General features: G+C 41.2%; 2 protein-coding genes across 2 annotated transcripts in view; one reads left to right on the top strand and one right to left on the bottom strand.

Moving 5' to 3' along the window:
• The first annotated feature begins 46822 nt into the window (after positions 1-46822).
• On the top strand, positions 46823-124342 carry camk1da (calcium/calmodulin-dependent protein kinase 1Da). The gene is made up of 12 exons (XM_072672935.1): positions 46823-47224; positions 47413-47732; positions 85459-85590; positions 91358-91432; positions 100586-100724; positions 100894-101020; positions 108901-108976; positions 114475-114587; positions 115295-115373; positions 116743-116830; positions 117175-117448; positions 118800-124342. The coding sequence occupies exons 2-12, from the start codon at positions 47638-47640 to the stop codon at positions 118928-118930; spliced, it is 1329 nt and encodes a 442-aa protein (XP_072529036.1). The 5' UTR covers positions 46823-47224; positions 47413-47637; the 3' UTR covers positions 118931-124342.
• An 8748-nt stretch (positions 124343-133090) lies between these two features.
• ccdc3a (coiled-coil domain containing 3a) overlaps positions 133091-138887 on the bottom strand; it is a 16002-nt gene continuing 10205 nt past the window's right edge. The window contains exon 3 of the mRNA XM_072673920.1: positions 133091-135021. Within this exon, the coding sequence (XP_072530021.1) occupies positions 134740-135021 (282 nt within the window). The 3' untranslated portion in view covers positions 133091-134739. The remainder of the gene's footprint in view (positions 135022-138887) is intronic.

Genomic DNA, 138887 nt, shown 5'->3' with positions numbered 1-138887 from the left:
GATTGTCCCAAGCTTCCTAAAAATACGGTGCAATGTCAAGACTGTTTGAGGTTATGTAGAACACCGTATTGTTACGAAAAGCACAAGGTCAAAGACGACTCTGGTAAAATTTTGTGTGAAACTAGATTCTATTGTGCACAGTGTAACACCGTGCAGCATGGTAGACAAGGGTCCAGCAAACACAGTTGTCGCGCAAACCTATGCCATCAATGTGGTGCTAAAGTAAACCCTGAATTTGAACACGAATGTTTTATAACGCCTTTAGAAAAGGAAAAGAACAACAAAAAGTACATTTTTTACGATTTTGAAACCAATCAAGAGTCAGGAAATCACATTGCAAATTTTATATGTTGCAGTACTTTTAAGGGTAAAGTTTGGACGGCTGAAGGACCTGATTGTGTTTCAGCGTTTTTTAAACGCTACCGTAGAAAGAAGTACAAAGGCTACACGTTCTTGGCGCACAACGCTAGAAGTTACGATTCGTACATTTTATTGAATCATCTGGTCCGAGAGGGGATAAACCCCGACATCATAGCGCAAGGTGGCAAAATATTGTGCTTTGAAGATGTCGAGTTCAGACAGAGATTCATAGACAGCCTCTCTTTTCTGGATCGGGTTTGTTTTTACAGGAGGTTCCTGCGGTGTACGTACCGAAGAAAAAGGTTTTCACATAATGTCCGATCGGTTAAAGAGAAATTATCAGGTTTTGAAATCGCTACATCAGGCATCACCTCGAGAAAGGAAACTTATACTGCGTCAAGCTCCCACAGACCTCGTACTAGCCATTTGTGAAATAGCGTTAAATCTACTGAGAGGACGCATTCCTTTAACGGCTCAACAGTATGCTCGACTGAAAAGACAGAAAAAAGCGATCAAACTTTTTGCTGATAAAAGAAAACCTCCGGATTGATTAATAGTATTTCTTTTAACCTTTACAGATTTTCTTTTATCAGCAAAAAGGGTCCATAGGGTCTAGAGGTAGCATCTTGAAAGCATTCTAAAAAGTACTTGCTGTTACGGGGGTACATCTGACGCGCCAGCACGTTGATCTGTAGCTTATCTCTAGGATTTTTAAAAAGCACCATATAATTGGTATTTAAATTTATAGTTCTGCTACTTCTCCCTTGAAAAAACTGATTTTGAACCAAATAGATCACGCTGAGGTTTCTATGGTGGGTATATTTTGTAAAAGCCTTTTCTACTTCCTCACTCTTGCTAGCGGACTCCATCAAATCATCAATCACCAATAAGTTTGTTTTGTGCGGAGGGAAAAGTTCATCATCGCACAATGATTCAGGTATACCTTGAACAAAACAAATGTTTAGTTTGTCCATCAACTCGTCGTAGAGAGGTTGCCAGCAAGTGTAACACCATACAATCCGGTCCGGAATTTTAGACATTGATTCCGTACAATTTTGATGAAAAAAGATTTTCCGCTATTGCTGGGTCCACAAACTATGCAAGAAAAAGGAAGTTGAAGTCTAGCATCGAACGAGTTAGGTACGGCCATTATTTTTATTTTATTTTTTTTCAGCAAAGTAAATGTTTAGTATCCGTAAGGAATTGTAGCACTATCCGGTAATAGAACACGTTTATCGTACACTACTCTGAAACGTTTAGTTTGTGATTTGTTTTTCAAGTGGAAACCTCTTTTATCTCTGACGATTTGATTGTTGGACGTCATCATTTTGTCGGTACAGTCGGGGTTTTTCACACTTTTGTCAACCAGATCTATCAAAGAGCTCAGATTCACAATTTTGGCGTTGGTATAGTTTAACGTTATACCCTTTACCTTCATTACAGTCTTCCCATTACGAGTTCGATATCCGTAGGACTTTGGTCCAGAGCTGACAAATTCCACAATATGATCCCCGTGATCCAATTCACTCGTTAACTCGCCTAAGTAATCGCCGAGAGGGGGCATCCAATCGCCATCTTTACTTTTGAAAATGACAGAGTCTGTATCCGTATAGAGACATCTTTGTTGCAGACCATCTATCAGCTTGTACAGCTCGAGTCTAGCATAAGCGGTAGTGAATATTCCGATAAACACGTTAGCTTTACTCGGTTTGATGAATCTGGTGTCTGCGTAACGCCACTGAACCAGCGCCAACTGACGGTTCGGAAAAGAAAAGTGACTTTACGTCGTACGTGTCCGAGAACATGAACTCTAGAAATTGGTTGGGATCGCTGATTAGACAAGTATTAATCCTATCTGACCTCTGACACATCTTACCCCACAAAGAATTCAACGCTAACTTTGCCACAGATCTCTTGGCCTGGTTAATCTCTATGCGAGACGGATCGAGTTCTATGCCTTCGTTTTCCTTCTACCCTTTAACGTATTCTTTTTGATCAGATTCATCCTTTACCCAAGACGGGTACCCTGAGCTCTCCTGTTTTGTCTTGAGAAACGTGTTGATGTACCCGGCAAACAAACCATGCGTCTGTTTAGGAAAGTGCCAGATTTCAAAACCTTTCAACACTCTGTAGCCTTTTTCGAGAGCCTTCATAACCTCCACGCTACACCAACTACCCGTAAGAGCCCTCTCCTCGTCAGCATGTTTACAGCATTGCTGCTGTTGTAACTCGGCACACACCCTACACAGAGGGAACAAAAGCTGGTTTTTCACCCTATAAGGGAGAACGGGGGCCCATAGACCCCTAGGGGGTAAAATTTTTAATCTGAAGAGGCCGAAATAATTTTCCAAACGGTTCATTTTCCAAAATCGCGGAAAATGATGGTTGGGTGACCTACGGGGTAGTTTTTTGTCTTGTTTACGTAGGGGTATAACGATGTAAAATCGTAATAATCGATTCTCTCTCCGGGTTGAGCTACATAATGTAAATGTAACGCGTTTGTACGACCGCCAAAAAGAGCTTGTCTCGGTTTCAAACGCTCCGGAAAGTCAGAACGATTGAGAAACGCTATTACGTCCTGATCTGTCCTTTTCATTTCGTTCCACGTGTGTTTCCAGATTGTTGTAACGTGCAGATTGTAGATGTTTTGCAAATTTTTTATTTTATTTTGCAAAGAGTGTTGCCTAACATCTTCGAAGGTTTGTCCAATTTTACTTAGAGGGTGACGCGTGTTTGCAGGGAAACATTTATCACATCCGTGAAAAAAGCATCCTAAGAACTCGAAAGCATTTTGCGTGTGGCCGTCGGTAAAATAACCGTCTAAAAAATAATGACCCATTCGAACTTCACCTTCGTTGAGAGCGTGTCGAATCGGAAGTTTCCCTCTGTCTGAGAGGTACTCGAGCCATTGAATAGCAGAGTTTGAGAACGACTTCTGTCTGCTTATATAATCATCATGCGGTGGTATAGCCAAGGTATTGTCCGTCAGAAAGTGTGTTCTAAAGATTTTCAAACACACGCTGGCTATGGTGATGCATTTGAAAGGATCTACACCCGTACCGCTCATCATCTGCTCCCTGAATGCTAAACACCCCTTTCTGAGAATGTGAACGTCATTCACGCAATAATCAGCCAACTCTTTTCTGAGGTCAAACACCTTGCCTGACAGAGTATTGTACCATTCAAAAAACTCTTGTCTCTCTTTATCCATCATGGTGTCCACACCGTAATATTTGGCTGCCGGGTATGGGCCGATGTAATTCTGGTTTTCAAGAGTGTTCCAGAAATGAGGAAAATAACCCTTTTTTTTCATTCTTGAATCCCATAGCCTTGGGAATCGCGCTCAGCTTCATAGGGAGAAAAGATAGGCTGTCTATGAATCTCTGTCTGAACTCGACATCTTCAAAGCACAATATTTTGCCACCTTGCGCTATGATGTCGGGGTTTATCCCCTCTCGGACCAGATGATTCAATAAAATGTACGAATCGTAACTTCTAGCGTTGTGCGCCAAGAACGTGTAGCCTTTGTACTTCTTTCTACGGTAGCGTTTAAAAAACGCTGAAACACAATCAGGTCCTTCAGCCGTCCAAACTTTACCCTTAAAAGTACTGCAACATATAAAATTTGCAATGTGATTTCCTGACTCTTGATTGGTTTCAAAATCGTAAAAAATGTACTTTTTGTTGTTCTTTTCCTTTTCTAAAGGCGTTATAAAACATTCGTGTTCAAATTCAGGGTTTACTTTAGCACCACATTGATGGCATAGGTTTGCGCGACAACTGTGTTTGCTGGACCCTTTTCTACCATGCTGCACAGTGTTACACTGTGCACAATAGAATCTAGTTTCACACAAAATTTTACCAGAGTCGTCTTTGACCCTTGTGCTTTTCGTAACAATACGGTGTTCTACATAACCTCAAACAGTCTTGACATTGCACCGTATTTTTAGGAAGCTTGGGACAATCGTTATCCTGACAAACGTTGCATCTGTACTCGCATTTATGATGATTCTCATCGTTATACCCCGCGTAGCAGTGAGAACAAACGTACCCGGTACCCAGCACAGCCTTAAGGTTTTTAACACCATAATAATGGTTTTCATGCAGTAATAGGAACAATGTTTTTTCGTGAGGTATCGTACTGTTTTGGAAAAACGAGTACCCTTTTTTGACAGCATCCCTGTACATCACTACGATTTTACAGTTGAGTAACTGTTCAAACAATGAAATGTCGGCAAAGCTAACGGCGTCATTTTCAGACATCCCTACATCGGCTTGTAACCGTTTTGCAATTTGCTCTACTTGGTAATCGTTTAGGTCCGGATTCAGTAGTTTGGAAACACATAGGGCAAAACAGAGGTTGTCTTTATTCTGAAAATCAAACAGATGTTTACATTTTTTCTGAACAATTTCTGAATTGAACATTTGTGAGAACTTAACGCGCGTGCCTCCGCGCGGCGGATGTACAATTCGAATCACAATTTGCAGAGTTTTGTTGGAAAGAATTTCAAATTTGCTCTGCATGCTTTGTTCAATCATTGTTACAATATCATTAGGGTCTATGACTCTGTCGATTACTTCAACACTCACTGAAATGTTGAGTGAATCTCCTTGAATTTCCACATATACTGAATCCTTCGGACCAACATAACCATTGGCTACCTCAACCGTTTGGTTAAAAACTTCCATCACATAGTTGTAAAATTCATCGAAAGATTCAACGTTTCCCAATGAGGAAAAGTTTAGAGGCCGCCTAATTTCTGTGGTGTTGAATCTGTCTATCCTGTTTACATGTATATCCTGCGGTATTTCACCTTCTACACCATATCCTATTTGATCCTGTACAACATTTCCTATCTGATCCTGTACAACATTTCCTATCTGATCCTGTTCATTCTCATTATCGTGAACAGTTACACTGAAAGCTTGATTAGACCCAGATGACAAACTGTGTGAATGTTGATTTTCATTATCCGCTTCATTCCGAAGTCTATCTAAACTTTGGTTTAGATTTTGGAATAAGTCTAGGTTTGACTCTTGCGCTACATTTTGAGGCGTTGTTACAGACTGTTCCGTATCATTGTTGCGATCGGGCGTTAAAGCTAAACTTTCGTTAAGCCGATTAACAGCGTCTAATAGAAAAGGATTACATTCATTCCGAAGCCTATCTAAACTTTGGTTTAACTGATGGAAATGGTCGTGCTGTAAGTTGAGTGTAAGTTCTGTATCAGCTACACATTCACATGTTAAATGATCGGATGTGTTGGGGACAGATTCAGAATCCGGTCTGATTTTACACCTTTTGGCTTCAACATTCAAACAAATATTACACCTTTTCCTAGACATGGTGTTTATTGAGTATGGTAGTACATTGATTCATAAGAAGACTCATACGTTTCTTACACAATGTATGAACACGCTTACTTTGACCTCTTGACCCGTGTGTTTTCACGCGCATGAGTTTCTTGTACGTCAAATACACAGACTTGTGAAGGTAGCGTAGATCGCGTAGATCGTCCCTCAGATCATCACCGGCGTCATCATCGGAATCTAAAACACACATAGATCACAATATATTACGTTTCATCACTAATGTGTTTTCACATACACGTATGTGCAAGTTTAATTGAAATAAATATTTTTATTTACCAGAAAGCATATCATTATGGCTGTCCTGATAACCGTTCGCAGGGGATTGTTGATCAGATTCACGATCTATTCATTGAAACAGTGAATAAGATAATTTACAATATTATATACACACACAATATATACAAAATATAATAAAGAGAAAAAATAGTTTCTTACTAGGGATTGTTGGGGAGTAGGATGGAGAGTTCAGGATTACATCTAAAAATAAATAATATTATTATTAAATAATATACGGTGTGTGTATGTGTGTGTGTGTGTGTGTGTGTGTGTGTGTGTGTGTGCAAGCAGGGCCATGCCTGCGAGTAAGTGTGTAGGGGAGGAGTGTGTGAGGGTGTGTGTGCGTGTAAGCAGGGCCATGCCTGCGAGTAAGTGTGTAGGGGAGGGGGTATGTGAGGGTGTGTGTGTGTGTGTAAGCAGGGTCTTCGATCATCAGATACTTTTAGAGGCGCCGTAGAAGCTACGCCGCTAGACTTTGATATTTTCTCCATGATGTAGGAAGCATTTTTTCTGGTTCTGGACGGAACATTATCAACAACCTCTTTGACAAATTCATCTTCGGTCAAACGACTGGCCTCTTCCAAACCGGTAACCGTTTTATTTTGAGATTCAAGGGGGAGCGAAAGCGTTAGTTGAGCCGTTTCTTCATCCCCTCTTTTGACTAGGTTTAGAAATCTTTGCAAGGTTACGGCGCAAAGTTTAGCCTTTTCGTAAGGATTCAAGTCGGTCCTAGTCAGAATGTGACACATCTCTTCATCCATATCGTTTTCCACAGTCTTTCTAATGTTTTCTCAAGTTTTAAGTTTTTCGAGTTGGTGGTGAGATACCAAACACATTTTTTCAGCAGTTTCTATGTTATTTCTGACGCGATGCTGTTAAATGAAGGGTACCGTTACACTTAACAAAGATAAAAGAACCCCCCCCCCCATGCTGATACTGATGCATCATTAAAGGATGCTTCCTCTCAGTAGATTTAGAGCTATTTCGCAGTTGGTGAGTATGAGATCCTCAGGGGCGTTACATAATATAAGCTTCCTTTCTTGAGGCGTAGCTTGATATAGAGCCCTTAACACGTGTCAATTTCTCAATACAAATAAATATCCGTTCGGCCTAGCGGTAGCGTCCTGGAAACTTTCTAAAAAGTACTCCGTTCCCCGGATACATTTGATGCACCAGCACGCTAATCTTTAACTTGTCTCTAGGATTTAAAAAAAACAAACATGTAGTTGGTGTTTAAATTGATGGTTCTGCTGCTTCTCCCTTGAAAAAACAGATTTTTAACCAGATAGATAACGCTCAGATTTCTATGACACGACATCCTTACAATTTTCAAGCAACATTTTGATAAAAAAAAAATTCCCGCTATTGCTAGGACCACACACGATGCAAGAAAAAGGGAGCTGAAGCCTAGCATCAAACCATTTTTTACCGTCCATTTTTTTTTTGTTTTGACAAATAAAAAATCGTTTAATACCCGTAAGGTAAGGTTGTAAAGTCCTGTAATAGAACTCGTTTATCGTACATGACTCTGAACCTTTTCATCTGGGCTTTGTTTTTCACGTGAAAGCCTCTTTTATCTGTGACAACTTGATTGTGAGAGTTCATTATTTTATCATTATGACCGGGGTTTTTCACACTTTCATCAACCAGTTCCGTCAAGGATTCCAAGTTATTTCTTTAGCATTAGCATAGTTTAAAGTAATGCCTTTGACTTTTGATGGATTATTTGCATGTAAGAATACATTATGTACTCATAAATATGTTCTATATGTGTATTCTGCTACAATGACCATGGCTGAGACAGTCAGCATTGCTGTACACTCAAGATTAGTGTAATACCCTTGGGAGACTAGGCAGGGCCTACTAGGGGTGAATCAGAGGTAAACTGATTGGAAAAAACCCAAAATTCTGCAGTATTATTATAGTCAGCACAAATGGCCTTGCAGGTGTTAGCACTCTTTTTAAAAATAGAGTCGTGAGAACGCAGGACATAAGCGGGTACATGAAGTCACAGGGTTAAAGGGTAGGGGGCTTTCCACAGTGATATAAGCAGACCCAACCGTGAGACATTATGATAAAAAAATATGCGTAGGGGTAACCACAGCATGATAAGGACAGTATATAAGGCCCAGGAGGAGCCATACTTTTTAGATTGCTTGGGGAAGTGCTGGCTGTCTCAGGCTAACGCATTACATGTAGTGCCTTAGTCTTTACCTTATTTTGTACACTTTATGCAGAAATAAAGGTTGTACTCTGCCTTTCTATTGACTACGGAGCTGGATTCTTTTATGCACCATTTCTAAATGCTTATTAGCTAATTGGGAGAATTTATAGAGAAAAAGAGCCGACACTTTCATCATAGTCTTACCCTTAAAAGTTCTGTAACCGTAGGTTTTTGGTCCACCGCTTTCAAATTCTACAGTATGATCGCCCGGGTCCAGTTCACTCGTGAGACAACCCAAGTAATCCCCCTGGAGGTGGCCTCCAGTCACCTGGTTTACTTTTGAAGATGATGCTGTCAGCATCAGTGTACAAACAATGCAATTGTGGTGTTCTTGGAAGGACTTCTCTTGGAAAGGAGACTTGTTTTGCATTTTTGTTAGCATTGTTTAAAAATGAGAAATGACTCACGTTGAACATATCTGAGAACATGTACTTGCTAGGCTTTTTGATTAGGGAAGTGTTTGACCTGTCGGGTCTCTGACACATCTTACCCCACAAAGAATTCAAACACAGTTTAGCCACAGATCTCTTGGCCGGATTAACAACGGTGCGAGATTCGTCTAGCTTGGCCCCTTCGTTCTCCAGATACTTTTCAACGTATTCCCTTTTACCAGACTCCTCAACCACCCAGGAGGGATAACCTGAGCTCTCCTGTTTCGTCTTTACAAACATTTTGATGTACTCTGCAAACAACTCATTCGTCCGATTGCCAAATTTCAAACACCTTCATCACTCTGTACCCCTTCTCGAGGGCTTTCATCACCTCCACACTACACCAAGTACCCATCAGAGCCCTCTCCTCCTCCTCGTGATCACAACTTTGCTATTGCAGGTCTGTGCATGTTTGACATAAAGGAAACACAAGCTTGTTTTTCACACGATAGGGAAGGACAGGAGCCCCCTAGGAGGCAGAATTTTTATTCTGACGAGACCAAAGTACTGTTCCAAAGGTTCAAAATCGTGAAAGATGATGGTGGGATGTGTCTTGTTCACGTACAGATAGAGAGATGTGAAATTGTAGTAATCTAGTCTCTCACCGGGTTGAGCTTAGTAGTGATGGGGTAAAGCGTTTCTCCGACCGCCGAACAAAGCATCTCACGGATTCAAGCGTTCAGGAAAGTCAAAGCGATCAAGAAACCGTTTCACATCCTGATTTTATCTTTTCATCTCGTTCCACGCATGTACATGCAAGTTGTGGGTGCTTCATAATACCAAATTTTTTTCCAAACTCTGTTGGCGAATGTCTCCAAAGGCATGTGAATCCTTACTCAGAGGACAGGTCATGTTTGAAGGGTAGCATTTATCACATCCGTGATAAAAACATCCTAAAAACTCGAAAGCTTTTCTCACACTACAATTAAGACAATGTAATTATCCAAAGGCGGGATAGCTAGGCAGCTAGGCAGGAAGTTCGCAATGGTAATACACTTGAAGGGGTCTACCCCTGTGCTGTTCAGTATTTCACTCCTGAATGCCAGACACCCCATCCACAGAACACGAACGTCATTTTCACAGTATTGCGCCATGTCTTTCCTAAAGTCAAACACCTTTCCTGCGAGTGTGCCGTGCCACTCAAAAAATTCATCTCTCTCTTTGCTCATCATGGCGTCTACACCGTAGAACTTTTTGGATCCTTTAATTCGATCTTGCGTAGTGTTACACTCAGGACAGTAGTACCTTAAATCACAGGATGAGCAACTTCTACTTCTTCAGATTTATGTTTTTCATAGCAATATGCCGATCCTTACGCAATCTTTGCCTTGTACAGATTCTTTAGGATGACCGGGGCATCACTGTCAAGACACACGTTGCGATTGAAATCAAAACACAATCAGGAATGTGTTTAAAATCACTTACTCTGAGAAGTTGGTTAATACAATTGATAGGATTGATCGTCGAAATCTGAAAGCTATTAGGCTTCGCTGTTTTCCTCTAGAAAATCACTCTCTTCAGATTTGTAACCTAAATAATTAATACAATAAGTAAATGCATTCAAATGGCATTCATTCTGAAAACTATCGGTTATTGGTTTCATAGGGGTGAAAAACATTCCTATATTCATTTGACTTACTCAGTGGATTGGATTTTTGAACAAAGATAATGTCTTCACATTGTTCATTTCCTGATCTATGAATAAAATATACATTTTATATCACAAGGTTGCAGAATACTAATACTCATCACTTTAGCTAAAACGTTACTTACTTAATATGTTTGACGATGTTCTTCCAGAAGCTGATAAAATCTAAGAAAAAAAGAGGTTACAAACTATACATATTTTAATTTGTGTTTAAAATGACTTTATCATTCTCAATTGTAGATCACCAGAAAGCATGTGCACAAATTACATAAGTAATTTAAAATATTACTTACATTACTTACGATTAAACCATATGAAGATAGACCAAAACACGTGTTGACTTAATTTCTAACGCTATATTTTACCCATTTTCTAATAAATGCATTGTATGTAGTAAAAGACAAAGTTTTCTTATCTTGAGAGTATTCCATTTTGCTAGGGATTTCTCCAAAAAGAGACACTTTTAAAATGAACTTCAAATTCAACCAAACAGTTGCTTAAATACAGTTTTGAAACAAGGGGGGGGGTCGTGGCCCCAATTTCCTGAGCGCCATCAGGCAAGGGATCATCGTCACATAGTTTGTGTTCAAGAGTTTTAAGGAATGAAATATGCAATGGTTAATTTTATATATATGCATACTTCAAACTTTTCTTCACTCCTTTTCGGACAAAGATTGAATGTTCGCAGGGACTTGCAAGGTTTCCACATTAGATAAAAAATCTTGTCATATTCTTCTTTGCAATCTGAATATCTAAATTTAATATAAGTATACATACAACCAAAATGTCTTTTGAAAGTATGCCATTCATTGCGATGCAAGGTAAAAAGTTCTGAGGCATCCGAAATACTTGACATTGGCCCGCTGTACAAGATGACAAGATATGATCATTTTCTTCATGATAATAGAACCTGAAATAACCGCTGTTACACAAAAGTCATGCGTGAAGTTTCATCTTTTTGGGAGTATCAGACTGCTGCACAAACACTGACCCTTTAAATCCGTCGGCCTACAGGGTCTGTTGAATGAATGGGTGGAGACTTATGACGTTGCATACTCTGATTTGCTCGATCGTATGTATCTCAGTCATCTGATGATATGAAGATGTTACAGAATCATTGCGTGTAATATGTGATTGAATCGTAAATAAAAGTCTAAAAATCTCTGATCAAGCCTCTCTCTCTCTCTCTCTCTCACACACACACATGAGCACAGGGTGTGAGAATGGGTAACAGATGTCAGAAGGGACCTGTCAAATAAGTTTGATGAAAAGTGCCCCAGCCATCCGATTGGACGGCGTCTTTGAAATCTGGCGGGAAAATAGACTAGGCGGGACTTCCGGAAGGCGGGATTTCCAGAAGGCGGGACTTCTGGTGAAAATGCAAAAAAGAAATGATAATAAAAAAGAAAAGATTATGAAGTCGCTCCTGTTTTCTATGTTTTCACCATATTGAATGCACCATCAATTTTTGCAAAATATTCGAGAATCATCTTTTGAAAATCTTTCCATTTAAAGGCGATCTGACAATCTTTTTCATCAGATTCTTCCTCAAACGCGTAACATCTGACCATGGAAATTATGGTGAGACATACTTCAAACTTTTCTTCACTCCTTTTCGGACAGAGACTGAATGTTCGCAGGGACTTGCAAGGTTTCCACGTTAGATTAAAAATCTCGTCATATTCTTCTTTGCAATCCGAATATCTAAATTTAATATAAGTATACATACAACCAAAATGTCTTTTGAAAGTATGCCATTCTTAGCGATGCAAGGTAAAAAGTTCCGAGGCATCCGAAATACTCAATGTCAGCCCGCTGTACAAGATGACAAGATCATTTTCTTCATGATAATAGAACCCGAAAAAACCGCCGTTAGACAAAAGTCATGCGTGAATCGTGTCGGTGTCTTTCAAACACAATCATCTTTTAGCCAGAGTCAGTTCCATCTTTTTGGGAGTATCGGACTCCATGGTTATTACGGCTATCTTCTTAGACCGCCGCACAAACATTGACCCTTTAATTCCATCGGCCTACAGGGTCTGTTGAATGAATGGGTGGAGACTTATGACGTGGCATACTCTGATTTGCTCGATTGTATGTATCTCGGTCACCTGATTGGTTGCCTTTTTTAAAAGATGTTACTGAATCATTGCGTGTAATACGTGATTAAATCTCTGATCAAGTCTCTCTCTCTCTTTCTCACACACACACATGAGCACAGGGGTGGAGTGTGAGAATGGGTAACAGATGTCGGAAGGGACCTGTAAAAACTTTTTGATGGATCAGGGTCTGATTGCGTCTGGGTCTGGGGTCTAAGTTATGACCTTTTGACCCCGACTAGGCTTCCCACTAGACACGCTACGACATGAAACGAGATCTTTGTTTACACACCCACGGGCACAGGGGTGGGAGGGAGAAAATGAGTAACAGATGCCGGAAGGGACCTGTCAAATAAGTTTGATGAAAAGTGCCCCAGCCATCCGATTGGATGGTGTCTTTTAAATCTGGTGGGAAAATACACTTCCGAAAGGCGGGATATCTGGAAGGCGGGACTTCTGGTGAAAAGGCATGATCTGATTGGGCGAGATGACCTGTCAAAAGTAGTTTGATGAAAAGTGCCCCCTATATCTCTCTCTCCTGGTCCTGGATACCCCCATGTCCTAACCATTTTAGTGGTATCCTTCCCAGAACTACACCTCCAAGGAAAGACTTGTTAATTACCTAATTAGCTGGATTAGCCATGTTGGAAGCTGGGCAGGGGGTCGTGAGGGTCGTCCAGAGTTCTTTGGGGCAGCTAGGCAAAAATTCACAGTGGGACCTCCAACCAGGATTCACCACTATTGTGTTGTAAGTCATCAAAACAAATGCAAAATATAAAACTTGATTTCATTTAATGGAATACTGAACTCATAGTTACCATTATCAGCATTTGGAAGGAGCACCTTATCTTTTGTTGCCGGCACCATATAAGTAACGATTCTGAGGAAAGATAATACAATTATGCAGTATATGATACTTATAACATTAATGCCTGTTTCAAAAGCTTCCACATTATACAATTAGCATTTCTTAAATTCAACTTTTCAATGCTCTTATTGGGTATAGCTCTTACTGGGCATCCCTAAATGTTTGCTAAGTCAGACATATTCTAACATATTCTGGTTAACCAAGCAATGTTTCATTTTTTTCATTTCACTCTTAATTAGTATTTTACTTTTCATTATGCTTACAGATATTACAGGAAAATACAATATAATACACACAGCCCACTGCACATCCAGCACAATCAATTACGATACACCTTAGTTGTTTAGAGTAGACTATCCAAATTCCTTTGCATCAAAATTTCCAAGGCTAGACAGCAGCATTTAGTTATTTAGCATTATATTCATCTTTATTATCTGCCCCCACACACCACTTTTTTTCTCTATTTTACCTATATTTTTTCACTCCCAAAAGGCTAGGTTAACTCCTCTTCATTTTTCATGCACATCACTTGCAACGAAAAAGAGTGGAGTAAGGCGGCCAGCTAACATATCAATGTGGGGCCTGTATGAGTAGCTCAACTGGGAACCAGAAAATTTTGTCGCCTGGTTCCATGTTGGCCCTACATATGGATGCCCCTCAGGCTGATGGGACCAAGATGGGTTAAACATGGGCCCCAACTGGGATTAGGGTTGGCTGTAAGGTCCATTTGTTACCTATCTGTAGTATACTGTTATACATATAGGTTCCTTGAGGCAACTTTTATGGGTTCTTTAATTTAAAACTGTGGAGGAACCTCTTAAAGTCTTAGGGAACCATTTCCTTCTAAAAATCTTTTCTTGAAGGTTCCTCAAAGCACCTTAAAAATGGAATCTTCAAATGGAAGAATCTCCAATGGTTTCTCAAGGAACTTAACAGTGTACAAACCCACTCAGAGCCCAAGTCCACCTGGAACCCACCTAGCCCATGTTTCACCAATGTAAGCCACACTTGAGGAGCATGTTGGCTGGGGCAAGGCCTCCTTCTGCCGTCTCTTACTACTGATTCTCCATTTCATACTGAAATAAAATAAAAACTTGTGATGACACACAGGGCTGGAATATTATTTTTTTCTGCAATTTATAAAAAACAGAAGACAAACTTTTGAACTGTCATTTCAACTGTTTGAGCAATGTACCTTTTTGTTCATAAGTGAAAAGAGCTTGCTTTACTTCTAATGGTGAATAATTCTCAGATTCAAAATTCTCAGATTCCTATTTTTCTTTTCTTTGTACTGTTGTATCTGTATTGATGTGTTTTCTACTTGTTACTGCTATATAAGTGAGTTGCTCCACGTTGTTCGAAGTGACATACACTCTTTTCTCAACAAGTTATCTTGGGATTGCTTCCCTGGGATCCTAACGAAATGTCTGACACATTTTGCTCAAAACACCACAAAGATCAAGCACCAACAGCACCCTTTTCAGCCTGTGTAAACGAGTGAGTGTCTGTGCATTTAAATGACAATAAGCCATTGCTCTCCCCACCTCCACCACTGGTCGGTAAACTAAGGTGTTGCTGATAGTTCATTTCAAGATTTCTCACACTTCAGTGGCCACGACAAAGAGCTTTACAAGTGAGCAATACACTTAGACAAAGTAGAAAATCAGTCTGGATTATACTAATGACCGAGCTGCATCTGAGGAATGTTAAGAGTTGCCACTTGCTACTCCTTCACGCATGCACAGCTCAGTATACGGCGTGGTTAGACATGCCAGCTGGACCGAAATACAGCTATGCAGAGGCCAGGTCTCTGCTCATTCTACCAGCAACACCCACGCTAACATAAGGAAGAAACACTACCCACTGCCTACAGCCATTATCTAATTTCATATCTCTGACCTTGGCCACATATTGGCTATGTCCATATGTAGAAGACTTTGTAGCTAATAAGCACTTAAGAAATGATGCATAAAAGAATCCAGCTCCGTAGTCAATAGAAAGGCAAAGTACAATCTTTATTTTTCCATAAAGTGTACAAAGTATATAAAGACTAAGGCACTATATAACATAATGCATTAGCCCGAGACAGCCAGCACTTCCCCAAAGCAGTCTGAAACAGTCTGACTCTTATAGTCTGACTCTTATGTCTTATATGCCATCTTGAACCCCTACGCATACATTTTTAGGTTCAATGCATTTGGGTTGTATTCGCTTATGTCCAGGATAAAGGTCCCTTTCCCAGAGACCTAGGTACTTTTTGCCTCCTCTTATATCCAAAGCTATTGTATGTCTCTTTTTAAAAAGAGTGCTGACTCCTGCAGAACTGAAGATTTTGGAGCTATTCCAAGCTGTTCACCTCTCTTCCACTCCATAGCGGGCCCCTGCTCATTCGATAAGGGTTTTGCACTAGCTTTAGTGTGAGAAAGGCTGGTTGTGTCATGCTAAGGCCCAGTGATACAATACTTTTGTTTAACATGTTTTGATGTAAATAACCATCATCAATAACCACATATCCATATATCCATGTTTGTATTCATGCCTGTCCTGATATATTGTTTGTAACATAAAGTTACGAACAATATATCAGGGCAGGCATAAATACTCACATGGATACATGGATATGTGGTTGCACGCATATAATCATCACTCAACAAACATGTCAGTCATGGTCATAAGTAATAAAGGTGGTTACACAAAGATGTAAAATAACAGTACCAAAAATCATAACACACATTTTGTCTTTGCTCAATCTTACTCGTCTCCAGTTCGTTGATCCCTGGGGATGTCCCTTGCTTATGGCGTGTTTCTAGTTTCCTACTTATTATGATAAATGTTTGGGTAAATGTCTGGATACATGAGAATATATGAATAATTAAATGATATTGGGTAAGTAATCTCATTGACAGCTCAAAATCATATCCGCTCAAAATCATATCACTCTCCTATAGCTGTACAGTTCAGCCCAAGTCTAGCCCATGGGACCCTCATCATATTATTCCTCAACTCTATACTATTTTTTCGGATCTATTAACAACCGTATAACTGATGAATATACTTCATGAGCTGGGCAGACGGATGAGTGTTATAAGACGTCTGGCCTGGACATTTAGCAGAAAGATAAAAAGAAAGATAAATGCTGCAGTCTTTGTCGTCTGGCTTTTGAGGTGCATACAATCAACATAGCTAGGGTTCTGGGGGGAGGGGGGGCAGGCTAAACTCATGAAGTGCTTATTTTATTCAATATTCTTCTTTCCAGACATAAAGGTAATCAACAGGATAAGACAACTGGAACACACTAAATATGATATTTACTATATCATCACTGTCCTGTATCTTCATCTTTTGACATCATTTAAACCAGGCAGTTGTTCTTTACATTGTGTCAGAATTCTATGATAAATGGACCAACATAAAGCTTTACACCCTTCCAGCCCATGCCTGGCATCTGGCATGGTGCCAAAAGTTTAAGCTGATCTACTCCAGAGAGTCTTTTTCAATTAGCAATACTTCTCTGTAGGGACTAGACAAGCCATGTGTGTGCATTTGCAAACGTGTGTCAGCAATGGGTGCACATCAAAGTAGCGTAGGGGTTACAGCATCAAGATAAGGGAGATAAGGACAGTTTTTAAGACACAGACAGAATCAGATGCATTCAGACTGTTTAGTGTATTCTGCTTCATGACTAAAATATAAACTCATATGGTGACTGGAGAGTGTTTTAAGAAGTGTTTGCCAGGATGTACACTGATTTGTGAGTTTTTGTCTTTCATTGTATGGGAATGTTTACCATAGGGAGCTACATATAAGCCTCTTTTCCTTACTTTATCTCACAATACCAGACTGTTGAGAATGTATGTGGGTTCTATATGTTGACTCTTACACTTACTGTCTTTTTTGAAAAACAACCTATGAGTATATATGCTGAAGCTCAGAGAAGATATTTGGAGATGTCTCGCTCCCACAGACTGCCATGGAGTCTGATTAAGATGCTTGAAACTTCTTTGTAATCTTCTTTGTAAGCCCCACAGTCAATGAAAGGCAGATGCAAAACTTTATTTCACCATAAAGTTTTCGAAAGATATAAAGACTCTACAGGCACTACAATATAATGGCTCTTTTATCTGGACTTCTGGACAAAGGCTACCCATAAGCATATTTGATTTTCTTAGTTATGGTTGTTTGGTCCTGCTTCTCTTCCAATGACAAGGGTCTTTTTCTTGTCTTTTTTTTAAAGAAATGGGCGTTTAGCTGATGCTCTTGTCGCCTCGGTTCGTCTTCCTCTGGAGATGGACTTGTTATTAAAAAAGGAGAGTCTGTAACCACCGTCTTTAGTTGTAACAATGAAATATTTTATTTCAATCAAAAGAACAGTGTGGAGAGAGTCTGCCAATTCTGAGTGCCCCTCGGTCTCTCTCTCCCCGACTTAGGAATGCCTTGAGTCTTTATACACATCATATTCTGATGGATTGTTGCCATATATGGAATGTTTGCATTTCATCCATAAGGAACAGTCATTAGCCCCCACCATTACATACGCGGTCCACAGCCACATCTGGACAGCGTTTAAATCACTGACACGTCCGCCCAAAGGGATGTCCAAATCTAAACAGTATCTTATGTTTGTTCAATTCATGTATATTTGGTCAAGAAACAGGGCCCCCTTTCCTTTCTACAAGCCCTGTGTGGCTTACCAGATCATTCTTCAACTCCATACCATTCCTTCAGGCCTAAGAACATCTGCATAGCCAATGAATATACTACACTCTCATGCAGAGCGACTTACAAGGTTACTCATATTACAGAGGAGGGGCAATGTGGTGTTAGGAGTCTTGCCCAAGGACTCTTATTGGTGTAGCGCAGCAGAGCCACCCAGACTGGGAATCGAACCCCAGTCTTCAACATAGTGTGGTAGCTCAGTGGCAGGCTGTGGTGTTATCTGTTGTGCCACACCAACCACACCATGATATCATTTCCAAATCACTATTGATGACTTTTAAAAAAAAATGATGCCATCCTCAAAACATAAGCTGCCAGCATGTTCTCTTGCCAAAATGCTAGGCCCTTATATGTCACAAGCCCCTCTTTGGATTGTGATCCTACAGGCTGTCCTATTCTAAGGTCTGGTTGCTCAATGCTTTTCCTCATAATCCCTTTAATCAATCACATTACAAGCCGTAAATCAGTTAATACTAGTAAAAACTCAAATTTAAGATCTCAGACTTGGTACCACTAACTGAGTGAGTGTTGGATCTGAAGTTTCATACCCAATCTTACAAGTTTGGAATGTTCAAAGGTCAGGTTCCACAGGAAATGGGCCTCCTCTCTTTCTCTCGCTTGAATTAAATCATTTTACACAGCCATTGGTTACCTCAGTTTCACGAAAACAACCAACCTATATATGCGGGTAGCTATAGCTGTTATTCAGAGGAGATTCACATTTCAGGCAACCAATGGATTCCTTCATCATCTTCAAATCGTTGCTATTTGATAAACAACATGAGTATCAGAACACAGCTAACCCTAACCCTAACAGCACAAAATGTGATTTGTCTGTCTTTACATGACAAAGGCAATACCGTGAGCATAGTCGCGCATCTAAAGTGGCATCATTCTGATGGTTTTTCTCCCTTTTTTCTTATTTTGCTGATCTGATCTGTGATGCAAAAAACTGTTAGTAAATAGTTAGCTATTATGACAGGCCTATGTAGTAGCAGAAATAACAAGCATTTTCAAATTAAGAAATGTCACAATTATTTCTGGGACAGTTTATCATCTAACAAGCATACAAATAAGTAGTTAGCTATTATGACTATGCATTTTTTAAGCATCCAATGCTCAAATGACCCATATTCCATATTTTAATTATACTGACAAGTACACAGAAAAGTTTAGTTTATAGTTATATAAATTAAATATATATATATATATATATATATATATATATATATATATATATATATATATATATTGCTTTAGACATATGTCGGCTCTTTTTCACTATAAATCCCCCAATCAGCTAATAAGCATTTAGAAATGGTGCATAAAAGAATCCAGCTCCGTAGTCAATAGAAAGGCAGAGTGCAACCTTTATTTCTGTATAAAGTATACAAAACAGATAAAGACTAAGGCACTACATGTAATGCGTTAGCCTGAGACAGCCAGCACTCTCCAAAAGCAGTCTAAACAGTGGGGCTCCTCTTGGGCCTTATATACAGTCCTTATCTAGCTGTGGCTACCCCCACGCATATTTTTTTATTGTAATATTTTATGGTTGGATCCGCTTATAATACTATGGGAAGCCCCTTACTCCTTAATCTTGTCACTATTGTATTCGCTTATATCCGTCGTTTGTAAGACTTTGTTTTTTAAAAAGAGCACTAACACCTGCAAGGTCATTTGTGCTGACGATCGCACTACTGCAGAATTTTGGGTGTTTTCCACTGAGTTTACCTCAGATTCACCCCAAGTGGGCTCTGCCAAGCCCCCCAAGGGCATTTACACTAATCTTGAGTACAGAAATGCTGACTGGCTCAGACTTGGTCATTATAGCAGAATACACATACAATCATGTTTATGAGTACATAATGTGTGCTTACACACAAATAATCCATCACATACAAATATGAAAAATAATACCTAAAAGCATTTACTTTAAAGTGCAAAAAAATTAAACACAGTAAACTTTGGGTTATGTCAAGTTCACTGGAGAAATCTTAGCAATATGCTTGCAGTATACAAAACATCAAACTAGTAGTTTACCGGGAGTACAAAAAAGTATATAACTAGTAAAGTAACAGCATACCTAGAAGCAGCATTGCACTGCAGTACAAAGTAAAACATAAAAAGGTTGTGGGTTTAATCCCCAATCCGGCCACTGTCTGTATGGGGTGTGTCGGCACTTTCTCTCTAATTCTCCCAATTAGCTAATAAGCATTTAGAATGGTGCATAAAAGAATCCAGCTCCGTAGTCAATAGAAAGGCAGAGTACAACCTTTATTTCTGCATAAAGTGTACAAAATAAGGTGAAGACTAAGGCACTACATGTAATGCGTTAGCCTGAGACAGCCAGCACTTCCCCAAAGCAGTCTAAAAGGCATGGCTCATCCTTATCATGCTGCGGTTACCCCTACGCATATTTTTTTATCATAAAGTATTGCAGTTGGGCCCGCTTATGTCCCAGTAAAAAGCCCCTTACTCGTTAACCTAGGTACTTTTGCAACCGCTTATATCCTGCGTTTTTGCAATTCTATTTTTTAAAAGAGTGCTGACTCCTGCAAGGCCAATTGTGCTGACTATCGCAATACTGCGGAGTTTGGACTCTTTCCAAACAGTTTATTGTCGGCTCTTTTTCTCTATAAATTCCCCAAATTAGCTAATAAGCATTTAGAATGGTGCATAAAAGAATCCAGCTCCGTAGTCAATAGAAAGGCAGAGTACAACCTTTATTTCTGCATAAAGTGTACAAAATAAGGTGAAGACTAAGGCACTACATGTAATGCGTTAGCCTGAGACAGCCAGCACTCTCCCCAAGCAATCTAAAAAGTATGGCTCCTCCTGGGCCTTATATACTGTCCTTATCATGCTGTGGCTACCCCTACGCATATTTTTTTATCACAATGTCTTACGGTTGGGTCCGCTTATATCACTGTGGAAAGCCCCTACTCCTTAACCCCGTTACTTCGTGTACCCACTTATGTCCTGCGTTCTCATGACTCTATTTTTAAAAAGAGTGCTAACACCTGCAAGGCCATTTATGCTGACTATAATAATACTGCAGAATTTTGGGGTTTTTTTCCAATCAGTTTACCTCTTATTCACCCCTAGTAGGCCCTGCCTAGTCTCCCAAGGGTATTACACTAATCTTGAGTGTACAGCAATGCTGACTGTCTCAGCCATGGTCATTATAGCAGAATACACATATAAAAACATATTTATGAGTACATAATGTATTCTTACTTGCAAATAATCCATCATTACCTCTGATTCACCCCTATCAGGCCCCATCTAGATTTATAATGTATTTTCACATACAAATAATCCATCAGGTGTTCTCCTTGTGCCTGCCTGGTATCCTAGCTTCCTTCCATGCCCAAACAATACATATAGTAGGTGAAGTGTGAAGGAGGTGTTAAGTGAATAAGAGGATGGGTGTGTGTAAACCACTTGTATACACAAAGTTTACTACTTATACACTTAAAGTATACTTTTATCAAGTAAAAAGTGGGCTAGAGGTATATATATATATATATATATATATATATATATATATATATATATAACTACCACCATAAGTTCACTTATAGTGCATTTCACAGTATAGCTGAAGTACAAAATAAAATGTTACTAACAACTCAAGCTGTGTACTCAAAGTTCACTGCGCTTCCCCCTAAAGTAGACTGCAAAATAGACTTAAGGCCAATTTATTCCCAAAAAGTAATAAAAAAGCACACTTACAATACAAATATACTACTAGTACATTAACATTAGTCTACCTAAAGCATATATTAGACTACATAAAGTATACCTGGGAAACCTACATGAACTTACCTTACAAGTGTAGTATATTTATTAGCTATGCAGATGTTTATAGACCTGGAGGAATGGTATGGAGTTGAGGAATAGTACAGTGAGGCCTATGGGTTAGATCTGGGAAAGGAGAGCGATATCCATTCCCAGGCATAATTTGGTAAACTGAACATGAACTGAACAAATAACGGATATTGTTTTGATTGGACATATTTTACATTGTATGTGACAGGGATGATAAGGGGATCCAGCTGTGTCTTTATGTGTACTATGTACATTCGTTGTGGTGTTCTCGGAAGGACTTCTCTCGAAAGTGCAAATCAAAAGTACGTACCCCATAGGCGAGGTTCATTTGAACATTTTTAGGGGCTAGTTATAAAGGGTGTATTTTTTTTATATCGATACAAACACAATTTACTTCTATGCTGTTTGAACCAGATGAGATTTCCATCCCAAATACATACAAATATCTGCATCCAAAAATCCAAATATGATTTGTGGCATATTACACTGGTACATTTATTTAACACAAAATAAAACAGCAGAATCCAGCACAATAAACAATTACATGACATCTGTGGTATGTTTTTGATGGATTTGTAGAAAAGGAGTTAATATGGACTATTCCCATTGTAACACTGAAAGTGTTGGACCCCTGTCTGTTTGACCTTTCTCAGACAAGTAAACAAATCCTAGCATTTGATTATAATTTATTATTATTACTACTATTATTATTATTATTATTAATATTAATCATAATAATAATATAATTTCCTAACCCAAGTGTAATGTCTGAAGTTCAATGTGTAAGCAAGGGGCCCCTTGTCCAAAGGTCAAGATCCTACAGGTGAGATATCTCTTTCTCAGTTCCAGTTCACAAAAACAACCTGTCTATATAAGATGGTAGTATTAGCTGTTATTCCTCTCTATGTCTTTATATAAAAAATAATATGCACTGATGTCCTGGGCCAGCGGCCAGTGAAAATACAACAACGTGAAGAGCCTGTGAGAAGTGGTCTACTGGTGTATTTGGGCTGTGTCCCAATTGCATGCTACACACTAACACCTCACGGCATAAACTGTATACTAATCTTAAGAGTGCGGGATTGTCAAGTTAGTACACACAATGTTAACGTAACATAGCAGTAGCATTGTGGGTATTTGAGTACTTTTATCTATATTACACACCACTAAACTTTTTTCGAAGAACTACAATTTAGTATGCAGCTGGGATGCACCCTTGGATTGGGAATACTGTACATGTGCTCAGGTAGCGCTTCCTTTGTATCCGGACTCGCGTCGTGACGTCACCGCACGGGTGGGGCCAGCGTTGCGTCACGACGGGGCTGTGATTTAAAGTGGCGCTTCAGAAGAAACTCGAGGGAAATGTGAAGAGGAGCTTCTGCTGTGTGTGTGGGGAGGGGCGGAGAGGAGAAGAGGGCAAAATGGACATGAAACGCTAAATAAGGATTAAATAAAGACCCATCCTACATCTGTCACTTGGTAAGTTGCAGTTTTGTGTTGTACAGCCGAGCCGGGCGGTGTTTCTGGTCTCCTGCGTCTGCTGATTTGTGCAGTTTGAAGCCGCAGCCTAACGGTTAACTGGAGAAACTGTCGTGAAGTGTGTTGCTGTGTTACTGTGTTGCACGTGCTTTACCTGATGCAGGTTTGTTTAGCAGTTGTCGCAAAGAATAGTTGCTCTCGTTAGACGCCCCCCTAATCAACCTTTCTTTTTTTTTTTTCTTTTTTTTTTTTTCTCTTTCTCTCACACACACACACTTTAAGAATGCTGGAAAATGTCTCTCGAAAGGAATTGGCTCAATGCAGAAGCTGTATGAAAGCTTTTGCATACTCTTATTATGAATTTTTATTTATTATTATTATTATTATTATTATTATTATTGTTATTATTATCGATGATGATTAAAGGGTGTAGTAGAAATAGGGCTGAAAATCAATAGCTAAGTGGCCCCAGCTGGAAATTCTAGCTTCTACTGGGCGCTGGTTTCCGATCATGATGGTTGATCATTACGGTCACGTTTGTTCATTACTTTTTATGTCAAATAAGTTTAATTAAAGTAATTTCTCGCATTTCTATTGGACTAGTCAACCAGAGTTATTTACAGTGTACAGGGTTCTGCTCAGAGTTTTGAAGAGGACCTAACATAGACTGGTGATGGGCTGTGATTAAAAAAACAAAACCACAACAAAAAAACCAACAAAACTGAACTACCACTCTCTGGCTTTGTGCTACTGAAGCCTTCTAATGGGACAGGGTGTCTGTACCTGGGGTCCAGAGTCTTTAAGCTTCCTGTCTTCCTGTTTTCAATACTTCCCAAAGCCCTGTGCAGAGCAGAGCCCCGTAGCACCCCGTAGAACACTGTTAATGTGTTAATAAGGAATCTGGATCTGGATCAGACCAATAGAAATGCTTAAATTGACCTAGAATTGACCCTTATTTTACATTGACTTCCATTCAAAGTTAAGGACATGTTTGCCTTCTCCCATAAAGTCCTCATTTTAGCGAATTCTATTTTTCCGTTGTCGGTTCGTCTTCCTCTGGAGATGGACTACTTATTTAAAAAGGGGAGTCTGTAACCACCATCTTTAGTTGTAACAATGAAATATTTTATTCCGATCAAAAGTACAGTGTGGAGAGAGTCTGCCAATTCTGAGTGCCCCTCGATCTCTCTCTCCTCGACATAGGAATGCCTTGAGTCTTTATACCCTACTACACGTCATATTCTGTTGCATTGTTCCCATATACAGAATGTTTGCATTTCATCCATAAGGAACACTCATTAGCCCCCACCATTACATATGTGATCCACAGACACATCTGGACCACGTTTACATCAATGTCGTGTAAACCCAAAGGGATGTCCAATCTAAACAGCATTATATGTTCGTTCGATTCATGTATAGTTTTCACATTTGGTCAGGAAACGGGGCCCCCTTTCTTTTCTACATCTACCCCGTGTGGCTTACCAGATCATTCTTCAACTCCAACTCCCATTCCTTCAGGCCTATGAACATCTGCATAGCCAATAAATACACTACACCGTGAGACAGCTATGATCTACTGAAGACTGTTTGTGTGAAGGAGTTCCTGGTGGCCATCTATTCTGAATCTTAATATGTTGGGCGAGCATGTCTTGGCTGGTGAGCGGAGTCCTTCCTTTAACAAACACAGTGCTCGCCCTGCCGCATTCCTACAGTATCTGTTCCTATTTGTGGGGGAGTAGAAGTGGGAGGACCGTTAGGTTGCTGCAGGGCTGGTCCATGAAATGGATGTGAACAGTAATCATGGTATGAAGGCACAAATCCAAACGGATTTACTGTTTTTTGTTTTTTTTAATTTATATTATTGTTATTATTATTATTATTATTATTACTTTGTACATCTTTAATGTCCTCTCTTTCTGCCTTAACTATAGTTAGGTAAAGGTAAAAAAGGTGAAGGTGCATGTATTTGTCACTGTACAGTGTACACTGCACAGCGAAACGTGTCCTCTGCATTTAACCCATCTGTGGTAGTGAACACACACACACACACACACACACACACACACACACACTAGTGAACTAGGGGCAGTGAGTACACACACACCCAGAGTGGTGGGCAGCCAACTCCAGTGCCCAGGGAGCAGAGAGGGTAAAGGGCCTTGCTCAAAGGCCCAACAGTGGCAGCTTGCCGAGCCCAGGTATCGAACCCACAACCCTGTTATCGATAGCCCGGCGCTCTAACCGCTGAGCCACCCCTTGCCAATAGTTAGGTACTAAACCTCACACGCACATTAGATGGCTATTAAATTTCTTAAAAGCCCATTCAGACAAATTGGGCCGACTGTATGAAGATGTATCTAATTTTGGTACATTGGTGGCAACCACTTGAAGAGTCTTTGCAAACTAATCTTGCTAATTGTTTTAATATCCTGCTAAATAATTTAAAGTATTTTTGTAATGCTGAAAATACACGGTCGATACAATTAACCCAGGGTACCTCCTGGTGGCCAGGGCCCTTGGCAGCAATCTCTTACTGGGTTAACACAGCCCTTATTGTACACTTTAATTTTGTGAGATTACCATAAGGAGACTTTGTCATGTTGATGCTCCTAATAAAGGTTGCGTTGAGCTTCTCTGGAAAATGGTGCATGGGAATCTGTATGTGTGACTATTTATCTATTTATTAATCTATTTATTAATCTATCTATCTATTTATTTATTTATTTATTTATCCTTACAACCACTGCCAACGTTAGAATGTTAACATTTGTTGGGTCAGTGTGCTCTGGCTTTAATAGCAAACATATGAACATTCTGCTGGAGCTTGTTTGCTGTAAGCCTTGTTTGTGGGCTGGTTTTGAGCAGCAGTTGCTCATTGTGATCGCCGTGATCATCTTATTCCTTTGTTTAGGAACATCTGTGTGACTGGAAGTGCTCTGAACATCAATAGGTTTTCTTAGAGTTCTGTTCGTTGTTGCACTAAAGGAGATCTGGAAAGTTGATTGCGGAATTTGTTGGTGGTTCATTCGCTGGTAGTGGTAAATACGGATAAAGGGACTTCAATGTTTCCATTAGAACCATTGAATTCACTGTTTGTTTATTCTCCCAAGAGGGAGACTTCAGAATGTCCCATCCCACCCCCTCCATGCTTGCTGTGTTTTGATTGTGGGGTGGGGTGTAGGGGTTACAGTTTTTATGGTGGGCACAAAATCTGCTGTGTTGTATGCAGTAAGCGATGGACCATGCAGTAGAAAGAAACCTTACAAGCACATGTTCGACCTGGACCCCTTAAGCTGTAAGCTTAAATGCAAGTGTAAACACCCCTGAAATGTGTTCCAGTCCCATGCTGCAATCTGGTTTCAGCCTGACCAGAGACTAATATTACTACCAAGTGTAAATGCATTTGGCTAAAATCGTCACCAGCTGTAAATGGGGTCTTGGATAGAGAGCTGGAGAGATTTTGCCAAAGCAAACCTGCAAATGATATGTATACAATATGCTGATTTATCAAAATGCATAACCCCTGATTTCTGTATTAAAATCAACATCATAACCATTATCATTACAAAACTATTGGATATGACTAATAAAGTGGCCTGAAAAAGAAATGAGCACAAGGTTTTCTGGCCTGTATTTGGCTTTACATCACATAGAACATGAGAACATAGAACACAGAGGCCATGCTGGAGAGAGGTTTTTCTAGCACTTTCTAGCCACTCTACAAGAAAGGCCAGAGCAGACTCTACCTGCTGAGGAGTTGAGGTCCTTTGGAGTTCATTTATCTTATCTTATCTTTTCTTTGCCCAGCTTTTTTGCCTGGCTCTTTGTTGTTCTGTAGTTCATCTAAGGTCCTCCCTCCCCCAGCAGACAAAACATCTTGGGCACTCAAGGTCATTGCTCCACAGCACTTAATAAGAAACAGTTCGACCTTTTTAGACGTCAGTAGTAAGGGCATGGTCGCCTCCAATCGTGACCTTTAATGTGGTGTAGGAGAGCACCCATTGAGTATGTACCGTCTGTAACCTATGAATGAGTGCGCCCAATGTATTTGAAATCTGGTGACTTTCAAGCTTTGCAAGCTTTACCTGTCTTTCCATTCATGTTTATTTTAGATATTAGTAAATTGACAATCCTAAGCTACAGCACTACTGTTCTAGAAAATATGCTTAGAAATAGAAGGTCAGTAGCTTCTAGGCAAAGTTTAGAGGCAGCTCAATTAGTGAGCTCAGGGCAACATCTTTTGGCAAGTTTTACAGGCAGTGAGGAGCACAATTGCTAACAGCTTTTAAATATAGATGAGGTCGTAACCTCTTTCATGAGCATGTGTGTGTTGAATCTGGTCACCCTTGTTGCTGATATTAAAACGTTACTGATCTTACTTAACTGGGAATGCAGATTAATGGGTGTGGAATAAAAAAAAACTGCAAATGCACAGAAGTTGATCAGATGTGTATGGATAACTGTAAAATTGTTAATTTGCCATTTTTTCCTTTTCTTTTAGAACGATCAGATCAGCCGTCAAAATGCAAGCTTACGCCAGGACCTCGCCGCAAGTCATGAGGAGCAATCTGCCCAGTCCACAGCAGAATCCGTCTAGTCTACAACCTGCCCCTACAAGACCGGGTGGATATTACAGTCTACAACAAGGGCAGTTTAAACAGTATAATACACCTCAGTCTCTTGGACACTCCTGCGACTCTTCCTCCCAGCCTAATTCAAGTTTAACTTCTTTTCAACCTCCTGGTAGGAGTAATCCGCCTGGCCCACAACAGACTCCCAGTACCAGGATGCCTGATCCAACATCACAGATTTCACATTACGTTTTTCAACAACCAATGCAGTTCAGCAATCATCAGTCTCCTGGCTTAAGTAACAGACAGTCTTTCTGCTCTTCATCTACGCCCAATACAAGCACGGCGAATTTGCTGTCAGGTCTGTCAAATCTGCATTCCAGAGCTTCAGGTTCTTCCCAGGCTTCTTCTCCAAATTCTTCTGTACCGTTTCAACAAATGCCAGCTGCTAATCGAAATTTCCCTGCTGCAAGCCTCCTCTACTATGCCCAGCCATCACATATGACTGCTTCTGTTCAGGACTATCATAATATGCCCAACCATCAAAATGTCAGTGGCGTCTCTGCTTCAAACTGTTCTCCCGTCTTAAGCAGTGGAAGCCCTGTATTGGAGACTAATCAAATGTGTGTTTCTGTTCCATCAAGGCATCAGCAAGCTAGCAGGAGGCAAACCATGCACCAACCAGCACCTCCGCCACAACAAGTGGCAACAAATATTGGTCAGACTGCTCAGATATTTATTATTAATGAAGGTCAAATGACAGCAGTACGAAATAGTGCCTCATACGACTCTATTGCACAGCCCCCTGCTGTGGCACAAGTGCCCGTGGGACAATCTATGCCCCCACCCTATAATGCTCACGTTTTTTATAAGCCAGGTCAGTTGCAATATAATGTAAATACAGGTCAGAATTCCACATTAATTCCACAACAGTCTTCATCGAAAAGCCCACACAACACTCATGCCAGTCAGAGCCAGTTAAACCACAGGGTCCCTAAGGGTCAATGTTCACCATTAATGCCTCAGCCTGCACTGGACAAACAGAAGGATTTAGCTATTCAGAAACTTTTAGCACAGATCCTAAAAGGTTGCTCATCAGTAAACTCTCCTCCACTCAAAATCCAGACAAACGTTTCTCAAGAGGTGCAAACCAGGCAAACTGTGCAACACTACAACACTGTCCCTCTTCCTGGTCATCACAAGATAAGCCGGCCTTTCCTTCCTGTCGGTCAGTACAACAGGGTGCCACACAGCCTTCAATCAAACAGCACAATGGATGTGTTGACTAGAAACTCTCAGGCCACAATGCAGTCTTGCACATCACTTTCTAGTGAAGCATCACATCCTGCCCCTTCTGGACCTGTTGACTACTCTAAGACAACTCCATTAGCTGTACTGCAAGAGCAAGTAGTACGGCAAGATGGCAGTCCTGTATCCACTTCAATCAGCGGACGACAGAGAGCAAGAGGTGAAGGTACACAGTTCAACATATTACAGGCGAACTCTGGCACTGCGAGGGGTGATGGGCAGGTGAGCAATAAGAGGCACAGACAGGTGGAGGTCTGTACGAACCCAGCAGACTGTCTAGAGCTTGTAGCAGCGCTGCAAAAAACGACTCGACAGATCCACAGAGCAGTAGCTGTCGTTCCACCTATTTCCCACCCTGGAAAGAAGGAGGATGTCGAGATGGTTCGCGCTGATGACAGCCTACCCTTCAAGATCGATGCTGTCTGGACTCTTTTTGAGGACCGTGAGACCAAGCAGCTGGAAGCGAATGCACCACGTCTGCCCAAAGAGCGTAGCAAGGAGTTGCTTCAGACCCAGGATGTTATAAAGCCTGTAAACGAATCTATAGTGAGCACCGAAATGTGTAAAGTCACTAAATCTCAAAAGTTTGCAGCAGCTGGCTCTCAAAACTCTGACATTGCTCAAACTGAAAATGAAGCTATATCAAAGTCCCAAAGCTCTAACCTGCATCAAGGCCTTCTCTCTTCTGCTGATTTGACTGCAAAAACGCTGATTCAACCAAATGATCCAAAAGTTGATTCTAATTCAAATGATACTATTCTATATGATTTTTCCACAGTTCCAGTGATTGATTTTACACTTGATAAACTACAGCACTTGATAAAGTCTTTAGAGGCCATACCTGTCGAGGAAGAAATGGAGTTGGCAGTAGATGTTCTTAAGCGTATCCTTGATCTCTACTGGGGTGGGGATATAGGAAATCTGGCAAAAGAAGTAAAAGTAGCAGGATGGGCAAAGACTACATCTGAGATGTCCATAAAAGAAAAGCAGGCTGTAGTATTTCAGTGCATTGAGCCTAAACATTTAAAAAGACTGGCAGGTCATCACATCCTGAAAAATGAAACCATCTTGCCAGCTAAGAAGTTCAAGTCCTCATGGTTGAATGTTGATGAAAACCCAGCTGATATAGATCAGGTTCTTGCAGAACCCATTTCAGACTATGCCTTCACATGGTGCCAGGATACTTCACAATCAAGGTGCGATGGTACTGTGACTCCTGTAGACCATCTAGTGCAGGTTAATAATGCTGAAGACCTGGTTGCGTCCACCCAAAATCTATTAGATAACAATGCTGTGAATCCAGTACTAGGTTTAGTCCAGGTTAGTGGAAATGATGCTGTAGAAATTATTCCGCACACCAACAAGAAATTATCTGAGACTACCTTAGCGGACACTGCTGCAGGTCCTGTAGACTGCCTAGTCCAGGTTATTGCCAGTGACGTAGACCTGGTGGTGTCCACCGAAAAGGAATTATCGCAGACTAGATTAGAAAACACTGCTGTGAATCCTGTAGATAGTCTGGTCCAAGGTAGTGGAAATCTTGCTGCAGACCGGGTTGTGTCTGAGACTACAACCAAGAATATTGACCAAAATGTTTCATCAGACCTTTCCCCCCCATCCCAGACCACAATATTGGATTCAAATGATGTAATTATGCAAAAAAGGCTGAAGGAAAGCCAGCAGGCTCAAACTGAATTGCCTCCTGTTTCGCATTTAAGTGATTCTGATCTACAAATTGTTGAAAATGATGGCAACAGTTGTGAGAATGCAGACTTTACCAGTGACTCTCCATTGATGGATGTCATACTTCTCTCAACTGATGATGCTACGACACTCTTCAAGGTGCAGAAAGAGTTCCCGGAGTTGTGCCAGGACGACCCAAAGTTGTCCAGTCAGTCAGACAACCTTTCTGGTGCAACAACTATTCAGCCCTATAGACCACCCAGATTCACTTGCCCTCACGTGACTGACATAATATTCGATGGGGACCACTTCTGCTCCAAGTGTTGGGAGGAGACGCCATTGCTTAATGTAGACCTGGACGATCCTCTGAGCCCCAAAGCGGATGGGCCAAGTGACACAAGTAGCCCTCTTAAATCATGCAAAGAAAGCTGTAGTCCACAATCTGGCAGACAAACTATAGAACTAATTGAGGTATTGAGTCCAGATGCTAACGCTGAGCTGACTGAAGTCCTATTAAGCCCAAAGGCAGACGCTTCGGAAATCACTACAGTACCTTCTAAACCAAATGATCAGAAACCGAGCACTAGTCCAAAGTCTTGTAAACATCCACCTGCAGAATCACTTCAGTCTGCATCCCCAGTTAGTAGCAAGTCTGTTGCAAAGGAAGTCTGTGAAGTTAGGAGTTCAACTGCAGCAGAGTTGCCAAAGATCTATGTGCACACCCAAATCTTTGTGCAGCCTGAGAAAGTGAAGCCTTCTGAGCTCAAATGCATTCCTTCAGTAAAGTACAAAAAATTGAAAAAGCCCAAACTCTCCAAAACTGGACCAAGACCTGTACAAGATGTTCTTTTCACTCCTGATATTGTGATAAAAGAGACTGCCTCCCATAAACATCATTCAGGCACCCCCAGCCCTGCCTCTAGTGGCAATGCCAAGAGTTCCAGAGATAAAAGAAGGAAAAAAAGAAAGAAAAGCCGAAGGGAGGAAAGCTCTCTGATCAAGTCTGTTTATCAGGCTAATGAACAATCCATTCAAAAGGAACCTGGTGCTTGTAGGAAGGATGAAACAGCATCTGCTAAACCTGAAGCGTCAAGTGACCCTGAGCCAAATCGGCCTAAAAACTTAATGCCTCAGATATCTGAGGGGCCAGAATGTTCTACAGTGTCAAATTCTGATACAAGTCCACACCAGGAGCATGGCTGTAAAAACACAACTGGGCGTGGACTTTCATTGTATGGCTCTCGCAATTGCGACAACTTTACTTTTTTTCACCAGTGCCAAGGCGGGGAGAAGTCTTCTTCAGCCCCTACCTATCTCACAGTTTCTGCTGGTACTGACATTAGCAGGAGTTACACTGATGTGTCTTCAGCAAAGCAAAAGATCTACAAGCAATGGTTTAGCTCATTTGTGGAAAAGCAGAACACCTCTTCACGTAAACGGCAAAAGCAGTGCAAGAATGAGCTCAAGAAGGTAATCGAATTACAGAAGATTATAATGCAAGGGAGAACGATGTCCAGGTCTGAGCATGAGGAAAAGTCTGTAAAAAAGGGCTTGAAGCACAAACGACATTTTACTGAAGCGCAAGAAGCCAAAAAGTTGAAGTGCTCAGTTATTGAAGATTACTTTCCCTGTGCGTCGACTTGCAATAATGGCTGATTCTGATACAAAGTGAGAAGCCTGTGGCAGTTGAACCTATACTTGGTGCTGTCTAAAGCCAACTGGAGTGGCTGAAACGGAGACCATTGACTGGATCCCCGTTCTCTTGCCCATTAGTACTGCTTTACTTTGCATGGCTGCTGTTTTTAACGTGTAAGATGTTGTATGTCATGTGTACATTGTCATTAAATACTTGTCGTTTTTAAATTTATGGAAAGATGGTTGGTGAGGGGATTTAATCCTTTTGCTGCTATGTTTGTGGTTACTGAAATGTATTTGACTTATTTTTGTATTTGTGTGTTTTTGTTGTGTGGTTTTTACACAATATATTTTGTACTTTTTTACAAAATCATGCTGTTGTGCCGTGTTGCTTAATTAATTTGTTCTAATACGAATTGTAGGTTTGTAGGTAATACAAGTCACCCACTTTAACTTTCAATGCAGATGTTCTTACACGCTTTGTAGCCTCACAAGCTGAGGAATGAGCTTTGGCTTTTGAAACAGTGAAAGCATTGTCTGTAGAATGACTCATTCTGAAACAGCTGCACATGAGCACATATATGGTCAACCATGCCCAATGCTTAGCATCACCCTGGGGTTTAAACTTCATCCAATCAGGAAGCTATTCAACTTGTAGATGGAGATGATCTTCAGAACATGCAGTTAGATTTAGTGCCTGTGCTATGGTTTACTTGCTTTTTTTGCTGAAGCATGTATCTGGCTTGTAGGGAGTGGAACAGTTAAATAAAAAAAAAAAATATATATATATATATATACACACACACACACACACACACACACAAAAGCTTTACAAAATTGAAAAGCAAAAGTAAAGACTTAGAGAGACCTCTAAGACGCACCATATGTCCAAATGTTTGTGGACACCTCTTCTAATGAGTGCCTTCAGCTATATTAAGTTGCACTCATAGCTGACACAGATGGGCAAATGTGCAGGTTCTCATTGCTTGTCTAGTCCCAGTAGAGAAGTATTGCCAATAGATTAGATCTGGCTGAAGCAGACAAACCTGAAACTATTGGCTCCACATCTAATGCCAGGTGTGGACTAGAGGGGTATAAAGCCCCTAGCATTGTGTCAGGATTTTTAGTATATGCTAGAGCTGGGCAATATGATGATATTTTATTGTATGGTGATACATTTTATCATCGTGATAACAATATGCTTTTCTAAGCATAACGAGGATACTGTTACTGTTTAATAAACATTGATCAGCTGCAGGTTTCATTACTAACAGTGTAATTAGATTGGTTTAATTAGATGAAGAGCAGCAGATGTTGAATAAAAATCACTGTATTCAGTACGGCAGAGTATCTGAACAGTAGTTTATAAGAATATGTCGCTACTGATGTTTTTAGTCTGTGATTACATGTATTGTGATAGAAATTGTGATATAGTATTCATACCATATTGCCCAGCCCTCCTCTATACCATCCAATCATTTGATTAAAGTTTTCTAAAGGTATAAATACTTTCAGGCACTAATGTATGCAGTGTATTCCCAATGCAGTCTGATTCTGCAAGCGGTTTATATAGCTCTTTTTATCAGGACATCTGGACAAAAGCTACCCCTACGCATATTTTTTAATGGTTGCAGTTGTTTGGTCCCACTGATCTGTGAAACAGTGGAATTGTGCTCTGGAATGATGATGCTCTATCCAATACTTTTAGAAAGAGTTGGAGATAAGGTGAGGGTGGAATGCTCTCATCGCTGAATGCAATCAAATCCTCACAGCTGTTCTCCAAAATCTAGTGGAAGTCTGTGAAGTTAGGAGTTCAACTGCAGCAGAGTTGCCAAAGATCTATGTGCACACCCAAATCTTTGTGCAGCCTGAGAAAGTGAAGCCTTCTGAGCTCAAATGCATTCCTTCAGTAAAGTACAAAAAATTGAAAAAGCCCAAACTCTCCAAAACTGGACCAAGACCTGTACAAGATGTTCTTTTCACTCCTGATATTGTGATAAAAGAGACTGCCTCCCATAAACATCATTCAGGCACCCCCAGCCCTGCCTCTAGTGGCAATGCCAAGAGTTCCAGAGATAAAAGAAGGAAAAAAAGAAAGAAAAGCCGAAGGGAGGAAAGCTCTCTGATCAAGTCTGTTTATCAGGCTAATGAACAATCCATTCAAAAGGAACCTGGTGCTTGTAGGAAGGATGAAACAGCATCTGCTAAACCTGAAGCGTCAAGTGACCCTGAGCCAAATCGGCCTAAAAACTTAATGCCTCAGATATCTGAGGGGCCAGAATGTTCTACAGTGTCAAATTCTGATACAAGTCCACACCAGGAGCATGGCTGTAAAAACACAACTGGGCGTGGACTTTCATTGTATGGCTCTCGCAATTGCGACAACTTTACTTTTTTTCACCAGTGCCAAGGCGGGGAGAAGTCTTCTTCAGCCCCTACCTATCTCACAGTTTCTGCTGGTACTGACATTAGCAGGAGTTACACTGATGTGTCTTCAGCAAAGCAAAAGATCTACAAGCAATGGTTTAGCTCATTTGTGGAAAAGCAGAACACCTCTTCACGTAAACGGCAAAAGCAGTGCAAGAATGAGCTCAAGAAGGTAATCGAATTACAGAAGATTATAATGCAAGGGAGAACGATGTCCAGGTCTGAGCATGAGGAAAAGTCTGTAAAAAAGGGCTTGAAGCACAAACGACATTTTACTGAAGCGCAAGAAGCCAAAAAGTTGAAGTGCTCAGTTATTGAAGATTACTTTCCCTGTGCGTCGACTTGCAATAATGGCTGATTCTGATACAAAGTGAGAAGCCTGTGGCAGTTGAACCTATACTTGGTGCTGTCTAAAGCCAACTGGAGTGGCTGAAACGGAGACCATTGACTGGATCCCCGTTCTCTTGCCCATTAGTACTGCTTTACTTTGCATGGCTGCTGTTTTTAACGTGTAAGATGTTGTATGTCATGTGTACATTGTCATTAAATACTTGTCGTTTTTAAATTTATGGAAAGATGGTTGGTGAGGGGATTTAATCCTTTTGCTGCTATGTTTGTGGTTACTGAAATGTATTTGACTTATTTTTGTATTTGTGTGTTTTTGTTGTGTGGTTTTTACACAATATATTTTGTACTTTTTTACAAAATCATGCTGTTGTGCCGTGTTGCTTAATTAATTTGTTCTAATACGAATTGTAGGTTTGTAGGTAATACAAGTCACCCACTTTAACTTTCAATGCAGATGTTCTTACACGCTTTGTAGCCTCACAAGCTGAGGAATGAGCTTTGGCTTTTGAAACAGTGAAAGCATTGTCTGTAGAATGACTCATTCTGAAACAGCTGCACATGAGCACATATATGGTCAACCATGCCCAATGCTTAGCATCACCCTGGGGTTTAAACTTCATCCAATCAGGAAGCTATTCAACTTGTAGATGGAGATGATCTTCAGAACATGCAGTTAGATTTAGTGCCTGTGCTATGGTTTACTTGCTTTTTTTGCTGAAGCATGTATCTGGCTTGTAGGGAGTGGAACAGTTAAATAAAAAAAAAAAATATATATATATATATATATATATACACACACACACACACACACAAAAGCTTTACAAAATTGAAAAGCAAAAGTAAAGACTTAGAGAGACCTCTAAGACGCACCATATGTCCAAATGTTTGTGGACACCTCTTCTAATGAGTGCCTTCAGCTATATTAAGTTGCACTCATAGCTGACACAGATGGGCAAATGTGCAGGTTCTCATTGCTTGTCTAGTCCCAGTAGAGAAGTATTGCCAATAGATTAGATCTGGCTGAAGCAGACAAACCTGAAACTATTGGCTCCACATCTAATGCCAGGTGTGGACTAGAGGGGTATAAAGCCCCTAGCATTGTGTCAGGATTTTTAGTATATGCTAGAGCTGGGCAATATGATGATATTTTATTGTATGGTGATACATTTTATCATCGTGATAACAATATGCTTTTCTAAGCATAACGAGGATACTGTTACTGTTTAATAAACATTGATCAGCTGCAGGTTACATTACTAACAGTGTAATTAGATTGGTTTAATTAGATGAAGAGCAGCAGATGTTGAATAAAAATCACTGTATTCAGTACGGCAGAGTATCTGAACAGTAGTTTATAAGAATATGTCGCTACTGATGTTTTTAGTCTGTGATTACATGTATTGTGATAGAAATTGTGATATAGTATTTATACCATATTGCCCAGCCCTCCTCTATACCATCCAATCATTTGATTAAAGTTTTCTAAAGGTATAAATACTTTCAGGCACTAATGTATGCAGTGTATTCCCAATGCAGTCTGATTCTGCAAGCGGTTTATATAGCTCTTTTTATCAGGACATCTGGACAAAAGCTACCCCTACGCATATTTTTTAATGGTTGCAGTTGTTTGGTCCCACTGATCTGTGAAACAGTGGAATTGTGCTCTGGAATGATGATGCTCTATCCAATACTTTTAGAAAGAGTTGGAGATAAGGTGAGGGTGGAATGCTCTCATCGCTGAATGCAATCAAATCCTCACAGCTGTTCTCCAAAATCTAGTGGAAGGCTTCCCTGGATGGTAGAGACAGTTCATCCAACCAAAGCAGCATAGATGCTTTTTTTTGAGCAGGTGGCCCAATACCTTTGTCACATACAGTGTATGTGATTATATAAGGAACACTTGGATGATTTCTTAATCTTAAATTACTCTTTTATCCAATAAATCTTCCACAACACCTTCCTGCCTGTTAAAATGGATGTTTAACAAGCAATTAAGCAGCAGCTTAGCCTCTAGCATTGTGCCTGAAAAAAATAAAAATAAAGGGTTGTTATTTTGAATGACTGATGGCACAATGTTCAATATACACTGGTAAGTGCTTTTTCTATATTCTTAAGTGCCTGTTCCTACATTGCATTTGTAGGTGCCAGCTTTGTAGACAGTTCATTCAGGAAAGGTAATTTGTGTGTGTGTGTGTGTGTGTGTGTGTGTGTGTGTGTGTGTGTGCATTGGGTCTTCTTTTAAAGCATTTGGCATGTTCCCCTGTAGTATCTGAAAGCCTTGTATGGTGTCCAGCCTCATGGGTTTGGAATGTTTATGTCCCATAGGAGATGGGAGGCCTCTCTCTTTCTTTCTCTCTCTCTCTCTTTCAGTTCCAAAATGTGCCGCAGGATGCCAGACGGAACCTGTAGGCCTCCAGTCCCAACTGTATCTCATTTTGTATCCAGACTAGAGGCGGCCCAACAGGGTACTGGAGCCTCCTTTCAATTGTATAGTTTTGATTGTAATCATGTACATCTATCATTGTGGTGCGTTATTTGATGCATTGTTTTGTTGTTATTGGGTGCATACAGCAAGAAACAACCAGAGATCATCTGCAGAAAACATTTGACTGCATGAGTGTGTTTCTCACTGAGCTCAGACTGCATAATTTCCCTTGACACATTTATTTTTCAATAGATATATAACCATATTCTGTACACCACAGCCATTCTTCTATGAACTCTAAGGTTGTTTTTAAGCAATTACTAACTAACTAACTAACTAATAACTAACTGAGGCAGGTGTCCAGAGTAATGAGATGTCTGACCATGAAATGTAGCACTGAGCAGGAAACAGATAACACAAGTTTTTGGTTAAATCTCTTTGTAAATCAAGGTGCATTGATATCATAAAGAAGTTTAGGCCCCTAATTTCTGAAGAGTTTATTGCTCGCTGTTAAAGGAGCTGTGGTGACATCTGCATGTTCTCAAACAACCTTCAACCCCCCCAGACAGTCTCCTGTAAATCAAAAGGGCTGGAATGTGGAGACGATTTGAGTGGCCAGCAGTGTCCCAGTGGTCCCACAGCACCTTCGGAAGACAGGATAAAGCCAAGAAATGTATATTATAGAGGAACGTCATTTAAACCACTTTTTTAATGCAAAACAGAAAGAAAGTAAATGAAAAATAAGAATGAAGAAATGACTGATTGAAGAACTGATTTGTATAACTAAGTATAACTGAATCTGCTTCATGGCCTCAGCCACAGTAGAGGACACGCCTCAGTCTCAAACTCAACTCAATGGTTCTCATCTATCTGGGCCTGTTCTGTCCCACAGGAAGACTTATCTAACCTTACTGCTTAGTTAAGTGGGATACCTTTAAGCTTAATATTCCAGTACTTCTTGGGGAAAGACTTTTTGTCAGCATACTTTGGGTGTAAGAACAGTAAACTTTGAGTGTAGTGACTTGCACTGTAAGTGAACTTGTAGGTGGTAGTTATACACCTCTAGCTATATCATTTGAAAAGAAAAGTTTGTGCAAGTGAGCAATGGGTATTACTTCATGAGACCCCTGTTGAATGAATGAGTGGTCTGCTAGCAGTAAGGAGAGTGTCACTTTTTTGTTTTACTTGATGCAGGATTCATTAAATATATTAGTTTTAAACCATATACAAATCTTCTTAACTGCTGAACACAATTGTACGTGTGTCCCCTTAGAACAGGTGTGAGGAGGGGGTTGCTGGGAATAATGTTTCAAAATCCCCACGGGATTCTCTTCTTAACTGCTGAACACCCAAATATATGGATGTAAATGTGTGTGTGTGTGTGTGTGTGAGATTAAGACAGGTGAAAGCTGTTTGGCATGGGATCACACTACATGGGATGGCTGACACATAGATATATATTTTTTGTATCTATGTGCGTGACCATTAGGATGAGGTTACAGGTTGGTTCACATGGGAACATCGTCTCTTGACAAACAGGTGTCGGGAGGGGTGTTGGGAGTGGGAGACATCCCGGACGCTTATGAGTCTGATTGGTCGGCTAGACCTGTCAGTTTTGTTTTTTTTTGTTTTTTTTTTAATACAAAAGTTGCCCCCTATTTCTCTGTGTCCAGATAAGGATTCTATAAAACAGGGAACAGGGAATACTTTCTACTAGAGTTTGGAGCACTGCTGTCAGGATTTGATTGCATTCAGCAATAAGTGTGTTAGTGAGGTCAGGATGTTGGATGGTCACCACCACACCTCATTCCCAACTCCCCAACTCATCCCAAAAGTACTAGATGGAGCAACATCCATCATTCCAAGAAACACAGTCCTGCTGCTCCACATATCAATGCTGGAGGGGGGGCTTTTATATGTGTTAAACATAAACCTATTGGTTTCAGGTTCAACACACATCTATTAAACTGATTCTATTGCCAATGCCTCTGTATAGGGGCAAGACAAGCTGCATTTGGACATATATGGATTTACCAAGTATGCTAGACTTTATTATGCTACAGTGCACACACTTATGACCAGTGCACTTATTGGAAAAGAAACATTAACTCGCTCTCTAAATGAAAGCTTAATAAAAGAATGCCAAGGTTGGGTGCAGGAGAAGCGCTGATTAAGCTGTATTGAAGAGGGTCTTCTGATGAATGTAGCAGTTTATATAGGGCCCAGTAGGACATTTGGACCCAATCCTTTCTGCATATGTACAGAAGTATTTAGTCAGTCACCAATTATGCAATTAAGTTCTCCCACTTAAAAAGATGAGAGAGGTCTGTAATTGATATCATAGGTAGACCTCAACTATGAGAGACAAAATGAGAAAAAATATTCTGAAAATCACATTGTCTGATTTTTAAAGAAATTTATTTGCAAATAATGGTGGAAAATAAGTATTTGGTCACCTACAAACAAGCAAGATTTCTGGCTGTCACAGACCTGTAACTTCTTCTTTAAGAGGCTTCTCTGTCCTCCACTCATTACCTGTATTAATGGCACCTGTTTGAACTCGTTAACAGTATAAAAGACACCTGCCCACAACCTCAAACAGTCACACTCTCCACTATGGTGAAGACCAAAGAGCTGTCGAAGGACACCAGAAACAAAATTGTAGACCTGCACCAGGCTGGGAAGACTGAATCTGCAGTAGGCAAGCAGCTTGGTGTGAGGAAATCTACTGTGGGAGCAATAATCAGAAAGTGGGACACCTAGAAGACCACTGCTAATCTTCCTCAATCAGGGGCTCCACGCAAGATCTCAGCCCGTGGGGTCAAAATGATCACAAGAACGGTGAGCTGCCAGGGACTCAGATCTTGCAGTGCCAGACGTGTTCCCCTGCTTAAACCAGTACATATCCGGGCGCGTCTGAAGTTTGCTAGAGAGCATTTGGATGTTCCGGAAGAGTATTGGGAGAATGTCTTATGGACAGATGAAACCAAAGTAGAACTGTTTGGTACTAACACAACTCGTTGTGTTTGGAGGAGAGTGAATGCTGAGTTGAATCCAAAAAACACCATACCAACTGTGAAACATGGGGGTGGCAACATCATGCTTTGGGGCTGTTTCTCTGCAAAGGGACTAGGAAGACTGGTCTGTGTACATGAAAGAATGAATGGGGCAGTGCAAACCTCCTTCCATCAGCAAGGGCATTGAAGATGAAATGTGGCTGGGTCTTTCAGCATGACAATGATCCCAAGCACACTGCCAGGGCAAAAAAGGAGTGGCTTCGTAAGAAGCATTTCAAGGTCCTGGAGTGGCCTAGCCAGTCTCCAGATCTCAACCCCATAGAAAACCTTTGGAGGGAGTTGAAAGTCTGTGTTGCCCGCCGACAGCCCCAAAACATCACTGCTCTAGAGGAGATGTGCATGAAGGAATGGGCCAACATACCAGCAACGGTGTGTGCCAACCTTGTGAAGACTTACAGAAAACGTTTGACCTCTGTCATTGCCAACAAAGAATATATAACAAAGTATTGAGATGAACTTTTGTTATTGACCAAATACTTATTTTCCACCATTATTTGCAAATAAATTCTTTAAAAATCAGACAATGTGATTTTCTGAATTGTTTTCCCATTTTGTCTCTCATAGTTGAGGTCTACCTATGATGTCAATTACAGGCCTCTCTCATTTTTTTAAGTGGGAGAACCTGCACAATTGGTGACTGACTAAATACTTTTTTTTACCCACTGTAGATGTAACTTGGCAACTCTCATGTCAGCCTAGTGTGCCAACCCTTATCTCAACTGAAGGACACATTTATGAATAGCAACCAAAGACACAGTTCTCATCACTGATAACAAACCAAAGATCTTCACCAAGAGTCCTTCGAGCTTCAAGTACGTCTCGGCTCTACCCGCCATCCCTCAAAATCCACAGAAGACAAGCGTCCAGACTTTTTTTTTGTCCTGGCACCAAAGTGGTGGAACGAGCTTCCCCTGGGTGTCCGAACAGCAGAGATGCTCGCTGTCTTCAAACGCAGACTGAAGACCCACCTCTTCAGAGAATACTTGGGAGAGTAGTAGAGTGGTCACCTTATTGACTTGTGTTTAGTAGTGTGTAAACTGAATTATTAGCTTATTCAAACTAGCTGAGGTTATTCTTGGGTAAACAGCAAAGCACTTTTGTCACTCTGGATAAGAGCGTCTGCTAAATGCCTTAAATGTAAACACAAAGAGTGTCTTATGATTAATAAGCCAAATTCAAACCAGCTCATTAGGCCCTTCTTTTCCCCTCTGCTTCAGTAGTTTCAGCAGTGTTCTTAAATTAATCACTACATGTACATGTTCAGTACAACATGCAAGGTAGGGTCGTTTGTCCACTTTGATGAAGGCATGCTGATGCTGATCGGTGACCGGCAACGGCATGACATAATTGTTTGCTTGGCTAGCCTTAGCTTTTGCATTTAAGCGTTTTACTCAAGTAAAAGTGCAAAAGTACACAGGGGTCTATAGTGCACTGTCCCACCTCCCCAAAAAACATTTTTCTAAAAGCCAGAATGACTTTAATGTTCTATTAAAATGTTAATGTTGATAAATGTTTGGATGCACTAGTTGCCTGTTTCAGCTGCATATCTGCCCATTGAAAATAAATGTATTTTAGTAATATTAAATATTTTAAAGGAGCATCTATGTGAACTACTGAGTTTTAACATGTTAACAAGTTTCATGGAGGGAAAAAATATGAAAATATGATGAGTAGCTGCCTATAAGTATTGTAATGTTGCAAAAAGTCAAACTTCAGAGGCGTGTGATCAATAAGCTTTACTGGAACGTAAATGTGGGGCTTAGTTGGGACATTTCACTCAGGTTCTCTTGAGTCTCTGCCACTCTGTGCAGGTGCGATAATGTTTTTTAAGGGGTTATTTTGAATGATGACAAGCCAGAATGAAAACAATTGGAAATGAAATAGGAGTAACAAGGCTATTTTTTTTAATGTAAGGAGTAGAAAGTACTGCTGATTGTGTGGAAATGTAAGGAGTAGAAATAAAAAGTCAGCTGAAAAATTACTCCAGTAAAGTATAGATAATAAAAATTACAAATACTTTAGTACTTGACACCTCTGATAATGCCTGAAACAGCCAGTGTTGCCGTATGCAGTCTGCCACCATTTTTGTTGTGGTGTCATGGCCATCTAGCCCCACTTATATCCTAATTTTTTTTCATGCCATTTTTTTTCCAAATATGCTGACATCCTCAAAGCCTAGAATGCCAGCACTCAACTCTCCTTCACCCCACATTAAACACCCCCACGTGACTCACTTGACTCAAAGGCCCAGATATTAACTACTTGTATTTGTATACTTATATTTCAGACTGGCCAATCCTAGTTGTTTCATCGTAAGGTCTGGTTGCTCATTCACTTTTTAAAATGCTTTTATGCAAATCCTTCCATCTTTTCATCTTTCCATGTTTACTTGCAAACATTTGATAATATGAATGTATTTTTAACAGTACATAAACGTGCTTGATATATTTATAACATACTTAGCCAAATCTCAGAAAGCTTTCATTACAATGAATGAAAACTTTAGAATAAAAGTTAGTTATTAGATCCATCAATCCATATTTCAGTATTAATAAAGTGTAATCTACCCTCTGAGCTCAACAGTAGTGATGCTGTGTTTACATCACTAGATGGCGCCAAATGACTAATGTCTTCTGCATTTCATGGTTTTCAGTACAGTAGCCTTGTTCTTAGCCTGTTATCAAACTCATTGAAAATAATGAAACTATATCATACAAAAATCCACAGTTATCTGTAGATTATTGTGTTCATCTTATACAGAATGCTCTTTTTTGTTTCAGCGGGACCCTTTATTTAAAAATAACAAGACAAGACAAGACATATTCACCATTTATGTCGGACGCAGATGGAGTTTGGCTTCCGCCTTTAACCCATCTGTGCAGTGAACACACACACACACACACACACCAGTGAAACACACAGTGTGACTGTGAGCACTGGTGCCCAGAGCTGTGGGCAACCATTGCTGCAGTGCCCTGGGAACAGAGAGGGTGAAGGGCCTTGCTCAAAGGCCCAGCAGTGGCAGATGGCCGAGCCTGAGTATTGAACCCACAACCCTGTCATCAATAGCCCAAGATCTAGCTGCTGTCCTTGTCGTTTCTTTGTCATTTTCTTTCTTTTAATTGTAACTATTCTTGCTTAGGATTTGTGCTTTTTCCCCTTGCACCAACAAGGACATTGAGGTTAATAATATGTACGTTCACTTTACCATTTAAAGAAAGCAGTTACGTTTCTGTGTGCGTAGATATTTCTAAATTATAATATAAGTGAATATATTTGAGTAGCGACTCTTCCATTCTTAGCCTGTAGGTGTTCCATTTTATTGTGCTGGTTACCATACAATAAAGATTAGGTTATAATGTTCAGCAGTGTAATTGTTAGGCCTAAGCTTTGGCTGATGCCTCTCACTGTTTTATTATTCTTCAGCCTTACAATGACTTCCTGGCTTTTGATTGGCACACCCCCCGTTCTCAACGTAGGTGACCAAAAGACTAGAATCTAGACTAAATGCTGAAAGTAATCTAAGTAATGACAAACACTTGTGAAACCTATTGTTTCAGTCTCTAGAGGTTACTCAGAGTGGTGTAGTAAAGAAAAACACATCCAGTGAGCAGTAGTTCTGTCTGCGGAAACATCTTGTTGATGGGAGAGGTCAACAGAGAATGGCCAGACTGAGTTAAGCTGACAGAAAGGCTACAGTAACTCAAATAAGTACTACAATTGTGGTGAGCACAGAAGCATCTCACAATGTGCAGCATATATCAGACCATATCGCGTTCAAGCTCTGTCAGCCGAGAACAGAAAGCTGAGGCTGCAAAAAATGGATAGTTGAAAACTGGAAAAACGTAGCCTGGTCTGGTGAGTCTTGATTTCTGCTGAGGCCCACAGGAGGTAGGGTCAGTTTTTGGCACCAACAGCATGAATTCGTGGACCCAACCTGAGTTGTGTGAACCATTTAGGCAGGTGGCGTCAGAGCCGACCCAGGGCATGCTCAGATTGTGCGGCTGCTTAGGGCCCCAATGCCACCAGGCCGCCCCCAAGAGCACCCATATAATGTTATAAAAATACATATTTAGAAAATTGAATAATAAAATGAAATGATATTACACAGGTAAAAGCGATTTTAGTGGGCAGATCAATACTAGGTTAATCAATTTCTGCTGCTGGCTGCTGCCACTGTTAAGCAAATGCAGATATGCGCCGCTTGGGTGGTCGATAAAGGCTCGGGTGCTTCAGTGCATTGCACAATATCTCTCTTTCTATGAAATGATGAAGCATCTGGTGCTAAGGTGATGGTATGGGGGCCCCCAAAGGAAAATGTGCTTAAGGCTCGGGCCAGCCCTGGGTGGAGGTATTGTAAGGGTGTGGAGAATATTTTCTGGGACCATTAATACCTATCAATCATAGCTTAAATTACACAGCCTATGTGAGTATTGTTGCTGACAATGTGCTTCCCTTCATGACCACAATTTATCCATCTTCTAACCACTACTTATAATAATAATCAACCAAATCAAAAAGCAAAAGTCTTTCATGGTTTCATGAACATGACAATAAGTGGCCTTCCCAATTACCAGATCTGAATCCAATAGATCACCTTTGAGAAATGCAGGAACAGGAGACTCGCAGCATGAAAGTGCTCCTGACAAATCTGCAGGAACTGCATGACACAATCCCAGATAGCCTGCCCATGTGGGGCCTGTATTGGTAGCCTAACTGGGAACCAGAACTTTTGTCCATGGGTTTGATGTTGGCTCCACATATGGACTCCCACCAGGGTCAGTGATGGGACCAGGAGGGGTTAAACATGTCCCCCATCAGGGTTGAACACTGCACAAGGTCCCCCATGTGAGATTAGGGTGGGCTGTGACAATGGGGCCCATTTGGGAAGCCCAACTCTGTCTCAGTAACATCACATGTACAAACCCACTCAGAGCCCATGCCCACCTGGAACCCCCCATGTGAGCCCTACAGGAGCATGCTGGCATGAGCATGTTGGTTCCCTTTTTTAAATGTGAAAGCGTGACTCAGTAAAACTGTTGACTACAGAGGCAAGTACAAACATATGCCTTTGCCCCAAACATTATGGAAAGCACTGGACAAGACCTGTATCCGAACATATCTGAGGGAGAGAAAGAGAGAGAGTGAAAGAGTTCACCCACGCGTGAAATCCATCTTCAAGAGGGGGGGGGGTAGCGGCACAGGGAGGTGACGTGCCCCCTCGAATCAAACGGGCTGGATTTGCTGACTCAGCTGGCAGAGAGAACGAGGAAGGAGCAATAGATTTTCCTGAGCCATGAAACTGCAGTAGGTCGCAGCTAGAATACTCATGAGCACAGTAGACTACAGCAGTGGTGCACTCTCACACACTCCCACTTTCTCTCCCTCTCTCACACACATACACACACTCTTGACACTGGCTGGCATTACGAAGGAGCGTTCTGTAGCGTGTGACAGCCACTGCAGAAATGCAATGCGAAGCCATAGAAGCAACACTTTGGTTTCATAAGGTTACAGAGATGTGCGAGTACCTTTTAAAGGTCTAAGGAACCGTCAGGTTCTTCACACTCACACCTCTTTTACAAATATGGTTCTTTATTAAACCAAAGCCTGTATTTTACAGCATCTTTCGAAGAACCCTTATTTTTACTCTGGCCCGTCCATACAGGCAACCCATCCCACTACAAAGCCATGACTGTCACTGACTACAGCCAACCCCCCTCAGAGATATCACACTGTCATGACTTTGAGGTAGGTGGACTGCTCCAACACTCCACCAGATGTAGCCAAAGCCTTCAAAGATGGGTGCCTTCAAAACGTGCTCTGGCTCACTGCTACTTTTCAAGCTTCTATCACAGTGTCACACACGGAAACTCAAGACCACCCTAACCTTCGCCCACTGTTTTGGGGCTTTGGCTGATACACCCCCCCCCCCTCCCCTCCCCTCCCCTCTCTCTCTCTCTCTCTCTCTCTCTCTCTCTCTGGGCGCTGCTGAGTGAGCGGAGGTGTGGTGGTGGTGGTGGTGGTTGTAGTCTAAGACGCTTCAAGGCTCAAATCGAGTGAGTGCCCGCTTTCATTCGCGTGTCCGTTTGGCGCAGTGCGCGCCGTTCACTCGCACGCGCTCTCTCCTCTCCGCCCCTCTCCCGAGTCGGCGCCGCGAGCATCTTCCCCCTCACTCACTCACTCACTCACTCACTCACTCACTCACTCAGTGCCACAACAACAACATTGGAAAGCGATGGAAACGATCACGAGCACGGCACGGTGAACGATCCTCGAGCCGTCCCCCGTTTCCGTTCACGTTCACTCGCTCGCTCGTTCGTTCGTTCGCTTGCTTGCTTGCTCGTTCGTGCGCGCGCGCGCTCCCGCGAACAGACAAAAGCAGCGCGCGGCCCCCCTCGAGTAGGAGTTTACGTCAAACCGTTTAAAGCCTCTGCAGGTGCGCGGCGGAGAGAAGCGCGCGCGCCTCTCTCTCTCTCTCTCTCTCTCTCTCTCTCTCTCTCTCTTTTTTCTCCCCTCCTTCACTCACTCACACCCTCTCTCTCTCTCTCTCTCTCTCTCTCTCTCTCTCTCTCTCTCTCTCTGTGTGTGTGTGTGAGAGAGGAGAGCCCTTCTTCATTTCGACAGGCGAGCGAAGAAAATACTTGAGGAGGAGACGAAGAAGGGCAGCGGAGGTCTTGAACGACGACCGCCGACGAGAGGTCGCTCCGTTTGGTCCCGTTTGCACGCGCTCGGTTTCGCTCCAGCAACAGGAAGTGTAGCTCGAAGCGTGGGAAAGCGGCGTTCTCTCCCGGGACTCAAGAAAAGCTGCAGCCTCCTCCGCGCTCCGTCCACGGTCCTCCCGGTTCCGCCATGGCTCGGGAGAACGGAGAGTCGGGCAGAGACTCGTGGAAGAAGCAAGTTGACGACATCAAGAAGATCTTTGAGTTCAAGGAGATTCTCGGGACGTGAGTGACTGTCTGTTTGTTTTTCTGTCGTCGCGAGCTCAGATAACGGCTAAACAGTACCGGGGCTAACATAGATAGCTAGCCTTCACCGTTCACGGACAGAAGTTTGGTGCTTAGCTAGATAGCTACGGAAAGAAACGCATGACCGTCGTCAAGCGAGCACGACTTGCCATGTCTTTGTGTTTTTTTGGTGTGTGTCGGTAAAGAAACCCGTAGCCCGGCTAGCCTGCAGAGATGCACACGCTAGCTCAAGCTTCCCACTCATAGCAACGAACATAGTAACGGACTTCAGGGGCTTCTCTTCGCCCCTGGACGCTGCATTCGAGCAACCCTTACACCATTCAAACCGCAATGAAGCCTGTTTTAAGCATGCTTTAGGCTCAGATATGGGCTTTGTGCTTAAAGTAAGCTAGCTAAGTTCTTATTTTGTTAGCTAGCTTTCACTCAAACGGCGTCTGCTCTCTAAGCAGGTCACGTCTGTTAGTGATATCCGCTCTGGTTGTGGTCACCTTCCTCGACACACGCCCGCAGACTGCTGTAAACCACAGCATGCTGGCTAGCTAATAGTTACTGAACGGAATGAGCTGCTGGCTTTATTAAGACTTTATTATACTGGGGCCGCATCCTAACCCTCGCACTGCGGTTTACTTTGGCTGGACTGTTGTAGCTAAGTGCAGTTCTGTCACGCGCGTCGTTGTCAGGGTCCCTACCCCGCTTGGGTACCGTGCATTGCAACCCCATACATGCAAAGGCGACCACCACCAGTGGCCTTTAATCCCTGCGTGCTCGAGGACGGTCGCACCGATGCCTGGATTAACTAGGTCGGATTATGGCGCGAGCGAGGAGTCCTTGAATAGACTGCACCCAGTCAGCGTTGCATAACGGCCAGCACCAGGGTTTATTATTATTTTATTAAGTGACCGTAATGTGGGCTTCCACCTGGCCTCCTCGCTGCAGCAAGGTCGGCCACTGCAGTGAACACCTACTGAAGTAACTGGACCCTGGCCGTGGTTTACACTTGCTACACTTTGTTTATGACCACACATGGAAATCTCCTCCACTACACCGCGGATGAGGTGGATCTAAGATTGGTGCTAGGACACTGCCGTCATGGCAACCTAGCAGCCAGGAGTCATGGCAACTCGGACTGGCCTTCCCAAGCCTTGTCTTTTTTTCCTTTTCGTAGAAATGCACAGTCCTTCTTTCTTGGAGACACCGCCACCAGCACCGCCACTCGCACATTACACACATAGTCGCTTACTCCTTGATCTCCGGCTGCTCACTCTGTACTGACGGCCCCGTTTCTTCTGTGAGGGATAGTGAGTTTTGAAAAGACCCGGGACGTTCTGCCGTGTTCAGTATTACAAGAACTCAGGGCTTCTATTAAGGCATATATTGGTGCTCTGCTCAAGGCAAAGCATCCACCACTCTCACCTTCTGGTCCTGCCAGATCTCCTGTCACTTAAAGCAGCTTTCCCTCGACCCTGACCTCTGCTCCTCACGTTTGTCCCGTTTGTTCTCATTCATCAGCTTTCCCTGCATTGAGCCTCTCAACAGCCAGACAGCCATCTGGACCTCCAGGCATACACAGTCACACACAAAGACTACTTACCTGATTAACAAGGGGTTTGACTTGCCTCCTCTTGTCCTGAAAGCCTCTGTCAGTGATGTCCATTCTTGATGGGTCAGCAGATTCGCTGCTTTTCAGTTCTCTAAATTACAGGTTTATATTTCTGCTCTATTCTGTGTATAGGGTGTTTTCTTTCCAGCAGTGTTGCTTTTGAAGAATCTCTAAATGATTGATTCTTGGTTCAGGGCATGTTCTCCTTAGTGGATGATGTGCCAACATATCAGTTTGTCACTGTTTCTGGACCTAGATAATAGCAGATAGAGTAGTTCCAGCTGTTCTGTCTCTGTCTTCTCAGTCATGTACTTAACAATATGTCCTTGGCAAATAAATCCTCAATTATTTATTTCAGTGTTTGGAAACTTGCACCTCAAACAAAGCAGTTATCTGCTGATACTGATTATTAGAAGCTTTTTGGTGTCTTTATTTAGAAGAGGTCAGTCCTACCCAGGTCCCACCACTCTAGCAGCCAACCTGGCATGGGCTGAATACCTCCTATTTTCACCCTGCAACCTACATGGCACCAAAAAAGCTCAAAAGATGATTTCTTGAGTTGTTCTTCATCTTCTCAATTCAGTCATGAGATCCAATCATAAGTGGTCATTGGACCCATAGAAATGTCTTACATCTTTGCCCGTTTATGACCAGATCACTCTAGACAATACAGAGACAAATATGAAGAGGGTCTATGTAAACCTGGCTGCCGTTAAAAATGGCAGGGTAGGCAATAGAGTGAGGACTGCCATATGCCTCCTCCGACACATGCACAACCAGCCACCGCCTCTTTTCGAACTCCCACCGATGCAACACCACCAGGCAACCTTTTCGCTCAGAGGAAAGCGTCGGGTACCCTGTCCTGATGCTCCTGCTTGCAGACGTCCGTGCTAGCCAGCATCACACTGAAACAAGGTGGGGAGGGTGAGAGGGTGAGTTATCTCCCTACCCGGAGAGAGCAAGGCTAGTTGTTCTCTCTCAGGCTCCGGCTGCTGACAGCAGGCAGCATGACCCGGGATTCAAACCAGTGATCCTTGAGTCAGAGTGGCAGTATCGGAGCTCCTGACAATGCATAAATTAATAATAAAAAAACACCACTACTGACTACTGATCTCTTTCAGCCTCAGTGCTCTGAGTCTCTGCACCCTTAACCATTTGCTACCACTCGAAAGTGTTCTGTCAGTAGTGAGGCACATCCAATTCCCTCTGAATTTGTTCCTCCGGTTTATGGACTGTCAATCCATGCTTGAGTTTAACTTGCGTGCGTGCGTGCATGCGTGTGTGCGTGCGAGTGTGTGTGTGTGCGGATGAAGAGCTGATCTTGGTACTGAATTATTCAGCACACAGACCAGCCACAAGCCAAACGAAGATCACATGATCATTCAACAGGTGTAGCCTGCCGCCGGGGTACAGCTAGTCACTGCGAAAGAAAAACATGCTGAGATATTACACACACACACACACACACACACACACACACAGAGTAGGAAAGAAAAGAAAAGGCACCAGGAGAGACTATAGGAGAGATACAGAGGAGAGTAAGCATTGGGGGCATGGAGCCCTTAATTGCCTGCTCCACTTTCACTTGTGCTCCTGGCCTTGTCCTCTTTTTCGGTCTCTCGCTCTCTCGCTCTCTGTGGTGTCACATGCACATTCACTTCCGATTTTTAAACTGCAGCTCAACGGTCTGTTTAATGTGTGTTTTGCAGAATCAGCAGTCCTATGTGTAATCTTTAGCTATGGCTCAGGCTGTGATCAGGCGGCACACTTAAGCACTCTGTGGAATAGACTTCATAGTTCTCAAGGAAAAATAGAAGGGTCAGAGTCAGTCAAGGAGAAATGTGCACACACACACGCACGCACACACACAGTGTTCATTTTGCGCGGATAAAAAAAACAGGGAACTGGTTTAACCTAGATACTATTTACTTAACTACAAAGCAGGCGGAAAATGGTCTCATCCTGTTTTAGTATTCAGTTCTTTATTAGATATTTGACCACTCAGGTATTTTAGAGTGTCTGGGTAATTCCTGCTGATCTCTTAGTTTTGTCTAGGTTGTCTTTAATGGGTGTTCTTCCATCTAAAGATGCAAATGCAACTTTGACCCCTTTAAGGCCTAGTATTTTTGAAGTTTTAATTATTTTAAGACCTGTTATTCTGTAAACACTATACATGATTTTAGTTAATATAAAGTCTATATAATTATTTCTGAACTGAACTGTGGAGCTCAGAGTGGAAACACAACTGAAAAGGCTGCTTATCTAACTCAAAAACTCCATCACTTTGGATGAGATTCCTTTAGCGTTCTGACTGCTGTACTTTTGGTGGTGGTTAAATGTGGTCTGCACTGTTTGCTGTTTTGTGTGGTTAGTGGTGTTTGCTAGCTCTTCTGTGTTGTGATACTGTATTGGGCTGAGTAAAGTACTCTCATGAGGGGTGTCAAAATAGTGAGGTTAAAAGTCTTTACACTGCATTTTTGTGTTTGAGTCAGAAACTGTAAAAAAACAAAAAAAAAACACCCAAAAAACAACAGACTGACATAAAGCAGAGGGAGCAGAGTCCAATTCTGGCTCTTACATAGCGAATGGATCACAGATTCATAATTTAACAGCAAAAATAGCTATTTCCACTGTATGCTTATTAGAGTAAAAGTTCAATGTTTTAAACCATAATTGTGTCCTGTAACTCACACCTGTGCCACAAGCTTGAACACTGGTCCTGACCAGTGAACGATATGTTGTATTGTTACATCCCTAGTAAATGTTTTCAAATCTTTGAAAATGTGGGTAACTGTCCAGGCTGGCTAGATTTGCAGAGCACAATGTGAGGCACTGTGTAAGCAACAGTCAGTGAGTCCTTCAGTCTGCATTTATTAGCCACTAGTCATCATAAACCCCTAACAAAACTTTATTGCTGTCCTCCTATTTCTGTCTTCTCTGTTTAAGGTCTTTTGTGCTTCCAGCTTCTTTGTGGTACCGTACGTCAGTATGCACAGGGCGTTGTTATTGTTTGTCAGCACACCTTGTTCTAATAACGAGAGCAGGCAGCAACTTAATGAGATTATGACCCTAATCCCATCTGTTGCTGGCAACTTGGACCTTCATCTTTGGAAGTTACTACATCCATTGACTCTCTCTCTCTCTCTCTCTCTCCCTCTCTTGCTTACACTCATTGTTGGGCATACATATTAACAGGGAGAGGCTTACTGAAAAACGTCTCAGACTTGTTACGCTGGAACAGATGTTCTCCGTTAGCACATTTACAAATATTTGTCATCCCTTTGTAAAGGTGTTCTTGCTGCAAAAAACTGCAGTGAGCGGAGTGGTGTGAGCCACAGTGAGCAGAACAAGGGTTGTTCCCTTTCAGTTGCTTAACACTACATCACAGATATAGCAGCTGATTATTAGGTTTCATACACATTGATTTTATCTGCTGTGTGAACCTGCTGTTGCAGTCCATCGCTTGCTGAGGTTACACACCTGCACATGACTGTGAAGGGGTCTCTGACTGTTTTCAGCCATGTCTAGGGAGACCTAGTGGAGCAATTATGGCCTTACAGGGGAAATCAGTAATTGTAATTGCTGGCGAAATTAATGTCACACTGCTGTGCTATCAGGAACCGAAGAAACAACATATTAAATTGTTCCCTTCTCAAGAGATTATTCTTCCAGCTATCATTTAATGGGGAACCGAAAGAATGACCTGGCCGATTGGATCATATTTCTTCAGAATTTTTTAAATGACCTCCATATTATTCGTGAATATACCAGCATTATGCGTTAGCGGCTTGATATATGGAGCTGTAGAGAATGTGTGTGTCTGTGTGGTAAGGTTTTGAGGGGTCTATGCATACTCTGTGAGAGCTGTTCCACACTAACGGCTCAACATTTACAACCTGGGGTGAGTCCAGTTTACTCAGCACGGTAGACTAACCATAGTCTGGGCCAAAGAACTATTCGATGGGCTATATGTTAGCATAGTGTGAACTGCATGCCGAAGTAGTGGATTCCAGCATTATTTGGCTTAATACGTCTAAGATGAGTGTGATTTATTAACAGATGACATGATTGTAACAGCGTTAATTACAGTCTTAGTAAGTTAGCTAGCTAGCCTAGCTATATTAGCTTTGTGGTTGTAGTGCAAGACTAAAGAACAAAGCGGTTGTATTATTATTATTATTATTATTATTATTATTATTATTATTACTACGAGATAAGGTGCACTTCCCTTTCCTGATTTGGCAACACAGCAATTGGAAAAAGAAACCGTAACCAGTATAATGTGTCCACAGGGTACATAACGGTACAGCGCGGCCTTAGTAACAGTTTGCCCCTGCAGTGGAAAAGAGGCCAATGGTTCTACTCTTCCTCCTATGACAGAGGTGGACTATTAGGTTTCACTGTTTAATTGTATAATGCTAGTTACAAACAGCAGCTGTGGTTCTATGAGTTCCAGATGACTGCCGTGGTGGAAAGCACGCTGGATACATCTTGTGTGTTCAGGGGAAGATCTCAACTGTCTAGTCATGCAGTGATATGATGTGTGAAAAAGCCGTGAGTACAAATACCCTGCTCATCCTATTAGAATCTTCTTGCAACGTCCAAGTGACCTATAACTCTGGTAGTCATTTGAAACTTACAGAACATTTGTACCTAAAGACTGTCAGTTTGAATGTTACATTCATAACCATCATTCACTTTTGTTTCTGCTAACCACCTAGAGGTTTTGCAAAGCACAGCATATTGCAACAGATCAGCTAACTGAGTCAAAGGTCTGGAAAAAAGAAATAATAATAACAAATAAAAGCAAGTCACTGTAAAAATTAAAGTAGTTTAGACGTGTTGTACTTTGTCCACCGCTGCTTGAAAGCCATTGGAATTACAGCAACAGACATCTAGTGCAAAAGAGCTCTTCAAGTTCACTTGGGGTCAAACAAATAATTGGTCAGTCTGACAAATATCAGCAGTCATGTCCACATAATGGCTCAAAGCCTGGACCAGGCTTAACATGTCAAGTTTTAATGCACTTTGGGGATAAAACTTTGCTGGCACACCCGTACCATCCACATTCCTCTGTAAGTATAACAGGATTGCAGTGTGTCCGGTTTACAGAGAAGGAAGATTTGCTTGTGACTGTGTCTGTAATGGATTGACAACAAAGTCTACCGCAATGTCAACATTGTAAACTAAATGTGGATAGAGAGTAGGGATGCACCGATCCAATGCTAGGATCGAATATCTGTCTCGATACTACCAAAATTAGCTGGATCAGGTATTGAATTAATCTGATCCTGGACTGGATCCTGAACCTGATTCTCATACTGCTGGTATGGGTCAGAATAACTTCCAGACATCATACACATAACATAGCAAACTGCAAAACTTCTCCTATCTAACCAGCATGGTGTCCTCTACCTGTCCTCTACCTGTAACTGTTGGTGAGTAATTCAGCTTGTCTTCCATATAAGGATAACCGAGAAGGTAGGAGCTGCTAGCTCCTCTTTAGTCTCACAGACTTCGAATTTCAGAATAAAAGTCCTGAAGCCCCGACAACACTGTGCCGATGTCCAGCACTAATGGAGAGCAGCCATTATCCTGTAGTCTTGATTGTAGCTGTAATACTAGAGGCACTGATGACGGACATACATATCTAGCATCAGGAAGGCTCGAACATACGGGTTAGTCTTCTAGAATAATCTAGGAGTGAATCATACTTTATATGCTGTGACACTGGGCCTCCAGGGACAGCCTAACTGGGTGAGGGTGACAAATTTGACCCTCTAGCTGGAACCGGAGGCCTGTCCTGAGCAGTAACTTCTGTTTTCTGACAGCCCAGCCTGGGGCCACCAGTTGGTCATGGTGGCTATACTTTTGAATGATGTGTATGGTTTCAGGAGAAAAGCTCAGTGGGCAAGGTGAATTTGACTGAGAGGTTACAGGTTACAGTTGGTCCCCATGCCTTATTTGTCCCATTATTTGGAGCACCTCAGAGTGTCTACCATACTCCTGAAATGAGGGCCTTCCACTCCAGCAGCTAGAAAGCTGAGCAAGTGCAGGCATTGGAGCCCATGAGGAGATCAATCTCTGTTGTTGATTTATGCAGATGGCGGATTCTAGTGTATTCAAGTCTGCCAGTCATGTCCTGTCAGGGGTGTAACAGTACATGTATTTGTCCTCAGCCAACACCATACAGACGTTACAGTTTGGTACATGCAGTCATTTGAAGAAAATATATGGTAGTCCATGTGCAAAGACTAATAAAAAAGTAAGACCCAAATTTGACCAACCTGAGTATCCCCTGTAAAGCTTAAGCTGCAAGTTATTAGCAAGTTAGAAACATGCTAAGCTTAGCTCAAGCTGATTGGCAGCTGACTATGGCGAGTGCAAATAGTGTACAGAAACCAGAAGACCTTTTTTCAAGTCATTGAGGGAACTTTTTTTAGAAGGTTGGAGGTTGGAATCTCATGAACATGGCTTATGACTAACTCGGTGGGAGCAAGGCTGGGCAAGGCCAGCAACCAGATCTATAGCAAGGCTAACATCTTGGTTACAGTGCTAATGCCACGGTAACAATGCTGGGGCAAGGCTGTCTGCTAATGCTATGTTAGTGATACTGAGTAAACATACTATTGCTACACACTGCGACTTCACACCACTTCCCCTTACAAAAATATTTTCAGCAAGGAGACCCAACTTCAGCTTACCTAAGATTACATCTACTCTCTGTAGCACATTTACTTGTTAGTTTTATGGCAAAATGTAGTCCTTTAGGCAAACAATAGACAGTCTGTGCATACACGTTTTAACAAGGTCGGTCAATCAGTCAATCAGACTGTTTACATTGTACTGCTTAGCACACTACGGCCTTGGTTCTGAAATCCATGACTTATTCATTTAAAAAGCTAAGCAGCTCATTTGTGTACTGTAGATCTGTGACTTTCCCGCCAATCACATCAAGTAAATTTAGATTAAATCATGGTGCTGTTAGTACTCGTGCAGAGCCTTGTGTCTCTTGCATCAGCTGCATTAATCTATATTGAAGTCTGTCCACCTGCCTCGTGTGTCTCAGTTTACAGGTTTGATCACTATCTCTCCTGCTAAGTGAGGCTGGTGTACTCTCTGCAGTTCATGCTGCATTGTGGCCGACTGGTTGACATTTGGAGGGCTGCCACCAGTAAGGAGGTCTCGGGGCTTTCATCAGATGGCTCAACTTACATCCGCCTTAATTCACCTCTGCTTGTTATTTCGTAGAGGCAGGGAGAAAGCTTGTTTGATCTTGAAAGAGATGAAAGGTGAGTTGGAAGGAAATTCTGTTATTATGGAAAATTTAATAATTGTAAGTCATTGCCTGGGGTAACCTGAGGACAGCTTGTTCAGTATTGCAGCTGACTCTACATTTCAAATGTACTAGAAACTGGGGGCACCTGTTTTTGTTGCGATGGTCATCTCAAAAATGTTTCTTCACACTCCTGATGTTTTAGGATGCAGTTCTGAATAGCAATTGTTGTTCTCTTTAACTGGATTTTGACCACTTCCAAGCATCTCCTGTCCTTCATTCCATTGCCTGTAAAGATGCAGCTGAATGTTTGTGACAAGCGAGTGTAATGGTCATCTTCGTAATGCTTCCAGTCACGTTTCTCCAGCATGCATCATTTTGCCTGTGGTCAGAGCATTCATTCAGATTGGAGCTTCAGCTCCCATATGCTACATTTTAGTTTAGGCATTCACAGACCTTTTGGTCCATTTTGGGGGGGAAACACTCCCTTTATGGGTGCCAAGTCAATGTGTGAAATTGGTTATATTCTTATGAGCTGCAAGCATATTTGAACACAACTGTTAATCTGAATACATATGTTCAATATCAGACATTATTAACATTTTTACATGAACTAATATTTAACATTATTAAATATTAGTTTGTGTGCAGACACCACGATACCTGTACAAATGTTTGTGGACACTATCTAATAAATGCGTTCAGCTACTTTAATCTGAACCCATTGCTGTAGAGCTGTAGAGCAGTAGAACTGTGTTCTCTGGAATAGTGTTGCTCTATCCAATATTTTTGGGATGAGTTGGGGAGTTGATCATCAAGTCTTCCCTGGACAGTACCATGACAACAATAGCAGAATACACCCTTTTGTAAACATAAACTTAAGCTCAGACTACACCAGCTAACAGACGTCTGTGCTGGCCAATATCGCTTCAAGTGGTGAGGGGAGAGAGTGCTATCTGCCTACCTGGAGGGAGCAAGGCCAATTGCGCACTTTTTTTTCCCCCCAGTTTGTTGAACTTGCCTGTATTTAAGTGCAGCATGTCATGTTTATTTTTATTTTGTGAAGACTGCGAACATCCATAAATTAGTCTGTGACCTCTAGTGTAAGAACGGCAGCTTGTAGTGCATATCCTACTTGCACTACACGCTCTCTTGTGTGTTCATCTAATTAATCAACATATTTTCTCCCAGCACTATTTTCTCTGCGACTAGGCCTTGAATAGGCCTTAGAATATGCCATGTCAGTGCAGTTTCACAGTCCTATTCAAAACTGCCTAACCATTAAAGTGATAAGCTTTATCGGTTACATTTTTTATGTGCAGTCACTGCAGTAGACTGGAGGATGTGATCGGAATGGAGTGGTGGAACGCTGGATGTGAGAAGATGCAGGAAAAGGTGGAGGAGGGAGGGAAAGAATGTCAGAGAACTGATAAGTGCTGGCAACTAGTGTGCACCTACGATGTTCACAACCCCCCCCCACCCCTTTCTCCATCTCTCTCTCTCTCGCTCTATCTTTCTCTCTTGCTCTCCTGCACTCGTCTTTCTCCCCCTCTGTGTCATATTTAATCCTAGCTCCCAGTGTTCTGTGCTCTGATAGATCTCCAGCAGTGAGTAGTTCGTTTAATCTGTGTCCCCAGCTCCAGAATCCCACTGTGAGCCTGTCTCGTTCGTCTGTGAAGCTCTGTGAACAAGCCAAACACCCTTTACCTTTGCAACATTACCGCATCTTACATCACCACACAAATATGCTTCATCTAACATAGAGGCGTTAAATATGCTCCATCAATGCGACAGAGAAATGTACTTATTTGTGTGGGGTTTTTTTTTAGGCCTCCGCCTCAAAATAATAATGCCATCGTTCAGTCACAGTCCATTGTTTTTGACTGATCAGATTTTTAAATGCTAATAACTAAAATAGCTCTTGGTGATGTAATAAAATCATGTGGCGTTTTATGAAAAGGATATTTATTTATTCATTTATTTGTTGTCTTGATCCAGAAAATAGCTTCTGTGATGGCTCAGAGGTCTGGTTTAATACTTAGTAACAGTTCTCCAGTTATCTGGGCAGATTTAATGCAGGCAGTACATATTTACAGGCTAATTCAATATGTTATGTGTATCTCTGCTGGGCCGTCATACACAGCAAAGTATGACCACACATCTGCTTCGTGATTTATATACACTAGGTCAGGCCTAAATTTAGTTTGAGATCTATTAGCTATTTGTTGTGCATGAAAAAGAACGTATTTTCATATTTCATAATCTAAATCACACGTTTAGTTTGATTATTTATTTGTTTACATCAAGATTTATTTCTATTTTATAAAAACACTTAATAAACCAGAAGACGAAACAATTGTTCAGGTCTACCATTTTCCCTCTTCATCTAAAATAATTAAAATCTTGACTAATTTCTTTTGCTTATTTAGTTTAGTTTTTTATATTTAAAGAGAAATAACATGCTGCTTTTTGTACAGATTTTTTTAATGCTCAAAAATGTTTCCATGTGGGGATATGTAAAATATATAAAGAAATGGTCAAATCTTCATATTGAACGGCCAAATCGTATTCGATTGACAGAATTCTAAGTCTGGGGTTTTATCTCCTCCTTTTAGCAAAGTCTTAACAAAAATGAGAAGACTGTCTCTTTCTTTGTAACATGCATTTTTGAGTCTCAATTTCAGATGCTTTCTATTATGTAAGTTTTCATTGCTGCCTGGATGTACAATTCATGTAATCGTGTGCAGCTGTGGCACAAGCTTTACAAGTTTCTGATTGGGGTTTTTCAAATGGGGCCTAGTCTCCGAGATGGAAACTCTCCCATTGACATAGTTTACAAAGACAAAACCTAGGCCTGGAGGAAATTGTCATTTTGTGAATACCCTTTCTCCTTCCTTCTAACCGATAACATCTCTTCCTGGCACCAGCCTTGTTTTCACACCTGTTGGTGTAGAAAGCCTGCTGACTTCATTGTGCAACTGCAGAAATGGCGAAATTTCTTGCCTGAGGCTGGTTTCCGTAGAAAGGAGTTGTGAAAAATAGTTTTGCCATTCGAACATTTTAGCTAATGATTATCCTAACTATAGTCAGGTCTGCAAAGTCTGACTTCTTGTTAAAACATGGCATTTGATCCAAGTAGGCGCCACACACAGCTCTTCATAACCAAGTCAGAGTAAATATTAGCTTAGGGCAGTAAGAATTGCCTTATGTTGCGTACGATACAATTGAAGTCATTCAAACACAAAATTCTCTATTGTAGGATATGTATTACCAGAATTCACACTTTTGGAAACAGAGACATTTCTGTCCTCTCAGTTTTGTTAGATGTCTCTTTCTTTGTCTCTCCTAATCTCTCCCTTTCTTTCTTCTCTGCTTTCTCACTCTTTCATGTTGATTCTTTGGAGACCTACTTTGCGAAAGTTCTTCTGCGTAACTTTCTCTCAGAAGGGATCTTTAAAGTGACTTTTAGTGTACGTGTCCTGCGCTGTGAGAGTGTCCCAGTTGATGGGAAGTGTGTGCAGCGAGCTGTCCTTGAGTTGTGGAGAGGACACACGGTGAGAGCCACTAGAGAGAGAGTTCAGGGGTCACAATTAAAGACCCAGATGTTTGCTCTCCTGTCCTGCTTTGCTGCTGTCCCTGTTCTTTCATGTGTAATCTCTTGATGTTTTTGTGCTGTGTGAAAGTGCTGTCTGCAGGGATGTGACCCTTTTTTGAAGCAACAAAACATGGAGGAAGTTCAGGTAGTAAGTGAGCTGAACATCTTCAGTTGTTTTTTTGTTTTTTTTGTTGTTAATTTTTTTCACACAAGATCCTTGAAAAAGAAATTGGTGGTTCTTCGATTTGAAACTGTGGAGGAACCCCTTAAGGTGTTTTAAGGAACCTTCAAACTGTAGTAACCTAAAGATCCACTAGGAACCATAATTCTACCAGACGATTCTGGAGGCATGAGAATGAGAAATTTCAATCTGGTAGGACCAACCTGGATATAGTGGAGAGGAAAGGGGGGAAGAAATGTAACGTCATCAGCATCTGAAAGCAGCAAAATATGTGTGAGTAGAGGTCTTGAAGCTGGTGATTGGCTGAGGGAAAAGGTGACGTAGCTTTTGAGTCTCCTGGTAGAACTTTTACTAGCGCTTTCAATTCAAATGAGTTCTTTAAGGAACCAGATCTCATACCAAGGAATCCCGAAATGTCTCGTTGACACCTATAGGCTCCCTCATTGAGGAATGTGTGTCTGTAGGTTCTTGGAGTAACCTAGAGGTTCTTCAAGGAACTACCTTGCTATATTTTATATATTTGTTTGTTTGTATGTTTATTAATCCGTGTACCATAAGCTATTCTTGAGTACAGTCGTATAGCATATACAACATGCACAGTCATTTTAGAAAATTATGACCACCTACCTAATTGTGGGAATAACCACCCTTGGCTTGAATTGAACTAGCAAGACGTCGTGGCATGGACTGTATCAGGTGACGGAAGGTGTTTGTTATAGAGGTTAACTGGTCCACAGTGGTGCGTTAAGTGCTCTGCACCACTCACCGGAGTTGTAGTTCCCCTCTGGCATCAATGACCTGTGGGGCACCACGGTTATGCTATTGGGAGGCACTCAATGTGCAAGAAGTCCTTTCTCAGTAGACCTTGACTGTAGTTAATTGTTGGGGCAAGGCTTGCGGAATCAGTATTTAGGGCTCAAATAAGCACTGAACTGTTTATTTATTTATTTTTTTATTTTTATACCTACTAACGATTCACAATAACTAATTTTGACCAGGGTTGCCCAAACCTTTGCATGCTACTGCACTATTTCTGGGGGTGTACTGTTTTGCTGTACTGTGGAGTAGTGTTGAATGCAGCCAAGTGCTTCGTTTAATAGACATTGGATACAGCCAAGCAAGCTAATGTTAATTTCTGTATTTATTTTTAATTGAATTGTGTGATCTACTGAACGCCGGAACATGCAGTCGTAGTTTCTCAGTAACCTGTCAAGGTATGTTTGGCTGAGCATTAAGTAAAAGATTAATAACCAAGTAAAATGTCTGAAGTTAAAAGGGTGAAATAAACAGCAAGGTATTTTTTTTGTGTTAGTTACTTTTGTGTGTGTGTGTGTGTGTGTGTGTGTGTGTGTGTGTGTGTGTGTGGTTTGAGAGGGTGCTGGAGGCTTTTTGCTGGTCTCTTCGGATCCTCCCCATCCCTATGCTCCCCCAGCATGTTATCTGTGTGATCATATGTGTGCACTTTCTCAGACCCACAGCCACATGTGCGCACACACGCACTGATTTAAGCTCAGGTTGGCTGGTCCCATCAGTTACATCTGCTTTTACCTCTTTTGTTCTTGTCCATCAGATAAAGCTCTCGTCTCTCTGCCTCCCTATGAAACACGAGAGATGAAGAATCTGCCCAAAATCTAGCAGATATTACACATCTACATATCCTCAGAGAGGGAGAGAGGGATGGAGCGTGAGTCAGTGTTCTGCTACTGTATGCCTTGCCTTCTCCCTTTAATGGTCTCTGTAATTGCAGTATTTGCATAATTGCCTGCAGTTGTTGTGTAGGCACAGTGGTGTGGGTTTAATTGAAAGCTGTTTGTTGTAGTTTGCAGAGTCGAATGTTGGTGCCTTGCCTCTGCTTTTATGAATATTCCCTGGTGGGATCACTTCACTTTCAAATCAAGAGAGTCATTGGAATAAACTAAGGCTGCCATGATTAATACTTGACAATTCATGGATAAAAAAAAAAGTACCCTACACATAAAATGACAGTGACGAGTTGACTAATTACACACTGAACAAGCACATTTTAATTCAGTAATCTTTTTAGTGCCTGATGGCGGGGTTCATATGAGCCTGAGCATGACACATGATCACATGCTTTTCAATGTCCAGTGAGCGCAGCAGTGGCTGCCAGTTCCATTCAGTAATTTTTACACTGTATATCATGCATGCAGTCGATTGGTTCAAGCCTTACGCTTTGTTATTGCTTTTGTTAGATTGCTCCGCATTGATTTATCCATAGGTCTCCCACGAGCATTGTGGGAAGCTATCACCTTAAAAGCCAGATACTATCACAGCCACATACTGCACCACTACTAGTGGTTCAAGGGGTCAAATTAGGACAATGTGTTAAGATGATTGCCTTTAAGCAACAGTATGTATCATATTCGCCTTAAAATTACAGCTCTTGTCTCTCTGTAACCTTATAACACAACCCTTATGATTCTGCTCTAATGAGTACAGAACAGGCTTTAATGGGGTTCGTTAGCTCTGTGCGAATTCCATAGTTGCATCTAGCGGTTGAACAAGGAACCGCAGTGTAATGTGACCGAGATGCCTCGATACAGAGCTGCTGTAATCCCTAACTCTGGAATATTGGTCTGCTTGTCTCTCTGGATCAGTTAAGTAAAGGCATTTTGCCTGCATAGCTAAAACCTTCCTGCACAGTGAAATGCCATGTCTGCAGAGAAAAACAGTTAATAGATTAACGTAGGTCCTACTATTTTGCAAAGAATTTAAGCAGAAAAATGACATTAAGATATGTGCAATCCATCCATGGTTCGCATGCAATTCTGTTTGACAGCAAACGATAGGTTGTGATGACAAAACCTCCCTCAAACGAGCCCAAAAACAATCCTGGGTGGGGACAAGTGTGAAAATCGGTCAGTACTGATACAAAGAAGTTTTTTTTTTTTTATCTGTAGATGTAACGAAGTTTAAGAGCATTAAATATAAAAGAAACTGGACATGCTTGAAAGCAGAAGAAAGTCCTAAATTGAAGTCTGACATTCACCATTTTCTTATTAGGTATTTGTTCAATTTGTGAGGACAGTTGGATCTATCCGTATAGGGACAAAACTGTGTACAATTCTATGGTTTAAAACTCATGAATCTGATGAACTGGTGAACGAGCCCAAAACCTCTTAGCAATTTTACCAGTGCCTTTCCCAATGCATAATTCCATAATTGCAGTTACAAGTGACAAGAAATGGAACCAGCGCTTCATAATTGTGTGTGCAGGAAAAGCCCTGTATGTGTTGGGCAGTCAGATCACTTTCCTTTATGAGTGGTGTTTGTAGAGGCAGAGCAAGTTTTGCATGCATGAATGTTTCCTCTGTTCCCATTATCATCAGCACCATCTAGCTGCTCAGTTGCTACCTTACATGGTAGTTTTCCTGCTTCCATAAGGGCAGCTTGTGGATTTACTAGTTGGGTAATGGTGTTGCGCTTGTCTCAGCCTTATTCTAGTACAATGGGCACTCGCCCCATGAGTGCTGATGTGATTACTTTAGTCACATGCACACTTAACATGGGATTGCACCATTTTGCTTGGTGTTATGGAAAGACCATCAGCTTACCTTGACAGGAGGAGAGATTGGGCACCCAGTTGTTCCATTTCTGGCCTGTCAGCTCAAATACTGGTTGGAGATGCAATTAGGTTTAAAGTAGCATTCCTCCTTCCAGCCAGATAGATCTGACCATCGCAAGGTCACTCACATTAATCTATATAGGCTACTGTTTTAATGCGACCATTCTCAACCTGTATCTGCTCTGTTTCTTTACTTACCCACATTGGTCAGAGATGTGTGTGTGTGTGTGTGTGTGGTATGTACTGCAGTGTAAGGCATACCAAAATGAGCTGCAAAAAACAAATGCTTTAAAAACACATTAAGGTTTTTCAGGCGGATGCAAGTTTGTTGTTAGTGTAGCCACCGCTTTTAGATAGCTGGGTTGATGAGACACTCAACCTGCATGCGGGACAGCAGTGTTTGATTCTGCTGTTCAGTTAGCTGCTACTCTGCTGTATGTAAATCAGGGCACCCAACAATATATTGCAGCCAGTCTGATAACATCACTCTGGAGTTTTGTGTGTGCAAAGTCATTTGTTCTGTTATCGCAGCCGTGAACAAGGTGTTTATTGCATAAACTCATGCTCAGTTTTGCTGGATGGCCATTGGCTGCATGGCATTTGCTACACAAATGTCTACAGTACAAGATATGAAAGAAGAACCTTCAGTGTCTGGTGGATGAGATATATAAATATATATATATATATATATCACACAGTGTGTTTTATCGTATCATTCAGTCTGCCTGACCTCCCATCCAACTCCCAGTTTATTTACAACACTGCAGTCAAATTAATTTTGGTATCAGCTATTTTAAGGCCACTCAACCACTCAATCTAATAAAATATACCTGGATCGACTCTGAAACTTATACTCCATTGGATTGGATCAGGATATCTCTAATAATTAACATCATAAATCTGTCTTTTTGTGCTTGTATCTACTGCTGATGTCAATAAATCCATGAAGCCAGATTTAGCTAGCTCTTTAGCTAATGTTTCTGGCAAAGCAACACATGATTTGAGTGTTTTGCCTGATTACTACCTGCTGCTGTGTTATTTCAAGGTTTATGGGTCATTGTTTTCATAGGACTCATGATGTATTTTAGTAAAAGCTTTCTTTCATTATTAGGCTATATATTTGTTTCTTATGTTCTTAGGCGCTTGAACATGCACATTTTAGCCTGGGACAGGTGACGGTCCTGGGTTTGCCCACTGCTGTGTTCCAGCAGTTCGTTGACTTCGCAAAGTCTCATTCTTTCCCCACTGTGTTGTGGTCAAAGTTAAGGATTAGGTCTACCATCAGTCTGATGGGAATCATATCCCAGTCACATCACACTGAAGCCCTAGTGAGCAATGAGAGCCTGGGTTCTAAATTAGCTTTGAGATTCCTTGTGAATATAGATCCAGCCGTGAGACTCTGCTGGAGCTAATTGAGGCTACCCTCAGTTTAATCTTCCATTTTGTTTGAGCTCAGGGTCCACCGTTGATTTGATCATGCATGATTATTTAAACGAGCTTCTAATTTTCTGATCTGTGGTCTCTCAGGTCGCATGGATGATTTGTCTTTGGGTTGAACTTGTCTGTGCATATGTTGCACACTAACTAAGACTATTTATTGTAATTATAATTGTTGCTGCTGTTGTGGTAAGTAGGATTAGGATTGGGGTTGGGTGTATGATAGGGTTAAGATTAGGGCTAAATTAAGGTTAAGAATAATGGTTTGGTAAGGCTTAGGTATAGTTAGGTTAAGGTTTGATTTAGAATTAGGGTTCGTAAGGTTAAGTGTAGTTGTTATTATTAGGGCTAGGTTAGGGTTAAGAATATGGTTGGGTTTAGGTAGAACAATGTTTAAATTAGTCTAAGTAGGTTTAGGTTAGGGTTAAGATTAGAGCTAGGCTTAGGTTCAAATAAGGGTTAATGATAGGTTAGGATTAAGACTAGGGCTAGGGTTAGGTTTAGGGTTTAAATGGGATGGGGTCACGTGGTAGCAGGGTAAAAATTAGGGTTAGGTTTAGATTGAGATTAAGATCAGGAGTAGGTTAAAATTGGTGGGGTTTAGGATAGGGTTAGATTTAGGGTTTAAATGGAATGGGGTCACAGGGTAGCAGGGTATATTTTGGGTTGAGGTTACGATCAGGATTAGGTTTGGGTTGGTGGGATTAAGAGTAGGGTTAGGTTTAGCATTAATATGGTTATGGTAATGTTAGTTTTGGGTGTAGGGTTAGCATTACTTGGCTACAGTAACACGTGTGTGTGTGTGTGTGTGTGTGTGTGTGTGTGTGTGTGTGTGTGTGTGTGTGACGCTCAAAGCAGCAGGAACACTCGGGTCTGACTGTGGCGATGATTTGATCACTTGTTAATAGAGTTACCATGGAGCTTCATTCTCTGTGTTCCCCCATGGCACCCCTGCATGTGCTGCATGTGCACTCGTGCTCTCTCTCGATCCTTTGCCTCATCACCCACACTCTTGCTTTCTACCTCTCGCTGCTGCAGGTGCACTGCATGAGCAGACTTCCTGTGGTTTTGTGTGTGTGTGTGTGTGTGTGTGTGTGTGTGTGTGAGTGTGTGTGTGTGCGCGCGCGTGTGTGCGTGCTGTAACTCTATTGTTATATTTTTGCCACCTCGCCCTTCCCTCGCAAATGCATACAAAGATATTTCACACTTCAGAGGTTTCTACATGATGATATTTACAAAATCCTTTCTCACAGATTTTTCAACTGGGTTAAACCCTAGACACCTCTGCAGTTTCAGGCCTGTTTAAAACATATTTTTTTAAGTTATTGTGAATTTCTGTAGCATTTTAGTCTAACAGGATCCTTGCCACGCTCCACTGATGCGTAACGGACAGAACAGCGTCTTTATCATTGCCACTTCAGCTTCGGCACGCTATGCACTGTGTAACCTTGGTGAAGAGGGCACGACTGTCTATTACCGCTCACAAGAACTGCATAATGCTGTGTAACACGAATCATATTTGTATCAAATCCTGTAATATTACTCTACCACGGCAGTCCACATGATTCATGGTGCAGCTCAAATGTGCGCTTTGTCTTCTCTGCACCTGTAGGGGGCATGAGCATATTCTCTAGAATACTGCTTTAAAGGGATGTATTTTACAGCAAAGTCAAGTTTCAGCAGAACAGCACACTCTGAGGTGTGTGTGTGTGTGTGTGTGTGTGTGTGTGTGTGTGTGTGTGTGTGTGTGTGTGTGATTAGTCAACTGTCCATATTTCTATGAGAGAGCTGTGTGCAAGTTTGGAGTGCGGACTGCTGAGTCACTGTAGAGCCTGCTGCTCCACTGTGTTCACTCAAAACCAGCTACTCTAACAGGCTCTAATCTAACCACACACGTCCAGGCTGGCAAATGGATTCTTCACACTCAATCAGACCCTGGTTTGTCTTGAGTCCTCGAGTTTAGCATTTTGCATATGTTCAGTTTGATTCATCAACACTGATGTTCTTCTTTTGCAAATTAGTTTACTCTGAGCCATTGCAGTGATGTAAACAGGCCAATCAGAGCAGAGCTCTTAATTTTCTTCATTTGGCTTTATTCTGAGACCAAAATGGGGGTTTTAAAGGGACGTGTAAAACCACATGTAGACTTTTTTTTTTTTTTTTTTTTTTTCAACCAACATCACAACCTACATCAAAGAACAACTTAAAATAGGCAGTAAATTTATTTTTGGCACCTTTAAACAGCTTGCACCCTTAGAATATGAATCGACTATTAAGACACAAGTTACATCCTTTCATATAATGAAAAGCACAAGAAAAATGAGCCTGACCATGGCAATGAGCAAGCGTGCTCTGTGGATGTGTGTGTGTTTGCGCTTCCCTGCGTGTGTTTGTGTGTGAGCACATTTGTGCTGCCTGTATGTGTGCTTAATGGGTAATGAAGTACTTAACTACGCAGCAGTCTGGTTTAGGCTGCCCTCCTCCTGCTCTAGCGCCACTCCCATTATTCCACTGGATTTAACATGGCACCCAAGTAGGACCTGTGTGTGGGAGGGTGTGTGGCTGTAGTTAGTGCTCCTGGTTTCAGATATCTGATGATTAATAAACATCATACATTGCCCACCGCCAATAATGTGATAATTTTGTGGTGGTGTGAGAGTATTGCAATATATGGGTAGTTATTATCTAGGCCTATACATCCCCCACCCCCATCAATTCCATTTTAATCCACTTAATTTGTCCCTTAGAAATAACTGTGTTGCTGTGGCTTAAAGACAAGTCTGATTGACTGTCCTGTATTGTGCTTCATACATTTGGTTATCTGAAGTGCCTACCAACCCACAGACTGTAAAATAACCCTGTCAAAAATGACAACCCTGTCAGTTTTTGTGGGCTGCCTATGCCAAAAAACAGGCCATTCAACAAGCTGTTCAGATTTGGCCGTCTCATTAGAAAAGGTTAAAATTCTCAGGATGCGGGATGCAGGACTTTGAGCTACTTTTGCTTTGCCGTGGCTTCCCAAAAAGACACAAAACAGCAGAACATGAAAAGAAACACAAGTGTCACAAGTGTAAAAAAAAAGCGTCACAAGTGTATCTCCATCCTGATTTGAGTAGCTGGATTGAAGGACAGAAAGACCGAGCTTAGTGGGTACAAGATCTGAACTCAAGGTGAAGTAAAATCATTCTACTCAAACCTCTGATAAAAGATATATCGGGATACCACATTGCCCACCCTTAGATGGAACAGCAGCAATTTGGAGAGCGGATGGATGGAGAGTGTGAAATTGAGAGATGGGAGGTTAGTGGAGAGCGTGGAGCCAGGATGAAAGAGGATAATGAGCCACGTAATTACCCGCAGCCCTTTTTGGGCTCGTCCTGGATTTTTATCTCGCAGGCGGGAAGAGGAGGGACCTCCCCGTGGCGCTCGCCTGTCTGTGTATCAGTAGGCCTATGCGTGATCCTTGTCCCCTCACAAGCTTATTGGGTCCTTAATCCGTTCCTCCTGTCTCCTAGCGTTACCATGGTAACAATGAATGAGCGATCCTAAGGCCAGCAATTGGGAAGCGATGTTACGAGACCCAGCGGAATGACACCACAGCAGTAGTAATTACCCATGATCCTCTTTTGTCTCTGAAAGCCTTGTGCTACTTTTGACACCCAGTCCAATTAGCACACACACACACACACACACACACACACACACACACACACACACACACACACACAGGGAGCTGTAATAGTGACAGTATCAGTGTGTAGTCTTGAGTGTATTTGTGCCAAATTTCCTAGAAGCTTGGGATCTTGTCACAAAGCCATGTCTTTGACTGATTAGCTGCGACATGAAGGTGTGTGTGTGTGTGTGTGTGTGTGTGTGTGTGTGTGTGTGTTTTGGAGGGGTCCGTGGGTCTATGACTCAGGGCTTTATTCCGGAATTACATGTTTCGGAAGCCTGCTGGTTGTCAACTCAGTCACGACCTTGGAGTGATGTGGATACACACACACACACACACACACACGTACATGTATATACACACACACATCTCGGATCACACCTCCTCAGAAGTGCACCCACACAGTTATCCATGCTAGCGGCCAGCAGTGGGTGTTATGAATCACACACCATTATAAACTAACGCTAGGTGTGCTTGCTCACTTCTGGGCAGGAAAATAGTTGTTATCCGGTGATGAATGAAAGGCACCCGCAAATAAATGTGCACTCACACACACTGGCGCGCGCACACACACACACACACACACACACATGCACATATTGATTTGAAAGCCTAAGATGACATGCTGTGCTGCCATTGTTCTAGGGAAAGCACTGTAATCTCTCTCACTGAAAGGATGCTGGCTGGTCGTCTGGTCACAGAGTGCTGGGAGTTTTGGGGCTTGGTCATTACTAAAGGCAACGCAGCACATTATTTCGACAGTTGGATCAATAAGGCAACTGAGAGCTACCACTGTAAGGTTCCCTAGCAACAGCCATACATGACTGCTTTGATCTAATCGGGGTGTGCAGGAAAATGTAGTAATGTTTCCAGCTGTATACCAACACAGATAGTGTTGGTATACACTATCTGTATAGTGTTGTGTGTTGGATATTGGTCTGTGTAGGTATGTAAAGTTTATGAGGGTTTTTACTGATCTTCAGTCAAGTTCACACAGTCACACACACAATCACTGCATTATTGTTTGCATTTTTTGGATGGTTTAAATGGTTTGTTAGTGTGAAAGACTGAGTAAGTAGTTGAGCATGTTAAAGACTGAATGCTATAACTCTTGTGTATTGTTAAGTTACTGTAATGTGTTTACCTGCAAAAAGCATAATCTAGATAACTGAGAGAACCTAGGCCTGATGACATACAGTGCCTATAAAAAGTATTCACCCCCTTGGATTGGATTGGTTACCCCCTTTTATTGCTTTTATGAATAGAATCGTGTTCAATATCATTTGTTTTTTGAGAATTTACAAAACCAAACATGTTAATGTCAAAGTCAGATCTCTGATTGCATAAATACCCCCCCCCTCCTTTTTTAAAGTCACTGACCTAAATCATCAGAGGTCCAGGCAGTTGGTTCTAGTAGTCTTACAATTACTGAAATGCAGATCACCCGAGTGCAGTGACTGGACCTTCCAGACAGAAGTCTTTACACTACGGTCACTGGTTAATCAGTATTCCTGGCTTCAAACATACTATTAAGACAAAAGGACACTCCAAGCAACTCTGGGAAAAGGTTATTGAAGAGTATAAAAGTCACTAAAGTGACTAAACATCCCCTGGAGTTTGATAAAATCCATCATTAACATATGGAAGGAATATGGCATATGAGTAAATCCGCCTAGAGCAGGCCGTCCTCACAAACTGAGTGACCGTGCAAGAAGGAGAATAATGACTACTGAGGGAAACCTATGACTGCTCTGAAGGGGTTAAATTGATGCTGTTGTGGAGGAAAAAGATCAGCACGATGCTTCAAACACAGTCCAAGCTGGCACTTTCCATCTGCCGATCTATAGAGACGGACGCAGCTTTGTTGTTCGTTATGGAAGTATTTGGTTTCTCGCTTCTTTCTGTTGGCATTGGTTGTTGTTGGTGGTGGTGGTGGTGGTGGTGGTGGTTGTTGTTGTTAGGACTTGCTCCCAACACACCTGATTCAACTAATCAGCTCATTAACAAGTCCTTTTGGAGTTGCAGAGAGTGTGTTAAAGCAGGGGGGATGACTTTAGTACCAGGGTTGAGAAACACTGGCCTAGCAGCTCCAGTGAGATGTTTGTGTCTGTGTCTGTTTTATTGCATAGGAAAAAAACGCATTAGTGAATGACCTTAATCACATGCTCACACCTTGATGAATCATATTTCTGGAAAACATGCTGTTTATGTATTAAAATCTGCCACAAATTAATTTTAAAAGCAGCATTTCCACAGTTCCTCCTTTGCCGTTAGCAGAACTGCGATCAATTCTGATTTGATTTATCCATTTTGTGTGTGTGTGTGTGTGTGTGTGTGTGTGTGTGTCTGTGTGTGTGTGTGTGTGTCTGCGCATTGTGTTAATAGAAGAAATAGAAATAGGCTTTTCTCCAGTAGATAATACTCAGTCATTTCTGTACTCAAAATCCAATTCCACTGGGGAGAAAAAAGTATGTGTGAGTGCTGTAAATGTGCTTAAATGGTAGAGTGTGTGTGTGTGTGTGTGTGTGTGTGTGTGTGTGTGTGTGTGTGTGTGTGTGTGTGTGTGTGTGTGTGTGTGTGTGTGTGTAAGCAAGAGACACTCTTATTAGTTGCTTGCTGAGGTTTTTAAATGGAACTGATGGACTGTAGATTCCATGTTCAGTTTCAGCTTCATCAAGCTCAGACTTTAAGTAGTATCTAATTGCTGCCATGGCAACAGATCTATTAAAACTAAAATGCGGTGTGTGTGTGTGTGTGTGTGTGTGTGAGATTAATGAGTATTGCACTGTATTCCTCTTCTACATGCTTGTGCATTTGTACCCACAAAAAAACTCACACAAGTCTTGAACTGGTCAGGCACTTCAGTAAATTGATGCCCTCTCCTTTGAAAGGTCTGAGGCCTGATGCTTTCTTGATGCTGTATAACTACAAATATGTTTTTTGCAGACATTTATGTCTGTACACTCCTTGAACTGGTTTAGTTAATGTGTGTGGATATGTTTGATTCCCTAAAGAAAATTTCTAGGGTTGATTCTTTAAAGAAATTTGTTTTGGACATTCTGGGGCCCTGGGATAAACCTAAATTGGCCCAACAACACAAGACTTTCTTCACAAAAAGCTTAGTCTGTGTTAACTCTCCTGTGTTATCCCTTGTGTAGTGCTGCTAACACCAGAATGTAGCTGCTGCATCATTTAAGGTGCAATGTAAAAATTTTAATAAGAAACCGTCTAATAACTGCCTTAAAACTGCACTTTTCGTACTAGTTTTTCATCAGCTATTCACAGCACCTGCTCAGATGGAGTCTCTGACTAGTATATGTTATTAGATTATGTTGTAAAAATTCAAACGTGTTTGATATGCTCTGACCGGTCTGAAATGGTAGCTCAAAAATCGGAGTCTGCACCTCTCACCCGCTACTCTGTTCTTTCTTAAACTATCAACTATGACTATAAACCAACTGCAGACTAGAGCCAACCAACACAGACTCTGGGTAAAAATGATCTAGTGTAACCACAGTCTAAAACAGTATAAAACACTTAATACAGCCCTGTCCACCTAAGCCAGCACCTAATGGACTTGGCTTTTGCCTCACACACTCACTCGGTAGCTTTTAGTGCTCCACAGTAATGACCCCGTGTCCGTGTTGCACAGAGCAACTAATGCTAACCATGCAGAAATGCTGGTGCAATTTGGGATTAGGGGTCTTATTTATGCGACCTGTCACATTTATCTGATCACTTTTTATGACTTGAGATATGGTGCCTCCATCCAGAGTCCCTTCAGTGGAAGCTAACACTGTTGAAACTTCTTAAAACTGTGTCCGACAAGCTTATCTAACAGTAGTGTCTGTGTCTGTGTCTGTGTCTGTGTGTGTGTGTGTGTGTGTGAATAAGAAAAACAGCAACAAAGTTAAATATGGAATTATATAGGCCGGGTAACTGCTGTTCAGTGGTGGGCTTTTCGTCACCTGTGAGGTTCATTTATAGATATTCATAACCGCGCTGCTTTACCAGGCAAACTTGTTTAGTTTGTTTTCATACAACATCTAACTGTGTGCAAAAAAAGGGCAACCTGGTGAGTTTTTAGTGTCTTGACCTAAAGCAGAAGCTCATGCTTCCTTGATAAACCCTGATGCACGAAGGTGATTATCATGCCAATCATGTGGGTGCTTTCAGCAGTACAATATAGAGCTTTGATGGCCGTTAAAGCTCTATATTGTACTGCTGAAAGCACCCACATGATTGGCATCTGCTTTTAAATAATGTAAACAGTCAAAATGTAACCTTCAGTGGACGTCTATGTGAAAATATTTGATTCTATTCTAATTCTAATATTTTATTTTATTATTTAAGTCATTTCGGAGCATTTCTATTGGTCCATTAGTATGAAATATTGACACAATGTAACCAGCAACTTCACATTATGTCAAATCAGCAACAATTATGAGACAAAAGTTTTTATATGCATTGACGCAAAAATATGCAGTGTTCAATACAGGTACTTCCCTTCTATAGAAGCCCTGTTTATGTTTGTGTTTGGAAGGACAGGTAATTGTAGAGAGCCTGATTTTGTTGGGATGCTCATCTGGGCTATCTTTACCAGAGTACTGTTTGTCATCATTGGTCGACTTGCGCTCTTACAAGCTTTTACGGCTGCCTAAGTCCTTTAACGTCCTGCTAATGCTCTTATGTCTACTCGGAAACAGAAAGTTCAGGTAAATTGTTTGTGTCACCTCTCTGCGCTGGTGATCTGTTAGTTTGAGCGGCGGCCAGGCGGAGAATAAAGCCTCGCTTTTGAATTTGGGGTCAGACAAGCTTTTGAGACGCTGCTAATCTTGCAGGGATTTAATCTTTATTTTTAACCTGTAATGCAGAGCAAGTCGCTGCCGGTATTAGAGCATCTGATGTTTTGTGTGTGTGTGTGTGTGTGTGTGTGTGTGTGTGTGTGTGTGTGTGTGTGTGTGTGTGTGTGTGTGTGTGTGTGTGTGTGTGTGGGTGGCGCGGGTGAATAAATGTGTTTGTGAGGCTAATGGGTGCGTATTATAGGTTAACACTGTAGGCTTAGTTTTCTCACACACATTTACACATTTCTGGTTCAGTGGGAATCAGTTTGCAGTTTGAAATTGTTAAAAGATCAGAAAATGTTCTTCTAATATACTCTCATGTTTACGCAATGTAATGTATTGTCCAAAGTTGATGGACTGTAGGAGACACATCGATCAGCCATTAAATTAAAACCACCTTGATTACCTTGTTACAGTGGCGTCTCTGTCAAGAGGTGGGATTCCTATATTGGGCAGCAAGTGAACAGGCAGATTCCTGAACGTAAGAATCTGAACGACCATGACAAAATCCAAATTGTGATAAATAGGTTAGAACATCTCCCAAAGGGCAGGTCTTGTTGGGTATCCCCAGTACATAGGGGTCTGTTCCTACGTAAAAAGCTCCAAAAAAGACAACCAGCGACAGGATCATGGGTGCCCAAGGATCATTGAAGTCTGTCTGGTCTGATCCCATAGATGATCTACTGTACACTGTTAAAAGTATAAGGTCATTGAGGAACTTTTGGAGATTCTTCAGTTTGAAACTGGGGAAGAACCTCTAAAGGTGCTTTGAGGAACCTTTTGAGAAGTTATTTATTTCATTTTTTGAAGCAAAATGTTCATCAAAGCACCTTTTAGAGGTTCCTCCAAGGTTTCAAATTGAAGAACCTCCAAAAGTTCCTCAAGGATCTTATACTTTTAACAGTGTAGCACAGATTGCTAAAAAAATCATGCTGGCTAAGTTAATATGTTTATAGAGTATACTCTGTACAATGTAGTACACAGGTTCCCAACGCTGGTCCTAAAGTAGCCCCAGTCTTGTGTATTTCACAGTTTACCTCCTCTAACACACCCTGTTAAGTGGAATCAGATGTGTTGGGAGCAGGACAAATGCTTAAAACATTCAGAGTAGTGGGACTATGACTGGAGTTGGAAGTCGACACTGTGACTTCATGAACAGGATGACACCTTGCCCATATTGAAGTTGCATAGCTCTGTTTCTGCTGAATTGAATGAATCTGGCCTATTCACTCTTTCAAGCATCATGATGTCAGTGGAGAGAACAAACACCATGCAAGGGTTTCACAGGCCTCAGATTGATTGAGAACTCAAATAATTATATTTGTACATGTCAGAAATGCATTCTTGAAATGCTCCAGTGATATAGACTAGCACCTTCACTGGTTTGAATTCTCTTTATCGGAGTACTTTGCCACGGCAGCTTGAGTCAGGTGGCGACTGGTGTCATATGGAAACCTATAGAAATAGCTTTCTCACTTGCCGTGAGGGTCATTTTAGCTAATAATTGTGTCTATTATTTCAATAGGGAAGTATGAGGTGTCTCACCTGTGACTTCATGTACAGATTTTTCACTTTGTATGATTTCCATTGCTGCTTCCAAAGCTAATTCACAACATAGGTGAAACTGCTGTGTTGTACAAGTAGCCAGGCTCCTTTTTAATTGGTCAAATGTTTGATTTCTTCCAATAGAAATATTGATCTGGTAATGATGGTGGTTGTTGTGCTTCTCCGACACCAGCTCAGGTTTAGCAAGAATTTCTGAAGTTTAGGATGTCTGTTGATATATTTACAATGTGTTTCTCAGTTCCAAATGACAAGCTAGAACCAAACCCTTCTAAAATGGTTCTAGTGAGTAGTCCTATTCACAGTTTTTTTTAAAAGCAGGAGAATTAACATTTTGTGCAGTTGGAAGAAATGGGCAACAGAAAAACAAAGAAGCAAGCTACCCAGGATAACAGTGTTTAATGCCCTAATAATGTCTTTACTTCAATTTATGAATGGTCAATTCCCACCCACTAGTTAGCCCACCCCCTGATCACACAATCTGTGTGACAGGTTCTATGACATCGTACTGACCAACACAATCTCCATGATTTAACCGAACTGGCTGAAATAAGTGTTCTTCTCCAAGCACGTTCAGCTGTCCAGTGACTTTGCGTAAACGGAGGTTGGCTGGCTTTACATGACTTGGAGGAAGAATGTACTAGCCCTCACCTTCCCAGCCTGGTCAGATTGTGTGATCAGGGGATGGGCTAACTAGTGGGTGGGAATTGGCCATTCATAAATTGAAGTAAAGACATATTTTAATCACAAATCTTCATATTACGTTCACATTTAAGGGTTTCTGTTTCTGGAAAACCTGTAAGTATCAGAGCAAGCAATGCAGGAGACAAACATTCGTACATGCATAGAAAACACTCCCCATCCAGAGCGCAACTTTATGACTGACAAAGCATCTGATTGGACAGAAACTTTTAATGACCTTTTTTTTTAAATCCCACTTTGAGTTTTCATTCTGACGTTCACCAGTGTTTTCATATTTAGGATTTTTTACGATGACAATGGGATCTATCATCATAAGAGCATAGCTATAATCAACCCTGCAGTTTGATTTAAAAAAAAAAAAAAAAAAAAAAAGCACATTATCAATTTGACATGGATGTTTTGTTGGGACTTTTGCCAAGAACAAATTTTGGGGAAGATTGTCAAATTGGTGAATGAGGCACCAATTGGTATTGGTATTGGTATTCTCTTTTGAAGGTGTTACCTTTTTAAAAGTATTCCCAGTTTTCTCAGCAAGTACTGTGTATCTATTAGATCTATAATCCACTGCTGCATTTAATGTACTAGGGTTTTTCCTAGACCTTGAGAATAACATTTCTTGCCATTATTAAGCTATAGGCAATAAGTTGGTGCTAAGCTGACTTAAACCTTTCTGCAGACTTTCTGATAGCCCAAATATAATTAAGACTGGAACTGCACCTCTGCCATGTCAAATTTAACCAATTTAACATTGTGCAGTGCCATACAGAGCGCAAATCTATCTAATTATCTAATGTGGTGATTGACTCTTAACTGTTTGTAGACATGGTTGGAAGAGGTTTTGTGAAAATGATCCATTTAAATGAAGTGTGTGGAGTGAACACTGGTGCTGTTTTGCTGTTGAAATGCTGTTTACTCAACAGAATTCCCAAGCATCTCACCTCATTTTTGGAAAATGGTAGCTTGTCCGCAAAGGAGGGGGTGTTGGGTGCTGATTTTGAGGCAAGTCGCATTTTACTTTAGTTTATTTCCCTTAGACGTTCGGCTCTTGTTGCAGTCTTTTAAATGTGGTGTATTGAATGCATGAAACTGAGTTGCTAATAAATAAATAAATAATAAAATAAAGCAATACAGAACTATTCAGTTCAGTTAAGTTCAGGTTAATCTGATCCAACTTCTACTGTCATTATACCAGTGTAGCATAGTGAAGAGCTTCTCACTATTCACTCAGAACAAAAGGTGCAGGTGGAACAGTGTTGACGCAAGAACAAGGTGCAGAACAGTGCACGAGAACATAAATAGTGTAGCAGTTGAAGTGTATTACATGGACACGATCAGGTGAACCAGATGAAATGCATAAGAAAAAAATGTAGGGGAAAAAAGGGCCATTCTACTGTGGAAATACATTGCGTACTTAAAAGAGCTGTCCACTTCTTTGTCTAGAAGGTTGCACAGATTCAGCGCTGCCCTGCAAATGCGTATCTGCACACGGACTCTCCCCCTCGCTGCCTGGCAGTCGGGCTCTGGCTCTTTGCTGCAGCTTTTGGCCTTGATTAAGTGCTAGGCCTAAATGTAGCAGCAGATTGGCTGGGGTTCAGCTGAACGAACTGCAGAACTGTTTAGACTTTCCCTCAGAAGCTCAACCACAGGAAAACTAAAATGTCATAAGTGCCCTCAAGTGCTCCCCACACACACTTCATTAACACTTCATCCAAAAACTCCCACAAAGGTCTGACGGCCCCGTCGTAGCATTTCAAAGAGTTCTTGGAGCTGCGCGACTGCAGGCCTTTGACACTTCCTTTGATATAATGTTAAATTGACTGTATTATTTTAAAAGGCCTCTCGATTTCCAACCGCGCACAATATGCTTGCACCACGTAGCGCGTCCGCGCGCACACACACACACACCACGTATTCGCACTTTAAAAATGAACGGTCTGTTCATTTAAACTTCACTCTGTTCCCCCCTGCAGCTGAATCACACTGCGCTCCCTCGCTGTCTGTTGTCACATTATGTTGATCATGTTCATAAAAGCTCAGCCGGTGCAGTGGACACTCCATTAACTTTCCAGCACTCGTCCCAAATGTCCTCAAAACCCCTCATCGCTGACCTTTTCTTCACTACAACCTTCTGATGGCTTCAGTTGTGTGCTGCTGTTCAGCATGGTCATTTCAGTGCATTAAATAAGCTCATTAAAAATGCTCACTTGCACACACATGGATTTAATAGATGCTTTAAAAAGAAATGTAGCATTGAGTATCATATTAAACATGCATCAGGTATGAAGTGGGTGTAAACATTGCTCACTTTACACACACTTTGCACACTTAAGATCTTAAGTAGCTTTGAATTGGGCTACTTAATTAAGCTATACATGTTTGAGTGGCTGTTAAGAAAGAACTGAAATGTAGTACGGGAGTGCAATAATGTCAAATAAATAAGTATAAGGCAGTAAGCTGTTATACAGACTGCCATGTTATAATTTGCAGTGTTACGAATGGTGTTGGTGCACTGACTGTAGGCCTTGCCTTCATCGCTACCACGCTGGTCGCACCCAGCATCGTTAATACACCACTGGCATGGTTATATGATTCTTTCAGAAAACCTGCACAAATATGGGCAAAACGAACACACAGTATGGACAGAAGGCTCTGTTTGTTTCTATGTCCGTGTTTAACATTGAGCGTAAATGGGGGGTGGGTGGAGGAATGGGCTTTTACAGGAGTAGTGCAGTAGGGAGTGCAGGGTTTTTAATGTATTTACCTGTTCGATTCGTCAGCTTTTGACCGTAGGCATAAAGACTCAGCATCTGGGCCTGGATTTACAAAAGTGTCTTAAAGAAGTTGCTTTTATTTTTAAAATTTTATGCTTAAGACAAAAAGTTACGATTAATTCATATTCTTTAAAAATAATCTTAAGAATTTTTTGATGTTTCTTCTTAACTTGTTACTTGAGAGGTTTTTAAAAACATTGGTATTCTAAAAAATATGTTCTTAAACATTTTCATAACCTTACGACAGCCTCACACTTGTCTAGAGTTCAGTAGGTAAGCCTCTAAAATATAATTAGTTAAAATTACAAGTTGAATTAATGTCTAATTGAACTGGATTAAAAGCGGAGCCAGTGTCCACATAGGAATTCACTTATTTTTTGCTCTCTATTCACTGCATGGGTTTAACAGAATATAGAAAAATGACCAATTGTATTTTGCATGCTTTATGATAAGCTGTGGATTACGGCATAAATACATTTTCTGGAGAATTGCCTTAAAGAACATTTCTTATGAACTTAGTGTTTATCTTTCCAATGATTTTCCTTAGAAAAGCTTTTGTGAACAAGGCCCCTGGTTTCTTAACTGCTGATCCTAAAATGACCTTAAATGGTGTTTATATAAAGGCGTATGCAATTTTTCGGATGTTTCAGATGCTTGTGATGAGGTCCACTCTGAGGCTGTTATCGTCCAGATGGGTTGTACTAACCTTCTGTTCTTGTAACTTTCCTCTTTCTCACTCACTTTTTTCTTCTTCTTCTTCTGTAAGGCAGTGTTAAGCGAATGCCGTTTGCGTAATTTGTCAGCGGTTCCCTAGAGAGCGGATCAGGATTTCAGAGGAACACTTCCCTTTCTGTAAAGTGTGTGTGTGTGTGTGTGTGTGTGTGTGTGTGTGTGTGTGTGTGTGTGTGTGTGTGTGTGTGTGTGTGTGTGTGAGCATATGCAAGCACGTGTGAGCGAGTGAGAAGGTGATTGAGTGTGACTCACAGAATGGCTCCTACTTCAGCTCCATTCACTTTCATTCTCAAATAGTGTTAATAAAACTTACGCGTGTGTGTGTGTGTGTGCGCTGTTTGAAAGCACACACGCATACAAAGACCCGCACATGCATGTACACAGCGTTTCCGGAGACTACTAAGTGTTTCATTTTCAGTACAAGCACACATACGGTGTGAAGCGTGCTGCTAATATAACAGGCTTCCTGTGTTCATGCACGGGGGAGAAAAATGTTGTGCACAGGGGAGGAAAATCCAGCAGCGTCTTGCATGCTGCTGCATACCCCTCTTTACACACACACGTTACAACACACTCACACATACTGTTACACACTGTTGTCCTCCACCACCCCCTGTTGTGTGAATGGCATGGATATTACATCACCAGTGCAGCTGAGACCCATATCAGAGCAGCAGCTGTGGTTCTGGGGAACTGAATCTATATGACTGGGGTCTGTGTGGGTGTGTGTGTGGGTGCAAGTGTCACTTTGGCCTCACTGGACCAGCTACTGTTCGGTTGTTTTTTAAAATTTTTTATTATAGTGTGCGCATCCTACCGTGCCTTTTGAAGTGGTTGTGACACATGTGACAACAGCAGCAAACACACAAACACAGGCTGGCTTCGAATGATCGTGTCTGTCAGGTGGAATAATCTCAATTCAGGACATTTCAGGCCTTGTGTCATGCCCAGAAGATCAACTCTGACCAGGGTTTGCTCTGCAACTGCATCAAATGTTCAGGGTTATTTTTCCTTTCCTTTTCTTGAGCACTGTATGAGGATAGAAAGTACATAGTAACTTGTACATAGTAATAAAATTATTTGTTCTAGCAATGTTACAATGGGGTAATGCAGTACAAAGTAACTGTGTTAGTTATGTAATTATTTTTTGTAATGAAGTACTGTAATGCATTACAATAGGGTAATGCATTACAAAGCAACTTGTGACGTGTTACAGTAATGTAATTGCAAAAAAATTTTAATTTTTTCAATAATTAAAAAAAATATTGTTACGATGGGGTGATGCAGTACAAAGTAACGTGACATGATACAGTAATGTAATTATTTTTTCTAGTAATAAGGCGCTGTATTGGGTTATGATGGGGTAATGCAGTACAAAGAAACTTGTGACGTTCTGGTAATGTAATACAATTTCCAGGTAATGAAGTACTATACCGTGTTGCAATGGGGCAATGCAGTAGAAAGCAACTTGTGGAATGTCACAAGTGATGTGTTAAAATGGGGAAATGCAGTACAAAGTAATTAGTGGAGTGTTACAGTAATGTAATTACTTTTATTTATTCTAGTTGTGAAGTAATGTAATGTGTTACAATCAGGTAATGCAGAACAGTTATTTGTGGCGTGTTCTTGTGTTGAAAAGTGTTTTCTTGCGCCCAGAAACCAGAGAGAGAGGAGAGGGGATACGAGGGAAAGGTATTCATTTGTAGTGATTGCTCAGTCTGAAATCTCAGTCGGGAAAAAGGCTGGTTTCTGCAGAGTCTTATAGAAGTGTTTGCACTATGGGAAGGAGGGCTGTAAACTTACGTGTGTATTCATTGAACAGATACTTAAACATTTGACATCCTGGTTTGACATCAGATTCATTGAATGGTGAATTACAACAATGTATTACACTACTAATGAAGTAGTGCAAGGCCAGATACATACTCAAGACGAGAGCAAAAGGGTAAATGCCAATGTCTGGCAGCACTCTGCATACGCACAGTCCTGTACAAACTTAATGTGAATTCGCACGTGACCATGGCGGTTAAAACACTGAGGACGAATCAAAACTGATTCTCCTTGACAGTAGTAATGTAGCAATGCAACACGTTACAATGAAGTAATTACTCCATATGTTATAATAAAACCTTTTCTACTAATGTAGTTTGTGTAACAGTAGTAGTAATGCAAGTACAAAGTAACTCCTGGTAATATACATGTACTTTTTCTAGTAATTAAGTATTGTAATGCATTATGGGATGATTCAGTACAACATAATAATAGTGATGTTACAGTAATGTACAGTCTGTTTAGCCTGAATGTACAAACGACACACTAGTACATTTCCAGTACTCTCTGTTTAGCTAAAGTGACAATACAGATAACATCACTTGCGGTTAAATAGGCCAAACAGGCATTTTGAATTCCTAAATAAAAAAAAATCAGACAAATTAAGCACTACATTGAGGCAATTGACTATAAAGCACAGTGAGGGTGCTTAATTATGCAACGAGTGCACTTTATAAAATTGCTAAATGATTGTGTATTTCTAATGCTAATGGAATAAAGGAAACCTGGCAATTCCCAGAGTAATTCAGAAAGGTGTTGATGTCTGCCTGTAAATTGTCTTCTTGCAGGGAGCTTTAAGGTAGGGGAGGATGAAGATCAAGTAAATTGAAAGTGGCTAGCACAACCCTACAATGTCAGTTTTTGGTGGTTTAACAGGAAGGCATCTGCTCCTACAGCATCTCTCTAAATGTCACACTCCTACCTATGGCCTGAAACAGTGAGGGTGGTGTGTGGGTTTTTTTTTTTGTCCCAGTGTAAAACACCAGCATATGTAGACATTTTGAGTAAAGGAAAAGTTCACTTTTTGTGTGACCTGAAGACTGTATCTGTGTAAACTATACATTAAAATCCATACAGAAGTTCTGAGAATCAATACAATCAATGCAAAATATAATAGTGATTCTTCAGTATATTGATATTTTCTTACACCCTTACCCTAGATGTGTTGATGTACCGTTTGGCAGAGGAAAATGTCTCAGCACACAGGCCATCTAAAACAGAGCCCAAGATGTTATACGTGTGTGTGTGTGTGTGTGTGGTGATGTTGTTCATGTGGTGTGTGATCTGCTGCATGAATGCTACAGCCTGCAGAGCAGACGGAGGGCAGACGGTCTTAATGAGGGTCAGTTTGTGTGAGCATGCTGCGTTTGTCTCTGAAGACCTTTCAGATCCTGTGTGTGCTTGTGCTGCTTTTTTGTTTTCTACTGAGGAACCAGTTTCAAAGCTGTGCCTACGCGTGTGTATACACACACACACACACACACACACACACACGGTAACTTGTACATGAATAAAATTTTGCATTTCAGGGAAGAATTTGTCACTTGTCCAGCAGTGTGTCTTTGGCTTGTCAGAGAGAGTGTGTGTCTGTGTGTGTCTGTGTGTGTCTGTGTGTGTCTGTGTGTGCGCATACAAATCTGTTTGAAGGAGCATTTATGCACCCAGCCGTGTTGGTGTGCTTTGTGTGTGTGGTGGTTTGTGTAGCGTAGCAACAGGCAGAGATTGCCTAGACAAATATACCCTTTAATTCCTGACTGAATGTTTTTAAAGCTTTTACGTGTCGTGGCAGATGGTGGATGAGGCCATGCCTTTTTTTTTCCTTTTTTTTTTTTTTTTTTTCCTCCATGAAACTTCATCAGCAAATGAGTGTTTTCAGAATGTCAGGCCAGCACAGCCTCAAACCAGCGCAATCTCAATCTGGCATCTTATCCCTGTCGTCTAGGTTCTGCCTTCGCCACAAAAAAGGAGGGTAAAGGCACAGTGGAAAGAAAGCCCTGTCACACAAAGAACAACTGAGCAGCACAACCTTACTATTCACTTAACACTTACTTAACACTTAAACAAGCAAAACTACAGGACCTGAAAATTAAAATGAAGAAGCTCTTATCTGGGCAGTAATTTATTTGCTCAGTTAAACACTAATATTAGAATAAATACAAATAACATTGATAGAAACTGTGGTGTTTTTACCTTACTGTGTTCATTAAAACATCACCAAAGCTCTCCTTACGGGAGTCTAGTATTAATCTGTTCTATCTGTTCTAACCAAAAACGCTCTTAATGCAGAGATGGTTGGAAATGAAAGATTATTTGCTTAGATGCCTGAAACCTCTGCACAGCAGAACTGTATATCACTGTAAGAACCATCATGAACAGAGTCATGTGACTAAGAGGTCAGTGTCAGTGAGTGTGATGTATTGAGGCTAAAAGTTCTCCTTGATATTAATTGAGCACTCAAATTGCACTCTCTCTCTCTGCCACATTATGCTGATCTTAGCACTGCCATGCTTTTGGGCCAGCCGGCCCTGAGGAGTAATCCATTAATGAGCTCCATCTGAGCTCCGGTATGGTGGGGTGGAGCTGTTGATGCGCTAATGGGCATGATTAATCAGTCCCCGATTCCCTTTGAGACATATCCGCTCCAGGTAGGGGTGGGCAATGTTTCAGATGTACAGTATCACAATGTTTCTAAGGTTCCTGTTTCTCTCTGTCCTGATACGGATGCTGATATTAAGTAGTAGTGAACTGATATAAACGGTTTTATTGATTTAGTGAAGGTGCACGTTTTAATGGGAGCAAAGCAACATCATACACTTATTAGTAAGGTGGACATTATTAGAGGTGGGCAAGATATTTTAGCACTTTCATGGTTTGCACCTTTTTGATAAGTTTTGTAACTATAATAATTTCTGAACATATTTTGGAAATTTCCAGTATTTAAATGAAGTTAATAGATTATTTTAAATTGAAATAATCTAAAGTTAACTTTCCCATCCGTACTCTGTTTGTCAAGCACTACAGTTTGCAAACACTTTTTGTAGCCAGCTTTAGAGTCTCTCAATTATCATTTGGGGAATTTTCACCCATTTTTCTTAGCAGAAGTGTTCTAGTTCTGTGAGGTTCTTGCACTTTTTTTTTAGGTATAACTTTGAGGCTATCATTCATCTTGTGGATTAATATGCTGCTGTAAAAAGCCTTCATCTTCAGATTTTTTTTGTTTGTTTGTTTGTTTTACAGATGAGATTATGTTTGCTTCCAACATTTGCCTGGTATTTAATGTTTTCCCCTGTAGCAGTGAAATGTTCCCTGTGCCACTGGCTTCAACACAAACCCAAATCATGAACAGTTGGAGAGGGATTATTTACATTAAATTCCGCTGCCTTTCTTTTTATCCAAACAAACCTTAGCTCATTGTGGCCAGAATACATCAGGCTTGTTAAGATGTTTCCATGAATGACCATATAGAATGTGTGTCTGTCTGTGTGTTTAAGAGGTCACGGGATGGTTGAAGGCTTTGGTGTGATTTGGGGGGGGGGGGGGTGGCAGTGTACGGATAATGACTTTTCTGTAAACAGCTCCATCTTGCTCGTGTCTGGGGAGAGAGTGGTCTTGTATCCATTAATTACTGTGTGTGTGTGTGTGTGTGTGTGTGTGTGTGTGTGTGTGTGTGTGTGTGTGTGTGTGTGTGTGGCTAAGAAGGATAGGGAATCTGTTGCCCATTCATCTTCTAGTAATGACTGCATTAGAGCTACTCCATCATGAAATGTATTACTGCCTGACATCTCGCATACACACACATGCACACAGAATGCCGACTTGCACCCCACAGAAATATTAATGGAAATGTTAGTAAATGTCATCCTTCACCGAACTTTTGTAATGAAGCATGTATTTTTTTTTTTCTCCTCCTCCTAGGGGTGCATTCTCAGAGGTGGTTCTGGCTCAGGAGAGAGCTACAGGGAAGATGTTTGCCGTGAAGTGCATCCCGAAAAAGGCCCTAAAGGGGAAAGAAAGCAGCATTGAAAACGAGATCGCTGTTCTCCGCAAGTGAGTCTCTCCCTCACACACTCACAAACATGGTTCACGTCACACTGTGCACCTCCGCTACATGGATTGAAGATTGCTTATCTGCTGTTTAACCCCCGTTGCTGTGGTTACTCTTGCATCCGTGTCCAGTTCAGGAAAGGAAACTGGAGCAAGGTGTGGGGCATGTCAGCAAACAGTAGAGCTTTCAGAGAGGAAGCACGCATTTCACTTGTGCCTTGGCTTTTGTGTTATCGTTCATTGTGCTCTTATGCAGCTCTAAGGATTAGTGATTGAAGTACAAGTACAAGAAAATCTATTAGTGCCAGGAAAATAAAAATAAAACACTACAAGTGACCAAAATATTTGCAATGGGCCTGACTCACACTCTTAAAATAAGTAGTTCTTCACAATTCTTCAGTAAATGGTAAGATACACATTTATTTTAAGGTTTAAATGAGTTTTGCCGTTAGAAAACTTCCCACCCCCCTTTCTTCAGCTCCTCCTGGTCTTTTTGACCCCCATTTGCATCTTGTCATAAGGCCAGGCCACATAAAAATGCTTGTGTAAACACACCAGTCATTTAAACCAGACACAAATGCGATCACTTAAACCACTTCAGCAGGTGGTCTGAAACGCATTGTAGCCTCATGTTATTGCAGTGAAAATGAATCCGTCTCTACAAGACGCATTTACCAACCAAAACCCTTTCCAGTACAACCGAAAAACACCAGTAATGATTGCTGCACAACAAGCACATTTACATATTCCGTCCCACACAGTGATCAGATTTCAGTCTGACTAACTGAAGACACATTTGGATATCAAGTGCATATGCGCTCGGCTACTGAGTGTTAAATGCACTGTGGTGTGAACTGGGTCTTTATTTAATTTTCTTTTCTCTTTCTTTTCATTGTCTTCATTCTTTTCCTCTTTTTTCCTTTTCTTCCTCCTCCTTCCCGTCTTCTCTTTTTTATTTTTTTTATTTAATTCTTGTTGTCCTGATTCTTGTTCATCCTCCTTATTTCCTCATCTTTTCATCCTTTCTGATCCATTTCTTTCCCTTTTTTGTTTTACTACTTCTTCCTCTTCTTTTTCATCTTTTTTCTTATAAGACACTCGTCTTATCTTCCATGTCTTCTTCTTTTTCTATCTCTTGTTTTTCTTCTTTTTTTGTCTTCCTCCACTTGCTGTGTAACAGATGTTGGTCTAAGTCTCCCCTGACAGGGAAAGTGCTGTAAGAGAGTGAGTGGGGTGTAATGGGTCAGCCAATATTTCCCTGCTATGTTACTTTTTCTAGATATGCACACGTATATGGAAACACACATACACATTTATTTTGTGTATTTCTGGAAGAGAACGAGGGTATTCCATCTCTACAGTGGATGTGAAGGTGAACTTCTGCTACTATCTGTTTGGAATACATATGATGTTTTTTTTTTTTTTTTGGGGGGGGGGTTGTTTTTTCCCCCCTCCACAAATGCTCATCAGACATGGCTTCATGTTGTGTTTGATGTGAAGTCACTGTTGTCACGGTGATCGTGCCCTGGAGACTGATGCTCCGCTTTGTCCTTCACTCTCTGTCTCCCGATCCTCATATCATAACAACCAGATGGATGATGGACGGGTTGATGGACATCTCCCGGGCAACGCCGTAGGCCTGTAATTAGACAGGGAGAGAGTGCATTAACGGCGGAGGAATCTTGGTGTATCTTGGTGATCTTGATGGAGTATGTCTGAGAGAAAGCTCTTCATCATGATTGAGATGCACACACTGCTTATCGTTATCAGCATCAGACTGAGGATTAGATTTCACCAATAATTGAAATGGTTATTTGATGATGTGTTTATCGTTCTTGAGAATGATGAGGTTACTCTTAGCTACTGTGTTAAAATAGGATTTTGTATTTTACTGCACCCTCTTCAGTAAAGTTACATTCTTTTAGTGCCAGTCCAAGCCTAGTTGTGCGTTTTATAAATTAGTGTCAGCATTGAGAAACATTTAGTTGGCAACACCTACACCTGGGTGTTTATTGTTGGTGCCAACCAGAGGACCATCAGGCAAGTGATGTCAAAGCTTCCGCCCAATTTAGACAGGTTGACGTTAACTTCTATGTTGTGAAGTTGGTGTGAGTGAAGATACATCAGTTGATTTGCCCCATCGCTTTCATTTGTTTTAGTAATAAAAGATATTGAAAGTTATTTTATTACGGATCATTACTTGCTACCTTTAAAGTATTTGTAGTATTTGAGTCACACTACAAGAAAAAAGAAACCCTGTATAGAGAAAACAATTTCTGAATAATAATGACACTGAAATGTCTTGTCTTGCTACAATGAAAATAACTAAATATATATATATAAATATGGCGTTTTGTGCCAAATTATGAGGTATAGAAACAATATTGTCTAAAGGTATGCTCAAATGTTTAAATGAGCATAACTATTAACATATTAAACATTATAGCCTGGTTTCATGGGCCATTAAAACATATATACAGTTCACACCTATAGTACAGTACCAGTTAAAGGTTCAGCCCCACCTCTCAAGTTTAGACACACGTTTTTTTTTTTATTGATATGGAAGACTACGAACTATGAACATGTGGAATTATGTAGTGTCTCCAGGCCATGTAAGGGCTGTTTGACCAAGAAGTAGAGTGACTGGAGATGATTTCAGATGACCTGGCTTCTGCAATCACCTGACCTAAACCCAGTTGAGATGGTGTGGGATGAGTTGCTCCTTAGAGTGAAGGAAAAGCAGCCAATAAGTGCTAATCGCCTCTGGGAACTTCCTCAAGACTGTTGGAAAACCATTCCAGGTGCCTCATTCTCTCATAATTGAGAGAATGCCAAGAGTTACTTCTAATTCCATATGTTTTCTACAATGTAGAAGGTAATAAAAATAAAGAGAACAAACACTGAATGAGGGGTGTGTCCAAACTTTGGTAACATGGCAAACGGTTTGCTCTATTATTCCTTGGTAGAAAACTGACCCTTTTAATGACTAATAACACTCTGCTTGTCGCCAGAACCCATTTACCTTTCATCCTATCCTTGTGTTTGCACCAGTTGTCTCCCACCATTGTATTAGACAGGTCACCTTTCAACCACTGATTCACTGATACATGATTTATTAATTCATGTAGCAGCAGGTGTCGTGTTAAACCAAAAAAAAAGGCTGAAGAGCTTTTAGGCTTTCAGAGGTTGATGTGAGACTGTGGAACAATATGAACTGTGATTGTTGTGGATTACATGCTCGATTATGCCATGACTTCTTTTATAAGCTTTTTTTTCTTTAAGTTTAACATGAATAAAGGGGTTTTCTCTCTGTCTCGTTTTCTTTCTTCCTCTCACCCCCTCTTTCCTCTGCTTTTCTCTCTGTAATTAAAGGAGATGCTTTCAGAAGCAATGGATGAGTCATGCTACAGTTTTCTGCCCACTCATTGTTAAGGAATGGAAGGGACACAAAGTGAAAGAAAGAGAGAAACCAGCTAAATGAAAGTGAGATATGCTTGTGATAATTAGGCTTGGGCCTAGTCCTTTTAACGGCCAGAGCTTCTACCGAAAGGGTGCATGACCTTCGGGTTTAGTTTCACTGTGGTAAGCGGAAGGGCATCCCCGAATGCACAACATGCCCAGCCACGAGAGGCTACAACAGCAGACCACCCCAGGTCCCACGGATCTCAGTCAAGAACAGAAAGCTGAGGCCGCAGTTGCGAAAGGCTTACCATTACTGGACAATTAACAACTGGAAAATGTAGCCTGGTCTGATGAATCTCGATTTTTGCTGAGACACACAGATGGTACGTTATATATTGCAACAATGGCAGAAATTCATGGAGCCAAACTGTCTTGCATTGTGGAGGTGGAGTAATGGTGTGGGAAAGGTTTTCTTGAAACACTTTAGGCCCATTGATATTAGTCATCATTTAGAGTATTGTTGCATTGTACTGTCTGCATCCCTTAATGACCAGTTTACTTCTCTTCTAACGCTACTTCCAGCATGTTGATGCACCATCACAAAGCAGAAATCATCTTCAACTGGTGGCAGTCACTTGGGGAGCAAGAAAATTATACTTTGTGACATTTTGGTTCTGGTTTGCTTTGGGTTCATACTGCCATATTTGCAATTGAACCAAAAGGGTGGGGGAATGGTGATGTATGACGCACGTATGCCTGAAAGCTGCAAGTAGAGGACTGCGTAAGACGGGTGTGTCTGTAGGTCCTGCATGATGAACTAGCAGAAAAATGTTAAAAAGCTCAAATCACTGGATTCTTAAATCGCATTATCTTTGTCAGTACTAAACTACATGATGTACACTTGCTACTTTGTTCATGGATCGAAGTATATTAAAGCTGTACATTTGTTACGTTACTGTGGCTGCATCCCAAATGCCACATGTCAACTACACTAATGAATGCAATTCTTATAGTGATTAGTTTTAAAACACTGTGCAGTGTCATCGTGAGTGGTTTAGGACACAGAAATGTGGACAGGTCTGCGTAATATGTTTGTAATACATTCAGTAAATTATGCAGTAAGAATTACTTATACAAGTAATGCAGTCATTTGTACAGTATTCAAATATTTACATTTTTTGGAGTTAATAAACTGACTCCCACAATGAGCCAGTGTTTTGATTTGAGTCATTCTAATTCTCTTAAGACACTAATAGCACTGAAAACAGATGAAAAAGGCTTTGTCTCTGCTGTTTCCGAAATGATTGCTTTGCGCATGCTTTTATGGGCTTCCAGTGTGCCGGCACCACGGGGCCTCCAGCAGCAGCTCAATAAGTCCATTGTGGGGGGAGAGAGTTAATAGCTGGCTGGAGGAAAATACGATATCTCCCACTCTCCGCACTCCACCTGTTGATGCACTGCCCGGGTCCATTATCTGCATGAGCGTACTCCTGTCCCCTCTCTTGCGTCACCGGCCAACCTGTTATTCCGTGCTGGTTGGACACTGATCAGAAATCACTTGAAATGCAGAGCTTATGTGTACACACACATCCACCATGAAACCGTTACCATGACGAGCAGCAAGAGAGAGAGGTGTTAACTGCAGGCTGCAGGAGAGCGAGACAAAACGAGCGAGTGAGAGAGTACTGATAGGCCATATTCGGAGACGTGGCTAGCATAGAATCTGAACAATAACAATTTATAACTCTTTAATAAGCCTTATTAAAAATCTAATTTCTAAAGAATTATAACTAACATGCACATGCACAAAGCAATCAGTTCAGAATCGGTGTTCAGAGCTATCTGTGTCTTAAGAGAATTAGAATGACTTAAATGACTTAATCTGCAGATTCCTGCTATGAGCTGGCTTATTTCGTTTAAATTGTTAGACATGTGTATATATGTGTGTTTAGCTGTTAAACACTGTATAATATTACAATAAATCCATATAATTCATATAAGTAAAGTAAAGAGAATGTGTAGAAGAGCACTGGTGTGGATGCTGACTCCTCTGTGAACTCCAGGTTGTATGGGTTCAGTTCCACCAGCAGTTCACTTAAAGAAAAAAAAAGAAGACAAATCTGAACAATAACAATGTATAACTTTTTAAGCCTTATTAAAAATCTCTTTTATTTTTAAACTTGACTGACTGCACAAATCAATCAGTTCAGAATCAGTGTTCAGTGGTATCTGTGTCTTAATTACAATTAAAATTGTGTGTATTTGTGTGGTAACCCCTGTGTGAACAGTGAAGAGCAGGGGGTGGACATTTCTGTAGTCTAATCATGAAGTCTAATTATCATTTCTTTTCTTGCTTTTGTTTTGGCAGAATCAAACATGAGAACATTGTGGCCCTGGAAGATATCTACGAAAGCTCTGATCACCTTTACCTTATAATGCAACTGTGAGTATGCAAGAATGAATTACTGCAGGTGTCCTGTTATCCACATAATTGGTTTCTCTATGTGTATGTGCATGGACTATCCAAAAGGACAGGGGGAGCTTCCACGCTCAGGCAGGCCATTAGATTAATTAGACCTTATTAACGAATTAGAATCATCAGCATTGATCTGATGTTCTGCTAACATTGAGGATATAATAACGAGCTAATGTTTTATAATGAGTGCAATCGCAATCTTATTTCTGTGCGTGTAATCACAAGAGAGTGGCCTTTCAGAATTTCAGAAGCAAAAATGCATCTGCAGCAAGAAATATAAGGCATAGAAAATTATGCCAGCATATTTCTGCACTTGTCTGACCCTAGATTCAGTCAATTTACCAAGAAAGGTGTAATTCTTAAATTTACATGAGGGAAGCTAGACTACATCACTGTACATACACACCCAGAAATGCTTAATGCAGAAATGCTATCTTAGCCCTCACTACATGCATCCAGGTCTTAATTTGTGTTTGGTGCAGACAAATCAATGTGGTATAAACTTACTTTAGTCCATAAACATAAAAATAAACCTAAAACGTGGCAGCTGTTTTGAGTAACTGGAATCACTTTTATTTCAGCACAGTATGTGGCATCATTCTGCGCACTACCCTCAAGTTTGGAATAGTGAAATATAACTATAAATCAGTATGTTATGCAGATGACAATGTAGCTTTTGCTTAAATGCAGTCTTATTTATTCAGTTTTCAGTTGCGATTCTGAGCATGTATTAACAAAGAAGAGATTGACAATCCAAGTATGGTGTTTGTTAGCAGCATTAGCCCAACAGCTAATTGTAAGTGAAAGTAGTACACATGAGATATTAAGCATGTATTTACTAATTGACTGCAGGTAGGTTAAGTGTTAAATTTTGTTCTCCAAACATTTCCTTTAATATGTACCTAGATAAATGTTTCCCAAATGAAGCTAATTATTAATTTGATAACCTGGTGTTTGGACAACTTGCTCTCGTATTCCAGCTACTAACCAAGTAGGAAGCAGGATGTGGTGGTTGCTAAGTTTAAAAGACAGAACGAGAAGGGGTAATAGAGATAAGGAGTGCAGTATGTAATGAATGCTATCACTAGCTCATCTAAGACTGCGCATACAAAACTGTGGTTGTCGCCTTTGGCAGGTGTACGTGTTTGTGGGAACAGTGCGACGTTTGGGTTTTGTTCTGCACACAGCACAACAGCACCCCTTACAGATATGCATTGGTTTGGCTTCTAATTCATCATTGGCTATTAAAGTATTACAATCTACAGTGACATCTGTCCAGGCTGAATGTATTAGGCTGCAAGTGAACAGTCAGTTCTAGAAGGTGATGTGCCAAAAACTGGAGAAATGGGCAAGTGTAAAAATAGGATCCACTTTGAAAAGAGCTAACTGTGATGGCTGGTATTCAGTGGTCAGTACCTACCGAAAGTGGTCAAAGAAAGGACAACCGGTGATCTGGCAGGGTCCCCCCCCTCCCTCACAACCTACAGGATTAAAGAAATCTGCTGCTAACATTTTGGTGCCAGATACCACAGCACTTTAAAGGTCTTGTTAAGTTCATGCCTTAAATGCTTAGATCTGTTGTGGCAGCACAAGGGGGACCTACTCCATATTAGGCAGGTGGTGTTAATGTTATGGCTGACTGTTGTACATTTACATGCAGAATGATCACTGAATGAGCATGAGAATGTGATTTTTACTATATTCTGTGTTTATTTTAACAAGAAAAATTGCCTTTCAAAGTGTTTCGAAACATCATGCTCCTTTAAACTGATTTAATTCTACCTTCCAAAAATGAAAGGGTTCTGTATAGTACGAACCATTCAGTGCTATAAAATGGGCAAATTCTCCAACACTGAATGTCATTACTGTACATCTTAAACCAAAACCTATTAATGCATAAAAGGGACCCTGAGGAAACAAATGCATTTGGCATGTAATGTGCTTATTAATGAAATATGTTCAACACCCAGCCCCCCTGTGTGAAATCATGATTGCCCTCTACCTTACCAAAGCTTGTTACACACCATTTTCTGCTATTGTAAGTCAACTTGGGACACTATAGAGACATTTCGGCCCGGTATTCCTTGCAGGACACCTTCATGCGTTTGTACACCTTCATGCATTAACTGTAATTCAGGTTCTGCTGCATTTTAAAAGGTTTAGGTTGGGTTTAGTTTTTGTAAACATTATAAGGTAACTTTTCTTGTGTGCTTTGGATCAGTGCTGTATTGCTCTTACTTTGATCTTTTATACCCTGGTGCATCAAGCCTTGTTCCTAACTGTGCGTCATTATTAGGAAATGTACACTGTTGTATGCAGGGAGATGGGGCTAAGTTTCAAAAACCATGAGGTCAAACACAAGCCCTTAAAGGACAGAGGGCTAGAAAACAAGCGGATTAATCTCTCTGGAAGAGACAAGCATCCTCATACTGGTGACTGGGGACTGGCGATTTAGCATGGATTGTGTAAATGACACAGGGTTGTTTATTGCTGTAAATGCTTTGGGCCTCCAAGCAACCAAGATTTAGTGGTTTTAACTCAAAATAGGCTTAAAAACATACTGGTTCAGAGAATTATATATGATGAAATGGACCACTAGAATTAAAAAATAAATAAATTAAAAAGCCATTTAAAAAGGGAAGGAACTATTTGACCAAACACCATGAATAACTAATAGTCGGCCATGTCATAGGGTATGTATGAACCACGTCTTTGTTTAGGTGAATTTGATTTAGATTTTTTTTATTTGAATGATTTTCAGTGTTGAATCTAACAAGTTAATCAGTCCAAAACTGTCCACCAATCTTTTGGATGTTTTAATGTTGATTTTTATTTATTTATTTTTTTTTTTACTTGAATTAATTTTGTTTATTACATACAAAATTAATAGGGTGAGGTGGGATGACCAGAGTAGTAGGTGTTGATTAGAAATAGCCTCTTTGTGGGAAAGGCGGAGAGAGAAACTGTAATGGAACTAGATAAGAGATACGAAATCCAGTATGTGCTAAACTACCACTATGAAAACTGTACGATTGATAGCTCATCTAAGGTCGCGAACACAGAGCTGTGATTGTCACCGCAGGCAGGTGTGTGAATGTGTTTGTGTGAGCAGTGCGATGTGTGGGTCTTGTTCTGCAAACAACACAGGATGCTTTCAGCAGCAAGTGTGAAGCTCGCATCAAAGGCAACAGTACACACATAGCTCTGTAGTGCAGCACCTTGGAGATGTGCGTAAGGGATTAGAGTTTAGTATTGGCAATAAAGTGCCTCTCTTCCTAACCTTTCATATACAGTAACATAGTTGATGTCTGCATATACATTAACTGTACACTGGCATGGAAAGGTTTGGTTTTGGCATTCATGACGACAGTTCCCTAAACGTTTGATGGTTCTTTGACCATTGCATTGCACTAGTCAGTGGTCTGTGGAATTCTAGCACCTCCCATATTTCCATGACCGTTAAATATTAAAACTTGATGCTCAAATAACTTAAATACATCATGTGGAAGTATCCAGACACGCATTTATTGTTTATTCTGAAATAAAGGGTAATTAAATAGTTTTTTCTTGCTTTTGTTGGAGTAACTGTCTCTACTGTCCAGGGAAGAAGACTTTCTACTAGTTCGTGGAGCATTGCTGCAAGAATTTTGTTACATTTAGCCACAGGAGCATTTAGTGAGGTCAGGATGTTGGATGATCATCACCTCACCTCATCCCCCAACTCCCCAACTTATCCCAAACGTATTGGATTGGCCACCATCATTCCAGAGAACACATGTCCACTGCTCCACCTCAACACTCTTTATAAAATAAACAGTGCAACAGGACTCTTTGCATGTCATACTTTTTGGTTCCCTAAAGAACCGCGTTTGACGAAGTTTGGTGTGTGAAGAACTATTAAATAATGATCACTTTGTCTGCTTTGAAAGCACACCGACCTGACGAACACAAACAACCCCAAACAGTTCAGTGTTTGCTGTTGGCCATTTCAGTTGAGACCGTAGAGACAAAAGCAGGATAAACTTTTTTTTTTTTTTTTTTTTTTTTTTTTTTTTTTTTTTTTTTCAGAAAAAAACTAAAAATGAGCAGGTGTCCCATTGCTTTGGTTCATATGATGTATGTATCCTGCAGAAAGTATGTTTTTGGGTTTTAGTTAGACTTAAGGTTTTTTTTTCCCTTAATTTATTGTGGATAAATCACAATTCTATAATGATGTGAACTGGATTTGTTACTGTTGAAAGTTGATGATGGACATCAGTTTGTGGTCAGTGCATCCGCAAAGGCTCTCCTTTTTAACAAAAATGTCCCGTGGAAGGTCTGGAGACTTTTATAGTGTCTGTGCCACTTTATGCCCAGGAAGGCTGTTATATTCCTTGAAGCCAAGATGCAATCTTCCCTTTTTTACCAGCCTGAACCAGCTTGTTCCCTCTGCTGTCCAAAGTTGATTGCATTTGGTGCATTTTTCATTTTTCCTGGGAAGGATTGTGATCCCTCTTCAGTTTCTGGGGGCAGAGACTGTTTCTGCCAGACTGCAGTAGAATCAGTAATTCCGTAAATGGTTCTTTGTTGGTGGGTTGCTGCCGGTCTCTCAGCTGTAGTTCAGCTCAATTGTTTGTCCTCTTGTGTTGTGCCTCCAGGCGGTATTGGAAGATGTGAAATGCTGTGGAAGAGAGGGTTTGTAGGTCTTGTATTTCATTATATTGTCCCAACATTCTCAGGTTTGCTTAGCTGCTCTTCTCATATTGCCTAGGTTGTTCTGCTGCATGCCGTTCTAGTAGGGATTTTTCTCCCTTTTCTGCAGGAAGCAAACACCACCATATTATCATGCTATTGTGGATTTTGTGTTCTGGTTTTGCTGGTAATCACTGCTTGCTTGTCGGGCCCCACCTTCATTTTCACACCATGAAACCCAGGTGTAGAAAATATCTGAAACATTTCTATCTATGTTTCTTTTGGGGTGCACAATCTTATCATTTCAGCATCTCCATCAATATGTATGCATGTGCAGTGGCCGCAGGATCCACAGGATGTGCAATGTAAAAAATATAGCATACATGTATGTAGCTGGGCGATATGGTAAAAATACTATATCACAATGTTTAAAGACTTTGTTCGCGATACACAATATATATCACAGTACATGTAATCACAGACTAAAAACATCAGTAGTGACAGATCCTTATAAACTACTATTCAGATACTCTCCCGTACTGAATACAGTGATTTTATTCAACATGTGCTGCACTTCATCTAATTAAACCTGTCTAATTGACACTGTCTGTAATGAAACCTGCAGCTGATCAGTGTTTATGAAGCACTAATAGAATCCTTGATATGATTAGAAAAGCATATTGCCATCACGATAACAAAATGTATCACGATGCAATAAAATACTGTCATATTACCCAGCTTTACATGAATGTCATGCTGCAACTTTTTGCTGCATTAAACAGAAGGAAATTTATTATTACCATTACATCTGGGGTTATTGACGTCTGGCGAAAATGCAAGGACAAAAAAATGGAAATGTCCTGTTTTTTCCAGTATTGTGCAGTCCTAGTTTATATGGCCTGTATACTTGGTCTAGTCACAAAATGAGCAAGCGAAACAAGCTACTCTTCTCGGCAATACCAGTAATATCACTATAGTCACCGATGAAGGACGTCTTCAGAAGTCTACTCTGGACACTGCTCACAGGAGAACATTGATGAAAACGGAACCCTCTGAAAACAGATGGGGGAAATTAAACAAGACCATCATAGTTGTGAATTTAGCTACATTCTCACTAAATTAAAAGAGAATGCAAGCAAAACCCAAACACTCAATTGACTTGACTTTGTGCTCTCAGATATGACAGATTTTATCCTCTAAAACTGTGGTTTTAGCCTCAGTTAGCTGCACGTTTCTGAGTACAAGGACTGTTGGTTCTTTGCTAATTTGGATAGATCGCTGTCGGGTCCAACTGCCTTTAATTTGAACAGATAATCGCTTGTTTCATTAATGGTTTGGCTGTTTTCCCCTAATAAACAGAGCGGTTTTGCAGAATACTTTGCCACTAAAGGAGGCGTGTTCCAGCGGGAAAATGGCGTAAAAGCATATCCTCTATTTTCTCTGTTACAATAATATTATAATGTTATAATATTTGAATCGTTTAACATCATTAGCAAACATATCTCTCCAAAATATAGCCATTTTGGAGAGATATGAGCTTATCCAGTACATCACCACTGCTTTTATTGATTGAGTGACCAAAAATCAAAAGGTCTCCTCTATGTAGACTAGCTGATGCCATCGGAAATTACCCAGAGGTGCTTCCTCTGGAACGGTGTCTGAGTAAAAGCCCAGCCTGCTGGAGATGAGAGAGCGGGTTTTCTAATTTAATGGAGGCGAGTGCTATCTGACACACTCCCACATAAAAGGGCAAAAATGTGCTGATTGTAAATCAAGTTCCAGAGAAGAAAGAAAAATAAAAGTGATTGAGATCTCGGCCTTGAGCTTGATGGTGGTACTTTAAGGGAATGGAAATGAAAAGTGAGGGGTCAAGGGAGGGAGAATGAGCGAGCGAGAGAGAGGGAGAGGATGGGCACTGCTTTATGCTTACGCAGGAGAATTGCATAACCTTGGTGATGGGTGGCAGATTGTCCCTGTCATTACTGCACTCTAATCATTAGTGTGTCTGTGTGCGCACACACGCATGTGTGCATGTGATCTCCCTCACACACACACACTTCTCAGGCCAGCAGGGACGTGTCAGTCCTTAAAGGAATATTCCAGCAGTTTTCCAACCTAATTTCTATGTACTGCGGCTTGTGCAGCATCTGGTTACCATAGACATAGATCATTTCGATATGGTGGAGCAGTGCCCATTGACTTCCAGTGTTTCTTGTTTGGTTGGTTGTTGTTTTTGTTTTGTTGAGCGACAGTTTTGTTTTTAATTAATTTGATAATTATCGAAAAATGATTGTAGGTGGTAATTAGAGAGCTGCTCAGGGAGTACTTAAGAGACACTAATGACTGAGACTTTACTCATTTTTCACTATGGCAAGTCTGTGTACCATCAAAATGATTTGGGAAAAATGTTTTTTTAAGGTAATGCCATAATACAGCAAAAGTGTATTTACAAAAAAATCAGTAGTACGAGAAGAGGAGGATGTCCCCGTCAAATTCCCTGTCAAATGTGTAAATTAATGAATCTGAACAGTGCAGGGTAATTAGTTACACATTCTTGTACCCCCACCCCCTGCATAGAGGTTATCCATCAATGCTGAATAGTGAAAGATTTCTGTTTCTATCAAATGACTGTAGAGGAAAGCATGCATACTAGAGGAAAGCAGCCCAGTGCAGCATTCCAATCCAGTTGTATCAGGTGCCCATCAGAACAGTAGCCAGCAGTTTTGCAATTGGGTGCTGTGTTGGACTGTGTTGGGTTGGTTTGAATATTTGATTGATTTTGGGTGGGGACTGATGCATGCCTCCACCAACACATTAGCAACCAGTCACCGCTGATGCAATGTCACCGGGCAATCAAGCAGGTGTGTGTGTGTGTGTGTGTGTGTGTGTGTGTGTGTGTGTGTGTGTGTGTGTGTGTGTGTGTGTGTGTGTGTGTGTGTGTGTGTGTTAGTTATCTACCCACCCAGAAAGATCAAGGCCAATTGTCTCAGGCTTCGGCTGCTGATGACAGGCAGCAAAACTGGAGATTCAAACCAAAATCTTTTTTTTTTTTTTTTTTTTTCTGATGGATTTACAAGCTATAACAAACCATAATATATATGTGTCTGCAGTTTTTGGAAGGCATACACAAACTCACAAAGCTACTTTGCTGTCAGTGGTTGGCAAATGTTTCAGCTGAGGCAGCTTTTTTAGGTTGCAGTGAATGAGGCAGACACTTCGGCAAAGAGTGTAAGAGAAAAGGGAGCCACTGGTGGAGATAAAACCCAATTCATTTCCTGTCCACCCCCTACCCCTCCACCCCCCTCCAAAAACTCATTAGAACTTGAATTCCGGGGTGTTAATTTGATAGCTGGCTGTGAGCCTGCTCATCTTTTCCCTGTAAATGGTCTTGAATATGTGTGTGTGTGTGTGTGTGTGTGTGTGTGTGTGTGTGTGGGAATAAATGTGCACATTTGTGTATTGGAGAGAGAGATTACTGAGAGGGGATGGGGTTTGTCCTCAGTGGGGCACTGGAGGTTTGACCCACCCCCTCAGGCTTTTACTGTACCATCTGTATGGAGAGACTAGATTTAGTATAGGCACACTCCCCACACACACGCCATGCGACACCACTGTTCTATACTACCACTATAGTACTGCTGTGTGGTAATCTTAGTCTTAGTCCCTGTCTTTTAAACTGGCCATTGTTTTTTGTTTTTTTGTTTTTTTTGCCATAGTAGAATATCAAGATTGTGTTTGAAGTTAGAATTCAGCTATCAGCTATGTTGAAAACCCTATTACACACTCGGATAGTATGAATGTGTGCAGGTGTGTTGGTGTGTGTAGTTTGTGCCAGAAGGGGGAGCAGTGTGAGATGAGGCTGTTTCCCATATGAGGAGTTCTCAACTTTTAGCATCTTTAGCCACCTTACTTGCCTTTAAATGGTCTAGTAGACCTCCTGATTTAATGTTTAATGTGCTGTCCTATAAATCTGTCTACGTTTTAGAACACTTCTGTAAAACATTCATTGAACATATTTGGAAAATGAAAATATTAGCTGGAATAATACACAGAAACGGCTCATTATGGGCAAGTATCACACATTAATGGTTTTAAGTGGATGGGTTGCTGTTCTGCCACTTCTTTAGATCCAGTCTGAAGGTGTTATGCTGTGGTCATAGTGCACATTGGGCTGGATTGTCTGTGCTTTCTTAAACTCAGTACACCCCCTGCTGGTGGATTACCATAAAGAACTAATATCAGTTTACAGCTGATAGGCTGGCGTGTCTCGATCAGAGGTATATACAGTGGACTATGCAGATGCTTAATTGGTTGCTGTGGCTTTGTGGTTTCTGTAATCTGCCAGTTTAAGCAGGTGACCTTAAAAAAGGTGTGTGTGTCATGGATTGTGGTGTGTGTTTCTGAAAACCCCCTTAGTTTCTCGCTCTCTCTCTCTCTCCCTTTGCCTAGGGTCTCAGGCGGGGAGCTGTTTGACCGTATTGTGGAGAAGGGATTCTACACAGAGAAAGATGCCAGCACGCTCATCAGACAAGTCCTGGATGCGGTGAACTACCTTCACAGCATGGGCATTGTACATAGAGATCTGAAGGTGAAAGAGATGGAAAACACACACTTACACATTTATTCATGCTCTATGGGTCACAAGTCACAAGCCCAGATCTTCACATTACTTCTTTGAGAGGACTGATTTGCTTGATTTTGATTCTGACTGTGTGTGTATGTGTGTGTATGTGTATGTGTGGTCTCTCCCTTTTCAGCCAGAGAATCTTCTTTATTTTAACCCTCAAGATGGCTCCAAGATCATGATCAGTGACTTCGGCCTTTCGAAGATGGAGGGCACTGGTGATGTTATGTCCACTGCCTGTGGCACACCAGGATATGTGGGTAAGATCATAATATAATATATTTATATAATGCACTATAATATAATCCAGGCTTTAAGATGGGTAGAGAAATGAACTAACTAAAAGAAACTAATCCCGTCCTAATAGGGCTAAATTCATCTTGTTTTTTCCAAGTCCTTGGTCATGTAAAGCATAATCCATAGGGTTGTATCATTAAAAAGACAGAATTGTTTCTCTGTAAGCTTTGATCAAAGTGTAATGACTCCTGTTTGGCTACACCATGATTTCCAGTCTGTACATCCATCTTCACTCCTAAAATACAGTGCATCATGTTATGCATGCAGATTCACATTGACTTTGAGTATTTCTTTGTAAGATTTCTACTTTACATGGATATTATTGAAATTGATTGCATTTAATTCTAGTCATTTACATGCTTAGTAGGTGATAGGTAATTTTCCCTCTGTACATGTGTAGATTATCAAAGATTCACATTTCATTTATTACATTAAAACATCCAACCAGATTACCGTCAGTATAAAATGTGGCAGGAACAATGCCAGTTTGGACCAGTACTAGTCATTTGTTTCAAGTGACCGCTTTACACATCACCACACACCACCAAAAAAGAAAACCTATTATATGCTTAAATGTAAATACTTCTAACATTTTGTTCAGTATTTTTTGTGCTACATACTTTTCCTAGTGAGATTTTTGAATGGATAGTTTAATTTACTTGCAGTTTCTCTGTACACTCTTTTTGACCGCTATCACTACACAATCAGGGTATATTGAGTCCACTGCAAATGTCAAAGTATACAGATTGTTGGAGAGATAAACAGGCCCGTTGTTTTCTGCATTTGTTAAGGGATCGATAACAACCTCTAGTAGATAATTATGAGCAATCTGATTGCTGTATTTTGGAACAACATCATATCACTTTACAAACCTCAATGTAGATATTTAATTCTGATCATTTTTAAGATTTTAATTCTAATCGTTTCACCTTGATGCTTCTCTTTCGTGTTTGTAAGTGATCCATATCGGACAACAACCCACATATGTAAATTTAACTTCTTAATAAATCTTAAAAAGAGAACATTTACTCGTTATGATGTGCTGTTAGTCGAGTAGGTGATGAGACCAGAGGCATTTGTTTTTACAGCAAGATAATAAGAAACACTAAGTAAACTAATGCTCCCACACAGCCAACACTGGAGGATGATGATGGTGATATGGGCATGCGAAAACACATGAATTCTGATCTGACTGTTCTCATTAAGGCTGCATGGCCTCAAATGGACCAAATATAAAGAGTTCTGTATTAATAAGGTCAGATTTTTGAGTTTGCACATGTCTGGGAAATAGATCAATGTGACATTACACTCTCAGAAATAAAAATAAAAAGTGTTTCAAAAGTTTTTGAGTGATTATGTTGAAGAACCATCTTTGGATTCATTCATTTAAAGATTCCTCACACTCACATGTATTTTTTCTTAGTTCCTTATGGAGTCCACAAGTGGTTCTTCTATGAAATCACTCAAAGAACTATTTGAAGCAATTTTTCTCACGGTCTGACCTTAGACCTGACCGTAGACCTGTATGTTTCTACCTGAATAGATACGCTAACGTTTTTCTTTTCTAATTACTTCCCTATTGATGCATTCTGCTCACTGTTGAATACTGTAATGCTTACATGCATGCAGATGTGCACAGCTCTCTGTGTGGGTGTGTGTAGCAGCTGAATAAAACAGCTCATCTGTGTGCATCCTGTATCTGGCCCTGGAGCTCTTCCTTATCACACAGTGACAGAGCCACCCTGCAGTCGTCTGCTTTACCCTTCAGATTACAGCAGCCAGACTGCTCTGGCCCAGCATGGCCAGACATGGCATGGCATGCCAAAGCCATGCTATTCTCCTTCTCATACATTTTTTTTTATCAGTCTCGAGTACCGCCTACAATTTGAAATTCCATAGAAAAACTCTGGCACAAAGAATATAAACTATAAAATAGTTTTTTTTTGCCTGATTTACTGCCGTTAATCATGCTTTCATGCTTAATTTAGCCCTGATAGTTGTAGTTAACAAGCTCTGAAAAGGTTTGTATCATGTATTTAAAAAAAAAAAAAAACTGTCTGAACAGACAGAATTCCTTTGGGTAGGTGGAAACACTGTAAACACATTCAAATACTCCCCAAAACAACCACACCGAGACCCTTGAGAAGATCTGGTCTTGATCCACCTCAACTATCAGGTCTCCTGCACATTTTTTAGCTAAACCGCTCCCATAGCCAGGTGTTAACCTGGTATAATGCCATCCCTGCTGTTTCTCCATGTTAAACTGCATGCAAATCTGCACAAATCCAGGACACCGGACCTTATTCCTGTATTTACTCTTTTGCTCACGCCCCAAAGAGGTCTGACCAATAAGTGGGGAGAACGGTCTCTCCAATGTCATGATGAATTTTGGTGTGCTTGAATTTTTCCCTATGTGAACACTAACCAAACCAAGTAGAAATGCTTTAAAAAGTTTACACACTCTTGATTCAGACCAGATTCAGATTCATACTACTGATTCAGACCAGAACAGACTGACATTTGTGGCATTCAGCAGACGCTCTTGTCTAGAGAGATTATTTAATCATGGAGCAGAGATACAGAAGTGTAGTGTCAGGAATCTTATGGGTCTATTATTGCAGTCTTACCTAGGCAAGAAACATATCTGGCGGAACCAACTGAATGCCTACAGTGCCACGAATCACAAGTAAAATGTTTTAATGATTGTTATGGGAGTATGTAATCTGTGACTGTACATTGAGTGAAAAGGCCCTGAAAGCTTAAGTTTAACTTTTTGGTGAGGAGCCTCAAAACTTTGGTTAGTCCTAGACTAGTCCTAGGTGAAACATTTTGTTAACCTCTGATCAGTGGTGATCATGGGATTGCATGCTATTCTGTATACACTTGGTGACAATCCTGGCAATCGACGTTATTAGTTATAGATAGATTGATAGATTGATAGATTGATAGATTGATAGATTGATAGATAGATTGATAGATAGATAGATAGATAGATAGATAGATAGATAGATACTTTATATATCACTTTATTTATCCCACAGGAAAAGTCAGTTTTTACAGCAGCAAAATCAAACAAGAGAGCAGCATAATAAAGGCACATTATAGTAGTAAGAAGTGGCAAATAGGAAACAGTAAACCTGACTATAAATACAGCTATATTAATAAATACAGCTATAATATACATAATATAACCCAATACCAAAATACTTTTTTCAATACCAAAAGCTTTGCAACGGAAGATGTATAACGACATTCAAAAAGATGTACATGCATATGTGTGTGTGTGTTATGCCATTGTGATTTCTGGCATAATTGCAGCTGACATTGTGCTTGGGTTTCCTTCGGGACTTTTAATGGCTGTCTGCTGGCTGTGGTGAAATCCATTAACCAGCAGACAGACAAGGATGTGTGTGTATGTCACTAAATGGTGCAAAGATCAATGTTTTAGTAAGTGCTACAAACAAGCCTGTCCTGTTAAAGACATTAGTGTGATAATTGCAGTTAAGCTGTGTGTGTGTGTGTGTGTGTGTGTGCGCGCGCGCGCAAGTGGGAGAGGGAGACAGTGAAAGGGAAGGAGAGAAAGAGATGTGTAGGGGGCAGTGTTTGCTGTCCATGGTTCATGTGATGGAATGCCATGCTGCATAAAAATTATAGCACTACACAGGCATTGTGTGCGTGTGCGTGTGCGTGTGTGTGTGTGTGTGTGTTTGTCTGTATGCTAAATTGTCTGGCATGTCTTCTCTTTGTCTTTAAATGGTAACAGGCTCACACACTCTCTCACTCACTGCTCTGTATTATGGATTTGATTTGACTGCTGTCAACATCTCTTACTATCTAAACTCTGCCCTTGAAAAGATATAAAGACACCCCCTCCTTTCTGTTTCTCTCTCCGCTCTCTCTGTGTGTATGTGTCTCGGCCACTGGCACACCTCTTATGGAGAGATTGTAAACGTGATGTTAAATTGCTGCAGTCTATAAATAGGTCGTCTGGGAATAGACCCTCATTCAGCATTCCTTGTTCAGTCTGAAAATGTGAGCAGGTTATGACGGCCAGATTAAAAATAGATTCAATTGAGTTCATGCCGTCATGCAGTTAACTGAAATAATCGGTGTTAATACCGAAATTGTCAGGCCCAAAATTGTCCAGGTGACCTCTAGTATCAAATCCAGCAAAATGGCTCCAACTGCAAGGACAAAGGTTAAAGTTAGGCAGGTCTTGTGATACTGAGAGTATTAACAATAATTGTTTCCCCCTTCATTACAGAAACAGCCCCTACACTTGTGGGACCTTTTTGTCGCCCTTTTCTGCAGGGACTTATTACCCCAAAGATCTACCTTTACTCTATCCACAAACCTCCATAATCATATACAGCCAAAAGTATGTGGACATCTGACATGTCTCCCATGTGAGCTTCTTGGACATCCCGTGCTAAAACTTTGGGCACCAACATGGGTGCCCCTTTGCGAATAGAACACCCTCCACTCTCCTGGGAAAGCTTTCCAAAAGACTTTGGAGTGTGTTTGTGGGAATCAGTGCCCATTCAGTCAAAAGAGCATGTGTAGGGTCAGGCAATGATGTTGTTTGAGAAGGTCTGGCTCGCAACTGACATTACAGTTCATTTTAAAAATCTTTTTGGACGTTGCATTGTGCAGAGGGGCACAGACATACCGGAACAAGAAAGTGCATTCCGTACACTGTTCCCACAAAGCTGGAAGTATATCATTGCATACATAGTCTTTGTATGCTGTATTTTTTAAAATACCTCTCACTGGAACTAAAAGGCTGAGCGGAAACCCTGAAAAACGACTCCAGACCGGCTTTATCCCTCCTCCAGCAATCCGGTAGGCAGCATTCACCTGGCATTCGCCAAACCCAGATTGGTCTATCTGACTGCCAGTAATTGAGGTATGATTCATCACTCCAGAGAACACATTTCTACAGCACCAGAGTCCAATGCCAGGATGCTTACACCACTTCAGCCAATGCTCAGCATTGTACATAGTGCCCTTAGGCTTGTGTGCAGTTGCCCAGGCATGGAAACTCATTTCATGAAGGTCCAGGGAGTCCTTGTCCTGATTTTGCTGCCACAGACGTGTAGTGATGTAGTGAGTGTGCAGTGAAGTAAGTGTGTCACCCTTCAGGACTTGTTGCTTCTAGATGCTTCCATTTCACAAGAATAGCACTTACAGGTGACTGTGGCAGATCTAGCAGGGCAGAAATTTGGCAAAGGAGGCATGAAAGAAGTCTTCAGTTAACTAGCCAATACAATTCCAGTGAACAATTTAATGATAGTGTCACACAGCTCTAGGGCCCTTTCTCTTTGTCTCTAGGAGTTCAATGTGTTCTCCCTGTGCCCGCTCTGGTGTGTACTCCCGCCTCTGAAAAAACAGGCACTGTATGGGAATTGACTCTGGGTGTGAGCATGTAAGTGAATGCAAATGGACTGGTGCCCTGCCCCGGGGGTATTCCTGCCTTGCACCCCACCCCCTTTTCAACTGGCCCCCAAAAAGATTCCAGGATGGATAAATTGTTGGAATACAGTTATTTATCATTCATTAAATGTTGGCTAAAATTGGCAAAAATGTTAGCCAATAGAAAAGTAGGTTTGGCCCCATCAGTTGATAAAAAAGCACTAATAATGAAACATAATTCAGCGAGGGACACCTTGACCTGGGGGCTTCTTCCTCTAGGTTACTTTATATTAGATATGGGTCATAGATATGCCTAAGCATGGTCTAAGTATGCCCCCCCCCATATACTGTATTAAAACAAGTATGTCTCTGTGTGTTCAGTTTTTTCAGTGCTTTGCACACCTAAGGAAGTTGCTTTTCTTCTTTTGGTTCTGATGACAGCATGTCTTTCATTTGGAGAGCCTTTTTCCAAATGGCTTTCATAAGCAGCAGCGTGCCCAAGCACACAATCACACTCTCTCCTCCAAACACAATAGCCCAGTCTGGGATTAGATAGGGCTTTGAAGCATAGAATAGAGGGCTTTGTGGAGTGAGTGAAAGCTTGTTTCCTGATGGGAGGAAGAAAAAGGAGGAGAGAGAGGCAGAAAATAGAGAGAACTGTCAGATGACTTTAGAATGCCTTGAGAGTCCAGTCAGCTCTCCACCGCTTGTGGAGAGGCTGTGTGATTGACATTCGCACGGGTGTGGGTGGCTGACCGAGTATGGGTGTTTTCGTTAGCATTTATGCATATCTGGCTCCTGAGCACTATGTATGGATGTGGGGCTTCACCTCAGTCCAGTTTTTAATAGTGCCAGCAGGACATACAGCAGCATGCAAAAGTTTGGATACTCAGAATTATTGTTAAAGCAAATAGTTAGAAGTGATCTCCAGAAAGCATAAAGTTCAAGATGAGACATTATTTTTAACATTGTAAGCTATATTTATCTAGCTTAGAAGATCTAAAAAGCAAGGTAGCAACTTGCAGAAGTTATGACACCTCAAGAGATTTGAGCTCTCAGCAGACCTTACCTAGCTTGTTAGGGCTATGGCTATTCAGACCTCATTAAGAAAAGCCAGGGGATGCAAATTTAAGTCTCTGGCTCCTTACATTCAGCAGATACAGGCTTCTCTAAGTAGCATGTTTGTGGTGTAATAAAAAAAAAAAGACAGATAATAGGAAGGTCAAGTTGAGGTCTGGAAGACCAAGAAAACTTTCCAAAAAGGTCGGAGGGTTGCTAGTAGAAAACTAATCATAACCGCTGCTTGACTACAAAAGGGAAAGATTTAGCAGACTCTGGAGTGGTGGTGCACTGTTCTACTGTGCAGCAACAACTGCACATACATGAATTTCATGGAAGATCCTTCAGATGAAAACCTTTCCTATGTCTTCACCCCAAAATTCAGCATCTGTTTCATTTATTAAGGAACATCTAAACAAGCCCAATGAATGGAAAAACACTGGATGACTGGACTGATGAAGTTAAAATAGCACTTTTTGACTGCAATGAAAGGGTGCAAATTTTCATGAAAAGGACACCTTTCCAACTGTTAAGGACAGGGATGGATTGATTATGCTTTGGGCTTGTGTTACAGCCAGTGGCATTTGATTTTACTTATAGAAGGGTTCAGTTAAAAACCAGCAAATTCTGGAAACATGAATCACATCAAATAAAAAAAAAAGTTAAAGATGCCTTCTGCAGCTGGATAATGATCCTAAACACATGCTGATCACTGATAGCAATCAAGGGCGGTGCAGGATACTACATAAAGCCTTCAGACTAACTTGGACACTGTGGAACTCAAAGCACCAGCTGCAGGAGCCCATGAATTACTGTGCAGAGCTGTCCTGTGGAGCAACCAAAAAGGGCTGCTTATCTAGTGTTGAAACCTCATAACTTGACGTGGTTCCTTGGAGTACAGCGCTGGCTTTGATGAGTGTCTACAGCTGTGCGCTAGCTCTATAGTTCCATCTAGCAGTGTGCATACATTTTTCAAAAGCATATGAAGTAATCTGCAATCATGTGTGCTCTTATTATTATTTAGAAGTAATTTTTACATCAATGTTGTGTGTTTATTCAACAAATAGTTTCAACATTTGTGGTTTTCATTGGAAATCCCTATATTTAATACTGCTGGGACCTCCTTTACTGGCAAAAACCTGAAAAAAACAAAAAACAGAAATGTTTCTATGGATATCGGTCCAAAGAATACAGGCGCTTGTCACTATAATTTATTCTAACAAACCATGTTCCTCTCTTTAAAGTAAAACTCTGGTTAGTAAAATATTGGGAAATATAACATAGTGAAAAATCTTGTGGAATGACTGAGTGAATTCTTGTTGCTGTATCATGGTTTTGTAGACTTACTTGTGCTCTTTCCTCTTCTCCTCAGCTCCTGAAGTGCTTGCTCAAAAACCATACAGTAAAGCTGTTGACTGCTGGTCAATTGGAGTCATTGCCTACATCTTGTGAGTACTGGCTATTTCTCTTCCTTTCCTCAGACTTGTATGTAGTGTCATGTAAACCCTAAAACCGAAGCACTCAGCACTGCTCCTGGAAATTCACCACCTTGAGAACATTGAGTTCCCTCTGTATCTTAACACCTCTGACTTGAAGTATTTGGCTAGCTGGGTCAGGTGAGTAAGCGTAGGTTTATGTCTAAACATTTGAGGTTTGGTGGGTTTCCAGAAGTGAGCACTGAGCCCTGAACATTACTATTCTTAGAAACACTCTATAATCTCTCCAGATCAGTTACAGATGTTGTTGTACACATGTGGCCCAATTTCCTTATATGGTTATTTATATTTTGGTACCGTTTTAGTGTTTGTGTCTGTCTCTTTAAAACAGGGATTTAGCAACCCCTGTCAGAATAAATTTGTGCGTGTGCATGTGTGCGTATGTGTGTGTGTTTCACAGTTGTCTGATAGCAGGATAAAGAATCATTTCATATCAGATCACACTTTTGTTTCATCATCATTTTCCTGCTACTGTCTGTCTGTGTTTGCTTCCCATTTATAGCACTGTTCCAGAAAGCTGAGTGCCTCCAGGCTTTTGTTTATTTGGTTTCATTTAGAATTGCAGCGTTATCCGTGCATTTGACCTGTGTGTGTGTGTTTACTCTTTAAAAAAAAAAAAGAAATAAATGTAGCTTTTTTGTTGAAAAAGGTTGCTTTGGTCACTGAGGTTCAAGATCAGAGATCACCCTTTTTGGCCATTGCACGGCAGTGCAACAGAATTTATCCTCTGCGTTTTTACCCGTCTGTGGCAGTGAACATACACACACACACACCATGATTTTGGGCAGTGAGCACACACCCGCAGCAGTGGGCAGCCAAATGTGTGGGTTAAGTTTACGTGAACTGTTATTTCAGATTATCTGCTGAGGTTCAGCACCGTGGCTGGGTGGCTATGATGTGTGACAAATCATTCCAGCAACGCATGTATATGATAAGTTGGACTAGTCAACGACGAAGAATGCAGGAAGAGCAAGGTTATTTACTTGCACACCCTGACCAGTAGCTCAGACTTCCAGTAATAACAGAGAGTGCAAAAGAGCAGCTCCACAAACAGACGCTTTTCCAAGCGTTTCATTTGTTTGACTTGTGTGCAATCGTTCAACTGATCTTTCGTAAGGGAGCCACTACAGCAGTTTTGTTCATGTTTGAAGTCAAGTCATTCCATCTGTGTTAGCTTTAGCTTAGTTAGCGGGATAACAATGTGCTCACCACAATTCAATCCAATTCAAGTCAGCTAGGCTTAGATACGTTAGCTATGAGGCTAAACACCACAGCACAGACCATGCTCCAGCTAACTTGAGATCAAGTCAAACATGTTTAGAAGATAAAGATGTGTGCTTGTGCGATATGATACATGTCACAACACTGGGGTTATGATGTGTATATATTTATCAATATATGAATAATTATTGTTGTCTGCAGCTACAAAAAAAAAAGCGTAGGATAAAAATACACAATCAAATGCAAAAGAACACAATAAAAAAAAACTGTTTTTCTTTCACTTTTTTATGCAGTTAAAACGGTGAGATCTGAAGACAGAGTACAACACTGCTATCTTGTGGTCTGTGTTTAAACACTTCACAAAATGAACCACAGTCTTTACATGTAATCTATGTAAAGACTAGGGAAGCACGATACTATTTTTCACCTCCGGTGCTGATGCGAATTCTAAATTTTCTGCCGATATGTCGTACTGATAACGATACAAACTGTGACCTAAATACTGGATAGATTGGCTATGAATCCTGATATTTATAGTGTTCCACTTTATATAGGTTGTACTTTTTTATATCTTGTTCATATAATAAGCTTGAAAGAACAGCATTTACTGCGTCGATTAACTGCACATTTGGAAAGTTTCAGAGCTGTGAAAATTTGTAATTGCCACAAATCTTTGGGTTTTTGTTGGGGGGGGGCTGTAAACAAGTTGAAACACTACATGGAAAAAGTGCTGATGTAAAAGTTCCATTAAAAGTATGTTTAATGGAAATAACAATTTATGACTTAAAAAAAAAAGTAGAGCGTCAAAAAAGCTTCATGGTATTGATGCTTTCTATTACTGATACTGTGTGTAAGTGCTAGTATCGGCGTCAATAAAGTGTCTGTATGGTGCAACACTAGTAAAGACTATGCACAAACTTGTCAGTGTCTTTCAGTATAACCCTGTCCAACTCTCTTCTCTTCAAGTCTGTCAATCGAAATGTCAATCCATCATAAGTACAATCATGCATGAACACAAGTTAGTTAGCAGCCCCCTTGGCTGTGTGTGTGTACGCGTGTGTGTACGCGTGTGTGTGCGCACTAGGTTGTTCTTTCTATCCCCAGACAGCTCAGATAAAACATTCTACATGGGTCTCTTTTATCCAGTGTTTGTGAAGCTACTTGAGCATTTTCTCAGCAAACTGGTGAATCAGCTGTCACTGGGTTAAGTGTTGGAGACAGGCTTTCTCTCCTCCCCCCTGTTCTGACTCATGCAGAGCTTTATGAGCTCAGTGTTCTCGCTGCACAGCATTCTCTTTCCTAGAAGATCATGTCTTCAAAAGTTTGGTTTGAACATTTTTAAATCGTTTTATTGCAGAAAATGTTTAAAATGACTCCAGTCTAGTATTTGGACTGTGCAGTGTCCGGTAGATGGATCGAAGTTGACTGAGAAAGCTGCAGAACATTTGAGAATGAAGTTGTAATGACATTAATATCCAGAACATTATATGGGTTCCCATTATATGGGAAACATATAAGTCTTAAAGCTGTTAAGTAGACAAGAGTGATCAAAAGTATGACTATAAATAAAGTATTATTCTGTATTATTTATCATTTAACATACTGATGTTTTTAAGAAATCTGAAAAGGATATGATGTAAGGATTTATTCAGTCTGATTTGTTACTCAGCTTTTATAATAGTATAAATGCTAAAAAAAAAAAACACCTAGTCATGGCACTACCATGCAGCATTAAGCATATACATGCCCCCAGAATTGAACTGTGGAGCCTTCAGAGCTCTTGTGGACTCCATGACTCAAATGGTGAGATCTATTGTGGATTAGATGGAGGTCGAGCTTCCATGAACTGCTTTAGTGCCCATGACTCTGTTGCCGGTTCACCGGTTGTTCTTTCTTAGACCACTTTTAGTAGGTACTGACCCCTGCATACCAAAAAAAAAAAAAAAAAACTCAAGACCTACCTGATATTTTGGAGATGTTATAACAGAGTTGTCAAGCTATCACAATTTTGCCATTGTCACCTGATCCAGATCCTGATCACCCCGGTATTTAACACATTTTAGTTTCACTACACTCACACTACACTGTTTTGACTTTAAGCATTCAGTCTGTTTCAGTAGCCTTTCAATCTGCTGCGTAATATATCCCACCCCTTGACAGATGCTACTGTAGATGAAGTCAATGTCACTTTACCTTTCAGGGGGTGCTAATGGTATGGCTGATCAGTGTAAAGGAGGTGTTGTAGAATAAAAGGACATAATTCATTTAGTATTCAGTGGATTATTTAATAGGAAAGTAAGGGAAAGTGGACATTTCTGGCAAAATTGATTTGAAACTTTTGAACAGCAGTGTCTCTGCTCTGTGTGGGTTTGTGTTTAGGGGGCTTGTTTGCGCTGTGTTTGTCAGAACACTTAGATATTGCTGCGTAAAACTGCATGGTGCCAGCGTTTCTCCCTGTTACCAGTGTCTCACAATCGAGCCCCAGCCAGTCTGGCTTGCCCCCGAAGCCCGATCTCACGGCTGATTGGCCTCCTCTCAGGTGTAAAGATTGCATTGGCACCCAGGCACAACCAGCGCTAATTCTCTGCGTAGCTAACCTGACGTTAAGAACGGAAAACACAAAGCTAATCGGCCCGAAATCAGGCAGAAAATTACCAGCTTTCTCCTCCCCTACACCACCGTTGGCATGCGTACCCACGGGGAAAGGCATTTTAACGACTTTGATGATTAGGAAAGGGGGCAGGGGGGCAAAAAAACACATTCCACAAAATGTATTTTTGAAATCTATTCTGGCTCTTTGCTCAGGCTTAATCAGTTTAATCAGCTGTCTTCTTTCCCAGCGGGCTATGGCCGCCACAGCTACTTAGAGGAGTGTTTATTTTGGATCCTATATATTTACAGTGCAATGCCCTCCATATGAATTGACTGTGGAATTAGCATGACACGCAGTGGCGCTCAGTAGAGTCTTAGAGTTTCTTCTTCCCTTTTAAAGGTGCCAAAAAATAGTCTGCTTCTTGTTGTATAACTAGCAAGCATGTGACTTTGGTTAGGGCGCAAAATGCTCAGATGTGATTTTACAAGCTTGTTTACAGCCCTGTTATTTTCTCTCAGAATGAAACGCCCTGAATTTCTTTCTAAAGGCTTGTGAGGGAAAAATGATCTATGCTATTATTGGCTGGTTTACAGCACTACTACTGCTAGTAAGCTAAAAAGATTGCACCTGGCTAGCTTTTAGTCTTGCCCACACTGCCATGGATTTGGCTTTCTTGAGTAGTCAACTGAGCTAGTTCGGTGATTTGGGGGCATTAGTGGAGGGGCCGGCCCAAGCCTTTATGGGGCCCTAAGCAGATTTGCGATACTTATCGTCTTATTCAAGACGATACTTGAATAAGAACGGCTCGCCTAGCAACCCATATTCCTGTAACTAGCAAAGTCTAGTGATGTGCTGCTGTCTAGCATCAACATGAGATTGTGCGGTATTCATCAGATTTTGATGTCTGGGGGCATAAATACAACCAGCCAGACTGTTGCATCACAGTTTAGAGGTTTTGGAATTGTCCTGTTTCACAGCTCTGTTTTGGTTATGCCATTTATTCTTTTCAGTAAAGAGATTACAGTGTTTGAGGTTCACGGGTTGTCCCTTTCATTTACTGAACTCTCTGAAAATACAGTTTGACATTCTTGACTTGGCCCACAGATTTGAAATGTCGCTCTGGCATCATTTCAGATATAATCGATTTTGTTTGAGGTTTAAATATGTGTAGCATTGTTCTTCATCGCACTTGCCCTCAGTACAGGAGCCTCCCACTGTGGCAGATGTCTAGAGCACTTGACTGAAGTATATGAAGATAACCTTGTGTTGCATTGCTGTGATGCACCTTGGGAACGTTCTCGCGAATGACAGAAGAGATTTCTTCTAAAGCGTTCATATACTGTAGATAATGGCATATGAGAAAATATGAGAATCTGAAAAGCTGGATAGGTTTGTGTGTGAGATAAGCTGGTGCAACACCATGAAACTGGCTGGAGAATTGTTCAGCGCTCCCTCTTGATAGATGTTGGCAATATAAACTCATTCAAATGCACAAAAGCAGAGCAAATTGCTAGCCATCAGAGATGAGCTACGAGAGCAAAGTATTGCTTGATTATATAATTTGTCTTTTTAGTTTTTGCCTCCAACACATTTAGTAGTAAAGAAGACTAATCTCTTCACTCGTTCTCTGTTTCAGGTTGTGTGGCTATCCCCCGTTCTATGATGAAAATGACTCCAAACTGTTTGAGCAGATCCTGAAAGCTGACTATGAGTTTGATGCACCTTACTGGGATGATATCTCTGATTCAGGTAATTTGTGTGTGCTTGTGGTGTTTTTGGTTTTTGTTACAGTGATGTAGCACGAGGGAGTAACCTTGGCTGGACTTTGGCGTGCCTCACACCACTGGGATCTATTGAGATGAACTAGGTCATAATGGTATCGATTTAGTCTATAAATAGCTGGCAAATCTGCAGCTCATTCAGACCCTCGTACACACAACCAAACCTAAGCACAAACATACACTCTGAGTTAGCATGAGTAACCATGTGGTCTGCCAGTAAGAGTGGAAAAATGTAAGCAGGGTTTTTACAGGAAAGTGCCTGACCACTCACCCTGGCATTTAACACACTTTAGCTTCAGGCTCTGGGGTTTCACTACACTCACACCTGTTTTGAGTTTAAGCATTCAGTCTGTTTCAGTAGCGTTTAAATTTTTCTCCTATTTTACCCATGAAACAGAGCTGGTTTTGGAACTGTCATGGTAAAGCCATGATCTAAACCAAATCTTTTGCAAATGAAACAGGCAAAGGTAATATTAAATCCAAGTTTAAGTCTTTCATGAGTGCATGAACAGTGTTAATCGTTCTTAATGTATCCATAAATTACTGTTTCCGCATGGTTTAGTTAACTAAGGAGCTAATGAACCACCCTTTGGTGGCAGTTTTGTAGCGGCTGAGGTGTGAAATAAAGCGTCACGCTCTCAAGGTTGTGGATTGTTTGTGTTTGGTTTTCTCCAGCTAAGGACTTTATCAGCAGTTTGATGGAGAAGGATCCTGCTAAACGCTATACTTGTGAGCAAGCTCTTCGCCATCCATGGTGAGTCCTATTCTTATTATAAGCTCCTGCCCTGGGCATGCAGGTGAACGTTTGTGATCGTTCTATGTTCTAGTTATGCCCATTCTCAACGCCTCTGACTCGCCTTTCTTAAGATTCTAATCTTTGCCAAACTCACCAGATCATTCTTTTCTCCTTTAACCCATGTGTGAAGAAACATTAGTCCGGTGCTAACCAGTCTGTCATGACACAGTCCAGCTGTGCTATCAACACTTCATCTGGCGTGTTAGCGTGGCGTCTGTCACATTAGAACAGTGCTGTGTTTGTGTTGCGATCACTTAGCAAGTATGCGTTAGTCACAAGTAGCTGATTGAGGACTGTCTAGTCATTACTACATCGTGATTTTCCTCCCCACAGCTAACCCATTTGAACACAGTGTGTCTGATTTTCCATTAGGTGTTCAAAAATGTAATTGTCAATTAGCATGTCCTCTAGAGACTCACTTAAAGAGAGACTTAAGTGAGTCTTTGGCACAGGAAGAAGAGAACACAGATGGGTGGATGGAGGTGTGGAAAGAGGGAGGAAAGGCATAGTAGGCATGGTATCTGCCTGATACTGAATTGATCTCTGGAACACCCACTTGTTAGTTCAACTAGCCACTGGGTGGCCATCTTTGGTGGCCATCTTTGTTTACTTTTTGGTCGAACTTCCAGTGCTGCAGCTGATTACCTCCACAGCCGGTGTCACAGTAACCGTAAGAAGAGGAGAGTTTCGCTTGAACAATAGCATTGCGAATAACTGACATCCATCGCACCCTGAAGAAGAGGACGTCTATTAAAGTTAAAAGCGCAAAATTTAAATCCATAGGTCTGCTCTTACCATTTTATGGAGGGAGAACCAATAACAGAACATTCTTACCCAGAGAATGACACAGTTGTGAAGCTCTGATGATGCAGATGCATCGGGGTGCTTGTGAGGTTCTTGGCTACCTAGGTTAGCTCTTAGGTGAATGTGCTAACTGGGTATGGTTTCCCACAGCAGTTTATTTTTTTTGTGTTGTGTTGGAAAGCTAGTTAGCTATACTCTAAATAGCTCTAATTAGCATTGAACAGCCTGTTGGAATGTTTATGAACAGTGTCCACTGCAGTAGTCTATTTCAAACCTTCAATTTGAATATAATACGTCCATAAACTGTTTGATGAGAAATGGCCAAAACAATTTTACACCGAAGCAAAAGAAGCAAACTCTTGAAAAAGGGCGTGGCAGAATAAGGAGGGGGGGTAGTCATATGGTCTGTGGACATATGGATTAGCTACTATCTCCCTGACCAAGTTATGTATTTGCATTTCTTCTCATCCTGGGATCATCTTGAACCATTTTGTGCATGCTACTAATACTGTTTGCGTTTCAGGATTGCTGGAGACACTGCCCTCTGCAAGAACATCCACGAGTCTGTCAGTCGTCAAATGCGTAAAAACTTTGCGAAAAGCAAATGGAGGGTAAGGCTGATTTATGAAAAGATATCAAGGTCATCAGTTTCAAGAAATGACTAACCAAAATCTAATTTACACAATTGTTTCACTTATAAAAATGATTGGGGGTGTATGCTGCCTCTTTAGTTTTGCACACTAGATGATACATTAGAAGTCTATGTAGAGACGTAGCTACAGTAACCACTTAGCTCCAACATTAGACACAAAACATTTCTTAGTCAATCAGTTTTGTTTAGTGTAAGAGGGGAAAAATGTCAATGTGACTCTTTGATAAACCGTTCTATGACATAATATTGTCTCTCTCCGTCCCATACTCACCAATGTTCTCCCCTTTTGCTTGTGTGCGACAGCAAGCCTTCAATGCCACGGCAGTGGTGAGGCACATGAGGAGGCTGCAGCTTGGCAGCAGCATGGGTAGCAGTATGGATGCGGGTCACGCAGGCGGCGCCCAGAGCCGAGGGCAGGCAGCAAAGCTGACAGCAACTCCATCACCAAGCCAAACCCAAACCCCAACCCCTACCGCAGCATCAGTCGTCAGCCAAACGCAGAAACCTGCTCAGAGCCAGAATCAGTATCACATTAACAATATGTCCACAGAGTCTTCACCTATACCACGCAAAGACTGTAAGTGAGAGGTTTCACATTCACGTAAACGTTGTTTTTATGTCCAGTGTAAAAAATGAGTTTCTAAATGTTTTTAAGTTTGTAAAAGCAAAATCTCATTCGCAAGAATGGATATAAAACCTCACATGCTTATAAGACTTTGTGAGAGCATCATTGTGAGAATAGACTATGTTGAAGTAGTAGATGGAATCTCTATGTAGAGCAGCAAATGCTTAGTTTGTAGAATTCTAGTCAGATTTTGCATGCATCTTAGGAGTGACTGGGCTACTTAGATGGGTCATCGTTTGAGACATGCTAACAACAACTTTATCTTTATTGATTTGACTTGTGGCTAGACTAGTGTGTCTGAATTTTAATGGTTATTCATTCTGCGGTTTATTACTAGAGAAAGAAATAGATGCTTTAGCATAAGACGGTCTATCTCTTGGTTGTATTGATTTTTCTGTCCTCCTGGATCTATACTTGGAGATAAAACTCACTGATGGACATAAATGGACATGCCATGGTATATTTTTTTGAAGCCATGATTTAATTATTTAGTAATTTAGCAGGATTCGGCTTCAAATAGTTAACTCAGTGTTTTTCTTGTAAACCAGAACAACAAAAGTAAAAAGAAAAACCTCAGTCATTTATCTGTCTATCTATCTGTCACCTTCAGAAATATATTTACTTAGAAAATTGGTGACCTGTTCAATATATAATACTTAAATACTGAATAACAAAATACTAAACCGACATTCTAAACAACACTTTATTTACATTAGCTGATGCCTTAACAATATATACAAGGATTGTAATAGGATTGTTAAGGCTTTCGAAAAATGTTCCTTTAGATGTCTCTCTCACCTCTCTGGCCTTAGCCGAGGGTGGGCATGCAAATGAGCGAGAGATCTTTTCTCTATTATCACTCCCGCCAGTCATTTTTATGGCAGGTCACAAATACCTTTGATGCACCCTACTAATCTCCTCACTTCTCTCTACAAGATCATTTGGAAATTGTTTGTCATTTAGGCCCATGTCATTTAGATATTTCTAAAAAACTGAAATTTCCCTCCTGTCTGTAAATCTATACCTGTCCACAAAGAGACACAAACGTTTGAGCATGAGCATGCTAGCCCTGTGTGGGGCAATAGTACCTCATAGAGCCATCAAAACACCATTAAGAAGGAAGACAACAAAGAGGTTTAATCCCAAATGACATACTACTCCCTATGTAGTGTACTATCCCTGTCCACACAACAACATTGTGCCTTGCGTGGACAGGAGGCCAAAACCCAAACAAAAACCTCTGGTTTTAAAAATGTCCAGATACGTGTGGACGGAGCCTTAGACGCCTTGTGCTCTTTTGCAGGTACGGCTCCACCCCACACTTCCTGCTCCCTGGCATCCGCAGCTTCCGCCCAGGCTCCAGGAGTGGAGCCCTGCAGGCCACACCCCTCCACAGTTGCCTCGGTGAGCACTGTGCTAACTGGGACCAAGTGACGCCAGGTCCTGCGGGGAGAGAGCTGGGAGGCCACCGCCCTTTAAGCCCGCCCCTCAGCCCGCTCCCCGCCCTGCCGCCAGGACAGGCAGAGGACACACCCACCCACCAAATCGCCATAATAACCACTGAGAGACTCAACGCTGCTCGCCGCTCAAAGCACACCACAACCCGTCCTGCCGCTTGACCTCCGAGGCCACCTGGGGGAGGGAGGGGCGCAATGCATGTGGAGGCAGGGCGGCGGCCGTAGCTGGAGATTTGGACAGTGCTGAGGACGGAGCGTGTTTTGAATGTGCTACGAATCACAGCAGCCATTTTCCCCTTCAGACAGGACTCCGAAAGGACTTCAGAGGAATGTGTGAGCTTGAGTGCATCTGCCTTTAGCACTAGACAGAACCAATGTCAAACTGTTGTTGTTCTTACTCTACATCTATAGCTCTTCCTGCTTTTTCCCTTCCGTTCTATCTCTCTTTTCTCCTCACCCCTCTTGGCACTTCCTATTGGCTGTTGTATGACTTGAGAGAGAGAGAGGGTTTTTTGTTTTGGGAGTTTTTTTGGCATCTTTCTTTCTAGAGGTTTTAGTCTTTCTCTGGTTTTCAATGATTCGTCTTGCTGACCTGCAGAAGTGCTTTATAAACCACGTTAGACTGTTCTGAGCCGTTATCTGGGTCTGAGTTTAATCTGTTAGTTTGCACATGGGAGCTCCTCGGCCACTGGCTGAATAACTGTCGTCCTGCAGTGTTTGATGGAGAGTAGATTGTAAAGGGTTTCTTAACTCTCATTCGGGTCATCATAAAAGTCAGCTCATCTCCTAGAACACGCAATACATTTTCCTTCTTAAAAAAAAAAAAAAGCATGACCGTACAGTGCAAGTCACATTAGCGATTAGTCACACCCCGGCGCTGAGGTATGCCTCAAATGTGTCGTCTTTTAAAAATTCAGTATGCCGCAGGCACCCAGGCAGTGATTACTGAAAATGGTGGAACTGTTACACACTCTCTCAAACATATACTCACTGACGGAGATACACATCTACACACACATACACTCACATACACACGCACACAGATTCCTTAAAAAGCCATCGCAGCATCTCTTCAAGCCCAGTGTACGAGTTCTCAGGGAATTCCACAGCTGCACTGGGCTTTAGAATCATATCCATAGCCTCGGGACGGTCTCATCCTTAATGGCTTTAGGACAGCCGGGCCTGAGCCCTTGATAGATAATAGAACAGGGACGTCACAGTCTATGTACGCCACAGTCCACCCATCGCGTCAGTTGCATCAATTAAAGGCCCCGGTGTCAGGCCAATTATATTATTCTTATGATGATTGTACACCATTTTGCTGTGGCCAGGCGGTGAATACGTGGGCACATATCATGTAAATATGTCCAAAAAGCTACAGAGAGTGTAGTATAAGTGAATGATAGCAGACGTGTATGTAGTACATATTCAGACGGGTTTGGACTTCTAACTAAAAAGCTAAGGGCTAAGTTATGGCTTAACCACTTCCTTAGAGAAGGTTCATTAGAGACCAGTGACTTTCCGCTCTGGACAGATGTGTTATAGTTGTAGCGTCCGGGTCTCTTTGACAGTAATTGATTCCGAGCTCCTAGCCTAGCCTAGTCTAGTCTCCTGCAGCCTTTAGAACGTGTTGCTGTGGCAGGAGGAGATATTACACACAGAGAAAGACTGAAGGGTGCATCACGTTCTCCTAAGTGCCATCGGAATCTTCATGCAATTTCCCTCCATGTGTTTTACGAACGTTGTATGTGAGCCTATTCCACTACGTAGTCTCAGAACATTTCATCTGATCACTGTCGAGTACCGTTCACCAATGTTTTGAGTCGTCCTCGTTCACTGTTTAAAGGCATTGGCGCTTCTTGCCGGTTCCTGCCATGGCTACGGTACATCTGCACGTTGTCGATAGCAAATGTTCTTATTTGGTAGGACGTTACTATGCTTGTCAGACTTCAGACTTTCCTGTGTTCACAGTCAGCTCAGAGTAGACCTATAGCACCCAGTGATGACCGTTTTTCTGTGCATTACTGTTGCTGAGTGTTTTTGTGGTTTTTTTTTGTTTGTTTGTTTGTTGTTTGCTTATTAAATATACTGTCGGTTAGCCAGAGACATACATGGAACTCGTCATGTCTGCGTGTCTGTCTCAGTCTTTGTTTCTATTAAGGTATTTGTGTATAGGTGTGTATGTCTGTCGGTCTAAATGTGTAAATGTGGGGTGGTTGATGTGTAATTTATTCCCATCAGAAAGTGCAACCCTAAAGACTATGGATAAAGTATTTGGTTTAAGAAATAAATAAATAAATAATGTGGCGTTTCTTAGGAAAATCCTGACCGATTTTCTAACAGCCGCACACGCAAACACCCCTGTTTTTATGAACACAGCCCAGCTCCACCACCGCTCAGTGTGGGTGATGAGATGAGAGCATGAGATGTAGATGAGAAGTTTCTGCCTCATCTGTGTTATTATTTCTGTTGCGTTTGCTTTTATTGTGGTTTTCTTGTTATTATTATCCAGAGTTCTCACTCTGTTGGTCCAAAGGCTTTGTATATAAATTGTGTACAGTAGGCTAATCATTTTGTTGATTCTGGGAGGAGAATGTGGTGGTGGTGGTGGTGGTGGTGATGTTTTTGATTGTGATAAGGGTGTGTGTGTGTGCGCGCTCATGCATGCGTATGTATGTGTGTGCGTGTGGTCTTCTGAGACGTGCAAGTCATCCTCTGCTCTAAAATAAAACTGCCTTTTTCTGGAGTTCTGCAGTGTATCACACACACACACACTTTCATCAGATGCTAATACACACCTATTTTTTGTTTACCCACTTCTGTATGTTTTATTGTTTATTGACTGTCTAGTATTCGGTATGTGTGTCTCCCTCTTTTCCCACATTTTTATTCGCCTCTGTACGCAACCATTTTACAGCTACACGTGTGCTTAAGGTTTCAAGTGTGCGTTCTCAGATTTTAATAAAGGGTATTTTATACACTCACTGAGCACATTATTAGGAACATTATAATAATACTGCGTAAGGCCTCCTTTTGGTCTCAAAACAGCTTCATGGATGTTGGACATATTCCCTTAAGATTCTGGTCCATGCTGACATGTTTCCTGTGGACTTTTCATTGTGCGAATCTCTCCTTCTTTCAAATCCCAAAGGTGGTCCGGTGACTTGAAAACCTACTAAAGAGCACTGTCCTTCCTGTCATGTTCACGAAACCAGTTGGAGATGAGATTTGCTTTGTGATGTGGTAGTAACCATGTCTCATCATGCTGGAAGTGACCATTAGAACATCAGTAAATTGTCGGTCATAAAGGGATGCACATGGTCTGCAGCAACAGTACTCAAATAGGCTGTAGCAATCAAGCGATGATTGATTAGTATAAATTGGCCCAAAACCATGGGCCACCACCTCCAACAGCCTGGACTGTTAAAGCAGGGATTCAGAACATGGATTCAAACTTTTGGTGCCAGATTCTGACCCCAACATCTGTGTGCCTCTCCAGAAATTGAGATTTGTTAGACCAGGCTAGGTTTTTCCCGTCCAGTTGTCCAGTTTTGCTGAGCTTGTCCCCGACTGCAGCCTCAGCTTTCTATCCTTGACTGACCGAAGAGGAACCCAGCGTAGTCTTCTGCTGTTGTAGACATGTTGTGCGTTCCAAGAGGCTTTTCTACTCAATACAGTTGTACAGAGTAGTTATTGGAGTTACTGTAGACCTTCTGTCAGCTTATGCCAGTCTGGTCATTCTCAATTGACCTCTGTCACTGGATGTTTTTGGGTTTTTTTTTTCAGAGACTGTTGTGCTTAAAATCCCAGGAGATTAGCAGTTCAAAACTAGCCTGTCTGGCATCATCAATGCTCTAAATCACTCGCATCACGTTTTACCCCATCCTGATGGTGGATGTGAACATTACATGAAGCTGCTGGCCTGTGTGTTCAGGATTGAATGCATTGAACTACGGTCACATGATTGACTGATTAGCTTGCATGGAAGTGTAGGTGTACAGTACAGGTGTTCCTAATAAAGTAGTCTGTGAGTGTATAGGCAGACATGCACAAACAGCCATATGCAAACGTTTTGGTACAAATCCTCTACAGGGAACACACTCCTGCAAATTTTGAGGCACTAAATTGTTACTAAACATGGCGGGAAGCCCTGGCACTAAAAACAATAGCAGAAATGATACATATTTCATATAAATATTCAAGTTTGTTTTCTTGTTTCTTGTAGGAGGGATTTGTTCACTTATTTTCACTTAGAAAAGCATCCAAACATGTCATTTGAACAGCATTGCCCAAACATTTGCGAATGACTCTCAAATATGAATCGCTGTCTGTTACCTGTTCCTATAAAATCATGCTAATATTGGACAAGACTAAACCTTGTGCATTCCACAGTCAACATCCCAGTCCATATTTAACAGTGGGCATTTTATACTTAGTGCTTCGTTAAAATGCCCTTTTATGGAATTTGGGTCCCACCTCTTTATGTCGTCATTTTTCTACCTACTCAGGCGTCGCGTTTGCCTCTTTAAATGAAAAGCTGTGATTGACAAGTGTCTGTGCCACCCTCGAAACTGTGCAGGTTTTTTTTTCTTTATCTTTTTCCCAGACTTGTCTCTAGAATGCTGATGATTATACAAAATTACAGCATGGTATCCCTATATACAGATAAGCAGCATCTCCGATATAAATAACACGTGTATGAAATTATAACTATGGACGCATCCAGCATTTTGTTTTTTTTTTTGTTTGTTTGTTTGTTTTTTTTATAACGAAATGCCAAGCATGTTTGAAGCGCTTATAAATTCAACCTCCGAAGTGTTAGCGTATTTTGGAAAGCCCTCACTCTAGCCCTTACTATGTAACTCTATGTACGATGAAATACATGCTTTGACAATGCAGGTCTTGTGATCACCGCATCTCCATGGCAACCCTCTCCAAACTAAAGTCGCCCAGTGAAATGTGAACTATATACTCTATATGCATGTGACAAAGACGTTCCATATTTTGGAGTGGCATATGAATACTAACGTTACTGTGATGTGAAACTTCCTTCTGTTAATATGGGGCTTGTATATCCAATGCCTTTGACAATCATCTGCACATATCAGAGTTTATATAATACCATGCTGTAAAGAAATGGGGAATGAATGTTTTTTTTTTTTTTTTTTTTCCTCTAATAAATCCTGAATGACCATAAATAAAGTCTCCATGGTTTAGATGTATACATGAACCAAAGAGTGTGTAACCTCACGACCAGAGGTGGGTATTACAGTTTTGCCCAAAAGGATTAAACACATTTTCAGTATCTCTCAACACTCTCAAGTTGGCTACTTTGTCAAAACTCCACAAATCGTTCTTTCACCTAAACTATACATGCAGCTATTAGATGCTCATCTTTTACAGAGCATCAAATCAACACTGATATGACCAATTCATACCATCAGAATTTCTCATGTATGTTTTTGCTTCATGAGGCCATGTTACATATTCAAATGCATGCAAGTGTGTGGAAATCAAGGTCTCTCATTTTGGTGAAGGGTTACATACAGTACTGTATGTATATGCAACACAAATGTGACCTATTCTTCATGGTATATAGTAAACTCTGTAAGGTGTGTCACATGTGTAACGACAACGATCCTGCTCAGGCCAGGGGACCTCATGCACATTAGGTGCGATGTTCTCCTTGACAAAGCCGCAGAGGAAAAAAGACATTCATCTGGCTTTCATCTGCATGGATATCATCACAGGCCTCCCCCATTGCCTGCAGTAGTGCCACACGCTCATGGGGTCCTGTGTTCATACACTTTCCACCCCCACGGAAAAGAATTCCTCTATTGGATTTAGAAATGGGGAATATGGTGGAAGGTACAGCACAATAAAATTTTGTTGGCAAACCAGTGTAAGACCTAGTAATTAGTAATCCTCAGTGCCGTCAGGCCTAGCTGACCACTGTGCCCAGCTCTAGGCCGTGTCTCATTAGCATGTGTCTCATGGTCAGTTTGCCATTCTGCCCCTGCTGCTGGCTACACTTCCGTTTTCATTTTCACAGCTGACTGCCCAAGGACAGTGACCATGTGAGCTCCTGTAGGCATGTGACAGGCAGGGACGACTTGCACCCTTTCACACACATGCTGTATTTACAAGGCGGAATAGTGTGTGTGTGTGTGGCTTTTATGCAAGTAACGTGTTCTTCCAATTGATTCTACACAGGTGTAACATGAGCGAGACTGATTGGTAATCGGGGTGTTGCGTTTTAAGGGCAGTGTTTTTAGATGACCAGGGTGTGCTAAATGACGGAATTTGTGTTTGGTGATTTGTAGAACTGTGATGTAGAATATTTGAGCGAGAACAAATGGAATCATGTTTAGAGTTTAGTGATTTGGAATCATGTTGTAGATACATGGACTTCAGGGTTTCAGAATTGTGTGCATGGATTCATTTGTGTGTGTCTGCAATAGGAAAAAATGTAAGCCCAAACCCATACTCCTTTAACAGTGGTGTTCATTTAATAATGACTCAAACTGGGTTTAAAAAAACGAGCATGAAGTCAGAAAAAAATTAAAATGTCTGTAATTAAGAGTATTTACCATTCCCTTCTTTATTTCTTTTTTGTCAAGACACAACAACTGTCAAGAGAACGGTGAAAAGTCTGTATAGATATTAAGAAATATCTAATATAATTCACAGGTGGCATTGCATAAAATGCCCCCTCTTCTACTTCCAAACTATTGAAATGATAGAATTCTAGAAACTGATGCTAAATATATATCATTGCTTTCACACCAAAACCTTGTATCTCATGTAAAAATGTCATTTTTTCCAAACAATTTTGGAGCATTTCTTGGAGCATCCTTTCAAGACCAAATTATATTGACCATGATTCTATTTAAGCAATTAAAAGGGAAAGGCTGGTGAATACCACCCAAGGAAGGGGAATACTTTTTATAGGCACTGTATGTCATTGATTTTGAACATTACACATACAAAACATTTAAGTGCTAACAATATACAGTCACCATTCAAGTGGAAAAAATGTAAGTAATATAAAGTTAAAGTATGTTTTGAAATGGAAAAATGAAAATGGATCTTTTGATTTGCTACAATAGTGGAACCATTTAACGCTACTTAGAACCAAATATGAAAGGTTTTCCACCAATATAAAGAACCCTTAATTCTAGGAATAGAATGTATTTAAGCATCCAGTGGTCCTTTGAGTTATCATGTTTCCATCTTGGACTGTTCCTTTTACCCAATAACACCTGAATATCCTTTTTTCAAGACTAGTGAATCAATGTGAATGGCTCAAATGAAAATCACTAGTCCTCATTAGTATTGTAAAATGGCCTCAATAAAGCACCTTTAGGTACAAATCTATTTAAATCTTGCTTAAAGGAACCATTTGACAAAAAATCAAGTTCCTTTACCCCAAATATAGATGATCTTCAGTTTAGCCATGTCTCAAAGCCAAGGAAGACTGCGTTTCTTGTTATGTCACTGAGGACTGTTTTGAAAAGAATGCAGCTGAGAAATGCAGTCTTTATTTTTGGAGAAGATTTGTGAGATTTTTATTAACCCACAGTCCGTTTGGTGGAGCAAAGGTTCACTAAAACAGTGAAACAGAAATACGCATTTTTCTTAGTTAGCCATAACATGTCTATAACATGTCTTTCCCAGGTCATCTTGATCTAGGTCTCTCCTTTTTGAGATGCGTCTGTCTACATTTAGGGGGAAAATTGTGTAAATTGTGTTTTTGCCTAACCATATACCCTCCTCTGTTCGCAACAGGCATATAAGCAGGCGTTCTTATTGGACACAGTGCAGGAGTTGTGCTGTGATGAAGGCAATTACTAATCCTCAGTGTCGTCGGGCCTAGCTGACCACTGTGCCCAGCTCTAAGCCGTTTCTCATTAGCATGTGTCTCATGGTCAGTTTGCCATTCTGCCCCTGCTGCTGGCTACACTTCCATTTTAATTTTCACAGCTGGCTGCCCAAGGACAGTGACCATGTGAGCTCCTGTAGGCATGTGACTGGCAGGGACGACCTGCACCCTTTCACACACATGCTGTATTTACAAGGCGGAATAGAGTGTGTGTGTGTGGCTTTTATGCAGAGGTTGTTTTCAGTTCAGTTCCAAGCTAGTTCTCACTGTGAGTTGTTCATGTGTTTGGAATGATATTATGAAATTGATGTTGAATAAATCGTTGCTGTCACACCAAAACCTTGTATCTCCAAAATGGCAACATGACAGGAGAAAGGGAAAAAACACATTCACTTTCAATATATGTCAATGTAAAATAGATTTATTTCAAGACATTTGGAAGTATTTCTATTGGTCCATTTACCATGAACATCTGCCAGATTTACATTATGTTACAAAGTAAAAAATTACAAAAATGGGGATACAAGGTCTGTGCAGGACAGCAATGATGGGTACATGGTAAATTTAAATTATTTTCATATCCTCAGTAATAACTGAAGCTGCTAAGGATTCACATGCACTGTTTAACTCCTTAGACTCTGTATGGAACCTCACTGTTCAGTTTTTGCTGTCATATTTAACAAAAGTTTCATAGGCCTTTAAATAGAACCATGTGGGACTCCGCAAGACATGCTACAGCAACTGGCTACCATATAAGTCACAGTAGTTTCTGCATTAATATTAAAACCTGAATAATAAACAGATGCGTTCAAGGGATGCATTGGTTTTATTAAGGGAGGCACAATGATGTTGGATAAATGTCTAGATTTATATATCAAACCAATATTTGCTGTATTGATTGTACAATGGATAATTCATGTACAAATGGTCCCAATTTATACCTTTTCTATTGACATGAACATCAGCGATGTGTGCATGAAAAACAGCAGCTATCTGCATCAACGCACATTTCCCAAATTCGATGTATCCCTATTTTTCCATATTTTCCAGTCACTTCTCAGCTTTCTCTGTAGAAAGTTTTTCTTTTCGTTACACAAGTGGCCACTTGTTATGGTGGGTAAAGGTTAATTCTTGCCTTTTCTTTACAGGTATCTAGTCAGCCAGCATCTTAAGGTAATGGTCTTGTAGCACTGCTGAGCATCTGTGCATTTGGAGGGCAGCGCTGAGGCTCACATAGGTGATTCACATGACTGGAGATGCTCATTTGGCAGGTACGTTGCATAGCAACGGAGGAGAATAGCCTTCCTTTCCTTCCAGTGTTTTGTGGCTAGTTGTCAGGCACAGACAGCACAGCTAAGCGGTGTTTTCACAGGGTGAGGCCTCTCAGCTTATTAAATCAATAAATCTTTAGTCCTGCAGAACATGTGCCTTCCTAAAACATGGCTGTGCCGGAGTTTAAACTGATAGATGAAACTGAAAAGAACATGTTTGCTAAAGCGTCGTCATGTCTGTCTCATTGTTTGTGTACTATTGTAGGATTATAGTCATATGTATATTTACAGAATTCAGCAACTTCCCATTGGTTGCTACTTCGTATTTTGAGCCTGAACAACATAAAATCTCAAACCAATATGGGTTAGCATATTAATTAGTAATTTATTAAAAAAGGATATTCTACACCCAAACCAATCTGACCCCCCCCCCCTCCTCCTTTTCAATAGCTAATACACCCACCCTAACAAAAAATCACTATATCCTAATGCTTTCTGTAGTTGTCAATTAGTGTGTTGTTATGCTGTTGAAGAATTTGGGCCCACTCACTGATTTCTTGAAGTTTCTCTGATACAGATACTTCAGGGTGTTACAAAGACCCCAACTGAACTTCTAAAGAGCCGCACGCCTCTCTTTCCTCAGCTTAAGTCAGCCATCATAACCCAACTATCAGAAAGACCCTGGGAAAGAATGGGATCCATGGCCAGCCATAACAAACCGACCAGCCATAACATTAGCGCCACTGAAGGCAGGAAAAATGGGCAAGCATAGGAATCTGAGCTACTTTGATGATGGATGGGCGGTGACGTCCAGACGACTAGGTCAGAACATCTCTAAAACATCAGGCAGGTCTTATGGGATGTTTTCAGTATGCAGTGGTTAGTGCTGAAGCAATTTAGCAGAAATTTCATTTGAAGAGATATTTAAAACACTGAGATACACTATACGGACAAAAATATTGGGACACCTGATCTTTGAAAATTGTTCCTTCTGAAATCAAGGGTATTAAAAAAAGAAGGCTTTCTACTAGATTTTGGATCCTTGCTGTGTGGATTTGATTGCATTCAGCAACAGGCGCTTTAGTGAGGTCAAGATGCTGGATTATCGTCATCCCACCATGTTCCCAACTCCCCAACATCTCCCAAAAGTACTGAATGGAGCATCATCGTTCCAGAGGTTGCTGGGGGGCTCTAATACTCCTTCCAGGCATTAGGCATGGTGACAATAGGTTAATGATTATCTGCTCCAGAGAGTCCTATTCTATTAGCAGAATTTCTCTACAGGGACTAGACAAGTTGTGTGTGTGAGTTTGCACATTTGTGTCAGCAGTGTGTGCAACCTAAAGTAGCTGAATGACTTCATTAGAAGGGGTGTCCACAAACATCTGGACATTGTGTATATTCTATAGCTGTATTTTAAGATTCTGAGAGTAGAAGAACGCAAAGCAGTCTCCTCTTCCCTGCAATTATCCACTGAATATAAACAACCTTTAAAAGTAACGGGCCAGTCAGCAGGAACACGCAGCCAGAGCCATGTGTGACCTATCCCATATGTGCCTCAGGTCATTGCATTCTTAAAGCACGGAAGCCGGCCAGGAGCTAAGGTTTGGTAATCCTTAATGAATGTAGCAGTTTGTTTGCGTTTTCACCCTGGTGTTTGTGAGAGGAATGTGGGGTGGGGGCTAATTTTGCTGTAGGGGTAACAGGGCGCTATTTTTCTGGTGTTTTTCTGTTTCTGATGCTTGAGCGCTTAATGAAGTAGATTAAAGTCCCTAAATGACCACCTCAAATCTTTAATATTGTACAACTGTACACCCACGACTCTCAGAAAGATCTGCAACTTCTTTCAACAGTCCTCACCATTTAGTTTCCATCAGCACCACACTGACAGTTCTGATACTTACAGTCTTATGCTAAAGTTTGGACACCCCTGATTACAACGCCTATACGTTCAATGGGAAAGAACACAATTCTCAGCATTCTAAAGCACAATGTGCTTGTAGCTGCTTAATTTAGCAAAGTGCAAAATATTTTATTTTTTCTGTTACATTCAGAAATGTGTGCTCAATTTTAGTTTTAGTATTTTATGACTTATTTCCCTCAGAAAAGCAGTGTGTAATAAGGCCAGATGGCATTTATAAAATTTATATATGAAATATGGGGACAGTGGTGGCAGTGGCGATTCCCGGGCTCGGCAAGCTGCCACTGTTGGGCCCTTGAGCAAGGCCCTTTACCCTCTCTGCTCCCTGGGCGCTGGAGTTGGCTGCCCACTGCTCTGGGTGTGTGTGTACTCACTGCCCCTAGTTCACTAGTGTGTGTGTTCACTACCACAGATGGGTTAAATATATGTCAGGAGAAATGTCATACGCATAGGACAAAGTCATGACACTGTTGTAATACTGGACATGTTAGCATAATTGGTCATTCTCATGACAGACACTATAGTGTTTGATGTCACTTTAAATTAGCATGTGAGGGACTATGATGAAGTTTTGAAATGGCCATAAAAGCAACATGACAACGTTATATTACAGGACATGATCTATCATGACATGTTTAGGGCATGGCTATGTCAATATCATGTTGCAGAGGTCAAACAAAGGACTTCTCATCCTTCTTATCTGGCCAGTGGCATGCCCGACAACAAAATATGACTTCCAGTCTAATGTAGTCTAATGTAAACGTTCAGGTTAGTGTTGGATGCTAGTAGAGCGAGAGAGAAGCATGAATAACATCAACTTGTGAACATTAAGCAAGCAAATTACACTGTCATGTTTATTCCACTGTTTGTGAGTTCATGGTTGTAGTAGGGAAGAGGCTGAATGTAGAGAGAGATCTCTGAGAGCTTGGGTAAGAGTTCAGGGCTGATCCAGAAGGCCAGGCCCCATTGAATAAACCGAGGTATAGAGAGAAGTACTGGAAGATAAGTCTGAAGAACAGAGAGGAGATGGGATGGTGGAAGAGTGCAGGAACACACCCTACCAGGACACAAAGGCAGAGGTGGAGATGTTGGAACATCATTGCTGTATTCGATAGAGCCTCCCATTCTATAGTGCTTTTGGACTGCTTCACTAGTAAAGGAGTGTCCACAAACTTTTAGACGTAGAGTGTACCATCAAAAGATCCAGGACATTTCTTACATTCCATTCAGCTGCATAATGCTGGCTGAGTCTCACTCCCGGAAGAGCTGGGGGCTTACTTAAATGAGGACTCCCGAGATGTGTGTCTGTGTGTGTGTATGTCTGCAAAACCATAGTCTGTAATGTGCAGAATACATCTTTGTGTGTGTGCGCTTTGTGTCTGCCTTTGTTTTGGGGTTTGACGGTGGTCCACATGTACCAAATAAACACCCACTCTCCTCCTTTCAAACACCCATGCTACTTTGCACTCTCTCTTTCTCACCAGCAGAGAACCCGAAGGACCAAACTCAACCAAACAAGGCTTCAGCTGTTAAAACACTTTATATAATCCCCAAAAGTGTCTGTGTGTGTGTGTGTGTGTGTGTGTGTGTGTGCACACACATTTGGACTAGTATATTATTGTCTCTGTGGGGTTTCTGTCTTTGTCCCCGGTTTCAAGAGCACTGTCTAATTTGATCAACATTCTAGCAACACTAGTGTGTTATTCTGTTTTGGGTTTTTTTGTTGTTGTTTTTTTGTTTTACAATTTTACAGTGGGGAAAAGGCAAAAGTTTGGGCGCCCCAAGATATTTAATATCTTTTAACAGGGTCTCAGACTTTAATAAGCTTGTTAGTGTAATGATTTGTTTATAGTCATCATTAAGAAAGGTCAGGTTATGCAGACGTCAAAGCTTTTTAAGTGCTCTGACTCCTCAAACTGTCTCCCAACACTTTTAGAGGCCACAAGCTTCTCTAAGCAGCTGCCTAGCACTCAAAATAAATAAATGACCCAACTGCTGATAAAAGGAGGATATACAGGAGGATAGCTAAGCGTTTTCAGCTAGCTGTTTCATCATCATTATAATGTGATTAAGAAATAGTAGTCCAGGGCAGCAGGAACAGTGGAGGTGAAGTAGAGGTCTGTTTGTAGCTTCCCCTAGCTCTAGCAATGCTCCCCACACATGTCTATTCCGAGTCCCCAGCTCTGCTGCAACAGTGAACAGATGCCTGTACCGACCAACGTTGCTTTAAGAGTGATGAGGGGAAAGAGTACGGCCACTGATGGCAGCGCTGCATGGCTCCGGATTTGAACCTGTGAACCATGCAATAGACCGCTGGATAATTTTCAATAGAAAAGTCAACTAACCTGAGGCATTTTGAAAACATGTCCTGTGTACTGAGGATGCCACAATGAGCCAGTGGCACAGAGCATATCACAGGTAGAGGGAAGAAGATGATTTACCGGCCAATTCTGGAAGCAAACAAACCTAACTTTCAGTGGGAACATAGGTTAGCCAAAAAGTGCCCCTCCTTAAGTGTAGGAAACCTAATCAAGGTGTCCCAGGAGTAACTTATTTTCATATTCATTATTATAATTCCTGCATCTCATTATAATCAAGATTTCCTGAATGCTGCCACAGAAGACACATTTCACTGTTTTGCTTCAAAAAAAAAAATCTAAGCAGCCATAACTGCCTGTAGCTGCAGAAACACCCACTATCACTGAGATCCTCAGTGGAGTTTTGGAAAACTTGGTAGAACATGGGGGTCTCTGCTCTTACAGCCTTTCAGAATATCTGTTTTCTACTTCACACACACACACACACACACACACACTCCCTCACACAGGCTGTCAGAAAAGTCTAGCCCACACAGCTTTAAATGGGTGTATGGAATCTGAGTCAAGTGTCCAAACACTCCTACCATGTAACCATGTGTCTTTTACCTTTTATCGCCTGGGTAAGAATCACGGATTTGGTGAGATTATGCGGGTCCATGAATAAACCTCGGCCTGGCTAGGTTTAACTGACTAGTCTTAACAATTGATTTCATCCAAGGGAAATTACACAGCGCTCTGATGTGCATTGCAGATGTTTATTTGAAAAATATATGGATAAAAAAATGCATATAGTAATCTATGTACACTCTTTAGAAAATGTCTCTTAAAGCTATAACTGTGCCTAGTCTAAACCCTCATACCTCATTTTCCTTAACCACACTCTTCTGAACAGCCTCAGATTTCAGATGTCTTAGGATGTAATCAGTATTCAGACAGCATTCGTTTTACATGGTGAGGTGTTATATAGGTGGGGTATAGCTTTACATCACAGTGTTATCATTATGACAGATGTACATATGATATGAAATTACAGAGATGGGATGGGTCTCTTGACTCTTTACACAGTATTATTGTCAAACAAAAAAAATGTAATTCCATATGCAACAAGTGGAAAACACACCCCAACCACCTAAACCGACCATCTAACATGCAGCATTTATACTTTAAAATAAAAGCTTCACAATCATGTTGATGCTCTGTTGACCAGTAATAAGGCCAATAGTATCTCCATCATTGCTCCCCCGGGCTCGGCACACTGTTAACTGCGCGATGTAACTTTGGGGAAGCAGGAACAGCGTAGCTCTGCGTAACCCAAATCACGTAAATAAGCCTTCTTGAGGAGTGCCTTAAAGCGTGAATTCCACTTCCAGACTGTAGGGGGAGCCCAGGAGCAAGCAATACCAATTCTCGCATGGTGCACTGTATTCTGGGGGGAGCAACATGCCCGAAGCCCCTCCTCCCTAATCTCCCTAACGTCCTATAAATTCCATTCCTACCTTATTCACGTGTCTACGACAAGTCTGCGCAACCCTCCACCACCCCGTCACCTCCCGTTTAACCCTATCGTCTGTCATTCCTGGCTCCACTTATCAGAGATAGGACTGGCCTCCCACCAAGGCAGAAGCCACACGAACTCCAGCCCAAAATTCCTTCTCCCCCCTCTCTCAGAATCTTGAAGGCATGGTCTGAACAAGCAAAATGCAGCCCAACGTGAATATAGTGCCGTAAGATGGGTCATTTATAACCCATGGTCACCCTCCCTGAATAACATCAATTTCTTTTTTTGACTTTTTTTTATAAGCCGTACACTTCAGAAAGGACAGCGCATACAGGCCTGGTTTGAGCTGCACATAATACAAGTAAATGCTTCTTTGAGAGTCTCCAGGCTTGTGGCTATTTCTGTGGTTCTGTGGTTTTATGGTCGATAAAAGCCACTGGAATCTTAAGTGACGCTGAGAAAAGTGAGCAGATTTAGACAGGACTAAAATGACAGGGAAATGCTGATATGTATAGTATCGCCCCATCTCCACATGTATAACTAATGCTGTCCAGATTTTTCTCAAAAAAGCAGTAGGATTTAATCCCAGTGAAGAATGAGCCATGAACTCAGGCTACAATTCAGGTGAGATTAGCTGTCCAGAGTTAAGTGTATGCAGAGTTCTGGGGCACTTCTGAATCCTGATGAAATTCAGACAACAACAGGCACAGGAATTATCTTCTCCAGCCATCGTAACCCCTTCACTCATTTTACTATTGAATGCTTGGAACACTGATTTTAGCATGTAGTAGCATGTGGTGGTCTGCCAGCCAGTATAGCACGGGGATACATTTGGATAAGAGACTGCCCAGCAGTCTGCAGGAGTCCAAGTCTTGACGTTACACGTGTGCATGTTCTCACAGCCCTTGTGTGTGGCGCGAGGGCTTGTGTGGAGGAGCGATGTGGTTAAAATGATGAGAAGAGGGGGTGTGTGAGGCACTGCGGCTCTGCTGGAGCTCGAGGCGCTTGCGCTGCTTTCGGCGGCTGCTTCTGCGCGCTCTCCTCAGTGCACGCTTCAGCTTCCCCACGCGAGCCTTCAGCTGCTCGTTCTTCTGCTGCAGCTCCGTAACGTGTTCTTGCAGCCGGCCCACGCGCTCCTCCTCCTCAAACAGCACCTGCTGCACAGACGAACACAGCAACTGGAGGGAGGGAGGGGAATAGAGAGAGAGAGAGAGAGAGATTGATGAGAGGAATGCAGGTCAGACAGCATGTTGGAAGCATCATCATCCCCATGTCCTGTCAGCTCCATTACTTCCTCTTCACCTCTGCTTTTCTTCTGAGGGCCCCTATACAGCACATTTTGTGTTTGTGAGTTCGGGAGCCAGGGTCTCCTCTGCCTGAGATGAAAAGCTCTATGCACTCAACAATCTGGAGTGATAACTCTGAAGAGCTCCTTTAGAAGACCAGAGCAGACCAATCAAATGTTCTAGTGTTTACAACTAAAAGCTGAAGGAGGTGGTCATTTCAGACTCCTGCAGATGGCGCTGCACGAGGATGATCAGGCTATAAATACCTGTGGGATGTGCAATGGTATTCATATATTGAAAATATGTGGTGTAGTGCAGTGAATGTCTCATTCGATGTGTGGAAAGCAGGTGTTAATTTGCATTTGGGTCTGATTGCTAAATTTGCAGGGGTATGGAAGCTTATGGTCATACAGGTCTACCAGCAGTGGCAAAATCGCAGTCTACAAGAAATTTTCTGTAATCTTGGGCAGAAGTGAGCAAAGGCCTCTTGGGTAAGTGTTCTTTTAGAAATTGGTTGTGAAGGACCTGTAATGACTTCTAGAAGCAATTTTTGACTGGAAGGAAAGAGAGTGTCATTCACAAGCTGTGAAACCAGCCAGCGGTCCCTGTCAGTCATTTTTGACCACAAACTGACAAGAATTTCCTGTAGACTGTGATTGTTGGCATTGCTGGTAGACCCGTATGACTGTACGCTTCCATACACCTACAAATTCAGCTACTTCCTTCACACTATGGCCTTTGGCGGGCTCAAATGCAGAGTTTTTCCCAGTAATTAACATCTGCTTTAATATCTATTTTCCACACATGGAACGAGGCATTCACTGCACTGTAACCCCCTCTTCTCAGTCCCCAATCTCAGTAATTATAGCCCAATCATCCTCATGCAACGCCATCTGCAGGGGCCTGTAGTTACTACCACCTTAAACACGCCAGGTGATTCATTTTTTGTCCAGTGAGCTTAAATATATTTATATATTATGAGTATTGCAATATAAAACCACACTCCACAACAAAACCGATCTCATGGGGAAGCCTCAGCTGAATAGATTACAGTAACAGGAGAGGTGAGTGGGGTGAGAGCGGGAGAGAAAAAGACGGCAGGACAGAAAAGACCACCTGCTGTACTGCTGTCCTGCAGCAGTCTAAACACAACAACCGCCGCTGTAAAAACAACCAACAACAACACCACCCTCTGGAAGGCCGCCTAGATTAGTAACATTCGCAGGTGCCTTATGTGAACAGCACTCAGATAGACGTCACAGACGGACAAAACAAACAAATAAATACAGACACAGGCTGGACAGATGGTCAAAATACCCAAGTGTGCTCCCAAACACTTCTAATAGTCATGCTTTTTGTAAGAGTTGCTGCTCAGTTGATGTTAAGTTGGTTCTTTTCTTTGCAGAGTCAAACAGCGTGTCCTGTGGATTGTGTGCGTCTGTGTGTGTGTGTGTGTGTGTGTATGCGCGTGCGTTTTTGGCGGCCCGCTATTTGCCGGCCCACTTCAAAAGCCAAATGCAGCCTGTTATGCTCAGTGGTCCAAGCTGTGATGAAAACACAACTGACTCATCCACGGCCACGACCACGCTAGAGGGACAGAACGGTGGACAGACGGAGAGGAAGGGCAGCAGGAGGAGGAAGAGGAGACACAAAGAGCAGATTACGACATCACACAGGAAAAAACGCAAATACACAGACAAGCCCAGCCAGACTCTGTAACAAGGAGAGACACGGACAGGAACACACAGGAGTGTGTTGTGCTGGTGGAAGCTGTTAAGTAATCTCAAACAGACTTGCGTGTGTGGTTTCTAACACTGCAATTATCTAATTTGCCAATCGTGTGGCAGCAGTGAAATCACGCAGAGACGGGCCAGCAGCTTCAGGCACTGTTCACCCTTAACCTTCAAAATGTGGGAAAAATGTGAATTCAATGATGCCAGACTGGTTTGAGTATTTCTAGAACTGCTGAAATCTCTGGATTTTCAGCGCTACAGTTTCTAGAGTTTAGTAGGAATGGAGTTCTGTGGGCAGAAATGCCTCGTTCCTGAGAGCAATCAATAGAGAATGGGCTTAATGGTATAATCTGACAGAAAAGCTATGCTAACTCAGATAACCACTCTGTACAATTGTTTAGACGGATGGGCCACAACAGCAGAAGACCACTTCTGTCAGCCAAGAACAGAAAGCTGAGGCTGCAGTGGGCACAGGCTCACTAAGTAGAAAAGTAGACCGGTTGACAAATGCAGCCTGGTCGGATCAATCTTGATTTCTGCTGAGGCACACAGACATCAGGGAGAGAATGGAACATAGAATAGAACAGAACAGAATGGAGAAATTTGGCACTAACAGCATGAATCCATGGACGCAAAATACCCTGTCCAATCGTTGCTGTCCAATGAAAAATATGTATGTCCAAAACAGCAACTTTAACCTTCTTAACTTCTAATGGAAGTCAAATAAAAATATTGTATAATATATTGTAAATATTCAATATACAGCTACAGGGTATAAATATGGAGAAAACAGACAGAAAATGGAGATTGGACTGCAGCGATATATTTACTATATCACAAAGCAAAAGTCTTCTCAAACTGGTTTCATGAACATGAACAGTTATTTCCCAATAACCAGATCTGAATCCAATAGAACACCTTCGGGAAGAGGTAGAACAGGAGATTTCACAGCTAAAAGTGCTCCCGAAAAATCTGCAGGAATTGTGTGATGCAGTCGAGTCAACATGGATCAGAATCTCAAATTAATCAAGATTTCCAAGATCTTGTGGAATCCATCCCATGAACAATTTAAGCTATTTTGTGAGCAAAGGAAGGCCCAGCCCAGTATTAGTATAGTGATCCCAATAACCGCCTTGCCTGGGAGTACAGTACCAATCAAATGTTTGTACACACCTGTTTGAATGAGTGCTGATCATCATTTAAAAAGCATTGAATCCAAATGCTAGGGCCACCAAAAAGAGGAGACTGGGGACACACGAGTAACCACCACAATTAGGATGTGGTGGCTGGGGGGTTTTAAGTAGACCTAAGACTGGTACTGTGCATCTTAAAAGGAAAAAAAACACAAGAATATGGTGCACAAGTTTTCATTTTGGGTTTTTTCCTGAAATAAAACAGTGTAAAAGAAAAACAAATGTGTGGATAAGAGCGTCAGATAAATGCCATTATGTGGTGGGTTTTGACAGAGAAAGAACAAAAAGAATGAAGTGAACTGAACTGGGCTGCAAGTAGAAAGACAGAAGACTGATATATACACCCCCCCACACACACACAAACACACACACAGAAATACAATAAAAGTGTATTTCTGGGAAATAAAAATAATATAAGTTCCTTGTGGTCAGGATTATGAACTTAGGGCTGAGGCTATCTGGGCAAAAACTTTCTGATGAAGAAAAGAATCTTCATCAGAAGAATTCTTGCATCATTCAGCTGTTTATTATTGTTTATAAACACTTTAACAGGGTCAAATTGGTAATACTGTGACCCAACCCAGTTTAGGTCAGCTAGGGTCAAAGTACTACCACTGAGTAAAGGGGTATAAAAAAAAGTGCAGCTGTGTGTTGCAGCTACGAAATTGATGTATCCAATCTAACCTGTGTTTGTGTGGATATTAAATTCTACTCAAGAAAGAACTCAAGAACATTCGGAGCTCGAGGCTACAAGTTACAAACGTCTTCATTTCGCTCATATAATATTCCTACATGGGGAGTATTCCTTTTTCTGTACTTTAATCTCCTTCTA

Source organism: Salminus brasiliensis, chromosome 2, assembly GCF_030463535.1.
Source record: "Salminus brasiliensis chromosome 2, fSalBra1.hap2, whole genome shotgun sequence".
NCBI classification, from domain to species: domain Eukaryota; kingdom Metazoa; phylum Chordata; class Actinopteri; order Characiformes; family Bryconidae; genus Salminus; species Salminus brasiliensis.
Note: the sequence above shows the minus strand (reverse complement) of the source record. Positions and strands in the feature narration are given on the sequence as shown.

What these genes read in the sequence shown, in the direction of transcription:
- camk1da (XM_072672935.1), top strand. Translation starts at nt 47,638, where the DNA reads ATGGCTCGGGAGAACGGAGAGTCGGGCAGAGACTCGTGGAAGAAGCAA. An exon ending in TTCAAGGAGATTCTCGGGAC is followed by an intron (nt 47,733 to 85,458) that starts GTGAGTGACTGT and finishes TCCTCCTCCTAG; the next exon opens with GGGTGCATTCTCAGAGGTGG. An exon ending in GAGATCGCTGTTCTCCGCAA is followed by an intron (nt 85,591 to 91,357) that starts GTGAGTCTCTCC and finishes TTGTTTTGGCAG; the next exon opens with AATCAAACATGAGAACATTG.